Source organism: Microcaecilia unicolor, chromosome 7 (genome assembly GCF_901765095.1).
Source record: "Microcaecilia unicolor chromosome 7, aMicUni1.1, whole genome shotgun sequence".
NCBI lineage: Eukaryota > Metazoa > Chordata > Amphibia > Gymnophiona > Siphonopidae > Microcaecilia > Microcaecilia unicolor.
The window spans coordinates 67,887,431-68,031,199 of record NC_044037.1 but is presented as its reverse complement, the minus strand read 5'-3'; the positions used below and the strand labels follow the sequence as shown (position 1 = coordinate 68,031,199).

The window sequence follows — 143,769 nt, the reverse complement described above, 5'->3', positions numbered from 1 at the left end:
GTATGCAGGTCCCTGGAGCAATTTTAGTGGGTGCAGTACATTTGTGGGTAGTGGGTTTGGGGGGCTCAGCTCCCAAAGTAAGGAAGCTATGCACGTGGGAGCTTTTCTGAAGTCCACTGCAGTGACCCCTAGGGTGGCTGGTTGGTGTCCTGGCATGTCAGGAGGGCCAGTGCACTAAAATGCTGGCTCCTCCCACGACCAAATGCCTTGAATTTGGCCGGGGTTTGAGATGGCCGACATAACTTTCCATTATCGCTGAAAAACAAACCCGGCCATTTGGCCGGGCTAAACCGTATTATCGAAAAAAAAGATGGCCGGCCATCTTTTTCGATAATACGGTTCCGGCCAGCTGTAGCGCCGCCGCCAACATAGATCACCGGCGGTAGTTCCAGCCCTATCGTGCAGCATTTCCTGCATTAGAGAAAATAGGAAACTATTTTCTAGTACACCAGCTACCCGGAACCATTGCACGCTACCTGGTTACCGCCCTTATTGCCACCTCAATGGGTGGCGGCAACTGCTCCTCCTTGAATGGCCACACGGTAAGAGCATGGGTATTTTCAGCCTTTTTTACCCGCTGCAGTAAAAGGGCCACAGAGTGTGGCAAAAATGGCTCCCGTCACTAGTGCAGGGCCCTTTTTACCACAGCTTGGTAAAAGGGACCCCTAAGTTAGGTGTGCAACTGGCACTATTCTATAACTTGTGAGCCTAGTTGGAAATTTGGGCGCACAACTTAATAGAATTCAAGGGATTGTGCATCTGTTACCAATTCTGAATCAGAATGAAGAAAGCAGAGAAGTGGATTCTGGCTGATAGTGCTTCTAGTTCTGCAGAGTGTCCCTAGGGCAGCTTTGTTTCACTCGCTTACTACACATGTGTGTTTGCTGCACAACATTCCTCCACAGTCTAATGCCTCAGCTTTTGCATTGTGATGTGGACTTGCATGATTAATCTCATCAACTAGGTTTCATCATACAAGAATCTTCATTTAATTGGATCTCTTTTCCATCTCGGATCAGGACTTTTATTAGTCTAGTCATTCATTCTCTTTCGGGGAAGACAGAGAGAGGGCAACACTGATGAGACCTTACTATATATTACTAATGTTATCTATTTGGTAGCTGACTTAATTTTCTGAATGGCGTAAGGGCTGGATTCCTTTGGGATCCATATCTCATCTCTGTCTGACCTCTGAATCTCAGTGGCCCCCTGTAGGGCTGCACTCAGCTCAGCGCTGAAGATGTTATTGGAGGCACGATAGCTCTGAGTCAGGCGGCGGAAGGAGGAATCAGAGGAACTGTCATCCTTGTAGATGTCCTCATTTTCATCTTTTGACCTCAGAATTCCTAACTCCAAGCTGTCCACCAGCTCCTGTTCCCAGAAGATCTTCTTTATGTCTTGTATAAACATTTTGGGGGCTAAGATGCAGAGCAGGAACACCAGGCCAGCAGAAACGCCACACAGAAAATAGAGAGCCACCTTCTCTGGGACACCTGGAGTGAAAGTAGCAACATGACACTAAAATAATGGTAAAGCAAAGCCTTGAGTCCACCAAGACATAACTATACAGCTCAAATCCCTTGGACAAAAACAGATGAAAATAAAACATTAAGCAAAACCCTGTATTCAGTCATATAAAAAACCGTAGAGCATTGTCTTAGGAAGCACATCAGTGAAGTATTCTGCAGTGGACCTTGCTATTTTTATTGAATACTGTTTTAACTGGGACTAGTAAATTCTTTGGTTTTAATTTTTTGGTTTTTAACATCTTTGCATGAGAATTCCAAGAGGTTTCTGTTTGTGGAAATACTTCTGGGAAAGGCATTAGCCACTCGGGGGCTAATTTTATAACAGGAAGCACGGACAAAACATGCACACATACTTATTTTGTCTACAAGCTGTGGTGAATTTTCAAAACAAAAGCACAGGCGTGTTTCCACTTTGAAAATTACCCAGGGAAATTATGCACTTATATTTACACTGTTTTTAGCACACATACATTTTTCTGGATTAATTTATATGCACATTGATGAATTTTTAAAACTATGTAAAAAAAACTTGCAAAACATATCCCCAGCACCCATGAGAATGCCTTTGCTTACTACAGGAAACTTATATGCACACTGCCCGCATGTGTGTAAGTTTAGCCACATGCAGGGCAACCCTAACATCAGACAAAAAATGTACCTGTTTAGTTTGAGGATCATATATTATCATATAAAGGGGCCCTTTTACAAAGTTGCGTAAGGGCCTACATGCGTGCAGTGCATGTCAAATTACTGCGCCTGGCAGTAATTCCAAGTTTGGTGCACTCTAAAAACCCACGGTAGAAAATAATTCACTATTTTCTACCGCAGGGGCATTCCCGGCAGTGGCATAGCCACAGGTGTGCCTGGGTGGGCCGGGGCCCCACCCACTTAGGGCTCAGGCCCACCCAACAGTACTGCATGTGTAGTGGTAGCTGGTGGGGATCCCAAACTCAGCCAGCTGAAGATTTCCCCCTAATGGTAACGAAAACACTACTCTCCACGATACCAGCACCTGCGCATTCTCAGTTTTCAGCACATGTGTACTGCAGACTGCCATGGTGGAAAGAAGCATTTCCCCACCAGATGAGATATTTTTGTTGGTGGTGGTCGGGGGGGGGGGGGGGGGAAGAGCACTTGGTGCCCACCCACTTCTTGCCTAGGCCCACCCAAAATCTGTAGTCTGGCTACGCCCCTGGTTCCCGGCAGTAATCAGCAGTTGGCGTGCACTGGATGGTTACCATGTAATGCATAAGCCCTTACCGCTAAGTCAATGGGTGGCTTTAATGGCTCAGGCCATAAATAGATGTGCGCTTGTTTTAATTTTGCCGCACATCCATTTGCCGCCCCCCCCCAAAAAAAACCCCCTTTTTTCAAGATGCGGTGGAGAAATGATCCAGCACGCATCCAGAACACGTGCCCACACTACCGCAGGCCATGTTTTGGTGTGCCTTTGCAAAAGGGCCCCATAGTGCCTAAAAATCCAATTATCTGGATAACGTATTGGAATATTTTTTATTGGTAGCCACACTGATGAACCTTGACCCCTACTAAGAAATTATTACCCTCTCTCTTCTCAACCTTGTGGCTAAAATTAAATTTTAGTCTTGAGCTAAGTACAGGCCCTTGTGGCTTTTAAGCAGAAGTTGAGAAACTGTACAGAATAGTGGGGGAGTTACCAAGTCACCAACCCCGCTGGCAAACCATAACAGGACCCTGACTGAAGGGATAGGAGACTTTTTTGGCTGAGTGCTTAAAACTGGTTTGAGAGCTATTAACAATCTGGCTGATGTTCAGTCAACTGCATTTTTATGTCAGGCACCAGCTATATTCCCTGATATTCAATGCCAGGCCATGTCCGGGCACTGACGTTGAATATCTGGTTATATGTTAGCTACTAAAACTTATGCAGTTAAGTGCAATATTTATCTGTTAACCACACAAGATGAACCGCATAAGATAGAGCTGCTTTTTATGCAACTCAATGTTATCCGCCATCATAATGGGGATTACTAGACTGTGAGAGACCCCTCCCCTAGGGTCACTGGGGGGAGTGAAATTAGTTGGTAATGGAGAGTGAGAAGCCCAGACCCAAAAGAAGTGTTTTTGGGGAAAGTGCTGGGTGTTGAATGACAGTAGGGGAGGAGTTTAGATTTAATAAATATTTTTGTTGTTGGGGGTAGCATGAGTTCTTTGGTTGCTTCTACCCCTGACAGGACCCTTGTGAAGAGGGGGGGGGGGGGGGGGAATGCCCTGGATGGGTTCACAAAACTAAGGCTGACCAAGGTGGAATTTTCTGACAGTAAAAGTGGAGGAGTGCTCCAAGTGGGGAACAGGGAAGCCCAGCCTGAAAGCAGAAACAGGAAAGACCCTGTTTGGAGCCAAAGAGGGTAGCCCGGAGAGGTACTCCTTTGAAGGAGTGTGCACAGACAGGGAGGTCTGGTCCAAAAGGAAGATCGCTTGTTGTACCAGTGTTGTTTCACCCAGAAAGGATGGGTATATGGACAGGAGGAGCTGTGTAGGATTTACCAATTGAACTAGAACATTTACATCATGTCCCTGAGTTTGGCTCAGGACTAATTGTTATACAGACATCAAGCTGGATTACAAATTAACTTATTTATTTTGAAAGAATTAGAACTTCCTGTTCCAAAATTTAAGTAACGTTTGTGTTTAGATTATAAAAATCTGGACTGGAGTCTTTTCTTGGCATGAGAGTGAAACTTTCTTGCTCCTGAACTACCACAGAAAAGAGTGTACAGAGTAAAAGCCCCGGCTTAATACTCTATGGTCTTCCGGATTTTTATCCGGCCCTGGCCTGTACCCAGGTCAGTGAGTAAGAAACTAAGAAACTTTTGTGATTTTATGTACCTGGTCTCAGGTATTAGCCCACGAAGAGCTAGCTGGTGCATATATATATGGGAAGATTCTATGTATGGTGCCTAAACAATCAGTGCAGAAATCAATGCCGACCACACGGTATCTAGAATATGCTCAGTTGATATCTCAGTGCCTAAAACTATGTGCCTCTATTTACACCAACAAAAATGTGGCATAAACGCTGGCGTGTAGATTTAGGTACCTTGGACCATATTCTATAATTACGTGCATAAATTTTAGAGCACCCACGAAATGCCCATTTCTCCACCTATAACCACGCCCCTTTTTGCTTGCACATGTTAGAAGTTACAGAATACACTTAGCAAGTTGTGTGTATAAATACTAATTATTGTCAATTAGTGCTCATTATTACTTGTTAAGAGCTGTTATCAACACTGATTAGCTTGTTAAGCCAATTAAGTTATACGCATTGTTATAGAATACACTTGGAGTTCAGCGTGGATTTCTAGGTGCACTATGTAGAATACAGGGGCTAAGGGCTTTATATCCACAGTTAACTGCGGAAGTGCCAGCTCTGCCCTGGAATGCCTAAAAGCAGTGGCATTCCTAGGTTGGCTGCCACCCGGGGGGGGGGGATTGTCGCTGTGCCCCCCCCCCCCGAGTGCAGCGGCATCTGCCCCCCCCCAGGGTGAGCACGACACCCCCCTGGTGCAATGACACCCCCCCCCCCCGGCGCATAACCTGTTCTGGGGCAGAGGGAGCAGGGAACCAGCGGAGCCGACAGGCGCGCGGCTCCTCTCTGCACCCCTCCAGCAGCATGCATCGGGTGGACCACCCCCACCACCCTGCCCTTGCTACGCCACTGCCCACAAGTTAGCCAGTTTTGGCTCCGGCACTAACCGCAAATATTCTGCAGCACTAACCAATTAATTGCTGCTGAATATTCACAGTTAGCCATGGTCAAGTGATATAAACAGCCAGGAGCCTCGTCAGGCTGTTTAAATCGTTTTGAACATCAGGCAGATTGTTCTTAGGCAGTGAAGATTTGGTCCCAAATGAGACACTATGCAGACAAAGATCCAGTCATGAAAAAAATGATTGTGAACCCTGCTGGGATGAAGCCCTACTTCTACCCCCTCAACCATGCGGGCGGGAGTCTGGGGAAGGAAGACCTTAACAAAAGAAAAGTTCTTCCCTTCCAGGAACATATTCAACAGTCATAGTCAGGCAAGGCTGACCTCTTACCTACCCTGAAAGTTTTGAAAATGATTGTAGTGCCAGAATTGAAGAGGGAGCAGTGTGCTGGCAGGAAGTTGGTCATACGCTACCACATGGCATGCGTGATTATGGATGCCAACCTTTGACCTAAAATTTGTTAACTCTTAACATCTACAGGACCAGTTTCAAAGTGAGTTATGCATCTACCAGCAGATGCACTGATGTCAACATGTCTAGTCCACTAAGGGAAGTGGATCCTTGCTAGCACTGATTGGTCTGCTGCTTTGCTTGATACAATATATGCCTTCCAGTGGCAAAGGCCCTCTGCATGTAATTAGCTCATAACAGGCTTATGTCTGAAATTTGTTTACCTTGAATGTTGATTTCCTGCATTTTATAGTTGTGTAAATAGCCTGTAGAATACTCAGGCACCCTAATGACATGTACAAGTTAAACTCCCCACTGATCACTTCACTTAGCATATGGTGTAATTTCTTCATCTTCCTTTTTCCATACCCACATTGGCCATTCAAGCACTTAGAATCGTCACATACCCCAAAGGTGGGCAAAAGTTTCCAAAGAACTAGTTAAAATCATCATATCTTCATGGAGCTTGGCAAGCCTTGGCCCTTTATACCAGCCACCTGTAGTGAATAAGGGACATGGAGCAGAGTCTTACTAACGAGAACAGGAAAGAAAATGCTAGGGATTTTCTCATGTTTGTCTTTCTATCCTATTATGTTATTCTATGCAGAGATTAAAAGTTTCAGGTTTTCCTTCACATGAGCAGTTTTAATCCATTTGATCTATTCTCTCCGCTGCACTGCTTTCTATTTATCACTCTGCTTTTCACTTTTTTTGTCCTTTATAGTTCTCTGCTCTGTGATTTTCTCTATTTCCTGTATGTTGTCTCTCCTCTCTTTGTGCCCTTTGCTTCCAATATCTCCTCCTTGTTCTGTTTCTTCTCCATCATTTCTCAGAATCTCCCTGATTATTTTTTCCCTCCGTTTCTTCCCTTTGTCTCTCTCCTTTTTTATACTTCCATTGTTCTTAATTTTGAGACAAATGCCCAATTTTGATTGAGATATTTGCCTATGTATCACTCACACAAGATGTTTGACATGTCTCAGACTATCTAGTCACGCAAATGACAGTTTAATCCCAGAGCATATTTTGTAGCCCATGTGCTCGAATATTTAAGATCCAACTAGACCGAAAATTAAGAATCCAAATTTATTTTTAACACTTAGAAGTAAGAGAGAGTGTATGCAGGCTTCTGTGTCACACACTTCTGTAATGTTCAGTTCCTGTGTATATAAATATATTTAATTTTGAGAAGTAATCTTTCCAGGTCATACCACCAATTCCATTAATGGGTCACAGTGGTAAAGCCTAGGACTGAATTGCTGTGAAGACTTAGGGAATCTTTTACTAAAAGTAAAATGGGCCCTGCTGCAGATAACTCAAGCTAAGCTTTAGTAAAGGTACATTAGGCATTAATGCATAAAAACATACATTGTTTACTAGGTGTGTACGACCCAAAAAGTTTTGTTTTGTATCATTTCCATCTTGTTAGTGAGAATTTGTTTTCTGTATTTTTTTGTTTGGTTGTTTATTTTTTATTTTTTTTTTCCATTATGGGAGCAATATTATTAAGACTGCACACTCTTTTGGAAAGGGCATGCACTCTTTCGGAAAAAGTGTGCAGTCTTCCAAAAGAATTGCACTATTTGCAAAGCATGCACACACTTGACTGATAAGGTGCATATGCATGCACTATTAGCTCATGAGCAATGGTTCGAGCTTGTGTACACTATTCGGAATGAGTATATATGCATTCTTTCCAAAAGAGTGAGCCCTAAATGCAAGTAGAGTGCACTCTTTGCAGAAAGTGCACTCCCTTTTGGAAAAGTGCACAGTATTAATGACACACAAAGAAAAAACAGAATTATTTTGTGGGGGTCCTGTCGTTTCTTGGGGGGGGGGGGGGAATGACATGAAACAACATGAAAATATGGTGGGTTCTATGCAATTTTGGATTGCAAATGACAACAGATGTCACTAGTGTTTTCAATGTCACTTGAACAACTGCTCATCCCTATAAACCTCTTCACCTGCCATTGGATTGGACATGGGGACTCTACCTTTAAGCATTTGCCAGTCAAGAATTGCTCATAGTAACAAAGTAACTTACTAAGAGATCGCAGATAAAGGTCAAGAACCACTCATAGTAACCACGTAAGTCACTACAAATGGCAGATAAAGACCTGCATTGTTCATTCAGTTTGCCCAACCAAGGCAACCACCAGAACCTCACCCACCACTCCATGCAGGTTACACTCTTTCATGATTAAACACTGGCATCACAAAATAACACTGCCTTACTCTCATACATCTGCATAGAATGATACAATGAAAACAATCTCTCCAGATAGCTTATGAACATTCTAAAACCACAGCTAAAAGGCCCTTCAGATTTGAATCTAGTGTGCAATGTATGAAAAAAGAGAGATCGTGTGCATTTGACCACATGAGTAATATTCTACATGAAGCAATCTTAAAATCAAAGAAAAACAAGAAGAAAAGGTAGCACACCATTGACTTTGTTCTGCTGTAGCTTTGTAATTAACAACTTCGTATTATAAGGAAAAACCTACAATACTCATAAATCAACAGGAAGAGTTTCTTACCGTGTGTATAGTCTGACAGTGAGAACGGGTCTGAGGATCCATGGCCCACCTCCTCCAGCAGCTGTTTTGGCACTGAAACAACAAAATACTTCATATATAACAGAAGATGGTAACACTTGAATTACAGTATGTAGACAGCATAAATAATGATAGCTTTAATATAAGGATTCTTCATGATATGATGGGCCTAATGTGACAATTAAGACTGAAGATTATTGAGAGTTGACACCATTGTAAAAATGAATAGTTACTTATACTAGTAAGATAGCTCTCAACCAAGGTCTGCAATACCAAGAGGGGCAGTTTCGATATGATGTCTAAGTCCGACTTTGGACGTTCTGCAGAAACACGTCCAAAATCTGAATCACAAAGAATGTCATTTTTGGACATTTTATTTTTTGGTCCATTTTCGGGGAAAAAAAACGTCCAGGTGCAAAATGCACAAAATCAAGCCATTGAGATATAGGAGGAGTCAGCATTTTTAGTACACTGGTCCCCATGACATCCCAGGAAAGCAACAGGGCACCCTAGGGGGCACTGCAGTGGACTTCATAAAATGCTCCCAGGTACACATCTCACCATTACTCCCTTACCTTGTCTGCTGAGCCCCCCAAAACCTATTCAAAACCCACTACCCCCAACTGTACACCACTACTACTACTACTACTATTAAACATTTCTATAGCACTACTAGACTTACGCAGCGCTGATAGCCCTTATGGGTGAAGGGGGCACATATATGTGGGTACAGTGGGTTTCTGGTGAGTTTTGGAGGGCTCACCATTTCCTCCACAAGTGTAACAGGTAGGGAGAGATAGAAGCCTGGGTCCACCTGTCTGCAGTGCACTGCACCCACCACTAGACTACTCCAGGAACCTGCATGCTGTTCTAATGGACCTGAGTATAACATCTGAGGCTGGCAAGTAATGTTTTTCATCACATTTTTGGGGGGTGGGAGGAAGTTAGTGACCACTGGGGGAATAAGGGGAGATCATCCCTGATCCCCTCCAGTAGTCATCTGGTTATTTAGGGCACCTTTTTGTGCCTTATCAAACATATAAATGGCGAGTGACTGTACTCACTCACAAATGCGCAGTACAGACATCCCTTTCTGTCCTGCCCCCATGTCAATACGTGATGATGGGGGCGGGACAGAGAGGGAAACTGCGCAAAGCCGCTGATGTCGCTACCGCTCCCCCCCGAGGTCGCCGCTGCCGCTACCGCTACCTCTCCCCCCCCGAGGTCGCCGCTGCCCCCTCCACCTGGCCTGAGCACTCTCTTCGGTATTGAACTTACATCAGCGAAACGCAGCACGCAGACCAGCTGAGCTCCCGTCGCCCTTTCTTCCCTGCCTGTGTCCAGCCCTCGCCGACGTTACTGCCTGCATTTCGCCGATGTAAGTTCAATACCGAAGAGAGGGACCGGGCCGGGTGCAGGGGTAGCGGCAACCTCAGGGGGGAGGGGCAGCGGGGAGGGGGCCTTGCCAAAACCCCATACTAGCCTGTTTTAACTGGCTCAACGGCTAGTTTGTTATAAAACAGGTCTATCAAAACGTCTTAGTTTTAGTCCTGGACATTTTTGTTTTTTTTTCCGTTATGGCTGAAAAATGTCTAAGTCTCAGGAATGCCCAAGTCCTGCCCTGAACATGCCCCTGATACGCTCCCTTGAGATTTGGACGCACTTCTGATGGACTTCAAAGAAAATCATCTAAAAATAGGTTTGAGAATACTGATTTGGACCTTTTTGTGCGAAAAACGTCCAAATGCAGACTTATGCCACTTTTGGGATGTTTTTCTCTTTTGAAAATGAGCCCACAAGTAAGCTACAAATAATTTGTTAAGTATATTGCACAAGTATAATGTAAAAGCAGAAACAGATATAGGTGTAACATTTTAAGCAATCATATTAAGACAGAAGCAGAGGTGGTACCCTCAAACAATAGAAACATGTTATTAGAAAGAAACTATAATGAACTACATCTCAAAAAAAGCAGCTAAATGATGAAATGCACCCTGAAACATGCTAGTGCACCTGTGGCTAGAATTCAGTCTTGATTTGCACAATGGAGTGCAGTAACTGCAGGCAAGTTTCAGAAAAAGTCTGACATACTGTGATGATTTCTTTGGTGCTTAGTGGCCCTTTTACAAAAGCATGTAAGGGCCTATGTGCATCCAGCGCATGCCAAATCCGCATTACCGCCTGGCTACTGCGTCCCCCAGGTGGTAATCCTAAATTTGGCATCCGCCAAAAACACACTGTAGAAAATATATGGGTGTGCACTGCATGCCTATCGCTCGGGTAGTGTGTGAGCCCTTACTGCTAAGTCAATGGGCAGCGGTAAGGTCTCAGGCCGAAAACTGGACGTGCGCTGGTTTTGATTTTGCCACACTTGCATTTGTGGGCCCCAGGACATGGCAAAAACTGGCCCAGCGTGCACACAAAAGATGCACTTGCACTGCAGCAGGCCACTTTTTGCCGTGGCTTAGTAAAAGGGCCCCTTAGCAAATTGAAGACCAATCAAGGTGGATTGAGATTTTTGTCTCTTAAAGAGAGTGAATAGTGCTTTTACAATTTTGTGGTTCCTCAGCATCCTTCATATGTTGACACGTCGGGGGTCATTTTAGATTAGACATGCATATATCAGCATTTAGACATGTACACGACTCTTAATTCTCATCTCAACAACAGCTATTAATGATACTTTCTTATCGTCGATGCTGCTTTGAACCTATCTGCTCATCAGTTTTTAGTGCTCTAAGGGCTACTCTCTAGAACTCTCTACCACTTGATATAAGACTCAATCCTTCCTATCAAAAATTCATATCTAGTTTAAAAACATACTATTTTTGGAAAACATTTGAATGTAACTAACAATTTTAAATCCATAGATCATGGTATGATGCTGGATCTTTGGGTATTGAAGTAAACCGAAGGTCCACCTCTTTTTTTTTCTTTTAATTCTAATTGTTCTATACTTCTTTCTTTTAGATATTGTAATTTGTACTGATGTAATTTCTAAAGCCCTGTTTCAGAAAGCTGAGATATGTACATATGGTAAGGGCCAGTGGTGTAGCTACGTGGGGCCAAGGGGGCCTGGCCCCCCCCCCCCCAATTTCCTCTGGGCTCCTGGTTTTGCTGACTGGGGTCCCCAACCCACGCCAGCTGAAGCTTTGTCCAGCGCTGGTCTCCGGCGCCACCGTGTTGCCTGCCCTGCTCTCTCTTCCCCCTCACATCCTGCACGCTCCTTTTAGAGAAGTTGAGCATGCTCAGTTTCATTAAAAGGAGCTTGCATGACATGAGGGGGAAGAGAAAGCAGGGCAGGCAATGCTGCGGCGCCGGAGACCGGCGCTGGAGAAGGCTTCAGCTGGTGGGGATTGGGGGCCCCTTCCAGCCAAGGTGTTTGCTGCAGCAGTGTGTGGGGAGTGGCAGGGTGGGTGGGCATGGTGAGGTGGTGGCGGGGGTGGGGGGTGGGTGGAGGCAGGGCAGCAGACCAAAATGTGCCCCCTACCTTAGGTTCTGGCCCCCTCCCACCATGAGGTCTGGCTACGCCCCTGGCAAGGGCGTTTCTTTTGGGCAGGACTAGGTGGGATAAAATACATACATGTATTCCCTATGTCAGAAGGGGAATGCACATTTATGCTCAAAGAGATTAATATTGGGACATCTAGGTTTCAGAGCAGTGCTTGTGCTTGGCAATGCTCCACAGGAGGGATTATGGAAGGTTGCCCCCCCCTAATCCCTCAGAGTTTCCACGACTTCCAAAATCAATTGTGCTGAATGTTTGCAGGCTCTTTCCTTAATCAGCTGAAAAGATAGACATCTATGTAGCTATGTTTCCTCCATTGTTGTGATCAATGTTTATCTTTCTAAATTGATGCCCTTACCACCCGTAACTGCTGCCTGCAGGTCTATTCTTGCATGTATTTGTCACCAGATCCTATTCCAAAATACAACCGGAATTTGACACAGCCCAAACTGGATATCCCAATTCTAATTTCTATGCTGTCGAAAATGGGCCTTACATATGCATTGTGACAAAGAACTAGGGTTCATTTGTCAGGGAAAAGGAGAGTGTTGGAATAATAGTGCATTTGTCTCCACTTTAAAAACTGAACTAAGATAGAATGTTTACCTTTGAGAAGTTTTGGACCACAAAACAATGAGGCATGAGGTCAGCAGCTCCAGGCTCAATAGCAAGCCTGGGAAAGAGTGGTGACTCAGCAGGAGATTAGTTGCTTTAATTAAGAGTCATTTTCCATGCTGTCAGGGTTAATAGTTGCACGCATGCTGAGAACAGGGTTTAAAGGGAGGTTTTCCTTTGGGTGCTGGACAGAAAGAAATGGCGAGGGAAGAGAGACATCATTCCCTGGATCTAGAGCAGGGGTTGGCAACCACATTTGTTGAGGGCCACAGCCCAGTAGGGTTTTCAAGATTCCAACAATGAATATGCATGAGATCTATTTGCATACAATAGAAGCAGTACATGCAAATCAGTCTCATGCATACAGTATTCATTGTGGAAATCTTGAAAACCCCAACTGGGTTGTGGCCCTGAATGATTGTGGGTGCCCACCCCTGGTCTAAAGAGAGTCAGGGAGGACAGGAAAGGAGTTCCCAGGATCATGTCTCCATTCCAGTACCAAGTTGTTATTTGTGGGAGTTGAAGCAAAATTCCTAAGGTGCACTAGTGCTTAGAAGAAGGGCAAGGAAGGATCCCATAGCCAGGGGTCTCAGGTAAAGGCAAGGAAGGGGTGCACCTGAAGGTCTCCTATGAGTGTGGGGATTGGCAGGGTGCAGGAGGAGAGTAGTTTCCCTATGAAAAGTGCACAATCCTGGATTTTTCAGCCTTAATTGTGCAGCTGCTAAAGCTGCAGAGCTCTCAGGTAGGGACAGAAAAAGGTCATTCATTTTGTTATCGCTTCTTCAAAAGGGGGTGAATCTTATTCAAACCTTCTTAAGAGCATGTTCTTCTAGGAAGAAGGAGAGGGGTACAGCTGGCAAGATGTGAATGCTAGGGTTGCTAAAGGAATACCTTCACTTGTTGAGAGATTTTGAGTTCATGAGAGGTGGGATTTGGTGCAGGAAGTCTTAAATTACTGGAAATATACAGTGGGTGGGTGTACCTGGAAATAAAAGGGCTGAGCCTCAGTGCACATAACAATCTAGGCAGGGGTGTGCTGGTAAATTTTTAACAACAGGCTCTTTCTCCGGAAGTAGCCAGCTCTGCAGTTGGAAGGGCCACGGGCTGTCAGGGGGGGGGGGGGGGGTGTCAACACTTGCCTCTCTCTCCTCCCTCCCTTCGTGCGGGCACACTAGGCATACCTTTGCTGGCAGCCAATAAATGGACTGCCACCACTCCCAATGTCTTGCTCTGAGCAGCATGCTGGAACTTCTCTCATATGCTGGAGAAGTCCCAGCCTGCTGCCCAGAGCTGGAAACAAGGAGCGGGGAGCAGCAGCAGTCTAATTACTTGGCTGGCAGGGCTCAGCATCCCCACCAGCAAAGTAAAAGAGAATTGAGCAGGGGGCCCAAGCCCACATTTTGGGAGCCAGTTGTTAAAGTAGCCATGGAGGGCCCTACTGTAACAACCGGCTCCCAAAATTCTTAAAACCTTAACAACCGGCTCTTGCGAGCCTGTGAGAGCCTGCTCCAGTACACCACTGAATCTAGGATAAGTACAAATGATGAAGAAGCTGGTACTATAAGAGAGGATATAAGAAAAGCTGGACTGGATCTTGTATCAGCAGTAGCTAGGAGTCTGGGTGTAGCTGAATACAGTTTGCTATAATTAAAGAGGTTCAAGTCTCTTACCACATGTGTAAGACACGGTGAGTTGCTTCCTTATCCCAGGGAAACAGGGATCACCAAAAGTTTCTGTGTTGGCAACAACTGAGCACGTCTGCTTGCTGTAGCACTTTCTGGAAACTTTCTTTAAGGCAACGGCAGATAAGCACTCTAGAATCATACAGAGAATCTATTAATTCATGGACATCTGAAAGTTATATGCTTCCAATCACAAGGACCATCTGCCCCACTGCTTTTTTTGTGAAAATTGTACAGCCCATGGCCAGAATACCTATTTTGATCTGTTTTGAAAGCATGACAGCAGGAATATGTATTATAGCAATACACCAGAGTGTATCTCATGGTCTTATGACTTTACCTAATGTGAGTAATCCATTGGTTATGTTGGAACCTGTGGTGAACATGTCTGTTTGCCCAACCAAGAACCACATTAAAAGGTAATTGTATAAACCATTTATCACATGTAAAATAGTATCTTTTATTTATTTAATTACAAATATTTATATTCTGCATTTTATTTATTTAATTACAAATATTTATATTCTGCATAGTTCACAGTTCCTGGCAGATTACAAGGTCACATGCGTAATAACATTTTCTGACAACAAATGTTACATAGAATAAAAGACAGAAAATTGTTTTTATAAAATTGTGCAGGGAAATACATGCATGAAATACATATAGCAACAATGCTTAAAAGTGGGCTATGTGTAAGCATTCACAGGGGTGGCATTTGAGAAGATTGGAGCAAAGTTCAAAGGTACATGTTTATTTGATAAAATACCACTCAATAATGGCTGTAGCTCCACTGTGGAAAGTTCAAAACATAGAAAAAAAGAAATCCACAGCTTTTGTGAGTATAGATCTGGTGACCTCAGTGGTGCAACTTGCTGGCGTTTTTTATATTTTTACGCGGCAAGAATTATAATACCTACCTCCTCATCAGTCAGCAGATAAACCTATCTTTTTATTGTTTATCAAAACTTTAAAAAAAAAATTTTTTTTGCTGGTTTCTACCTCACTTTGTTTAAATGCACATGAAATAATCATTAAATAGAATACTCAACTGAATGCTGGTTTAGAAAAATGTTGGGTCTGGGCCAACTGCTGACATGATTCATGTTTTGTATAAGCTGTATCAAGGATCTTCTCCTCAGACTTAAGTGCCAGCTGCCTGGTAATACTAAGTTATATCCCAGGTTTATCTGCTGCCGATGAGGAGGTGGGTGTTGTAATTCTTGCAGCGCAAAAAATAAAAAAAACTCCAGCAAGTTGCAGTGCTGAGGTCACCAGATCTATATTCACAAAGGCCATGGATTTCTTTTCTTCTCTATTTTATAAAACATGCGTGTACCTGCTCTTATTTACATGCATTAGTTGCACCTGCCTCCAGATGGGTGTAACTTTGTGCATGAACTTCTGTGCATTATCGAGGAATTGTTCTGGGAGTGTATTTTATAAAGATATGTACAAATATGTAGGGCCCTATCTTCAGCTGCCAGTGCTTTTGCTCTCCACTGCTGGTGTTAAACCCGGATATTCAATGCAGGGTCGTTCCCAGCAGTGGCGTAGCTACGTGGGGCCTGAGGGGGCCCGGGCCCCTGTAGATTTGGCCCTGGCCCCCTGCCCCACGATCCCCTTCAACCCCCCTCCCGCCACTAACTCTCCCCTGCCGTCGCTGCCCGCCCCGTCGCCGCAAATGATACCTTTTTTGAAGAGAGACTTCCTTCCACGCTCGAGTAGCGCCTTTCTTCAACGAAGTTCCAGCGATCAGCTGATCGCCGGAACTTCGTTGAAGAAAGGCGCTACTCGAGCACGGAAGGAAGTCTCTCTTCAAAAAAGGTATCATTTGCGGCGACGGGGCGGGCGGCGACGGCGGGGGAGAGTTGGTGGTGGGAGGGGGGTTGAAGGGGATCGTGGGCAGGCCGGCAGGGGGGTTCCGATGTGGTGGCGGCAGCTCGGGGGGGGGGGCGGCTAAACAGTGCCCCCCCACCTCGGGCTCTGGCCCCCCTCCTGGCGAGGTCTGGCTACGCCCCTGGTTCCCAGCGACCAGCAACGTATATCCGGGAGGGGGGGGGGTTTAACCGTTAAAATGTTAACTGGTTAGGCACCGATATTCAGCACTAATCTGTTAACCTTTTAGCGGTTAAAGAGAGAACAGATGTTAATGCAGTCCTACTTGACCACTAAACTTATCCGGTTAGGTGCTGAATATTGGCGGCTAACCGGATAAGTTGTGCAATATAGCACTAGGCACTAACCAACAATATTCAGTGGAGATAGACAGTTATCTGCCACACACTGATATGCTATTTAACTAGTCAGTGGTCATGTCTGTCCGATTAAATAGCTTTGATTTTTTTTTTGGGGGGGAGGGTAGAGTTTATAGTTTATCGTTCTACAGCATATTTACAAAGATACATAGGCATAGTTTATGTGGATGCCTGACATATAAACCCTATTCACCTCAACAGAAAAGCTGTTCTAGAACTGGATTGGTGGATTTCACCCTGAATTCTAACTTGATGTTGTCAACTCACATAGGGGGTCTTTTACTAAAGCTTAGCTCAAGTTATCTGCACCAGGACCCATGCCCTGCTGCAGATAACTCAAGCTAAACTTTAGTAAAAGGGGGTCATAAGTTATTATATAAATGGGAAAAAGCTGACACTCTTTATGCTTTACAGAGACTGCATGTAGAGGGCGCTGGTGATCAGCATATGAACCAAGATATTCAGCAACAATGCTCTATCATCCCTGAATTATGGCAAGCTTTGTTTATCAATAGAAATCAAACAAAATAAAACATGGAAAAGAAAATAAGATGATACCTTTTTTATTGGACATAACTTAATACATTTCTTGATTAGCAAGCTTTGGAAACTGACTTTCTTGTATTATGTAAATTGGTAATTAATTAAATTTCATACAGATAGACAGAGCTATAGATATATACAGTACATATACATAGAAAAGCACTAGACCATTGATTAAAATGCAACATGGTATATCATCAGTGTGTTTTGGTGCCAGTACTCAATGCTAGGCCACCCTTCAAGGGTGGGGTGATCACTGAGGGACCCACCCCACAATAGCCAGGCCTCCTGCAACTATTCACAGAATCTATGACAAAGCAGAATTGGTGTGTAGAGCCTGAGCTCTTTAATAAAAACTTGGGGACCATGTATCAATTTTAGCAGAGAATGGAAAAGGTGTCGGTACTCAGTACCCCCAAGTACTCCCTCAAAAAAAGCCCTGTATATCATAAAGGTGTAGTTAGCACAGAATTAAAAAAAAAAAATTTTCATCTAATGTGTTGTATTGATAAATAAGGGAGACTGATCATATGATTGATGGTTGTTCTAGAATGACAATCCAGCTTGTTTTCGAAAGAGAAGGGCGCCCATCTTCCGACACAAATCGGGAGATGGGCACCCTTCTCCTAAGGGGGACCAAATCGGTATAATTGAAAGCCGATTTTGGCCACCCTCAACTGCTTTCCATCGCAGGGACAGCCAAAGTTCAGGGGGGCATGTCGACAGTGTACCAAAAGTGGGATGGGGGCGTGGTTAAGAGATAGGCATCCTCGGCCAATAATGGAAGGGCATCCTTGACGAGCATTTGGCCGACTTTACGTGGTCCCTTTTTGTTCACGACCAAGCCTCGAAAAGGTGTCCAAACTGACCAGATGAGCACCGGAGGGAATAGGGGATCACCTCCCCTTACTCCCCCAGTGGTCACCAACCCCCTCCCACCCAAAAAAAACAAATTAAAAAACATTTTTTCCAGCCTCTATGCCAGCCTCAAATGTCATACCCAACTCCATCACAACACTATGCAGGTTGCTGGAGCAGTTTTTAGTGGGTACTATAGTGCACTTCAGGCAGGCGGACCCAGGCCCATCCCCCCCCCCCCCAGTTACACTTGTGGTGGTAAATGGGAGCCCTCCAAAACCCACCACAAACTCACTGTACCCACATGTAAGTGCCCCCCTTTACCCTTTAAGAGTTATGGAACTGTTGTACAGTTGTGGGTAGTGAGTTTTTGGGGGTATGGGGGGGCTCAACATCCAAGGTAAGGGAGCTATGAACCTGAGAGCAATTTTTGAAGTCCACTGCAGTGCTCCCTAGGGTGCCCGGTTGGTGTCCTGGCATGTGATGGGGGATCAGTGCACTAGGAATGCTGGCTCCTCCCACGACCAAATGGCTTGGATTTGGTCATTTTTGAGATGGCCGGCCTCGGTTTCCATTATCGGTGAAACCGAGGTCGGCCATCTCTAAGTCCGGCGATCTCAACATTTAGGTCGACCATCTCTAAGGTTGACTTAAATGTTGAGATTTGGTCGGCCCCGACCGTATTATCGAAACGAAAGATGGACGCCCATCTTGTTCAATAATACGGTTGGCTCCGCCCCTTCCCGGGGCCATCCCCGGAGATGGGTGCCCTTAGAGATGGATGCCTCCATTTCATTATGCCCCTCCACGTTACGAAATAAATTGTCATTACTGAAAAAAAACATTTGCTCATCTTTCCTGTTTTCAAGAATATGCTGGCAGGTCTATTGGATTTTCCAGGTTCAAAAGCATTACATAAGAGACATTAAAAACAGCAATACATCTGTCATATTACTGTAAATAACAGACCAAGTACAGAGCACATACACCAGATCTCCTGCTATTTAGGGTGGTGTTTGTGGAGTAAACTGGTTCTGGATTACTTCATAGTCAGTTTGGTTTTCAGGATATCTAAAATTCATATGCTAGAGATATGTTTCCTTGTGTACTGGCAGCATTACTAACAGCATGGCTGATCTGAAGGGTTCAACTGAAAGTATCTAAGTGACCTGAGTACTGTGATGGTGTTGATCTGATGTCACATTATTATTTTTTCATACTTTGAAAACTAATACCCAAAGACAATCTTCAGAATATACCATACCTATATCTGGCCAGGTACTCTTTCCAGAATCGCACTCAGAATCTCTCTGGAAGGATCTTCCATAACTTGCAGAGTAAATCGCCAGGATTGAATTGTTTTTGCACTGGAGTCTTAATTTTTTATTCTCACACACTGTCTTGATTCGGTGGCTATCTGTGAAGTAACACAGCAGATACACTGTGCATCATTAAGTTTTGTTCACTTTGCTTGTAAAATCATTGAAGGACTCTTTCAACCAAGATTTCTGTAGCTTTAATCTTTGGTATGAAGCATTTCATGAAATCTCAATTCCCAGTTTCAATGTCTATTTATATAAATAAGAATCAACACTGGCTATAAATATTGACTAAAATGGCCCCAATATTGACTGATGTCTCTTGTGCTTTTTCAAATTGATGGAATAATTAGAGATCTCATTTGAAGGAAAATCATTACAAATAATCATGTTTTAATGGTCCCTTTTGCAAAGATGAATCTGGATTTGGTGTAGCTTCTAATACTTTATGATAGTGTATACCATGGGGTCCTGTTATTAAGTTGCGGTAAGCACTAATATGTGCTTACTGCAGCAAATAATAACTTACCGTGGGACACCTGAGCAGTAATTTTCGCATATATACATGCTACCCACGTGCTAAAAATAAAATTTACTTTTTAGCATTGGGCGGGTCTGGTGGAAGAAAGTGGATGTGTTCTGTGCTAATCAGTTAGTGCAGTTACATTGTCACGTGATAACTGATTAACCTGTGTTTAGTACGTGAGTCCTCACTGCCTACATAATGGGTGGTAGTACGGGCTAACGTGCTAATGAGAGAAGAGAACATTTCTCTGGGTAAATGAATATTATTTTGCTATGTGTTTTGGTTATTTAAAGACTGGGGATATATGAGGAATTGTAGGTTTTAAAAATACAAACTTTATTAACTGGTTTCCATAGTGTAAAATCCTTTTCCCCATAGTTTTAAACTTGAATTTTCTGTCAGAACCTATGGCATTAGCAGGGCCTGGTTCAGTCTACATTTATAGTCTTCACTTATAGTCAATTATTCTAATTAGGATAACAAGAGGGAAGTTTTCATTACAGAGGTTTAATTACATTTCATTATTTTCTAAATAAATCACACAATATACCACATAATCTTAAGGTTCTTTATATTAGTCTGTTAAGTTTTAAATAATTAAACAACTCAATAATATGCAGACCGCAGTCCAGTAGCAAGAGGGGTGCAATGAGTGTCACATGAATGATTATCTCCCAGTTGGCAAGAGGTCATATTTATTTATTTTTTTTTTATTTATTGCATTTGTATCCCACATTTTCCCACCTATTTGCGGGCTCAGTGTGGCTTACAATACATTGTGAATGATGGAAATACAATTTGTTGCAGTACGATTATGGGTTACATTGTGAAGAGTTATGGGAAGACAGAGTCAAAATATCTTTTGGGAATAGAACAATGGAATGTAACAATGGGGAATTGATAGGGCGATAAAATAATAGCAAGAGAACATTAGGGTATGACAATTTTATCTGTGGGTAGAGTTTTAAGTGTGGTGAAAATACGGGGGAAGAGAACTCAGAAGAGAATGTATTGATGCATTTCTATTAATGTGTATGGACTTCATGTGTTTTGATCCTTGCAATAAATTTTCTCAAAGACATGAGTCTTCAATAGTTTGCGGAAGTCGGTTAGTTCGTAGATCGTTTTCAGGTTGCGTGGTAGTGTATTCCAGAATTGCGTGCTCATATAAGAGAAGGTTGATGCATGCAGTACTTTGTATTTTATGCCTTTGCACTTAGGGAAGTGGAGATTGAGGAAAGTTCGGGTTGATCTTTTAGTGTTTCTGGGTGGCAAGTCTATTAAATCAGACATGTATGCAGGGGCTTCACCGTGAATGATTTTGTGGACTAAGGTGCATACTTTAAAAGTGATACGTTCCTTGAGTGGGAGCCAGTGTAGTTTCTCACGTAAGGGTTTTGCACTTTCGTATTTTGGTTTTCCGAAGATGAGTCTGGCTGCTGTATTCTGGGTTGTTTGAAGTTTCCTCAGTATTTGTTCTTTGCAGCCTGCGTATAGTGAGTTGCAGTAGTCCAGGTGATTGAGTACGAGTGATTGCACTAGGCTGCGGAAGATGGATCTTGCCCAGGTGTTCATGATGTATAGACTTTGGTTGATTTCGTTGGAGATTTCATTAATGTCTTGTTTGAAAGGAATATATATGGTTACATCATCGGCGTATATGTATGGGTTAAGGTTATGGTTTGATAGAAGGTTTGCCAAGGGGATCATCATTAGGTTGAAAATAGTTGGTGAGAGGGGGGATCCCTGCGGTACTCCACACTCAGGTGTCCATGCAGCAGACGTAGTTGAATTTGATGTGACCTGATATGAGCGAAAGTTTAAGAACCCCTTGAACCATTTTAGGACATTGCCTCCGATTCCAAAATATTCAAGAATGTGTAATAGGATTCCGTGGTCAACCATATCAAAGGCACTTGACATCAGTGGTGTTCCTAGGGGGGCGGACACCCGGGGCGGTGCCCCGCCCCCCCGGATGCAGCACCCCCCCCAATGCAGCGCAGACCCCCCCGGGTGCACGCCACTGGGGGGGGTGCTGCAGCGCGCGCCTGCTCAGAGTTCCCTGACTTTGCGCATTCGCTGCAGCTCCCTCTGACCCGGAACAGGAAGTAACCTGTTCCAGGGCAGAGCAGAGGGAGCTGCAGCGAACGCGCGAAATCAGCGATCTCAGAGCAGGCGCACGCCGCGGCACCCCCCAGCGGCGTGCACCCGGGGCGGACCACCCCAACGCCCCCCCCCCCTTGGTATGCCACTGCTTGACATGTCAAATTGTAAGAGGAGTATATTGGTGCCGGTTGCGATCATTTGTTTAAATTTGGTCATTAGGGTAATTAATACTGTTTCTGTGCTGTGATTTGATCGGAATCCTGATTGGGCATCATGCAGTATGGAGAACTTGTTGAGATAGTTTGTGAGTTGTTTGGTTACCATCCCTTCAGTTATTTTGGTTATTAGTGGTATAGATGCTACTGGTCTGTAGTTAGTTATTTCGCTTGCATTTTTCTTTGTGTCTTTGGGTATTGGGGTGAGTAAAATTTTTCCTTTTTCCTTTGGGAAAAGTCCGTTTTGTAGCATGAAGTTCACGTGGTTCGTTAGGTCTATTATGAATTGTTGAGGAGCTGATTTCATGAGGATGTTTGGGCAGATATCTAGTTTGCATTGGGATTTGGCGAATCTTTTGAGCGTTTTAGAGATGAGGTCCTCTGACAGTAATTCGAATTCTGTCCAGATCCTGTCTGCTGTATATTCCATTTTCTGGATCTAGACAGTTTAGGAGTGTTGCGTATTCAATAGGGCTGGTGGGTATTTTAAGTCGTAATTGTATGATTTTCTCCTTGAAGTATTTCACGAGGTCGTTGACCCCTGGTGTGTCTTTGCTGTTATTTGTAACTGGTGTGGTGTCTAGCAATTTATTTACAAGGTAGAAGAGTTTCTGTGTGTCTTTGTGTGCAAAGAGCTCCTAGCTCTCAGAGAATGAGTCCGTTCTCTTGAGGCTAGAGTAACAGACTTGGAGGAGCTGAGGGAGACAGAGAGGTACATAGAGGAGACCTACAGGGACGTTGTAGAGAAGTCCCACCTCCATTCTGTCCCCTGTGCTGTCTTGGAGGAGGGAGGTCTCCTAAAAAGGGAGCATCACCCTGGTGAAGTAGGAAGTAATCCTGAAGTAGGGACCTCTCCACCAGAGGATGCAATATCCTCTTACACTGAGGATATGACTTCAGGAACTTCTGCCCAGGACAGAAGGGTTAGGGTAACTGCTGAAATTGGTGATTCAATCATTAGGCATGTAGATGCCTAGGTGACTGGTGGACATGAGAATCGCCTGGTTACTTGCCTGCCTGGTGCAAAGGTGGTGACCCTCACACATCACCTAGATAGGATTTTAGATAGTACTGGGGAGGAGCCAGCTGTCTTGGTACATGTGGGTACCAATGATATAGAAAAATGTGGAAGGGAGGCTCTGGAAGCCAAATTTAGTCTTTTAGGTAGAAAGCTGAAATCCAGATCCTCCAGGATAGCATTTTTAGAAAAGATCCCCATTCTACGAGCAGGACCCAAGAGGCACGCAGAGCTCCAAATTCTCAAAGCATGGTTGAGACAATGGTACAGGGATGAGGGATATAGATTTGTTAGGTACTGGGCAATATTCTGGGAGCCTAGTCCAAAAGGATAGACTCCACCTTAACTGGGATGGAACCAGGCTGCTGGCACTATCATTTAAAAAGGAGATAAAGCAGTTTTAAAACTAAAATGGGGGTAGGGGGAAGCCAACAGTCACCCATGGGCACATGGTTCGGTGTGGCGTGTCTTGGAAGGATTATTATTGAAACAGGACATTTAGGGAATCCCAATAGATAGGTCTCAACAATAGTGAAAGAAAGCCATGAGTGTTTAAGGGGAGAACAGAGTATGCACATTATCCCCGTTAACTTCTAAGCAGCTTGTAGATGCAAGGAAAAAAAAGAATTTGAAGTGTCTGTATACAAATGCTAGAAGCCTAAAAAATAAGATGGGAGAGTTGGAGTATATAGCCCTAAATGAAGAGGTAGATATAACGGCATCTCATGGACCTGGTGGACGGAGGACAATCAATGGGATGCTGTGGTAACTGGGTACAAATTATATCACAGTGATAGAGTGGATCAAATTGGGGGGGGGGGGGGGTTGAGTTATAAGTTAAAAAGGGGGTTGAGTCAAACAAAATAAATATTCTACATGAAACAGATAGCTCAGAAATTAATTAGACTTGGAAATCAATATATGGAAGTTGAAGTTTGAAAGAACATTGAGAATGAAATTTGTTTCTTTTCTAAAAACAATGTAGTGTCTTCAGGATGTAGTAACAGGGTTAAGATTTATGGTAGGAAATCCCAGAAAAAAAGGAATTCTATTTTCAACTCAGGAAAAAGAGGAGCTAGAATAAATTGGCTAGTACACAGGTATCTAACCTTCCAAAACAGTTACGTCTTCTTCAAATTTCATTTTTTTTTCAAGACATACCAGGTTTGCATTTGTATGACACTATCAGATACTTGTGGGTTCCTGGACAGGGATCCATCCCAAACATTCGACTGTTTATGGAGAAGTGGCATGAGCGTTGGTCCTGGCATTCATCTAGCACTTTCTAGAAAAGAAAACAAAACATTGCAGAAATGTTGTTGGTCAAGACAAAGCTTAGAGATCAGATTTCCCCTATTTTGCAGATATTCTCTAAAGCTTAGCACAAGTTATCTGCCACAAGACCCATTATATTATTATGGGCCCTGCTGCAGATAATATGTACTAATCTTTAGTAAAAGACCCCCTTGATTATCTAGGGCTCTGTTTACTAAGCTACACTACAGACATGTTAGCATTTTTAGCACACGCTAAGCATTAGTGCGTGCTAACTGTGTAGATGCCCATAATATTCCTATGGGCGTCTACAAGGTCAGCATGTGCTAATTTTTAACAAGCGCTGTTCACAACATTGCCTATGATTCAGGCATACTTTTATAACAACGGTCTTTTTAAAGACCATTATAACCAATCTTCGCCATTTTCTTGGCTTTCTTTCTCATATCAAGCATAGAGACTCCTGATGTAGGCCTTTTGGCCGAAACACAACGTTGTGTCGAGTCATTTTATTATTTAATAAACTTTGCTTCGTTTTTACTACTGCTGTGGTCCGGGAGTCTTTGGGAATCCTGGTTTACATTCCCACTTCCCTCTGCTTTTGAGTTGCTCCGTGGGACTTCTTGAGTTCTCCACGCTCGTGGATTCTCTTTAGATTTAAGACAGAACACTGAACAACCTTATCCTATCGGCAAAATGGTGGAACAATATACCATGACAATAAGATCAATATCGGAGTACAGAATTTTCTATAAGTAGTTGAAGACTCACCTATTCAGAAAATACATATTAGGGAATGATGGATAATGTATACAGTACCCCAAAAAACCCCAACTACAACTGTTATGACCCTAAAATGTAAGAATGTTTTTCTTCTTGAAATGTGTCGAGTCTAAAATGTAACAAAGTACTAGATGTCTTAATGTAAGTCACACTGAACTCAGTCTGGGAATGCTTGTGACTAATAAGAAATAAAGGGCCCCTTTTGCTAAGCAGTGGTAAGCCCAAAGTGGGCTTACTGCTCGCTGAACAGGAAGTACCGCCGGGCTACCACAGGAGCCCGTCGGTACTTCCCAACCCTAGTGCAAGACCACTTCTAGAAGCCACAGTAGCTATTTTTAAGCCAGAACTGCAAGGTGCAAGAGCGAGTGGGCATCGTTCCTGCCTGTTGGACCCCTTACACCATTGATGGTACTAAAGGTAGGCCCAGGAGGTGGCCTATGAGGTGGAAAGGTGGTGGGGTCTGGCTGGAGGACCATGATCTCTTTGTGGGGGAGGGAAGGAGGGCATATAGGAGTTGGAAGGGTCAGAGGACCTGTTTCCTCTTATTCAGGCCCTAGTGATATTCAGGCAGTTCCCGCATAAGTTTCTTATGCTGGTCCCAGCTGAAAATAGGCCAAGAACATATTGGGGCCTAATTAATATTGACTGGTATATCCACAAAAATGCTATAGCACCTTATTGAAAACCCAGATTCATGAGCGAACCTAGGATCTCTGGTCCTGGAAAATAAATTATGATATTTCTTTAATAAGTGATAAATGGCGTCTTTGGAATCACCTCACTCTAAGTACACAAGTATCTCTATACTGGAACAGACTGAAGGCCATCAAGCTCAGTATCCTGTTTCCAACAGGACCAATCCAGTTCCAAATACCTGACAAGATCCCCCAAAAGTATAACAGATTTCATGCTGCGAATAAGCAGTAGATTTTCCCAGCTCCACCTTAATAACAGCTTGTGGACTTTACTTTAGAAACTTGTCTAAACCTTATTTAAATTCTTGTGCTAACTGCTTTTACCACATTATCTGGCAACAAATCCCAGAGCTTGTTCCTAGCAGGGGCGTATCTGCGTGGGGCCACAGGGGCCTGGGCCCCCGCAGATTTCGCCCTGGACCCCCCTACTGCCACCGTGGGTACCTTTGCTGGCGGGGGACCCCAACCCCCACCAGCCGAGGTCCGCTTCCTCCTGCCGCTGCGAGGTTTTTTAAGTTCATCGGGACTCGTCCTCCATCACTCTGTGCTGCTGTTCAAAGAAGCTGCTAGCTGAATGCAGTTTCGGACTGAGTCTGACGTCGCTGCTGCACGTTGTACATGAGTCTGACGTCCTGCACGTACAATGTGCAGCAGCGACGTCAGACTCAGTCCGAAACTGCATTCAGCTAGCAGCTTCTTTGAACAGCAGCACAGAGTGACGGAGGACGAATCCCGATGAACTTAAAAAACCTCGCAGCGGCAGGAGGAAGCGGACCTCGGCTGGTGGGGGTTGGGGTCCCCCACCAGCAAAGGTACCCACGGCGGCGGGGAGGGGGGGTCGGAAATGGCGGCGGCGGCTGGGGGGAGGCTATAATGTGCCCCCTCACTCTGGCTTCAGCCCCCGCTACCACCGACTTTCAGATACGCCCCTGGTTCCTAGCAATTGAAAACAAAATATTGAACCACAAGCCCCAGAGGCAGCAATGCAATTAGAGGATTCCCACTCAGCTTAGAGCTTTTAACTTTGTACAGTGATTTCCCATGTCACAGACTTTCACTTCAATGAGCCATAGTAGCTTCCCTTAGTTCTTGTACATTTCTAATTCTGCTAGATCTGTTTTGAGATGCAGTGACCATCATTGCACATAATATTTGAGGTGTCTATGGAATATCCTGTTAATTCACGTGACTTTGAAGGCATAAAGACCACTTGAGAATGTTAAAACTTTTCTGCAAGTGCAAGCATACGCATTTACATCTGCTATTATCAATTCATTAGCAGTATTAAATGTGTTTTTATAACAAGCTGAATCTTTTAAAACAAAAAAATATAAAAATATAAAACATTCTCGTCACCAGACTCCTTAAAACGTTTGAAAAATTACATATTTTAATATTTTATTCAAAAAGACCAAATGCTAGTTGGCACAGCCCGTATGCTAGCGAATTGGAAAATGCAGATTCACCTTGTTAAAATTCAACAGGAAATAAAATAAGCCAATCTGAATGGATGGTGGCCTCTCAAGGTTGGGTTTCCCCACAACTTTATCAAAACATTATCAGTATCTAGAAGGAATCCATTCTTGTATGCAACAAAAATAATCTATAATACTCAAAATAGGTATAAGCCTCTTCTATTTGTTTAGTAAATTCAATCCGCAAAGCCACTGAGTTTAAAGTTATTAATTCATTTATTTGTTCTTAGATTGGACACTTCTCTGTGGCATAGCTTTTGTCATTCCATAAGTGCATAGTGGGCTGGTTGAAGTACCCCAGAAGTAAGGGTTGCCTGCTTCTTTTGTCTTGGAACTGTGTAGCATGGTCCAATTTCATCATATTAATTCAAGGCAGCATAACACAATGTACATGTTTGTGATTTCCTATGATTCCCAAGATTATATGATTAGCTCAATAACCTTGATGCAACCTGCATTTTGATGGCAAGACAGAATCTGTATCAAGAAGAAACCATTTAACCCCTAATTCTATATATGGCACTGAAAATTACATGTGCAAATTTGGACATGTGCCCAATTTGAATGCACAATTTAATTGCATAACGAGCCAATTAGCACTGATAATTGGGCACTAATAATTATTAGTGATAATAGGCAATAATTAAAATTTATGCTGGCATCTTTTAGTTGCTATTCTACAAACATGCATGGGTAAAGTTTTACATGCGGATTGAAAAAGGGGGCGTGACCATGGGAGGGCCATGGGTGTGTCAAGGGCATTCCTGGAATTTGTGCACAGCGTAACAGAATTAGAAGATCCATGCCTAATTTAGGCATGAGGATTTACACCAAGTTTCAGTTGGTGTAAATCCTTTCATCCAAAATTGGGCGTGGATCCCAACACCAAATGCTAGCCTATAAACGATGGCTAACTCATAGAGCTGTTTATAGCATAGCACTTAGCACTCATTTTTTTGGGTGCTGATTTTTCAGTGCCATATGCAGGATTTAGGGCATCTTTTACAAAGGCTCGCTAGTGTTTTTAGCATGTGTTAATGATTAGTGTGCGATAAATGCTAAAGACACCCACAGGAATGGGTATCTCTAGCGTTTAGCACATGCTTATTTTTAGCGTGCACTAAAAAACTTTAGCGCACCTTTGTAAAAGACCCACTTAGTCCTTAATGAACCTGCATATCTACTCCCATCTAGATGTTCTTTGAGAGGTTTAAACGTGCAGCCCTCTCCACCTTTGAGTCCTGTTCTTTCCCTTTTTTCAAATGACCTTGAATGATAATATTCTTTAATCTGTGTCTATTGTCTAAACATAGAAACAGAGATTAATGAAGGCAGATGAAGACCATATGGCCTATCCAGTCTGTCTATCCATGCCATCTACTTCCTTTCCCTTAGATATCCTATGTACTTGTCCCAAGCTTTCTTGAAATCAGATAAAGTTATCTAGTAGAATCACTATTTTCTTCACCCTGAATCCACTACTGGGTTTCTTGCTTTGGGTTTTTTTGGGGGGGTTGGGGGGGTTACCTGCATAACTGTTGGGGAAACACATATGGTGTCCTCAATGGAATGATTTCTGGGACTTGGACAAAGATTTTGGCTGGAAACTCTGCGCCCATAAAATGCAGACAGGATACTGATAGAAGTCTTGTGAGGGCATGTGATTCCCAACTGCTCCCCATCACAGGCATGAGCTGTATGGTTCTTTAGTACTTTTTGCAGGTAACCTGTGGAAATAAACAGGAAGTTAGGAAGAGCAAGCTCACCGAATCATTTTACAGGACATGGTGTTGACAGAACTCTTCATGAGTTAGACTTGCATACAACAGAAGCAGTACATGCAAATCTACCCTTTGATATTCATTGTGGATATCCTGATAACTGACTGGATAGGGTTTCCTCAGGACAGCTGTGGGAACCACTGGTTTAAAGTAGTCAGCTGATGCCATGTTCTCTGAATAGGCAGATCCTGGGTTTACCTTCTCTATCATGCTTAGATTTGTAGTGTTGAATTCACTAATATAAGTGGGACTGCGAGCCCATTTATGCGGTGGAGAGAGAGAACTGATTGTGGTCATGTATATACCTAATTTTGATGTAGTAATATGGTGGCTTGAGACTGGAGCATTATATATAATATAGGGCTGCACCTCAATTCAAAATTGTAATTAATCGTGATTAAAAGTTTTAACCATGCGATTAATCAAATAAAGCATTCCCCTCACATCTCCTCCTGTACAGTGCACAATATAGACAACAGAAATAAATTCCCTAAACTGACATAATTCAATTACTAAACTGAAAATAAAATCATTTTTCTTACCTTTATTGTCTGGAGATTTTATTTTTCTAAATATCTTGCTCCCTGCCTCTGGTTCTGCTTCCCTCTGTCTGTGCTCTTAACTCTGCTTCTCAGGCCCCTTTTCTCTCCTCTTTCTTCTTCATATCCTGCCCTATATCCATCTTTCACATTCAGCATTCTTCCATTTCTCTTCCTCCTCAAATCTGTCTAATTTCCATCTCTTCCCCTCCTCTCCATGGGGCACCATCTCCTCCTGTCTCTCATCCCTTCTCTTCCCTTCCCCTCTCCTCCCCCTGCACTCAGGCATCTGACTCCTGCACACTGCTGCTTCTCTCATTCTCCCTCCCCCCAACCTTCCAAGTTTCTCCACAGTCTGTCTAGACAAAGGCTGTTTCACTCTAGCTGGGAGCAGCGTTGCCAGATGGGCGGTTTTCCCGCCCAATTGGGTGGTTTTCCACAACCCGCCGCGGGAAACTTTTGCCCACGGCAGGTTGCGGTTTTTTGGGCTGGTTTTGGTTTTTTTGTGCGGGTTTTGGGGCGGTTTTTTGGCCGGCGGGGGGGGGGGGGGGGGGGGGGCTAATGGCGACAGAGGCGGGGTTTGTGACGTTTTGGAATGTATTGTTGCTTTTACATCTTTGGGGGGGGGAGGGGTGAAGGATGGGAAAGGGTCAGTGACCACTAGGGGAGTAAGGGGAGTCATGCCTTAATCCCGCCAGTGGTTATTTGGTCACTTAGGGCACCTTTTTGTGACTTAGTCGTGATTGAAACCAGTGGCGTAGCCACAGGTGGGCTTGGGTGGGCCAGGGCCCACCCATTTATGGCTCAGGCCCACCCAACAGTAGCACATGTTTAGTGGTAACTGGTGGGAATCCCAAGCTCCGCCAGCTGAAGATTTCCCCCTGATGGTAACAAAAATGCTACTCTCCACAACACCGGCACCTTTGCATGCTCAGTTTTCAGTGCATGCCTGCTGCCAAGGTGGAAAGAAGCGTTTTTCCACTAGCTGAGATAATTTTTTTTTTTGGAGGGAGGGAGAACACTTGGTGCCCACCCAATTCTTGCCTAGGCCCACCCAAAATCTGTTGTCTGGCTACGCCCCTGATTGAAACCGGTCTAGACCATAACGTCTTTTAGCCCTGGACATTTTGCTTTGTTCCATTATGGCAGAAAAACGTCCAAGTCCTGCCCCCAAAATGCCCCTGACATGCCCCAACACACCCCTTTGTGAATTGGACGCACTACATATGAACTGCATAGAAAAATGTGATAAAAATGGGTTTTGAAAATAATGATTTGGACATTTTGGCAAAAAAAAAAAAATCCATCTGCCGCTTTGTGCCACTTTTTGGATGTTTTTCTGTTTTGAAAATGAGCCCCTTAATCTGTCATCTTTTCTTCCTATGGTCTAGATTGTCCTGCAGTGCTGGAAACAGCACTTTGTCCCTCATCCAGAGAGACAACTTCAGTGTGCACAGTGATCAGTACATCAAATCACCTCCTTTCGTTTAGTTTTAAACATTGTTGACGTGGTCACCCAATTAAGGGGTTCTTTTACTAAGCTGCGGGAAAAAGGACCCTGCTATAGAAGCGGGGGGGGGGGGGCTGTTTTTCCTGTGCAACAGGGCCCTTCTTTCCGCAGCTGGTAAGAGCCCCCCCCACCCTGAAAAAATAGCCACATGGTGAGATAACTCTTACCTTATGGCCATGCTGCAGGGATCCCTTACTGCCACCCACTGAGGTGGCGATAAGAGTTTCGCATTAACCTGGTGGTAACTGGGCAGTGTATGGCGATGCCCGATTACTGCCAGGTTATCAACATGCAAGCCCCTTCCAAGGGTTTTCTTTTTCCCCTGGAAATGGCGTACGCTTGGGACGGGACTACTGCCAGCAGCTGCGTTGGGCCAGCAGTAGTCCTGGAAGAGTGAGCGGTAAGCCCACGTTGGGCTTACCGCCGCTCTATAAAAGGCCCCTTAAAGAAGAAAATGTTTTGTTAGGCAAGGCAAACATTGTTAAAAGATCTGGATTGTGACATGAGATCTATTAAGCATTTCTGAAGAGCTTAATTATACATTTTCTACTTCAGATCTTGCAAAAGAAACAAAGACATGAATCTAACTTCTTGGGAAGTGCTGCTTTTCTGCTGGGTTTCATGCTGGGCCCTGCTGCAGATAATTCCAGCTAAGCTTTGGTAAAAGACCCCTTTTGGGAACAAATGGAAACCAGGAGCTAGGCAAGGTCCCAGCACACTTCTCAGGTTTTATTTTGACATTCAGTAATAATGACAGTTGGGGGGAGGGAGATACAGGAAGCACAATAATTCACTCTTGTCCTTTTTTTTCTTTGAAAATCGATCTCTCAAAAATTAAAATGTTATAATTGCCCAAAAATACAGATTCAAGTATATTTTTAGTTCACAGTGACCTGTAAAAGGCCCAGATACTGTTGGAAGAGGACAGTTAGACAGTTCTAAGCAGCCTGATTTATTCTATGACCCCACTTATTTCTCCACATCTGTACCAGCCTCCATAACACAATCACCCCATTTAATTCCAACTGTCTTATGAATATCAACCCTTTGTTGCCAGTAGTGAGGACTCCTTTGTGCTAAATGCCTCATTAACGTAAAGGACAATTTTATTTCTTCGTCTGTGAAATATACCACCAATATTGCCACCCCAAAATTATGTTTCTTCAGTTTTATGCAACAAATGTGACAATGTTTAACCCTTTTCCATTATTTTTTTGTTGTTGAGGGTATAAAAAAAAAAACTTCTATCATTTTACAACAGTATTCTCTTAATGCTTTAATTAATTCAGTAGCTTACTGTCAGAAAGATGAAAGAATATTTTACAGTTTCTCCACCCAGAGAATAGCAGAAGAAAATTGAAACAAGCTCCCACTGATCGTATTTGTAGCCATTGAGGGAGTAATTATAGTGGATTTAAACTGCATAGCAGTGTGGAGGACACAGTAAAGAAGATTGTGTCCCAATTGGTTAAGCACTACTATTGATACTGCAGCTATTTGTGTGACTGTTATCAAGCTACGCTTCAAAACCTAAGGTAGTGGACATCTTTGAATTTTCTCACCTTCGAACACTGGGCTTGTTGAACTACTTTGGAGTGCACAGTGCCATCTACAAGCTATGACAAATTAGACATCATTTCTACCTATAGGTGACGTGGCGAGCCTAAATTTGTTTATGATAATAAGCTTGGGACTGCTACATATCTTTATGCAGTGGCTGACGTATTTGATATATGTCCACCCTGCTATATGATGTGATTTTATATAGTGTATATGAGGTGTGAATGAGATTGAGTGCAAGTGATAGGTTGATAGGATAATATTATTATAAGAGTTTTTGATATGTTAAACATTTAATAAAGATTGAATTGTTTTGATATGTACTTTACGGCTGCATGATAGTTTATAATAGTTAATGAAAACTTATAGTCCACCGATCTCAGAGATATAGGCTTTGGTGAATTCTCAAAATGAAAGAATGTGCACATTTCTGCTTTGAAATTTTCTCTGAGGACTCAATAAATTTACACCTACACCTCCTCTTTCTCATACACACTTTTCCTGGGTGAAGTTTCAGGCGCACACATTCAAAATTTTCAAAGTATGTACGTAGACACAAGCCATTCTTCAACCCTGTCCAAGGAATGCTTTTTCTCTGCAATTAAACTTATCTGCATACAGGCTGAATGTGCCAAGCTTTGGGGGTCTTTTACTAAGGTGTGCTCACATTTTTAGTGTGCGCTAAAATTGGGCACATGCTAAACGTTAAAGACGTCCATAGGAATGCATTGGCATCTCTAATGTTTAGCATGTGCCCAATTTTAGCGCGCTCTAAAAACGTGAGTGCACCTTTTTAAAAGGGGGTCATTGGGTCCCATTTACAAAGGCACGCTAGTGTTTTTAGCATGTGCTTACCGTGTAGATGCCCATAGGAATATTATAGACATCTACACGGTTATCACATGCTAAAAATGCTTGCGAGCCTTTGTAAACAGGGCCCTTTATGTACATATCAGGCATGCAATTTTATGAAATCCTATTTCTGTTCATAAACTATTGCTTTACCTGCTTTTGAAAATTGCATTTATAGAAAGTAATGTTCAGAAGTATGTACAGTAAATGCTTCATAATCAGAAACAGCCTGTGACAAGTCACCCATCCAGTCGGGATGTGCATTCATTTGAAACGATGTTTCCCATGTTGGTTTGTGTCATTTTTTTGCCCAGAATGAAGGCGACTCTACCCCCCAAGTGATTTGACTGGTTATGGGTTTTCAAACTTGGCAAAGTGGGTTTAGTTTTGCTCTGGACTTTATTTCTGATTTATTTCAGAGACCTTCAATCCTCCAGCTAGGCAATGGTAGTCACTTGAATGGTTGTACCTGGAAACCAGGATCAGAAGCAACAAACAGGAGAAGCCTCTATGATGAATCCACAAAGCACAAGAGGAGTAAAGGCTGACCACAGACTAAACCAACTCGAGAGATGGTGCTGAGAAAACGCTTTAATCGTTGTTCAAAGGACCCAACATGGTCCGTGTTTTGACACACCAAGGCATCTGCCTCAGGGGTCACAAATGGTATTCACTGAGTACACAGTTTAAATAAAGTTGTTACCAAAGGTGCACTCTGTGAAATTAAAAACAAATTTCCTCCAAATACAAACTCGGAGAGAAACCCAACAGCATGGTGGCAAGAAAACACTGCTTGTGTGTTTTCTTGTCGCCATGCTGTTGGGTTTTTCTCCTTCGAGTGACCCCTGAGGCAGACACCTTGGTGTGTCAAAACACAGACCAAAGAAATTGAAAATTTAAGTAAAGTTGTATTGATTGAACAACAGGGAGTACGTTAGGGCTTGGTTAAGTGTTTGTACTTTGTTTGAAAGTTTTCCCATTATTAGTTAATAAAAACACAGACCATGTCAGGTCCTTTGAACAAACAATAAAGGGTTTTCTCAACACCATCTCCCGAATTGGTTTAGTCTGTGGTCAGCCTTTACTCCTCTTGTGCTGAGTCACTCGAATGGGGCATCTTGGGATGACTTTCATAATATTTCTAAAAAATTAATTAGAGCTACATTACACAGTGCTACTTTATCAGAATATTGTAAAAAGGAATACATACCTCGAGGCCTGAGGATTATAAAACCCCCTAAAAAAAAGTTTGAAGATGATAAGGCGTTTTTATTTAAATGGGTTTCAGTCTTAAATAAATGTTCACTAGATTTGATGGTTTTGATTATTGAGAGAACCAGAATAGTTACTGAATTGATCTAGCAGGAGTTAGACTGTAAATTAGTTGAATTAAAACAGTCATTTGACAAGGAAGAATTTGATAAACAACACAAAGGTATACAAAAGAAAATTGACCAGTTCATACTTAAGTTGTAAAAGTTTAAAATTAAGAAATTTAAGTGTGATGAGTCTGATTACAGCAAGGAATCCATCTGCAGTTGGATGTTAACATCAGAGACTAATAAACCCCACTGGGTGGCTTTTGAGAAATCTGACTCCTCAGATGAATCCTTATCAGGATCAGATGACGGGTTTTTAGAAAGAAGTTCCAGAAAGAATCAAAGGAAAAGAGGGAGATCCAAAAACAAACATCAACAGAGACATACAAACACATGATCGATCGCAGAAAGGCAATCCACAGACAGAAAGGCAATAGCAGTGCTTAATATCTCTAGATATAGGCTGATGAAGGCTGAATTATCAGTATTGAATAAAGGCCTGTCCTTTGTACCAGCTCAACATATTCAGTTTTTTGAAACAAGAATAGCTATTGAGAGATTTCTTTCATACATTTGAAGGAATATTTTATTCAATATCTGACAGAAACAGAAAGTTTTGGTTGTTAGAAATCGTCACGACGGGTTCCACCTAGTTTGGGTTTGAGCAGTTATAAAGAATTAGTATTAAGAGATTTGAAGTATTTCTCTCAGAAGAAGCTTTAACAACCATCTAACTGCACTATAGTAGAAAGAAAGGCATTACAAAGTTTATATATAGTAACCTGGACATCCGGATCTGCCGTGCGGACAAAGGCGGAACTGTAGTATTTCTAAACCTGGATGACTAAGAGAGGAAAGACAACATTCACTTATCTATAGAACCAAGCTCTGACCTTACTCCAATGTTGTAAAAGATCATCAAAGAAATTACTCAATATGGTCTCAACAGGAGATATTAGACTAAACATGAGTTTCAGTTCTTGAACACAGTAGATCCAAGAGTGCTGTTTTTTTTACATTCTGCCTAAAATTAATAGACTTTAACTAGCCCTCTTGGAAGGCCCTTTGTTTCTAGTAAGGGTTCTGTGCTGAAGTCCTTGTCAGTCTAGGTTGATGTTTTCTTGAGGCCCTTGGTTGCTATGGCTTTCTTTTACTTGCAACACATTTTATGACAAAGTTGCAAGAGATCATTGAGGTTTCTAAGGTCACCTACCTAGATACACTGGATGTGAAATCCTTATCTATATATATAAAAGGCACCACTGAAGCCTCCAGCCGGAAGTGTGAAGCGCCAGAGATATCCGGTTTCCCCATGAGTGAAGGAAAACAGCACAGCAGGAAATCCCACGAAACTGTGAAGGACTCAGAGGGGGAAGGGGAGAGAGATGCCGTCACTCTCTCTGTAACAAAAACACAGAACAGCAGGAAACAACACTGAAGGACTGGACTCGGAGGGGGAGGGGGAGGGAGAGAGGGCAGAGGGCAGGGACACACACACTCCCACATGCACACTCTGAAGAAAACCTTGCTAGCCCCCGTTTCATTTGCATCAGAAACGGGGTTTTTTTTTACTAGTATGCTATAATTCCTCAATCTGAGGCAATTTCAGTAATCACAAGATTTCTTGAGCAAACTGCTTATAATAGAAGGGTCCCACTGAAATCATTGTAGAACTAATGGCTCTGGCAATGCAGAAAACTTATTTCTGATACCACAGCCATTTTTTTCAGCAGGTAGCTATGGGAGCAATCCCATGGCCCCCTCAGCTGCCAATTTGTTCATGCGGCACTTTGAAAACATATGGGTTAGAATGAACCCTTTTTCAGTGAATGTTAGGAGCTGGTTGCATATCATGAGTGATATTTTTGTGGCATGGACAGGCACTGAAGAAACTCTTTTAGAATTTCACACCTGGCTAAACACTTGCCATCAGAAAATTCAATTCAGCATTACCTATCATGCTCACCAGCTTTCCTTCCTGGATGTGTTAATAACCAAAGAAGGCTACAGATAGGAATCCTTTCCTTGCCTTTTCCAGTAGCCACCTTCCTACATTAAAGCACAGTTTGCCATTTTCCCAATTTTTAAGATATTACTGATGAGTCTGCTCGGAAATAACAGAATTTAAATTCAAGCACAGAACGTCCATTAGATAGAGAGTATCCTCAATTAATTGTGTACAAAGCTTTTAAGCAAGCAAGATTTTAAAACATAGGATCTATGATTTGAGCAGAGCACTAGAGATGATCTTCAGCAAGCTCTTATTTGTGTACTGAGATGCTCTCTGGGCATTGAGAAAGTAGTGGGCATCCATAGAAAACATTGGTAAGTTCTTGCATCCAACCTGTTTTTTTAGGAAGGATTTTAAAAGGTTGCCTACAGATGGCACTGTAATTTGAAGGAATTATTAAGGGGCCCTTTTACAAAGGCACGCTGAAAAATGGCCTGCGGTAGTGTAGGCGCGTGTTTTGGGTGCACGCAGAATCATTTTTCAGTGCACCTGTAAAAAATGCCTTTTTAAACTTTTTGCCGCAAATGGACGTGCGGCAAAATGAAAATAGCCGCAGGTCCATTTTGGGTCTGAGACCTTACCACCAGCCTTTGACCTAGTGGTAAGGTCTCACGCGGTAACTGGGCGGTAATAGTTTATGTGCATAAAACGCAGATTACCGCCCACGTGCCAGAAAATAAAAATATTTTCCAATGCACGTAGTGGACGCACATCAAAATGAAATTACCACAAGGGCCACGCGGTAGCTGGGTGGTAACTCAAAAATGATGAACGTTGGGCATGCATAGGCTTGGTAAAAGGGCTCCTAAGCCCTTCTGATGTAAGCAGGCAGACCCTTCTGAAAAGCTGTCTGGCAATCACCACCAATGTAATCAATGCTCTGTCTGTGGTATTACCCTGGAATTAGATGCTTGGTTTATTGATCCTGTTTCTAATAGAAGATTTCCTTTAAAACACACATCTGCTTGTAAGACTGGTTTTGTCATATATGCGGTGCTCTGTCCATGACCAAAAGTATATATAGGAAAGATCTGTCTTTTTAAGACATGTATGATGGAACACAAAAGCTGATTAAAACACAATAGGTTGCAGGCTCCCCTTGTTCAACATTGTTTAGAATATGGACATGTTTATTCTACATTACGCTGGTGTGTGGTAGAACATATAGCTGCAGATGTTCAAAATCAACACAAAACCCTTTTACAACGTGAGCAGTTCTGGGTATTCACCCTAGCGAGCAAAGAACCAAATGGGTTGAATCAAAAACTAGAGTGGAATAGTTTCTAATAAAGAGATTACGGTAATTCTGAGAGCTAGTGCACAAGTGAAATAGAAGAGCTTTCAGTAAAGGAATTATGGTAATACCGTGCATGCACTGCACACAGGATATGACATCATATCATGGGTCTATTTAAACACTTCAAAATGCCCTGCCCCATATTTTGGAAGGAAACTGACACTATTTTAAAGTGGTGCAATTTTAAGCATGTAGTAAGTTTGGCACATATGGTTATTTATGTGGTTAAGCAAGAAGGTAGTGGTTTAGGTTTATTTTTTTGTTGTTCAATGAATGCAGCAATTGCTAGGTTGGTCCCTGTAATCCCTGAAGCAGAAGTTTAGTTAAGTGCTAGCCACAGTCAGTAGGAACAAGTCTTCAGTTAAAACAGATAAGTTATGTTTTGGTTTCTTATGGAATTTTCACTGCAATTTCTGCATTGTACAAAGCTGAGTGTGAATTACTTCATAGGCATAAAAAACCCTCCATAAATAGTTGCTCATAAGCCTTGCTACAATTTACTGCTGAAGGTGGGGCTCTGAGGCTTTTTCCTCCATTTTATTGTCTAATTTTCACTTTAGCTCTGTCTCTGCATTGTGGTATTGAGCATAATGAATGCGAGTAAATTAATAGGCCCTGTCCAGCTTGCTTTATGATGACATTGGGAGAATTTTGTTGGTATTTAGTTTGTTTATTCTTTCCCTTCCTCTTTAGTTATATTAGAAGGTTTATACCCGTGACAAAAAGTGTGCACTCTTTCTCACACTTTGCTGCCTAATCTCGCTTCACAATATCATTGGTAATGCATGCTTTTTCCCCGTGCACACACTATTGGGAAAGAGGGCACACTCTTCCAAGAGTGCACACTTGTGAAAAGTGTGCCCAGTTTCCCAAAAGTGTGCATTCTTCATAAACATTTGGACGAATGTGCACTAGTAACAATATTGTCAACTGGGATGAGGCATCAGTGTGAGGAAGGAACTAGACAGATGGGGAGAACAGAGAAGTAATAATACCTATCAACTGTGAGCAGAGACCACCACCCAAGATTTTGATTGATGTAGTACATAAGTAATGCCAAACTGGGAAAAGACCGAGGGTCCATCGAGCCCAGCATCCTGTCCCCGACAGCGGCCAATCCAGGCCAAGGGCACCTGGCGAGCTTCCCAAACGTAAAAACATTCTATACATGTTATTCTTGGAATTGTGAATTTTTCCCAAGTCCATTTAGTAGTGGTTTATGGGCTTGTCCTTTAGGAAACCGTCTAGCCCCTTTTAAAACTCTGCTAAGCTAACTGCCTTCACCACGTTCTCCGGCAACGAATTCCAAGTTTAATTATGCGTTGGGTGAAGAAACCTTTTCTCCGATTTGTTTTAAATTTACTACACAGTAGTTTCATCGCATGCCCCCTAGTCCTAGTATTTTTGGAAAGCGTGAACAGACGCTTCACATCCACCTGTTTCACTCCACTCATTATTTTATATACCTCTATCATGTCTCCCCTCAGCCTTCTCTTCTCCAAGCTGAAAAGCCCTAGCCTCCTAAGTCTTTCTTCATAGGGAAGTCGTCCCATCCCCGCTATCATTTTAGTCGCCCTTCGCTGCACCTTTTCCAATTCTGCTATATCTTTCTTGAGATGCGGCAACCAGAACTGAACACAATACTCAAGGTGCGGTCGCACCATGGAGCGATAAAAAAGGCATTATAACTTCCTCACACCTGTTTTCCATACCTTTCCTAATAATACCCAACATTCTATTCGCTTTCCTAGCCACAGCAGCACACTGAGCAGAAGGTTTCAGTGTATTATCGACGATGACACCCAGATCCCTTTCTTGGTCCGTAACTCCTAACGTGGAACCTTCCCCACATGCATCACCTTGCACTTGCTCACATTAAACGTCATCTGCCATTTAGCCGCCCAGTCTCCCAGTCTCATCACTTCCCCACCCTGACCAAAAATGACCCTATAGAACACATAGTTTAACATCATACTTTAAATTAATATTTTAATTTTGTTATCACTTAAGTAACCGCAACACAACTTTGCTCCACTGCCAAGTGCATGGTGCATTATAAAGTAATACAAAATCCTGCAAAAACACCAGTCAGATAACAGACCTGCCATAGCATAACAGCACTGCCAGGACCCAAACAGCACCGACCTTACTAATGGAAAGGCAGTACTACAATTATATCAGGATCTAGAACACCCATACGTCTCTTGTTGCTGAAACAGAACAAGGACTGCTGCAGATTCTTAGAGAGAAACTACATGCCGCAGAATCCTTCATCTCGTCACAAATGAAAAACACAGACAGAGCCCCAAAGCAAATATAGAACAAGGGACCACAAATTACAGGTAGAACTATGAAAACAAAAACTAAACTGTAAACCCCAAGAAGATAGTGTGTCTGCACTGGAAATACAGAAATGCATTTTCCTCTTCTACTGAGCAAAACATTAGAAATGAACATTACTCAAAGCCAATCTCAACTTTAAATGGCTAAATTCTTGTGAGAAGTATAGACACTGAGCTCAACATGAACCATAATTATTATCTACTACACTGTCCTAAATATTTGTTGTAATATCGGAGGAAAAGAATGCAGAAGCTTTTTAGCTTCTCGGCTTGAAAAACGCAGCTGGTATTTAGTCCTGTTGTTGAGCTGCTTTGTTGTCAGAAAAACCTCCATGTGACTTTACTTAAATTTACTTGTAACTTATTTATGTATTTTTTTGTTTTTGTTTTCTTGTAATTTATAACTAGAACACATTAAGGAGGGCAACTTAACTTTCCATCACTGTCAGCTCAACTTGTTCCTTCAGGACCTATGCAGCTAAATAATGTTGCCAATCAGAGTCGCCAAACCTTAGGCCTCCTGCCAGCAAACTCACTGACAGTCTTAGTGTTTTAGTTATAATTGCAAGAAAACTAGAAATAGTGGGTATAATTTGAATAAGTACATTATAGGTAAATTTAAATAGTCACACAGAGGTTATTCTGACTGATTTATTGATGTTTGATACCAACATACACAGGATCACATTTTTTTTTTTTTTGTGAGAAGCGCAGTGTGCTTTAACCATAGCATTTCTGTATGCAGAATTTATTCTATCTTCAATGAAGGTGTATAAGTATATTCTCACTGACATTGATTGATTATGAGATAAAGTTTTCAGATCAAACTCCTGATGAAGGCTTTTTAGCCGAAACACGAATTTGTGTTGTCGTTCCCTCAACATAATAAAATATTACACCTGTACACGACCATCATTTGGACTCCTTTTTTGTCACCTTTGCTGTTATTTTCTTTTGTTAGCACTTATTCTATACCAGTGTCTGGGCAACCAGATTGCATTATAGAATATTGTTGTAAACTCCATATCTACACACTCACGTGCATCAAGCAACATGCACAACTTACAGTATTCTCTAAGTTGTTGTGGGAGACATGCCCTCATCCCACCTTGCTCCACCCATGTGTCCTCCTCCTTCTTAAGGATTCCACATATGTATGCCCTTATCGGACAACCCTTATAGGACATTTGCACATGTAAGTGGCACTGTTTGCTGCTTTTACAAGTGCAGGGCACGTGTAAGTGCAAATGTCCTTTACACTTTCCATTGCCTCAGCTACAAACTTAGATTTTTAGCCCTCCAGGAACATAGAAATATACACGATACCTGAATGTAACATTATCTTGAACTGCTACTAAAAAGAAAAAGCATGAGCCAAATCCAAATCCCCCTTCCTGCTGCTCCTCCTGTGCCCTTTCTCAGGCTGGTCCCCCTAGGTATACCACTGGCTCTTTAGTAATCCCCCATGTCATTATTTGTGACTCACCTGAAAACTCAGGGGCAGCGTTCAGCAAAGTCAGTAGACAAGAGAACACCAACACTGTTCCCAGAATAAAGGCTGTTGAAGTTGTAGCCATTATGCAGTCATAATGCCATGAGTCTCCGTGCTCCCTTGTCACAGAGGCTTCACTGTGGCTGGCTTATTGCTGGCATCATTCTTCCAAGGCTCCTATTCTCAGTGAACAAAAGCAATTGTTACCAAGCCAGGACAACTGGGAGTTGTGCTAGCTGTTTCACCATCTCAGACTCTCATTATGAAAGACTGCTTCTTAGGCCCTTGTATTACACAGCAGCAGTGATCTAGACATGTCCATCGCACACAGGACCTGATCCTTATAGCCCAGCCCTGCTTTGCACTGCATCCTACATTTGTACACGTCTTTTTGGAGAGGAGTATAACAAGTTTGTTCCGTTTCTCAACAAAAATTTTTTTAAAAAGAGAGGAGACCCAAGAGAGTTCCTTCTTATTATTTTCTTTGGAGTACACATCTCAAGCCATACTCTCTGAGGTTTTAAAGACCCCTGAGGCAGGCCTTTGGGCCGAAACACGGCCGTGTCGGGTCATTTTTAATGTGAATTACATTATTTTTTATGTGAATAAACAAACTAATTGGTATCCTCGTTCATTCTCCTCACTTTTTGTTTTTATATTGCACTGCAATATGCCAGACCGAGTAATTTTGTACCACACACAGTAATATAGAGATTCGATACTATTAATCATGAATTAGTGCTGCACTGATCAGAAGCACAAAAGCAGCACAATAACTGAACAGTCTCAGGATAGCCCGATACAGAGGAGGAGAAAAGAACTTTGTGAGAAGAAGATAGGCAGTATAAAGTTTCCTCAGGATTTGTAGGTTGAAGGGTGCCTTAGCACTGACCAACATTTAACTGAGGATGACTTAAGCTCTCAAGATTGAGGGAGAAAGAAGAACTGGGACAGTTAATTGAGGGAGGTGACCACACTTGAAAGGACAACTGTTATCCAGCTTCAGTGAAAACAGCCAAATTCAAAAGAAACCATGACTGGCTTTCCTTTTATTTTCTTGGCCTCCTCTATATTGTGGACTAAATAACTTGGCTTCTTCCGTAATGATTCTTAGATCTAATTTTCTGTTTTCCTGATTTCATGTCACCTGTATTGTCATGATGAAATGTAGGAATAGATATTTAGCTGGGGGCGGTGAGCATTCTTTAGCTGCTGCCGGTGTTATTCCCAGATATTTGATGCTGGACCATGTCTGGGTTCTGGCATTGAATATCTGGGTTTATACGACCGGCTATCAATTATGCAGGTTAAACTACTAAACAACATCCCAAAAAGATAGGGCTGATTTTTGTGGTCCAATATAGCCAAAACTGAGCCTGTCACTGTCACCAAAATTTGGCCCATGGTTTCAACTGAAATCGGCTGCCTCTAATCAATACTGTGCCCTTTCCCTACAAACCGATCAGCTCCCCTCCCGGGCCCCCTCTCAACCAAAAGCAGACCACTCCTGAATCCTCACCACCATCTATAGGCCCCTCCCCCAGGGCTTATCTTATTGGTGGTCCAGAAGTGCAGTCAGGGCAGAAGTGATCCCCATTTGCTCCTTCCCTGCTGACTCCCCTGTCAAAATGGCTTCTGTGATTTCAAGTGGCAATCTTGCTCTGAGGCATGCTTCACAGAATATCACTATCATTCTGTAGCTTATGGGTGTCATTGACGAGACATAAGTACATAAGTGTTGCCATACTGAGACAGATCAAAGGTCCATCAAGTCCAGTATTCTGTTTCCCACAGTGGGCAATCCAGATCAGAAGTACCTGGCAAGGTCCCATAACAGTAAAACAGATTTTATGCTGCTTATCCTAGGAATAAACAGTGGGTTTTCCCAACTTCATCCTAATAATGGTTTATGGACTCTCCCTTTAGGAAATTATCCAAACCTTTTTTAAACCCTGCTAAGCTAACTGCTTTTACCACATCCTCTGGCAACGAATTCCAGAGTTTATTTGCTCATTAAATGAAGAAATATTTTTCCCATTTTGTTTTAAATGTACTACTTAGTAGCTCCATTAAGTGCCCCCTAGTCTTAGTCCCTTATTGGAAAGAGTAAACAAGCGATTCAGGTCTACCATTCCACTCCACTCAGTATTTTATAGACCTCTATCATATTTCCCCTCAGCCATCTCTTCTCCAAGCTAAAGAGCCCTAGCTACATAGCAGCACCTGGAACTTGGGTGTCTTCCCCCAGTAGAGGTGCACATTTCCAGGGAGGAGGAGGGTCTGCAGACTCTGCACGGTCAGCTGCAATATCCACCCCTCTCGTCCTGAGAGTGGAGTGGCGGCACTGTTACTACTATGTCCAAAAACAGATGTGGGCAGTGGTGGGGGAGCTTTGCAAGGATTTTTGGCTGTACCAGTAGCTGCAGCCTGTGCTCTGCCCCACGACGCTGACAGTCCTGAGGATGGCGGTGGGGCTGGCTCGGCCCACAGTGCAGCCAAGAAGGTGCAGCTTTCCTTTCAGATTCAGAGGGAGCACTACTTATTCAGCACCTGGACCTGGAGCAGGTGGTGGTGCCTTTAAACCTCGGCAGGAAGGAACACCTGTGTTTGGTTTTGCTGTACTGTGAGAGTTAGGAGATAGAGATAAAGATGGTACGAACTAAAGCTGATGGTAATTTGGGAAAGAAAGGTAAGATGCCTGTGTAGCTTCCATACTCGTGATTCATATTGACTATTCTGCAAAAAAAAAAAAAAAATGACCAACAGCTTATTCGTGGATATCTGTAGCATTATTTCTAGTTGTAACATTGCCACATGCTTTAATTGTGGGTCATTTTTCTTTAGTTGGTTTGAGCCACTATTGTCAGGGCAGGATTAAGGCATAGGCAAGCTGGTATGTGCCAATGGGCTTTGTCAAATGGATTTATTCAATAGCAACCAAGGAAGAATTTTTTTTTCTTGGTAAGTAAACTGTTGGCAGAAGGAAAAGAGGTAAGACCCATACTTGCTCCTGCCCCACCCAGGTCCGTCTCTGTTTTTGGCACCAATGTTGGCAGTAGAAGTTGGAAAGTAGTGCTTACCTGTCAATATCGAGGTAATTGAAATCACCCATTACTATTGTGTTGCCCAGTTTGTTTGCGTCCCTAATTTCCTTTAACATTTCTGCATCCATCTGTTCATCCTGGCCAGGCGGACAGTAGTACATTTAGTGCAATATATTCTAACTCTCCCATCTTATTTCTTAGGCTCCTGGCATTCGCATATAGACATTTCAAACTATGTTTGTTATTCCTATTTACATCATGCTTAGTACTTGACAGTATTAATTTGCAATCTTTTGTCTGATTTTTATTTTTATTTAAGGACACCTGATCTAATACGGTCTCTTTTACAACCTCACTATCAGGATACCCTATCTTCCCTGTTTTGGTGATATCTTTGAAAGATACCTTATCCTAAACCATGCGCTTTTGAGCGACTGTTGCCCCCCCCCCACCCCCCCGTTTCTAGTTTAAAAGCTGCTCTATCTCCTTTTTAAATGCTGATGCCAGCAGCCTGGTCCCACCCTGGTTAAGGTGGAGTCCATTTTGGAATAGGCTCTTCCTTCCCCAGAATGTTGCCCAGTTCCTAACAAATCTAAAACCCTCCTCCCTGCACCATCATCTGATCCACACATTGAGACTCCGGAGCTCTGCCTGTCTCTTGGGCAGAAAATGCTACCCTAGAGGATCTGGATTTGAGCTTTCTACCTAAAAGCCTAAATTTGGCTTCCAGAATCTCTCTCCCACATTTTCCTATGTCATTGGTACCCACATGTACCAAGACAGCCAGCTCTTCCCCAGCACTATCTAAAATCCTATCTAGGTGATGCGTGAGGTCCGCCATCTTCGCACCAGGCAGGCACGTCACCAGGCAATCCTCATGTCCACCAGCCACCCAGCTATCTATATGCCTAATGATTCAATCACCAACTACAACAGCTGTCCTAACCTTTCCCTCCCGGGCAGCACATAGAGACATATCCTTGGTGTCCTAAAGTGTTTGTGTCTAGGAGAGCAACTGAGCAGTACATAGGTGAGGCAGGGACTACAGCCCAAGTCTTGCCCAAAAGTAACACCAAAAATAGCTATGAGAGAGGGAGGGTTATTTTTGGGCATAACTTGGGCAGTAGAGGAGGGGTGAGAAGTGCTGTTGAGGGAAGGGGAGGGTATGTTGGGGAAAGGAGTAGAGAGAAGAGAATGGGTAATGTGTGGTGGGGAGGGTATGATGGGGGTGTGAAGTGACAGAGAAAGGAGTGAAGGGACAGTGTGATGTGGAGAAGAATGAGCAACAGGAGTGATGGGAAGATGTGTGATAGAGAGGTATGTGACATGGGGGCATGGTGGGGGGATTTTGAGTATTAGGGAGTGTATGATGGAGTGGTGAGGAGTGTATGATTGAAGTGTGTGACCATAGGAATATAGCAGCGAAGGCATGTGATGGCTGAAGTCTCAACATTGGTAAGACCCTTTACTAACCCTGCCTCAGCATTCTTGTTCCTGGGCCTGCCTCAGTCAGTGTTCTTGTTCCTGGGCAGGAACAGGAACACTGGGATAGGCCTCAACATTTCTGCTCCTGGGCCTGCCTCAGTGTTTCTGTCCGGATGTCAGTGCTGCCTCAGGGGGTGGAGGCTGGCAAGCAGCGGGAAGAGGAGGATGCCTTTGCTGCTTGCATGCAGGTGTCCCCGGAGGGGCGGGGAGCTGCAGCCACCTCAACTCCTTCACTCACCCTGGGGATGGTGCCTAGGCAGGCAGTGATGGGCTACTGCTACTCTGAGCCCAGGAGCCTGTGCAGTGCTGTCCTGGAGCTGCAGTGGTGCCGGTGAATGACAGCCAATGCATTCTCTGCCTTTCTCTTGGGGGGGGGGGGGGGGGGGGGGTAATGATATAAATGTTTTTAGATCGAGTGAAGATAAAAGTCCCCGACATGCACCTTTTCTGAAAAATGAAGATAGTTTGAAAATATATTATATTATTAGTATTATTGTTATTAACATTACCAACATCATTAATATCACTATTAATAATATTGATATTCATATCAATCTTATTAGTATTAATCTTATTAATATTAATATCGGGCTATTTTTTGGACTACTTTTGGGCACGAATTGGGCTGAAAAATATTTACCAACTCCACCTGGCAACCCTGGTGGAGGCTGCATGGGGTTTTGGAGAGAGCTATGAAACCAATGAGTATTGTAGGGGGATGGGATTGTTGAAAGGGAGCAGGAATTTCAGAAGAATGGGATCAAACAAAATAAAACATGGAAAAGAAAATAAGATGATACCTTTTTTATTGGACATAACTTAATACATTTCTTGATTAGCTTTCGAAGGTTGCCCTTCTTCGTCAGATCGGATCATCTTATTTTCTTTTCCATGTTTTATTTTGTTTGATTTCTATTGATAACCTTAAGAGTGGACTAACACGGCTACCACACTCCTCTACTTAAGAAGAATGGGAGGAAGTATGAAGGGTCTGCTGCAGGCTAAGGAAAAGAACTGGCAGCAAATGCAGGAAATTTGCATGATGGTGTGGAGGTGGGGACACTGCCTGAGAGAGTGCATGCAGTTGTGTACGTTTCTGTGTCTGTGTCAGCCCCTTTAAAATGTGGGCTGAGCTTCTCTTTGAAAACCTTCCCTTTGAAAGTCCACTACTACAAATGTACCTGTACACAAACTAAATGAAAGGAAGTTTTTGAGCCCAGGGAATTTACCCAGCTAGCTATTACGTTTCCTGGGCAAATTCCTTTGAACACTATCCTAATACTGCCTTTTCTGTCTATATCCTTCCATAAACACCAAAGAAAGTGAAATCTTTTTATTTTGCTTTTTCCATTTGTGAAACTATTCTCACACATAAACTTGGAGCCTCTGGTTTGTACCAGAGGCAATGGAAGGTGAAAATGACTTTTTGGGCTCATTTTCGAAAGAGAAGGACGCCCATCTTTCGACACGAATCGGAAGATGGACACCTTTCTCACAGGGTCATCCAAATCAGTATAACCGAAAGCCAATTTTGGACGTCCCCAACTGCTTTCCGTCGCAGGGACAGCCAAAGTTCAAGGGGGCATGTTGGAGGCGTAGTGAAGGCTGGACTTGGGCGTGCCTAACACATGAACGTCCTCGACCCATGATGAAAAAAAAAGGGCGTCCCTGACAAGCACTTGGACGACTTTACCTGGTCCTGTTTTTCATACGACCAAGGCACAAAAGGTGCCCGAACTGACCAGATGACCACCGAAGAGAATCGGGGATGGCATCCCCTTATTCCCCCAGTGGTCACTAACCCCCTCCCACCCTCAAAAAACATCTTTAAAACTATTTTTTGCCAGCCTCAAATGTCATACTCGGGTCCTTCACAGCAGTATGCAGGTCCCTTGAGCAGTTTTAGTAGGTGCAGTGCACTGCAGGCAGGCGGACCCAGGTCTATCCCTCCCTTACCTGTTACGTTTGTGGAGGAAACAGCGAGCCCTCCAAAACCCACCACAAACCCACTGTACCCACATCTAGGTGCCCCTCTTCACCTGTAAGGGCTATGGTAGTGGTGTACAATTGGGGGTAGTGGGTTTTGGGGGGCTCAGCACACAAAGTAAGGGAGCTAAGTACCTGGGAGCAATTTCTGAAGTCTACTGCAGTGCCCCCTAGGGTGCCCAGTTGGTGTCCTAGCATGTCAGGGGGACCATTGCACTGCAAATGCTGGCTCCTCCCACGACCAAAGGGCTTGCATTTGGTAATTTCTGAGATGGATGTCCTTGGTTTCCATTATCGACGAAAATCAGAAACGACCAAGTCTAGGGACAACCATCTCTAGGGATGACCTAAATTTCAAGAATTGGATGTTCCTGACCGTATTATCAAAATGAAAGATGGATGTCCATCTTGTTTCGATAATACGGGTTTCCCCGCCCCTCCATTGGGATGTTTTGCGAGGACATCCTCAACAAAACTTGGACGTCCCTTTCGATTATGCCCCTCTTTGATTCTTGGCTCACTGTTGCAGAGCTGCCAAGTTATCCAGCTCTAACAGAGAGATTTTTTTGGCCAATCTGATGGTTGAATTTGCATGTCAATTCAGTGTGTTATTTGTAGTCCCTTATACTACAAAGTTAAATAAGTGCTTCGTGTCCCAAAATGTACCAGGATAGAGTTGCAGAAATCCAGGACTAGTTGAGAATTTCCTTCTCGGAACTGGGTAATTTTCAGCTCTCCAGCTCTAACAATTAAGCCTCCCCATTTGAGGCATGTGCTTACAGGTTCTTCCTGCTCACTCACAAAATATTACTGCCATCATGCCCACAGGCTCTGCACTTTCCCTGCTACTTTCAGAGAAGTGAAATGTTGGGGGGGGGGGGGGGGGGGGGGGGGGGGGGGGGGGGGGGTGGGGGGGACAAGGGTGAGAAAAGAAGTAAATCTGGGGAGGGGAAGGGGAAATCTCAGTAGAGGGGGTTCATAAATATATGTTTGCTAGGGCCCAATATAGTGTTAAACTGGCCCTGCATGTTCACTTTGCTGCAGGTTTTGGTGTCCTCCATGAAAGACAAACTCCCTCCTAATCCTTCCACAGTCTCCTTCTCCAATTTGGAATCCATACAGAATAGGAAAAAGTCTGCAACAGACCCAAAAGGTACTCCCTCTAATTCTATAACCTTAGCGCCTAAATGTGAGCGCCATTTGCGCACTACAGTTATAGAAAACTAACATTTACACACTTGAATGTAACATAAAATGTATAAATGCAAGGCATGTGCTCAGCGGTATTCTATAATATCAACGTGCAAGTTCCATACTGCGTAAGTGCAAGGGGGTGTGCACAAGGGGAGGCACGTTGGCAGGGCATGAGTGTGTCAAATATTTCCACATGTAGGTAATAGAAGAGTTGCATTTACAACTAAGGTGCTACATTTAGTCACACGCTTTTATGCCTGCTGTTGATATGGTTTAAGTGGACATGCCTAAATGTTAGCACACAAATGCCAACTTACACTAGCATTCTATAATGAAATCTGGGCACCCGGATGCCCTTTATAGAATTTGCAGTCAGCACACTGCATTTTGGCACCTGACTTTGAGTGCCCTTTATAGAATTGTCCCAGTATCTCAACATTGGTTAAAGATAGGAGCTTTTGGAATAGCAGAAAACCAGAAGCTGGAAATTTCAATATGTCAAAATTGAAGGAGTGTCTCCATATTTATTTATTTAGATTTGCTCACACCTTTTTCAGTAGTAGCTCAGGGTGAGTTACATTCAGATACACTGGATATTTCTCTGTCACAGGAGGGCTCACAATCTAAGTTTGTACCTGAGGCAATGGAGGGTTAAGTGACTTGTCCAAGATCACAAGGAGCAACAGTGGGGTTTGAACTGGACACCTCTGGATTGCAAGACTGGTGATCAGGGCCGTGCCAATGCGGTAAGCGGGGTAAGCGCCGCAGGGGGGCGCCCACCTCTGGAGGGCACCGCCGCGGTGCTTACTCTCGCCCCGCGCCGCCGAGGCCTTTAAATCTTTTACCTGGTCGCAGCAGCGTCAGTGAAAGCGCTGCCGACGTCTCCCTTCCCTTGCACTCATTGGTTCCCTCAGTGTCCCGCCTTCTTCTGACGTCAGAAGAAGGTGGACACTGAGGGAACCAAGAGCGAGAAGGGAAGGTAGACGTCGGCAGCGCTCCGCTTTCACTGACGCTGCTGCAACCTCTTCGTTGCCGTCGCGTCGTCCCACCCCCCACTTCATGCGATTCGCGAACCGCGCTGCCGCTTAGCACTGCTTAAAAAAAAATTTACACGTCAGCAGGAACAGGCTGCTTCAGCCAATCCCAGGAGCCTTCCTTCAGCCCTCAGGGGCGGAACACGCTGAAGGAAGGCCCCTGGGATTGGTTGAAGCAGCCTGTTCCTGCTGACGTGTACTTTTTTTTTTTTTTTAAGCAGTGCTAGGCGGTTCGCGAATCGCGTGAAGGGAGAAGACAATTTGCTGGAAATGGAGGGGAGAGAGAGGAGGATTGCTGGCTATGGATGGAGGAGGGAAGGGCAGAGAGGGACAAGGATGGACGTGGATGGGAGGACAGGACCCAGGGAGAGAGAAGAAATTGCTGGAAATGGATATAGAGCAAGAAGTGAAGAAGAAAGGAGGAAAGTAAAGAAATAAATGGAAAGGAAGCCCTGGAAATGGAGTTAAGAGGACAGATAGCAGCAGAATCAGATACTTGGGCCAGCATGATCAGAAAAAGAAAGTAACCAGACAACAAAGGTAGAAAAAAATCATTTTATTTTCATTTTAGCATTTGGAATATGTCTACTTTGAGAATTTACATCTGCTATCTTATTTTGCAATGTATAGCAATTTGTTTCTAAGAATATTGCTGACAATTCCTGTCAGTGTAGCAAGTGGTGAGCGATCATTTTCACTGGGGGGGGGGGGGGTGATCATTTTCACTGGGGGGGGGGGGGCGCCAACTGATAGTCTGCAGGGGGGCGCCAGAGACCCTAGGCACGGCCCTGCTGGTGATCTAACCACTAGGCCACTCCTCCACTGCATTTTACTGTGCCTACCTCAAACTTTAAAAATAACTGTTTAAGCTATTTACTGCAAAATCATGTTGCGTGAACTGTCTGGAATATCACACTATGAAAGCAAATGTTTTGTTTTATATCAAAATAGATATAATAATATTTATGATTTTGATTTACAGTTTACAACAGAATGAAGCAATCTTGATAGCCACTATGGCCAAAAGTTTCCAAGAACTGAAGGTTTGAAATTCTTTCTGATACTGGAACTGTTACCAAGATCATCTGCTCCCCTCCCTCTTTCTTTCAAGATCTTGGCACATAGCTGTGAAGGAAAAAGAGTGTTCTTTGCAAATTTATTTTGAGATCATTTAACAGCCACCTGTAGTCTGTGTTCACCCACCCATATCGCTATCCAAGTTTTTCTTTTGCTTTGGTAGTTTAATTTTACTCTGCAATTCCAATACATTGTACAGTATTGGAATATGATTATGTGGCATAACCCCTCGGCTTCTGACAGATGGAATGTGGGATGGTGAGATGATCCTTAGGTTAATCTGTGGCACCTATTTCAGCTTCAAGATTTTGCAAAATGTGCCTCACAAGTTCTTTTCACATCCCTGCCAGGTTTTGTAAATATACACTTTTACAATTCCATAAATGATCAGCAAGGAAGAAAAACCAATGATGCATTAATTGAAGTGTCTTTGTATTTGACTGTTAAGAAAAGAAATTCCTAATTAAGGCAGAGACAAAGAACCTACCAGGCTTTGGATTTAGCTCATACCTTCTCAGGAGTTGTTCAAGGCAAATTACAGTAAGGCTTCTTATATATTTCTGACCTTCGAGGGCTTAAATTCTAAGGGGTAGATATTCAGAACTGTTAAAAGGGCACAAGTCTCTGTCCTGCTTGGTTAAATAGTGCTGCATAGGTTGGAAGCAAATATTCAGAGGTCAGATAAGCTGATCTGATCTCTGTTACACTATCCAGTAAGGAGGAAAATCTGTATAGATCATCTAAAGGTAGGCGCCAGGATGATGCGTATTAAGCACCAATTCTATAACAGTAATTGCATAACTCTACATTGTATATGCAGAATGCTGCTTGTGAGCAACCTCGCAAACAGCGTTATGCCACTATCCCAGATGCATGTTATAGGGAACATGCATAGCACCAGTGAGAGACTCCCATGCCTACCCCCAACCACAAACCCCCTCTAGAGTCAGAGGTGTAGCTAGGTGGGTCACCAGGGGAGCGGCCACTGCCCCAAATGGACTTGTGCTGGCATCTATTTTTTCACCCAATCTGTTGTGTTTAAAATATACGCCGGCGCCGTCGACAGTCTGCTCTTCAACCCCCCCCCCCCGTACCCTCAACCTGGCTTCACTACTGTCTAGAGTCCCCCCTCTCAAATAAAAACCCCCAATAAAAGCCCCACAATCTTAATTCCCCAAGTCAAGTTCTGCCCCCCATGAAGTTCCCACTCTTTATCAGAAGAACCCCACCCCGAAGTGTTGAAACTCCCACCCTTCCAAAGCCACCCAAAAGACCTCCCCTCCCTGGGCCTACTTAAAAAAAAAAATCCTGCTCCCTAGTGGGGTCAGGAAGGTGTGATCTCCAGTTGCTGCTGCCCTTGCCAGTGCCAGGTTCAAAATAACACCAATGCCCCCTAGCAGTAGTCCACACTGTACTATCACTAGGGGTTATGTTTCCACATAAAGGGAAAGAAGGTTGACCCCTAGTGGTAATACTGTGAGACTACTGCTAGGGATCAGCACTGCCATTTTGATACTCAGAGCTACATGGGGCAGCAGTGGAGGGCCTGCTCCTGCCCCAGTACACTACACCACCATGGAGGACCCTTGGGTGACCTCAGTGTTCTCCCCAGGGCCTTTATACTGGGTGCACCACCTGACTAACTTCCCCCTGAAGTCCGACATCTCTCTCTCTCATCCTTCCCTTGCTGGCAATCCAGTATCTCCTACATTCTCTCAACTCTACCCCCTCCCCCATGTACCTTTTAAAACTTCACTTCTGGAGGATGCCAACAGCAAGCAATAATTCACACACTCTGCTCACAGCCATCCTCAGACCCTGGCCTCTGATGCAACTTCCTGTTTCTGCATAGGCAGGACCATATCAGAAGGAAGGCTATGGGGCTGACCATGAGCAGCATCAGTGAGGGCAGTGGCAGATAGAAAATTAACACACTTTTGGCTCAGATCCACCCAAAATTGGCCCTCTGGCTACACCACTGCCCTGCACAATTCTTTTTTTTTTTTTTTTTAATAAAATGTAATTCATTTTGCACTTGTTCTGATTTCCCACCCTTTCTGCTAGGTTGACCCACCATTTGAAGTATAATCCGCCCTCAGCTCTCAACTTATAACCAATAAAAATAAGGGAAACAATAGATTCATGGTAAAGAAAAAGTGAAAATCCTATTAGAACAACAGGATATAGGCCTATTAAAATATACATATCATTAATGTCCAACAGTGCAAATGATGAGCCCCCCCCCCCCCCCCCCCCCCCCCCCCCCCCCCCCCACACACACACAATATATCATTACAAGAACTGGAAGTCAGATCAAGAATGAATGAAGAAACACAGAAAAGCCAACAGGAAATGAATCTACCAGTATTACATCAGTTTCCCCCCCTCTCTCTCTGATTTGGAAGGTTGCACTGTAAGAAGCTTAATACACTCTATCAGATGATATATAGCTCTCCGTGTTCTCCAGCAGTGATTGAAGGGAGAATGATTGATAAGCCAGTGAGAATCATTTCTTTCCTCTGGCCAAAATGAACAGAACTTATTGCAGCTGAAAAATCATTGAACAGAGAGTCTCCCAAGAGAGAAATCCCATCCGCTTTACACTTTATTATGTAGCTAGACTGTGGGGAAATTGAAACACAGAAAAATGTAGGTATGGCCTATCCAGTCTGCCCATCCATGCCATTTACTCTCCCTATCACTCCCTTAGAGATCCTATGTACTTGTCCCAAGCGCTCTTGAATTCAGAAACTTTTTTTTGTTGTCTCCACCACTTTCACTGGGAGGACATTCCACAAATTCACCACCCTTTCCGTGAAGATGTATTTCCTCAGGTTACTTCTGTCAAGGCCTCTTAAAGCGTAATATCTGAGAAGCTTTGATATCCTTGAAGTATAACCTCAACACATCGGCACACACCTGAAGCCTCTTTATTTTCTGAAATTTGCTTTATTGAATAAATATAAATATAGATAGTTTACTCCCAGCAGTAGGTCTTCAGAAGTATTGCTCCAAGGCAAGAGACTCCGTAATTCTGAGAGAAGCAGTAGGTCCAGTGCCGTAGCGAGGGCGGCTGACACCCCCCCTCGGCGCACACCCTCCCCCCGAGCGCATTGTTACTTTAGAAGCGAGGGGCGGGCGGGAGGGCCAATCCGCCCCCGAGTCCACGTCGCTGGGAGCTGCGTTGGCTCAATTGGTTCCTTGCTCTCTCTGCCCCGGAACAGGAAGTAACCTGTTCCGGGGCAGAGGGAGCAAGGAACCAACGGAGACAACACCCCCCCCCCCCCGGCGGCATGCACCCGGGGCGGACCGCCCCACCGCCCCCCCCTTCCTACGCCACTGAGTAGGTCCTCAGAAGTATTGCTCCAAGGCAGGAGACTCCTTAATTTTGAGAACTGTATCAGTGGTTGGAGGTAGAAATCTGAAGAAAGGAAGCTTGTCGCAGAGGTGGGAGAATAGTTAAATAGATGTAAGCAGTTCAGAGCTGAGTGGTTGGGATTGTGCAGTATCTTGAGAGAAAGAATGAACGAGGTAAAAATATTAGTTCGTTGCAAGGGGGTGGGTAGCAGGACAAGTGTTGTCTGAAGCAAGATGGAGAATGTCTCGTGGAGAAGGGGAGGTCAAGAAAGGGCTCACACAAGCCCAGGAAGGAGGAGGTAAAGGAACCAATAGGGACAGAGCCCGCCATGAGGTAACAGGTGTGTTCCCAGAGGGCAACCCTTGATTGGAGGGAAAGGTCATACCCAACTGACCTCTCAGGACAGAGATAGTAAGAATGACCAGGAAATGATAGCAGGTAGACAAAAGAGCCCAGCTTGGCTGAGAAAGGGAAGAGGTCTTTGCAGGAGGATAGACCACTAGTAACAGACTTTATACAGACAAGCAGGAGTGACTGCATTATATGTGAGACTACATTACGCACAATGCATTGCTTATATTAAGGAACGTATCGCATTCAAAATCTGCACGACAGTTCACAAAATCATCTACGGCGAGGTACCGGGATACATGACAGACCTCATCGACCTACCACTCAGAAACACCACAAAATCAGCACGATCATACCTAAACCTCCACTACCCAAGCAGCAAAGGACTCAAATACAAATCCACCTATGCATCCAGCTTTTCCAACCTGAGTGCATAATTGTGGAACGCACTACCAAAAGCAGTAAAAACCACACTCGACTACTTGAATTTCCAGAAAGCACTAAAAACAGAACTGTTCAGAAGGGCATACCCCACCGACCCAACATAAAAAACCTGGACACTTGCGACACAACGTAACCAAAGAGCGTAACGGACATATCCTAACTCTTCCTTTCCCTCACTAAGTTCTCCCCAATTGTCTTTACCATAAATGTATCTCACTCTACCATAATATCACCTTGATATTACTCGCAACTTGTATTTGTTCACACTGGAATCGGTTAACGTCTATTACGGTACTACGTAAGCCACATTGAGCCTGCAAAGAGGTGGGAAAGTGTGGGATACAAATGCAATAAATAAATTATATATCTTTGCAGTGAGGGCTGCAGCAGTAAAAATCCTTAGAAGTGAGAATAACAGTAAAGGTATTAACCACATTTTAGGGCCAAACTATAAACTAGTATAAGGCTGTTGGAGGATAGAACAACTTCTGAGTCTATCCCCTTTCACCTTCATCCCATGCCCCCTCGTTCCAGAGCTTCATTTCAATTGAAAGAGACTTACCTTCTGTGCATTTATGCCATGTAGGTATTTAAATGTCTGTATCGGATCTCCCCCCCCCCCCCCCCTTTTCTTCCACAGTATGCATATTGAGATTTTTAAGTTTGTCCTCATGCTTGATGATAAAGACCACTGACCATTTTAGTAGCTGCTCTTTGGACCAACTCCATCCTGTTTATATCTTTTTGAAGGTGCGGTCTCCAGAATTGTACACAATATTCTAAATGAGGTCTCAGCAGAGTCTTATATCAGCATCTGGGCACCCGTGGTCTGTTATACAGCCAACATTTATGCCATGAAAAAGGCAAATTTGAATGTAAGCACCTAAATGTTGGTACCTAGGCACTCAACTTTCAGTATTCAGTAAGTATGGTACCTAAGTGTATGACCCTCCCATGCCCCACCCACTTTCATGCTCCCTTTGCAATTAAGCACTAAAAGCATTTAGGCACTCACTTATAGAATAGCACCTAAGTTCAGTTAAGCACCTAACTGCCATTTACCCACATTTGGGCACCTAACTTCCATTTGAGTGCCTAAAGTTAGGTGCACAATACAGAATTAGGGGGTTAACAAAGCAATTCTCAAATTATGAAAGTTTGTGGTACCACAATACATTAAGGGGCCCTATTACTAAGCAGTGGTAAGCCCAATGTGGGTTTACCGCTCAGCAATCTGGAAGTCCTACTGGCCCAACGTGGGCGGGCACCAGCGGTAGTTCTACCCCCCCCCCCCCCCCCCCAGTGCACGGCATTTCCACTGCTAACGGAAATATTTTTAAAATATTTCCACAGGGGTTACCCGGTGGTAATTGAGCAGTGCCAGGGGACCGCCACATCAATAGGTGGTAAGTGCCCCCCCTCCCATATGGCCACATGGTAAGAGCAATCTAACCATATGGCAATGTCCTTTTTGGCCTTTTTACCCACCGCAGTAAAAAGGTCCTCAGCACATGGCAAAAATGGCTGCCCCTGCCACTAACACAGGGCCCATTTTACTACAGCCTAGTAAAAGGGCCCCTAAGTTTTCTTACATTAAACTGTGTCACTAATATATTTTGCTATTTAGGATATGCCTCCCTTCTGCACAGCAGAGAAAGGTATCAGGAAAAAAAATCAGCCATGAAATTCATCCTTTTCCAGAAATAAAATTGTCTCTGAGAGACATACAAATAGAACATATGTTGTTTTGAATTGGATTCTGATATTACTTACTAGTAAAGAAGGCCCGCTTCTGGCACAAATGAAATGGGCGCTAGCAAGGTTTTCCTTGGAGTGTGTATGTTTGAGAGAGAGTGTGTATGTTTGAGAGAGAGTGTGTATGTTTGAGAGAGAAAGTGTGTGTGAGAGAGAGAATTAGTGAGACAGAGAGAGACAGAGAGAGAGAGAGTGTGTGAGAGTGTGTGTGTGTGTGTTTGTGTGACAGAGAGAGAGAGTGTGTGAGACACAAAGTGTATGTTTGTGTGAGAGTGTGTGTGAGACAGAGAGAGAGACAGAGAGATAGACTGTATGTGTGTCAGAGAGTGTATGTGAGAGAGAGTGAGTGTGTGCCCCTTCCCCCTTTCTCAGGACCCCCTTCCCCCCCCCTTTATAGTCTCAGGACCACCTCCCCCCCCCCAACTCTCTGGTCTCAGGACCCCCTTCCTCCCCCACCTCTCTGGTCTCAGGACCCCCTCCACCCCCACCTCTCTGGTCTCAGGACCCCCTCCACCCCCACCTCTCTGGTCTCAGGACCCCCACCTGTCTGATCTCAGAACCCCCTCCACACCTCTCATCCATGGACCCCCTCCCCCTCTCATCCCTGGACCCCCTTCCCCCCCTCTCTCGTCCCATGCACCCACTGTTGGTCTCTGTGGCCTCGGACTGTAAGCAGGACATGTGCTGCAGGCTCTCCCCTTCATTATTGCTGCCTGTTGTTAAGTTTTTAGCTGCTGCGCTGCCAAGAGTGAAGGGGAGCACGGATGGACGCCGCTTCAGAGTGCCTTTGGTTTCGCTTCAGTTTCAGCGGTTCCTGTGGTCCCGCCCTTCCGGAAACAGGAAATGAGGGCAGGACCAGAGGAACAGCTGAAATTGAAGCCAAAACAAAGGCAGCCTGAAGCGGTTCAGCTGTCAGTCGCGATCGTGGGCTGAAGCTCGAGTGCTATAGCGGCTAACACGTTCCGTGCTCCCGCAGTCCCACATCTCAGCCCTGTCTTGTTTTGTTTGGTTGCGCGCTTCCCGCCTCCTGGCTTGAAGTTGTAGCATCTCCTGACGTCAGGCATGCAGGGTTCTACTGTGGGAGAGTGACGTCAGGAGATGGTTACGAACGCAGCCAGAGACATTGGAACGTTGCAAGAGCAAATTATTATATTAGATATTGATTGGTATATTCAGACACTGATGTCTGGCTTTGTTTTTTTACTCTCCTCTATTCCACTTCTTTCAGCCTCTTTTATTTCTCTGGTGTTTTTGTTCTCCTGCCATAGGAGGCAGGGAGACAGGTGTCAGGTGGAAGAGGAGAAAGGAGGCAGCACAACAGGAAGCTAGCAGCAGTGAGCTGTCATGAGGAAGCAGTAGCAGTGTCATCTATAATTTGGAATGCTGTCCTGCATTTCATGACCAAACCACTTGTCTTGCTTGCACCTCTTTTACCCTCTACTCTCCCACCTACACCTGCTCTCACTCCTTTACTACCTTCCCTGCTCTGACCTTTCCTCTTCTTGCAGCTAAATATAGTCATATGGTGGAAAGATGTCCCTTTGTTTAGCCACAACGTAATGGGACAATTTTTCAGACAGGGGATCTAGCCAGATTAAGTCCATGGATGGTTGGCTAGATCCCATGAAAATTTGTCCTCTTAATATTTACTTAATTTCTTTAATTGCAGTCTGGATCTTCTTTTAAATGAGGCAGGCTTCTAGGAGGTGCTAGGCCAAGTCAGCTGTCCAGAGTCATGGGAATACCCAAGCATGAATATGCCTATTATTCTGATAGTGTTTTGATAAGGTATAGTAAGATCTCCTCTTGGGGTATTCCAGTATGTCTACACACTGGGGATTTTTTAAATTGTATTTTATTAGATTTGTGTTAGAGGAAAGGCATAGTTAAGTTTTATGTGGCTCTTTGATAGAAATTCTGGTATTTCCCAGAACTTAGTTGTTTCTTTTTTTTTATTTTAAGAGGTGGAAGTCAGGTTTTCCCCTCTTTGAACAGGATATTAAGATAAATTGACCTCGAGTTATGAAACTTAAAGCACTTCCAGTCCATTTCCTGAGATAAAGCCTCTGGCTCCTCAACAGTTGCTGTAAAAGAAATGGGCAGAGCACACTGTGCCATGACGAGTCAATACTCTGAGGTTCCAGGGCAACATCTGGTCTGTGTGATATTTGGAAGTGAGGCCTCGTGTATGTCCTGTGATAGGCTCTGCTGCTGAGTCATCTCATGCCTCCATGGAAATACCCTCTCCCACACACAAACTAATTCCCTCTCCCGTGCCGTACCTCACCTCCCTCCACATGTACGTATGCACACACTCACTTTGCTCCTCCTTGCTTTGGAATGTAAAGTCAACAAGTGGAAATCAAAATAACAAGAGAATTTGGCAGGGCCCTGATTCTTGGCTGCAAGACCTCATGTGATTATATTAAAAGAGGATCTCCTCCTTTCCTCCTGGAAGTCTGCGAGGTTCCCCCCAGAGGCTACAGTGTTCAGAAAGTTGCAGAACCCTGGGAAGCTAGCTTTAGTGGTGAGTTGCATTACAGGAGGAAATGGCAAGCCGATGGTCTAACTCCCTGAAGGATCCAGAAATCGAGCTTTTTGTGAAGGTAAGACATGCTCTCTTTTTTAAAAATTACATCTGAATACAATAGTCCTGCTGAATTGACAAATAATTTGTGCAAAAGATTATTTTTCTTCTGTGCTGCAACTGTTTCAGAAGTGACCCGCTGGACCAAAATTGGTAGCTAGACAAGATATGTCTTCAGATCACATTGGATGTTAAAAAGGAGTCATTTCCCCTTATTTACATTTGAAAATATTGCTTACCACATGTTGCATTATCCCTGGGGTCATACTTCTATGACTTTTCTTTGACCATGATTTACAGAACTCCAAGGATATATATTTTGCACCCTATAGCACATATACCACATTCTCTGTATACCAATAGAAGTACAGGCCGAGTTTTCTTGGAAGATAATTTAAAGATGAACTCACCTGGATCACCTGGGGATTTGGAAACTTATAGCGGTCCAGTGTGTGCAAAGGACACCTGTCAGGGTGCTACAGGAAATGGTCCTGAGGCTGCACTGTTTCTTTAAGCACTACTGTACCGATGCTAGGCAAAGAATCTGGAATCATTGGAGAACTGAGGGTGTGTCCCAGCTGAATTTCAACTATGGTTGCACTCTCTGGCATCTACCGAAATTCTCCCTGTGGAAAAAAACAAATTGCCCAATTAAGTTTAAAAAAAAAGGGGAAAAAAATCTGACTTGGCTGCATTTCACCACAGCATGTTTAAAGAGCTATTAGGTAAATACAGAGTGAATCACATTCAGCGAACAAATCCTCACCTGATGCATGATACCGCTCTTGGGTGGGTTTTTTGGGGGGCGGGGGGTAGGAGGTTGGTTGGGGGTTTTTTGCATTTTGTTTTTTGCAAATTCAAACAAAGCTGTTGCATTTTGGCACCTAGAATTTGGTGGTACAGTTTAGGTTTTGAGCTTAGGTAGCCAGCAGTATATTCAGAGAACAAAGAATGATAGTTTGCTTCTGTGCATCTTCTGTATTTTCTTCCTGATGGGGTTTTTCAGTCTATGATGACTTTTTCTGCGTGCAATTAACAATTGAGATTTTTTGCCGCAGTTGTTGAGACTTTTCCCCCTATCCAGTATAGACACTACTGAACTGCTAGTATGGTTTTTGAGGTTATCAGTATCAGCAAGCAGTACAATTGATCTGTGTGAGGTATTTATATACCTGTTTGGCACCACAGTTACAGAGCAAGGGGCAAAATGACTGAGCAGGCTAAAGAGTTTGTGAGATGTTTGGAACATATTCTGCATGTTTCCTGAAGGAGAGTCATTTAAAGGCAAATCCCAAGTTAAGAGAAAACAGATACAGTATCAGGCTTATTTTCGAAAGAGATCGCTGGCCATCTTCCGACACAAATCGAGAGATGGCCGGCGATCTCCTGAATCCGGCCAAATCGGTATAATTGAAAGCTGATTTTCGCCGGCTTCAACTGCGTTCCGTCGTGGGGCCAGCGAAAGTTCAAGGGGGCAGGACAGGGGCGTGCGTTGAGATGGCTGGCTTCACCCGATAATCGAAAAAAGAAAGCCGGCCTTGACTAGAATTTGGTCCACTTTATTTGGTCCCTTTTTTTCAGGTCCAAGTCCCAAAAAAGTGCCCGAACTGACCAGATGACCACTGGAGGGAATCGAGGATCACCTCCCCTGACTCCCCCAGTGGTCACTAACCCCCTCCCACCCTCGAAAATACAACTATAAAAAATTTTTTTGCCAGCCTCAAATGTCATACTCAGGTCCATCGCAACAGTATACAGGTCCCTGGAGCAGTTGTGGTGGGTGCAGTGGACTTCAGGCAGGCGGACCCAGTCCCACCCCCCACTTACCTGTTACACTTGTGGTGGAAAATGGGAGCCCTCCAAAACCCACCTGAACCCCACTGTACCCACATCTAGGTGCCCCCTTCACCCCTTAGGGCTATGGTAGTGGTGTATAGTTGTGGGGAGTGGGTTTTGGGGGGGGTTGGGGGGCTCAGCACCCAAGGTAAGGGAGCTATGCACCCTCACCTATCCACACCCATCCTGTTAGAATATCAATGATATGCTTTGATGTCCCCATGCATACCTCCCACCCTGTCAGACTGTCATAGTAATGCTTGAATGTTTTCACTTATATACACTGTCAGCTAGCACATTTGCTTATTTCCGATCTGACGAAAAAGGGCAACCTTCGAAAGCTAATCAAGAAATGTATTAAGTTATGTCCAATAAAAAAGGTATCATCTTATTTTCTTTTCCATGTTTTATTTTGTTTGATTTCTATTGATAACCTTAAGAGTGGACTAACACGGCTACCACACTCCTCTACTAAAATTTCTAAAAATGTTTAAAACTAATTTTTTATATATTTAGGGTAAGATTTGATTTATTAGTTAGGTATATGTGACTGTTTTTGGGGGGTTGTAATTTCCTAGTGTTGGCCTACCTATCTGATATATTGTAATCCACACTGATCCAGTAATGGTTTGTAGTGGAATACAATTTAATTGTAATTATAAATAAACGGGCCCTTTTATGAAGGAATGGTAGGACTACCATGCAGATAGTGCATGGCAAAACAGCACTACCGCTGGGCACTCCCAGTCACACCGCGGTGGTTCTGCTTTTACATCATGCCGTTTCCCACACTAGAAAATCATTTTTATTTTCTAGCATGGGGAGAGGTGAGTAGGCATTCCCAGTGGTAACTGGGCAGCATGGGCACATTGCTTTGTGCTGCCTGATTACCGCACATGTAGCACATGAGCCCTTACTGCTTCCTTAATAGGAAGCCATAAGGGCTCAAGCAGTAATGGCCATGCTCTAATTTGGAAATTAATGTATGGCCATTGATGGTAGAAATAGAATTTCGGCCATTTTAGAACCGTGTTAAAATGTGGCCAAACTACAGCTGGCCACTTTTTAGCATGGCTTAGTAAAAGGACCCCTAAATAAGATGTATGCTCTGTAAATAAAACTTGAAAAATCTCCAGATTAACTTGGGCGTTTGTCCCACTTTGACAATCAAACAAACGACAATGACAAACCAATGAATTTTTCATTACTTAACACATTTTCCCCAATGGAAATATTTCATGAGATGGCTGAAATTTATTTAATTCTGAAATATTTAAAACTATTTTCAGAGGAAAAAGAAAATTTATAAACTACAGATGAAAATATTTTCTACAGGCCAAGGTTGGCTATGTTGAAATCCCTGATCAAGCACGTAAAATATCAGTTTCTACTGTGGAAAGATGGGAAGGACATTTTTCTTGTTTTTAAATGTCCGAAAGCTGTTAAGTAACTTCAATATTTTTTAAAATGTTTATTTCACTCTCATGGATATATTAAATTGAGTATTGTGCCACAAAATGTTCATATATTCCAGTGTGATCAACACGACACTTCCAAAAAGCCAAGGAGATGAATAATTATGAAGCACAGTGCCATGTTGAGTCTTATCCTTTATTAAAGAACTACTTTTAATTATTCATCTCTTGATGTTTTGGAAGTTTTGTGTTGATCACACTACTTTCTGTTTTTGACTTGTCCCCTAGTAGCAGATCTAGTTTCTCCATTTTGGTGGCTGCTTTTTGTTTCATATATTCTGGTGTGCAGTAGTAGCTCAAGGTAGGGTTACCATTTTTTATTCCCCAAAAGGGAGGACACATGCCCCGCCCCCTGTCACACCCCACTCTGCCCCCTGTCACACCCTCGCTCCGCCCCATGTCACACCCTCCCCTCCCCACCACCCCCTCCCCTTACCTTACTACTGCCCTGGTGGTCCAGAACCTGACACACAACATCTAATCTCCCTTTGTAGGGCCCCTGGGTTCTCTCCATCCCCTCAGTAGGGTCCCAAAGTACCATTCTCTAGACCCAAGTCTGCCCAGCAGTGTTTGCACCAAAATAAGAAGTTGGGGACAGTCCCCCTACCTGAGCAGAAGTTCCTGCAGGCATTTTCCCCTCTGCTTTTGTAGTTTGCATGATTCGAAATGAACGGGCAGAGAAGCTGAATGGGAGAAGGGACAAAAGGGCAGAAGCTGAGATTTGTTGATGGAAGTTTTAATCTGTAAATTAAGGGCAGAAAAAGAAAAGACTCTGCTCTATCTCTTCGTTTGCACAGACAGACTGATGACATCAGATGGAAGGGGCGGAGCTTTAGTGCTAAGAGAATCTTGTCTTCTTGGCCCTACCCCTTTTAGTGCTGATTGGTCAGAATGGTTCCAGGGGCTGGACTAGTAGTGCAAGGGTCTGCCCTCTGATAAGGATGGGGAGAGAGCTAAGAAAGAGAGGGAGATTGGGCTGCTATGGAAATGGGGCGGGAGATCAGTCCAGGGCTATCAATATCCTGCCTATTCTCTCCCAATGAGGTGGGGGGGGTGGGGGGGGGATGGTCAGGAAAGGTGGAGATACTGATGGAGGTTGCAGAGGGCCCAGAAAACAATTATGGGTTTGTTCTGCCTCCCATTTCCCCCTTAACTCTGTATCAAATCAGTTAGATATACTGAATGTGCAGCCACATTTGAGATAGAATGTGAAAGCAACTATTTGTCAATATACAATCGACCTTGGCATAAATGAGTAGAGATTCCAGTGTTTGTAGGGATAGCAAATCTGATTAGATTACATCACAACTCTCCTTTTTTACTGTAAATCAAATGGGAGTTTGGTTTGTCTGAAAAAAGAAGGAAGAACTTTAGGGCTTAAGTCTGGGCTTAATTTAAGCTGTCCGAGTTGAGCCTGCGATGTCATCTTACAATGAATTCATTGACCTCATTATAATCTATGAAATAGGTCCTTAAAATTTAAACCTTGATATATATATATATATTTTTTTTTTTTTTTTGACAATTGACTGGAACATCCTCTGGTTTTGAAATGATAAGGAAACTGGGATAGACTGTAACCAGAAGGACAGAAGGATGGGGTCCAGTCCAGGTCACAAACCATTCTTCATGGAGTAGAATGGAATGGGAAAGGATCAATAGGGTAAATTCCACACAAGTAGCCCCTGCAGTTCTGGGGGGTGGGAAGGGGACTCTCAGAACTTCTGCATTGGACCCATCCCCTCTCCACCACTCAGAAGGCCCTTTCTGAAATTGTCACTTGGAGGTCCTTGATTTTAACTTATATTACATTGACTCTCAGCATAGCATAGTCATTGGAGGAAGAGCTCAGTTGATATTCAGCTATCTACTAAAACATTGCAGTTTCCTGATCTGACTCTATATCCTGCCATCAGAATGGAAGCTCTGACATTCTGCAATATTAAAGAAAGTTAGGGGACATAATTTGAAGCTTCCATAACAATGCAGTTGAACAGAAAATCTTGTGAATGAAAGTTTTTCTAAATCAATTTCTCCTAACTTCTTCCATAACTTTTACACATTTAAGCATGAATTTTTAGCCCTTTCTACAAGGAAACCTGATCTATAAAATCATCAAGTTTTTGTTTCTCTGTCTATCCTCCTTTGTAAATGTGTCCTTACTTTTCAACCATGTGTAGACAAAAGGCCTGAAACCACTAACAGGGATCAGAAGGATAGGTGGGTCAGGAGAAAGCAAGCCAAACTGAAGGACAAACTGTTGGTATGGTATAAAATGAAGGTATTATTCATTTCCACTAATACGTGGCCACACTTTGGTGATTGCCTGCATCATGGGTATAGAAATGTGGAGACAGAAGTGCATGAGACAAACTTTCAATTGTGAAAAAGGTATTGTCTCCCACTCTTTGTTGTCAAAGCAGAACAACACTGTTGCTGCAAACTATCATTTTATGTCATACTTGTGGTCCTTCATTTAGTTTGACCTGGTTTTTTCTGACCTGGCTATCTTTCCTATCACTTTCTTTTCAATTATTCATCCAATTTCATCCAGTTCCCTTGGGAGCCTACTACCCATAAGAAATGCATCTGTAGCAAGGCCAAATCAGGCTGCCTCAGTTCTGACCTGACATTGGTTGAAGCCTCCAACAAAATCATGTAGGGTGAGATGTCATTTATCCCATATACATAAGATGTGAAAAACATTGTAGGAGTGGGCAAACATTTTTGCCCCAGGGTCACACTAACACCTCATTGGAAGAGGGACCAGTGTAGATCAGAGGACCAGAGCTCCATCACAGCTGAGAAGAGCGAGAAGATCACACTCCAAATCCTGACTGATGAACAGACATGGGTTGTTTCCTCTGAGTTGCAGCTGTTGTCTGTGGTCTGTAGATTGCACACATCTGCTTTGGTACTACATCTGACCCTAAATCATGAGTTTCTGATCCTCTGAACTCCTTATATTTCTGAATATTGCTTCATTGTGGTTTCCCATAACTTTAAAGCGAAATCAGAATGTGGATGTAATGCAAACACTACATCCTTTTTCTACCCATTCACATGATCAGAGTATGTGCTTGCACACAGAGCAGCTGAATCTTTTTAATTTGACAGATAAAATTCCACTGTTCCTTTTAAATTAAAAAAAATAAGGAAAGAAAACATTATTCCTGGAAAATGTAATAACATTTCTCCCACACCCACCCTCGAGTTTTCCTTCTGCCAGTGAAGTTTCTCCCTTCCTGTTATATCCATTATCAAGCTCCCTCTCCCTCTACTCCCCTGGCACTGCCTGCACAATGCTAGCAGCTCTATCTTCCCCTTATCTTACTTTACCATGCCTGACATAATCAATCTACAAACTACAAAGAAAAGGATAAAGTTAAAAAGAAGAATGAGAGAAAGGGAAAGAGACACAGTAGAGATTGAGAAACTTCCAAGACGTCAACTCCAATTAGTTGAAGTCATAGCAGTGATAGAAGTTAGGTGGCTCAAAAAAAAACATTTAATTTACCTATTTCTTTGCATCATTGCTTCCTGTTTTTCATCTTAAAACTGGGTAAGATTCATGCGGCGTGGGGCACACAGTTTCTTCAAGCTTTTACCAAAATTGGAACTTGGGACTGAGATCTAACACTGTGAACCTTTATTTGCAACTTCCACCTCCCCCCCCCCCACCCCCACCGCACACACAAAAACGTATACACCCTGCAGCCAGCCTAATCGTTTCAGCCACAGTCCTGTTATAAAATTACCCTCTGTCTACCAACCTGAATCCTGAATGAAGTTATGAGCAGGATCAGCTCAATAGTACCCTAATTTACTTCTGCCTATTTTAGAAGCTAAGAAGTGGTAACTTTCAAAATCTTTAAGGACTAATATCCCAGTGCAGTTTATGAAATAGCATTTGTGAATCATGTTTCACTCACAGTAGAACTATGCCTCCAAAGCTAATAAGCTACTTTGCTATTAGTTGTTTGAGTTTGGTCATAAGCGTGACTAATACGGTTTCAGTGCTGTGATTAAAGCGAAATCCTGACTGAGAATCGTGTAGTATTGAGAACTTGTTTAGATAGTCTGTGAGTTGTTTGGTCACTATACCTTCTGTTATTTTGGTAATTAGTGGGATGGATGCTACTGGTCTATAGTTTGTTATTTCACTAGCATTTTTCTTTGCATCCTTAGGTATAGGGGTGAGTAAAATGTTACCTTTTTCCCTTGGGAAGAGTCCATTTTGTAGCATAAAGTTCACGTAGTTTGTTAGGTCCATTATAAATTGTTGAGGGGCCGATTTCATGAGGTTGATTGGGCAAATATCTAGTTTGCAGTAGGATTTGGCGTATCTTTGAGCATTTGTGAGATAAGATCTTCCGGTAGTGTTGTGAATTCAGTCCAGATCCTGTCTGCTGGGTAGATTCCAGGGTCTGGATCCAGGCAGTCTAGGAGTGTGGTGTATTCGATGTGGCTAGCGGGTATTTTCAGTCGCAGTTGAATAATTTTTCCCTTGAAGTATTTCGCCAAGTCGTCAGCTCCTGGTATGTCTTTACAGTTGTTGGTGACTGGAGTGGTGTCTAGTAATTTATTCACAAGTTGGAAGAGTTTATGTGTGTCTTTGTAATTTGGTCCAATTTCAGTTTTGTAGTATTGTCTTTTGGGTTGTCTTATGGTGTATTTATATTTCCTTCAAAGTTGTTTCCAATCGTTAAGTATGGGATCGTCTTTCTTTTTGTTCCACGCACGTTCCAGTTTCCTAACTTGTGTTTTGAGTTTTTTCAGTTCTTCGTTGAACCAAGGTGTTGATTTCTTTCTGTGCGAAGTTCTGGTTTGGATCGGGGCGATGTTGTCCAGTGTTAGTTTACATCTATCATCCCAGTTTGAGAGGAATTGAGTTGTGCCTGTCTTTATTGTCCATCCATTGTTGTAGATCTGTTGCCAAAATTTAATCGGATCAATTTTTCCTCTTGTGGTGTAGGTTTTTTGTATTTGTTTGTTAGGTAGGTCTTTCGTTCTCCATTGGAGGGTAATATGTGCTTTGTAGTGGTCGGACCATAGTATGGGTGACCATTCAGTGTATGTTAATGTAACGTTTGCGTCATGGTCAAATTTGTGTGTTATGTTGTCTAATGTGTGTCCTTTTTTCGTGTGTTGGTTGCATATTTGGTCCTTGTAGATCCAATAGTTGTAAGAATTCTCTGCAATCGGGTGCTTGTTGTAGTGAGATCTTCCAGGTGTAGATTAATATCTCCTATTACGATGAGGTTAGAGGAAGAGACACAGGTGTTCGAGATGAAGTCCATGAAGGGAGTATGCAATTTTTTCACAACTTTGATGTTTTTAATGTTCTACAGCCTACAAACTGCAAGTGCCTAAAGTGAGGGATGTAATTTCTGGGGTTAATTACTTCTTTATTGATAAATGCTTCTCACTTTTAAAAGACATAATGAGTCAATACCGGAGGCTGAAAGTTTGTAGCTTAGTGGTTCACAATTAGATTGAAAATGTATACTGTATCTATTGCTAAGACATTGCAAATGTTACTATGTTCTTTTCACTGCTATTTTGTGCAATCAGTCAAGGGGAAGAAAATAGCTTAAGTGTGCTTGAAAATGTCAAATATGAGTGCTATTTTATTTTCCTGACCTACACACTCCCTGGGAATGCTTCTTGATAACCCAGCTAAAAGTATGCAAAGTATGAAAGCCTTTTGCTTTTACTCAGAGAAGGATCGAGTTTAGACAGAGTGATCCTCTGGACATGGTAATCCATTTCAGCACAGCTACTGGAAAACTCACTCAGTTTAAACCAGTCCCGAGGACACACACAACCAGCCAGGTTTTCAGGATACCCACAATAAATATGCATGAGATAGATTTGTTTACAATGGAGGCAGTGGATGCAAATTTATCTCATGCATATTCATTGTGGATATCCTGAAAATCTGACTGGCTAGGTGTGTCCTGAGGACAGAGTTGAGAACCCCTGTTTTAAACAGTGGGAGAGAGAATAAATTAGTTGTTAACTATTTTAAAATTTAAAAACATCTCTTTAATCTCCATATACTTTATAAGAATCTGCAAGGTTTCTGAGGCTCCCTATTATTCAATTGTATTATCTATATTTTATTATTTGCAGATTTGCAGATCCATTTACAAAGCGGCAATAGAAAGTGGTCTTAGAGTGCCCTTATTCGGGTCTTTCCCATGACCTAAGGCCATTTTTACTGCAGCCAGAAAATGGCCACTTTTCCATTTTCCTAATTAATGGCCATCATCACAAATTAGCCCGTGTGCCCTTACCGCCACTCATTTTGTAGGCAGTAAGGGCTCAAATGCTAATCCTGCACTAATCAGCACACCACAATATAGGGGTCCTGTTTGCTAAGGCACGCTAGTGTTTTTTAGCACATGCTAAAATTAGCATGCGCTAAATACTAGAGACACCCATAGGAATATATGGGTGTCTTTAGCATTTAGTGCACGCTAATGTTTAGTGTGCACTAACAATGCTAGCATGCCCTTAGCACAGCTTAGTAAACAGCAGTGACGTAGCCATGGGTGGGCCTGGGTGGGCCCGGGCCCACCCACTTTGGGCTCAGACCCTCCCAGTAGCAGCACACCTATGATGTGGTTGGCAGGGATCTCCAAGCCCCACTAGCTAAAAACTCCCAACAATTGTCCCTCCTGCATACCTTGTAAATAGCAGATCTTCACCTGCAGTGAGCAGCGACTGATACATACTGCTCGCACCGGCCCCACAGCCTTTCCTCTGATGTATTCCCGCCTATGCGGAAACAGGAAGCTGCATCAGAGGGAAGGCTGTGGGGCCAACATGAGCAGTGTATATTAGTTGCTGCTCGCTGCCGGTGAAAATCTGATATTTAAAAGGTATGCAGGTGAGAGAGGGAGAGACCAAATCACTTGTGGGACAAGGTGGAGTTCTTCTGACCACCCATCTTGGACTCAGGCCCACCCAAAATTGGGTGTCTGGCTACGCCCCTGGTAAACCGGGCCCTAGATGAGCTAACTGATTAGCAGAGACATGCCCACTCTCCACCCCCAGACATGGCCCCTCGGCCATCAAAATAAAAAATATTTTTAGTCTATGGGTAGTATGTACATTGGGAACTTACTGCAGACGACTGGGCATGCCCTGCAATAAACCCTTTTAAGCTATGGTAAGCTCATGCTAGTGCTTAGATGTCACAGTTATCTGAAGATTGAGCATTTCATTGAGACAAATAACGCTCAATAATAACATTTTATAATGTGACATGTTTGGACTAATAATGTATTTCTTTATTAACTTTCAGAAGAAACACTTTCTTCATTAGGTTGAACCAAAAACAGTTTAAGGTCTGTTACACAGGAGAGGTCAGAGTTTTCTGAACCTAATAAGATTCTTCCCAGCATGGGAGTTTGGGGAGGTTAGATTGTGCATTTTTTTTTTTTATTGAAATGCAGCCATGACCGCTGGAGAAGCATTGTTACTGAACTTGTACAAAACATTTTAGATTGTTAATTTTCCTACAGCAGGTAAAACTTTGGTTTAACTTTTCCTATGAAAAATAGCATCATCAGCAGAAAAAGGGTCATTTACTGACAGCCCCCACATTAATGCCATGATGCACCAAGACCTGCAGCAAAACATGCATTAAAGTATTAGTGCAAGCTGCTGGGAAATCACCTCCATAGTGCTTGTCACAATGCTGGGGGTGGGGGATCAGGTTAATGTGCTTTCAGAGGGAAGAATGGCCCCTGGTATCACCATTTCCTGCAACATCTAGCAGTCCCTGGAGGTTTCTCAACCAAGTATTCACCAGACTGATTCTGCTTCTGTGATTTCATAAAATCACAGAACAAAGGTCTTGTGCATTTGCATTCTTTCGTCTTCCTGAAACCTTTAATGAGATTCATTTATTTACCAATCTTATAATCCACCAAATTACTATGGGTCAAGGCATGGTACAAGTAAATGTAAACAAAAATATAATGCACAAACTCAGAAGAAACAGATGGGAAATACTAACAAAAATAAGCACTTCTAAATAGGTCTTTAAAAACCTATAAAAATTATACTATGTAAGGTGACTGGTAGCACATTCCACAGGAGAGGTGCTTAACAAGAAAAGGCTCGAGCATGGGTTACTTTACCATGCTTTCCTTTGAAAGTAGAATGACATTGATTACCTATTCCTTTCCATATCAAATTCAAGGTCTCAGGTCTTCTCATAGAGCATTGTTAACAGTAATACTCCCAAATACTTCGCTAATGTACTGACACCATTTCTACAAAGTCATTACTTATGGTTATAACACGAGAATCTCCTAACCATTCCATTTCCTTTATCCATTCAATTACGGCAGGAGTGTCAAACTGCAATCCTGAGGGTCTCAAAACCAATCAGGCTTTTGAAGATCTTCTTAATGAATATGGCGGATGATATTTGCATACAATTGAGACAATGCATGCAAATATTTCTTGAATACTCATTAGGGGTATCCTGAAAATCTGACTGGTTTGCAGTCCTTCAGATTGCAATTTGACACCTCAGAATTAGAGATTACTGATTGTACTGCTTGCTCAAATGTAGCCCCCTTCTTACGGAACCTGCTTCCATCTATTCTTAGAAGTGAAATTTCCCATACCAAGTTCAAGACTTCTCTTAAGACTCTGTTCTTGATATGGATTATAAGCATTGATGGTGTGATGTTGACACTTTGCCTAGGGCATTGTACTGCTTTCTATGCTGCTGCTACTTTATTTCTGTTTATGCTTATCGGCTATTCTTTTTTATTAGGGCTGTTCATTTAACGCAACTAATCGCGATTGATCGTGTTAAGATTTTTTATTTGCACTAATAATTTTAACTCGATTAATCACGTCAGGCTGCTCTCTCCTATAAGGAGCAAGAAAAATAGCAGAAAGTTGAATGAAAGATGTTATAGGGGAAGAAGTGAAGAAGAGAGGAGGAGAGAAATGAAATAGGAGAGAGGAGGCCCTGAAAATAGAGTTCAGAGCACAGACAGAGGAATAGAGCCAGAGACAGGGAATAACATGATTAGAAAAATAAAATCATAATACAGGTGAAAATGCATGGGGGGACACTTTATGTGATTAATTGTGCGATTAAAAATTTTAATCAATGAGTGGCCCTATTTTTTTGCCATCTTCTTTCTCCTTCCTTCCTTTTCCTTTTTCACCTATTGTTTTAATTACTTATTTAAAGTGTTATATTGTTTTTTGTTTGTTTGTTTTTTGGAAAGGCAATAAAGTATTTCAATAAACTAAGAATTCGATGAAATTCATAACATTCTTTGCACTTGTATAGGCCGGTCTAGATGGAGAAAATATTGGGAACTGCCCCTTCTGTCAAAGGCTCTTCATGGTGCTCTGGCTTAAAGGAGTCAAATTCAATGTCACCACTGTGGACATGACAAGGTAAGAAAAGAAGACTGCCAATGATTGGGCAAATGGCTCAAAATATACATAAGATAGGAGATAGTTAACTTATCACAGTTCTGCAGAGGATTTCCATATAGCTTTTAAAATCATGGGCATGACCACTAAACAGTCTCACCAGTCAATCATCTTATGAATATTATCCGTAATTTCATTAATTTTCAACTTTTTCACTGTATATATTATAGGAAACCTGAAGAGCTGAAGGATCTGGCTCCTGGAACTAACCCTCCATTCCTGCTGTTCAACAGAGAGCTGAAAACAGACTTCATTAAAATTGAGGAGTTTCTGGAACAGACTCTGGCTCCACCAAGGTATTTTGTTTAGACTGTCATTAGATAGAACACTAAAAATTATTAGTAACTGTGTGGTGGATGCAAAAAGTAGATGTTTCAGTGCTGAGCAGACTTCTACGGTCTATGCTCTGAGAATGACAAGGACAATCAAACTCGGTATACATATAAAGTATCACATACCATGTAAAATGAGTTTATCTTGTTGGGCAGACTGGATGGACCATACAGTTCCTTACCTGCTGTCATTTACTATGTTACTAAGTTTCCAGTCCTTGTTAAGTCACATGTAGGGTTCCCCCACCTTTCTTTTCTTTCTTCCCTCTCCTTTCCTTTCTTACCTAGTGCTATTGTATCGCAAGCTACAGTAGCTTTGAATAATAATCAGCACCTCAGTACCAGTAATGCAAAAACTCACCAACCAACGACTAAGGTGGGAAGTTGTCAAACTGTGTTAGGTCTTTAATTAACGCTATTTGCCCGTTAATTTGACTTAAAGGGCCTTAATGCAAAACATGACAGGTTGCACCAGAAGGGCAGGAGTGACTGGGGGTTGCTTCTGCCTAGGGACCGCTGGATCACCAGTGCACACAGGTATGGGCATGAGGTGGGGTAGGGGGACTTCTGGAAGTTGAGACTGGATCAGGGAGTTTGGGGACTGAATCGGGGGGGGGGGGGGGGGGAGAACTTGGATCAGGGAGAATCAGGCTTCGGCTTGGCAGCCCAATGCTCCAGGCTGCTAGAATAGCAGCATTACTCATTAGCTTACAGAAGGCAAATACCAAGCACTGCACATAAAGGGTTAACATTGAGTAAAGGGAAACTAAACAAACAAAGCAGGAATGAGCTTACCACTGAAAGAAAAGCTGCCTAACAGAGGCAGGAGAAATAAGGCAGAGGACAGGCCCAGTTGCACTGCAGAGAAGCAATCAAGGACATGCTGGTTACAACCAGCACACACACACACACACACACACAGACCACAAACAAAAAGAGAGCAAGCAAAACTCCTCAAAATACACACTGTACCACAAACACAGACAGAGTAAGAGAACTAGAGCTCAGCTGACAGGAATTAACGCTAGAGCGTCCACTGTAGGGAGAGGTAAGTTTAAATAAAGTGTAACTTCTGACGTCTGCTGCATCAGACATCAGTTCAATCCCTGACAGGCCAATCAGAAGCGAGTCCCAGTCATTCCCCTGCCTGTCTCAGTAGAATCATAACACTAATACAAACATTTTTCTTAAATAGTTGTATTCTTGTATTAATATTAATTGTCTTGTAATGCTTCTTCTTAATTTGTTATGTAAGCCACATTGAATCTGAGCTTTCTTGGGAAAATATGGGGTAGAAATGTCATAATAAATAAATAAATGTACTGTGAATATTTTGAAAACCAGACTGGCTTGGTTTGTCCCAAGGACTGGACTGAGAACCCCTGTTCTAGAGGGAAGTGTGCTTGATTGATCCCCTCTAGTTATCTAGTTGTCTAGTTCTTTGTTGGAGCATGGATCTAAAATGCTGTACAGATCGTATTACACTCCAGTGTATTCGAAGGTCCTATTTCATGCTGGATCTGGGAAGTGCTGGGGAGGTTGTGATACTTCAAGTACCTCCGACCACATATGGTAAGACTGCTCTAAAGTTGAACTTCTTTAGGTGGAAGTGATGCAGTGGGTGAGATTCTTTCAGTGGCAATGGAGAGGGACATGCTAGTGTGGTGGACATGCCACGTGAGCTTTGTGAGCTACTGCTGTGGGAATGGTGCTGGTGGGGTGTTGGAAACAGTTGGAGTTGCCCCAATGGGAGAGTGTATTGACGAAAATACGTTTTGTATAGAGGATGGCTAATTTAACAGATAAGAAAGAAGATAAAGTGGAAAGGTTTTGGAGAATGTGGATGCAATATGAGATCTGGAGATAGAAGATGTTTCCTGAAGTGCATCATTCAAATCTATAACATTCACAGAGTGGTAGACCTGAGTGTTAGGAGGGATGGGGGATAGGGATGACATGGGATGTTAGAGGGCTCTGGGTTCTAGGACAAATGGTAGAATTGGGAAGGGCAATTTCATTTAATATGTTGAGGGTTAGATTTGAGTTGGAAGAGAAAGATGTTTGCTTACTTTCAACTACGGTAAATGCCCATAGACTGATTCTTCCTATTACTTGCACAGCTGGAATCCACCAGGAACTATGATTTTTCTTTGTTACCTCATCCTTGTGGAATAGTTTGTCATTGGTTATTCATTTCAAGTTATCCTTTAAGGGATTTAAGGCTGCAGTTAAAGCCTGGTTGTTTGAGCAAGTTTATGGACATTTTATTTGCTGATACATTTGCTGACCACACCTCTCTTTCTTTTTTGCTTTGTGTCTTATTATAGGGTTTTAAATAGGATCTTTCTTATTTTACATTTGTCTTTCTTTTCTGCTCTTTATACTTAGGCAGACCAAAGTGGTATATAGACTATCAGTAAAGATGATATAGCAAATGTGAATAAACTATAATGGTATCAGTTGGGTGTTCTTGCTTTATTGATTACTTGCAATTGATCTTGGCTTGTATTGTTTATAAGGCATTTAATAATGTTGAAAAACAAAAAGAAAAGCTTTAGGCAGTTATTTCTATCCTTTCCTATTACTACTAACTGCCCAATAGTGTAACTTCTGTCCAGAAGAAAATTCAAGGTGCATCTGAGTAATTTTTTTCATGGAAGTAATTTTAACATGCAGCTTCTGGAGGAAGCTTTAGATTAAAGTTCTCAGGGCAGCATTCAGATTAGACATCCCTAACTGTTTCATTTCTGATTCTCTTTCCTTTCTTAAGGGTCCTTTTACTAAGGCACGCTGAAAATGGCCTGCGGTAGTGTAGCCGTGTGTTTTGCGCATGCGCAGAATCATTTTTCAGCGCACCTGCAAAAAATGCCTTTTTAAAATTTTTGCTGAAAATGCATGTGTGACACAATGAAAATTGCCGCATATCCATTTTGGGTCTGAAACCTCACCGCCAGCCATTGACCTAGTGGTAAAGCCTCACGTGGTAACCTGGTGGTAATGACCTACATGCGCCAAATGCAACTTGACGTGCACCCAATACGCGCGCCCGAAAATAAAAAATATTTTTGGATGCACGCCAAAAATGAAATTACAGTAAGAGCCACATGATAGCCGGGCGGTAACTGCATTTTGACGCACGTTGAGTGCACGTAGATGCTTACGCGGCTTAGTAAAAGGGCCCCTTAATGAAGTAGAGTGGTTCTTCATCCTCAACAAATCTACTCTTAATAAATTTTCTCTTTCAGTGCACTTGAAAAGAGTAAAACACTCTTGGTCACAATGACATTGACTTGACCAGGATGATATGTCCCTCCTGTTTGTTCATTTTCTCCATAGTAACAGAATCAGTTGATTCTTTACTAAGGAAATTGTTAGGCTTGCTAGAAAAAGACAATGGGTGGAAATGAAGCATGTGGGTTTTCTGTGAGTGAGGAGCAAGAGGATGGCAGGAAAAGATAATACGGCACTTGGTTAATTATCCTAAAAATGTTGTCCATCAACAGTATCTGTTTACAAAGGTGGTAACTGGTATAGTTAGATACCTCCACAATGGTGGGAAAGCCGTTAGTTGTTCAGCTCTAATCATTTCTTCTCAAGAATGGGCAGAAGCAGTTTGCAGAGCCAAAAATAAGCATTCATCAAGGTAGCCAGGAACACAGCCAGCTCTGTGTAACAGTTATTCTTGGCACAGATCAGCATGCATTCAAAATGAACAAACAAGCAAAACCTTAAAGCTACAGTGCTTCCCGTTTTCCAAAAAACACATTATCGACATGCCTGTTTCTTAGTTAATGCTTTTATTCTCTGTATTTTATTTACCCATAAGTGGCTAAAGAGGGTGTGCCACTGTGGCCCTCACCCCACCAATATTTTCATGACACAGCATCAGCAACTAGAAAGCTTGGAATGGGTCAAAGATGGCCCTTGTGTTTTACTGTCCCTGCATTTACCTCTGGAAGAAATTTCCTTTTAGCCTTTACATCTTTTAAAAGGTGTGAGTCATTCGCTATGGCTCCCTCCCTTGATTTTAGAAATAGCTATTTGTTGCACTGGCGTACCAAGGGGGGGAGGTGGGGGCGGTCTGCCCCGGGTGCATGCCGCTGGGGGGTGCCGTGGCGCGCGCCTGCTCTGAGTTTGCTGACTTCGCGCGTTCGCTGCAGCTCCCTTTGCCCTGCCTGGAACTCCAGCGAACTCGAGAAGTCAGGAGGCACGCGCTGCGGCACCCCCCCACCCCAGTGGCGTGCACCCGGGGGGGGGGGGTCCGCACTGCATCGGGGGGGTGCTGCACCCGGGGGGGCGGGGCTCCGCCCCGGGTGTCCGCCCCCCCTAGGAACGCCACTGATTTGTTGCATTCATATTTGGAAAATACCAAGGTGGTACTCTAACAGGTCTATAGGCATGTGAAAAAAAAACAGCTTCAATATAAAACTAGACAAGCAAAAATAAATATAATTACATCCCCAAGCAAACAAAATAAAAATAAAGTGATGGCAATAATCACAAAATTAGACATTAAGAGCTAGATTCTATATATGGCGCCTGGAAATTCTGCACACAAAAAAATACGCCTAGGCAATTCTCTAAACTATGCCTACATTTTATAGAATAGGCTTAAATTTCTGCACTGTATATAAGTAGAGGAGTGTGGTAGCCGTGTTAGTCCACTCTTAAGGTTATCAATAGAAATCAAAAAAAATAAAACATGGAAAAAAAAATAAGATGATACCTTTTTTATTGGACATAACTTAATACATTTCTAGATTAACTTTCGAAGGTTACCACACTCCTCTACTTAAGATGGAAGATACCGCATACAGCCGCATGAAAAAGCAAATGAACAAACTTTGGAATGACGAAGAAGGGCAACCTTTGAAAGCTAATCAAGAAATGTATTAAGTTATGTCCAATAAAAAAGGTATCATCTTATTTTCTTTTCCATGCACTGTATATAGAATTACGCCGAGTACCTGCACACGACCAAATGTAGTCGTAGCCAGTTACACCATGTTTAAGTTTTTGTAAATCTTGATGCCTAAATTAGGTGCAGAGCAGGTGTATTCTATAAAAACACACATAGATTTTAGAAATGCCCACACCATGCCCCTGGCCATGCCCCCTTTTCAACTATGCAACTTAGAATTTACGCACACCACGTTACAGTTTAGCGAGTTGTGCATGGAAATCTTAATGCCAATTAGTGCTGATGATTTCTTGTTAATATCCGATGAACAGCACTGATTAGCTAGTTAAATAATTAAGGGCCCTGTTTACTAAGGTGCGCTAGTATTTTTAGTGCGCGCTCAATGCTAGACATGCCCATATATTCCTATGGGTGTCTCTAGCATTAGCGTGCACTAATTTTCAGCATGCACTAAAAATGCTAGCGCAGCTTAGTAAACAGTATCCTATGTTATGTGCATTGTTATAAAATACACTTCAATTTCCGCACAGAACTTTAAGGCGTGATAATAGAATCCGGGGGGGGGGGGGGGGTCCAAAGGCTCAGTAAATGGCGCTCAAAAGTTGGTTGGTGCATAAAAAAATCGACACTGAACGGTATTCTGTGAAGAGTGCCCCGGGATGGGCGCCCTTCATAGAATAGCGCATAGTGTCAGAATCTGCACCCAACTTTGGGTGTGAGCATTTACACCAACTGAAAACAGATGTACATCCAGATGTGCAAGTTGAGCACGGATCCCCCAAATTCTATAGTGCTGCAGGCATTTTAAGGGAACCCTGCCCATGTGCTATTCTGCAACTGGGCGTGTAAGTAGTTCTGCACGCATCTGTCATTTTGGGGCCATTTTGGCACCTCGCTTCTGTTCTGATGCTTTTCCGCACTGAAAAATTGGCATGGAAATAGCACATAACACTAGGCACCATATATAGAATTTCCTAATAAAAGCCTGAAAAAACATTTGTTATCTCCTGAAGGGTGCGGGTAAGAGAAATTAAAAAAAATTAAATATGGGTTTTAGAAGAAAGATGATATATAGTCCTGACAGAAACTTTGAATTTTTATTATTCTGTAATTAGACTGCACATATTTTAGTGGAGGGTGTGAAAGAGAAATAATCAGTTAACTCTGAGTTCCCAAAATGATAAGAGCCAGGGATACAAAATGTTTAAAAAAAAAAAAAAACCTTTTGTGCAATGCTTATCAACCAGTGTGCTGCTGTGCTAGTGTTAGTCCTATATTAATGCTCTCCCCCCTCCCCCCATCTCCTGCCAGCAGGAAAGAGCGGCATTTCATGGCACAGATGCCATGTCCTCCACTGACTATGTGCAAGGCCCCATAGTGCAGCAGGAAGGATTCACCTGGAACTGAAAATTTAAATAAGCAGGCACAGAGAGAATTCGAAGCACAAGGCACAAACAAAAAAAAAAGCATTAAGAGCCTCTAATATCAGGACAAATCCTTTAATTCAACAGCAAAGATCCAAGTAGTGGTCCATTCTACAGGAGATTGATGTACTACTTGGATTTTTGCTGTTGAATTAAAGGATTTGTCCTGATATTGGAGGCTCTTACTGCTGATGTAGTTAGTCCATTCCTGAGGCTGAAATTTTGCAGGATTATACAGTTGATATCCCTCTGGTAGAAATTTATTTATTTATTTGTTACATTTGTATCCCACATTTTCCCACCTATTTGCAGGCTGAATGTGGCTTATATAGTACCATAGGCATTCGCCAAGCCAGTAAAGAACAAATACAAAGTGGTATTAAGAATAGGGTTCATGCGTTACAGACACATTTGGGAATCGTAGAGAGCAAGAGTTGCGTTATCTCCATTACTACACAAAAAGTAGCACATATGAGTTGATCTTGTTGGGCAGGCTAGATGGACCGTGCAGGTCTTTTTCTGCCGTCATCTACTATGTTATGTTACTATCCAGCTTATAATCGAAAGAGAAAAACGCCTATATTGCGACCCAAGTCGGGAGATGGGCGTCTTTCTCCCGTGGGTGCCCAAATCGGTATAATCGAAAGCCAATTTTGGGCGTTTCCAACTGCAATCTGTCGCGGAAACGGGTAAAGTTGATGGGGGCGTGTTGGAGGCGTGGTGAAGGCGGAACTGGGCTGTGGTTATCGGCAGAGGAGAGATGGGCATCTTTCGCTGATAATCGGGAAAAAAAGGCGTTTTTACCACGATTTTGGGTCACTTTTTTTGGACCCTTTTTTTTTCACGAACAGGCCCCAAAAAAGTGCCCCAACTGACAAGATGACCACTGGAGGGAATCGGGGATCACCTCCCCGGACTCCCCCAGTGGTCACTAACCCCCTCCCTCCAAAAAAAAACCCATTTGAAAAACCTTTTTTCCAGCCTCTATGTCAGCCTCAAATGCCGTACCCACCTCTATGATTGCAGAATGTGTTCTATCCTGTGACAGCCTTTCCATGGTTCTGATGTGGCTCTCGGGTGAGTGTGACACCTTTTCTGTTATGCGCACTGCAGAGTCACATCAGCAATGCATTGTGGTGGGTGTAGGGTATTGGGCTCCGTGATTCCACTAGCTTGAGGCAAATGCTCACGATGTTGGTAGTTGGTAGGCTCTACTCCCATGGTGCTTTTCCCCCTGCTTACTGGGTCAGAGTGTGCCCTGTTTTGTTTCCGGTAGTCCATGAGGTAGTGGCCATTTTTGTAAGCCAGTTTTAGATCCTGTTCACATGTTAGCCATGTTACAGAACTTAGTTCTTCCCTTGAATGTGGCTGAAAGAGGGCATTGTACACCATTCTGCCAGCTCTGACCTACTGCTCATCTCAGTACCAGGGAGACCCGTTGCCAGTGGGGCACAACCTCTGATCTGCAGTTAACCGTGAGTAAGCGTGCTTATTCCAATAAAGGACATTTTCGGAGAGATTAGTCTTCAGGTGTCAACTGGTGTGCCAATGTTATATAGCAGCAACCAGTCCTAGAGGCCTGCGTGTATGCAGGTCCCTGGAGCACTTTTAGTGGGTACCACAGTGCACTTCAGCCATGCGGACCCAGTCCCATCCCCCCCCTACCTGTAACACTTGTGCTGGTAAATGGGAGGCCTGCAAAACCCACTGTACCCACATGTAGGTGCCCCCTTCACCCCTAAGAGCTATGGTAGTGTTGTACATTTGTGGGTAGTGGGTTTTGGGGGAGGGGGTTGGGTGCTCAGCACCCGTGGTAAGGGAGCTATGCATGTGGGAGCGTTGTCTGAAGTCCACCGCACTGACCTCTAGGGTGCCCAGTTGGTGTTCTGGCATGTCAGGGGGGCAAGTGTACTACAAATCGTGGCCCCTCCCACGACCACGTGAAGAGGCGGGACAGACCGTATTTTCGAAAAAATGGACGTTTTTGAGCTGGGCGTTTTTAGTTTCCATTATCGCTAAAAAAAAACAAACGCCCAGCTGAAAAATGTCCATTTTTTCAAAAATACGGTCTGTCCCGCCTCTTCACGTACCCGTTTTTGGACATAGATGCCCATGGAGATAGGCGTTCGCATTCGATTATGCCCCTCCACGTTTTCTTTGTTCTTACTGAAAATTTTAATGTCAGAGTGAAGGCAACAGAGGAGGTGGCAGATGCAAGTAAAAAGAGCTGTTCTCTCACTGAGAACTGAAAGGAAAGGGGAATGAAGAGAAAAGAGAAAAACGTAGAAGGGACATAAGAGGCTCATGCCAGCATAGCTTGCTTCCAGGCACCCTATGACCCAGAACATGCTGCCTTTCCCCTTCTGCCACTACTGGAAAGCCAGCTACCATCAAACAGGCCATTGTCAGTCACCATCAGCCCATCAAAAGTATATAAAAAGAGGATTCTGGGATGGGGGATTAAGAGAGGGATGGGAGTAGATGGAGAGCATAGAGGAGTGAGAAGGATTGAAAGAGAAGGACATGAAAGAGGATCATGTGAGGTGGAATGTGTGAGGAAGTAAGAGAGATGCATGTGAGTGGGGCAAAGATTGTGAAAAATTAGGCTTAGTGTGCCTGGAGGATTGAACATACTAGAAAGTGATCCACAAAATAAAATATAAAAGGATGAAAAGCATCACTTTAGTACATTGGACACTTAAGGGGCTGGGGAGCCACAAGTTAGGCACCAAGATGCTAATTCTATAATGGCATTTTGGCACCCAGATTCCATTATAGAACACTAGTGTACATTTAGACATGCCCACTTATGCCATGTCATTAGCAGGTATAAATGTGTGCAGTTAAATGTGGTACTTTTAGCATGCAACTTACAGTGTCCTGTGTTACGGGAGTAAATGGTTCTCCCACCCATGCCTTTCCCCTTGGAATGCCCCCCCTTTTTTTCATTTAGTAAGCAAGTGGAGCGCTAAAATTGTACAATCCCACTCACCCCCAGATTCTATATATCGCACCTAGATTTCTGCGCAGAAATCTAAGCATATTTCATAACAATGTGCATAACCTAATTGGTTAACAAGCCAGTCAACACTGTTAATTTGATGGTAACAAGTGATGATCAGCACTGATTGGCACTAATTATAACTTACATGCTAAGCACATTCTATAACATGGCGCGTAAATTCTAATGTGCATTGTCAAACAGGGCGCATGGCCATGGTCGTGGAATAGGCGTTTTGAAAAGTTACAATATAGCTGCTTTGTGCCTAACTCAGGGGGTCTTTTACTAAAGCTTAACTCGCGTTATCTGCAGCAGGGCCCATAGGAATAAAATGGGCCCTGCTGCAGATAACTCAAGCTAAGCTTTAGTAAAAGACCCCCTTACATGCCGATATTTACACCAGGTTTTACTTGGCGTAATTCCTCATGAATATATATAGTCACGTGGATTGGCATGAGCATACTCTATAAACCGTGCAGAAATTTTAGAGAATATGCTTAGGCGCAAATGTATTTCATGTGGATTTTCCAGGGACCATATATAAAATCTAGCCCTTAGTGCTGAACTAGCACTTAGCCGCATAACTGTTAATATTCTCTGATTGTAGCATGGAAATGGCACTTACATTTATGTACTAAAATTATAGATCTAGGGGGTTAAGGGCCTGGAATGCTTAACCACATCTAGTTTCCAGAATATTCACAGGAAGCATTTGAGTCATATTTGCATTCATATGGTCTAAAATCCAAGCTAATCAGAATATTTTGGTTATTATGAAAACCACACCTGCTCTGAAGACTTGGGAATAAGATTTGGATCCCTGAGTTAGATTATTCAGCCAGTGGGTGAAGGTTTTGGCAAGAATTTGACACAGTTGCTTTACTGGCCTTCCCTGTAATTTTAGGGCTGGGATTTCAAGTCTTTAGCAAGATATGAACAAAAGACAGGTGTATGTTTCCTCAGCAGAGAGCAAAGCTGTTCTTTCAAATCTTAACTAGTACATATTAGAAAAGCAGGAACCCTTCCAAAACTGTACATTTAATTTCTCAGGTCTCAGAAATAAAGGTTTGTTTTTAAGCAAAATACTATACAAGGCTGCTCTATTTCAGTAATAACAAAGGGGGACAGAGGACATAGACATTTTAAGCCTACCATTCAACTAACATGTACTTAGAGAACCACCTAAAAACAGTCATGCATTTAACACATTAGCCATATTTTAGCACTTCTGGTGTTTTGAAAACATGACTTGGCAGCTGTCACTTTAGCTACAGCAGTAAAAGGAAACAGCTGGAATCTGGATGAGAAAGGAAAGAGGTGCTGAAATACAGTAATGATTGCAAGAAGGAGAGTGAAATATGGAAGGGAGCTGAAGGACCCGCATCTTGTCAGAGGAAAAAACTAGCAGCCTAGGAGATAAAGGTGTGGAGGACCTATGAGTTGTGGTAGAGGGTGGATAAGCATTGCAATGGAAGAGTGACAGCTATCAGTGTTGGAGGTGGGGAAGATTGGTAGCCTCAGAGATAAGGGTATGAAGAAAATGTAGCCTGTGAGGGGCTGCAGGCCTACCACTAGGGGTTACTATTTTTGTAGTTAACAGGGCTATCAGGTACATGGAAAGCCCCAAGTTCAATCTCCAAGACATGCCTTCATCTCACTGGGACAGCTGGGGCAGAAGATACTCAGGAGTCATAGAGGAGGGAGTCTTGTTATTGCCTGCAGATCACATCCAGTGGATGAATTCAGGGCCATGATTGCAATATTCTAGAAGGAGCCCTGGTGCATGGCCCCTGGTGCTGGATCATCACTGCAATAAGCAGACCAAATATGTTGGGAAGAGATATAAAATAAGTCCCTAGTTAGCTGCAAATGAAGGTTTTTGATGCCAAGACACAGCTTCAGTGTTGATTGTACTGGACCTACAAAGCAGCAAGAGGAAGCTACCAGTTAAGGGGGGAAGTTATCAATGTGGGCTACCATTAAGACATATTATTTTACTGTTAACCCTAGTTATTAGTAACTAAAATTCTACATAAAATGGGACCTGTGCTAAAATAACACAAGTAGGTGGTAAAATAATGCATCTTTTAATGGTAGCCCACCTTGATAACTACACCCAAAGTTTTTTTTTGTTAAGTCTGTATTATAAATAATGAAGTTTGAAGCATGAGACATACTCATGAAAAGTGATGTTCCTGAGATTAATGGTTTGTATCTGGAGTACTAGATCTCATGTATCAAATGCATCAAATACAACCAATACATAAGACTGTGCTAATGATGACCTAATATGGCTCTGGTTTTGCTAAGGGAGTAGGACCGGCACAAGGGTATCTTCTCCCCTAGGCAAACCTTCAGCCATGCACTGCCTCCTTCCACCGAATAACTTGCAGTTAAAGACCTCCCCTCCCCCATGGTATCCAGGGTCTCCCTTTCCCTACTTCCCTCCCCCTTGGTCACCAGCATCTCTCTCTTCTACCTCCCCCCCACCCCCCCATAGTATCCTGCATCTCTCTCTTTCTCTACTTCTCTCCCATTGTGTATCCAGCATCATTCTCTTCCACCATTACCTCCCTCCCATCAAAATCTCCAGCATCTCTCTTCCAACTCCTCCCCCCCCCCCGTCCAGCATCTGTCTCTTCTACCCTCCCCACCCCTCATCCCCGGACTCTAGCATATCTCTCTTCCACTCATTTTCTCCAGGGCAGCATCGTGGCAGTTGGCTGCTATAGCTAGATTGTGGCCAGCGTGGGCCCTTGAGCATCCATGCATGTTCAAGCCCTGTCAGCTCCTGCCTTGTCTGAACTTCCTGCTGACTGTTGCATCACCACCCTAAATACAAGGTCTGAACACCTCTGGGTGAAGGGAAGGAAGGAGAGGAGACCAACTGCCAATGCGATGTTTCCATCTATATTGTGCCACCTCAGGGAGCTGCCTACTCTGCCTAGTGGACTCACCAGCAGTGTAAAGGAGAGCTCACATATTGGGCATTTTGGTTTCTTATATCTTCTCCCACCATAGCAAGTGCTATGAAAACTACTTCTTCCACATTTGAGGACTTCTAAATTACATAGAAAATGGGTCCTGAAATGAAGATGTCAATAACATAGAATTTGCGTATGTAATATGCAAATGTAACATGCAAATTCTATGTTGTTGGCATCTTCATTTGAGGACCCATTTGATTATTTGTAATGTCAGGACCCATGTAATTATTTGTTTCCTAGTTAATAGCCATCAGCAAACTGTTAGCATTATCAACAGAATGAATGTATTTTCTTAGTTTCTTATTACTTTTGCTTGCACTGAAATATTGTTTTGGGGTTTTTTTTTATTGAAGGTACCCCCACCTGAGTCCCCAAAACAAAGAGTCCTTTGATGTGGGGAGTGACATATTTGCGAGGTTTTCTGCATACATCAAGAATACCCGAAAAGAGGCAAATATAAGTAAGAAATCTGGCTAAAAATTAGCCAGCTGTACATGATTATTTTTTACAGGAACTTTTATGTACTTTTCAAAACACCAATGAACCTTTTCATCAAAGTGATGTACAGATTACCATTGCAAGCATGAATATTTACGAGCACAATTTATCTATAATATTCATGAGCACCTTCAGTCCTTCAGAGCTACTGAGCATGATAGTAGCAGTAGATTTTTCCCTATGTCAAGTTTAGCATCTGCTTGGCACAACCTATTCTTTGGCACAAATTAAGTTTAGGATCACTAGTATAGAAATGAGCCAATACTGGTGTTTGATTTGCCAGAATGACTATTTTATTTTATTTATTATTTATTAGGATTTATTTACCACCTTTTTGAAGGAATTCACTCAAGGCGGTGTACAGGAAAAATATTCAACTAACAATACAAAGTATGGTATGGTATACCACTATGACTTTCAGCTACTAAGACCCTCAGCTAGTAAGCTAATTCAGGACAAATTTGGGTGCTAAAAAAAATGAGCACTGAGTGTTATTCTATAAACAGTGCTCTGAATCGGTCGCTGTTTATAGAATAGTGGATCTGTGCCCAGTTTTGGGTGCAAGGATTTACACCAACTAAAACCTGGTTTAAATCCTCATGCCTAAATTAAGCGTGGATCTCCTGTACTCTATAATACTGCACACATCTTGAGTGAATGCCCCTGACCCACCCATGGCCACCCCTCCTTTTCAGTTGCATACTAAAAAATTTGCACACGCATCTTAATACAATACCGCCTAACAAGATGTGCACGTAAACTCAAATTATTGCCAGTTAGCACCAATAATTGATTGCTAGTGCCCAATTATTGTCGCTAATTGACTTGTTACTTGATTAAATTGCATGCCCAAATTTGTGCACACAATTGTGAGCACCGTTTCTAGAATTTGGGGATAATGTGTTTGTACACGTTGAGGGCACCTGCCCGTTTAACCTAGGTGCCCTCAATGTGTACAAACACATTATCCCCAAATTCTAGAAACGGTGCTCACAATTGTGTTAACTTTAAACCAGCTAAAGATACACCAGCTAGGGATCGAATATTCAGAGAAAGACGGCTATAGCCAGTTGTGTCCTAGGCACTAACCGGGAATATTCAATAGAGGATAGTGAATATTACTGGACAGCCAGTTAAGTGCCGTTTAACCAGCCAGATGTCATTCCTGGCCAGTTAAATGGTTTTGAATATAGAGGGGCAATTCTATAAGAATATCCATTATAGAATTGATACTAGCATAAGTCAGCATTGACGCATCTAAAGTTAGTTACACCAGGTCAATGGCAGGATCTGCATGTTACAAGTAGTATTCTATAAGTTACTGTACATGTGTATCTTGAAACATGTCCATGCCCCTCCCATGCTCCTCTCACCTATACTCCTCCTTGCAGTTAACATGCTAATGCACTGACATGCTATTTTATGGAATTACTTGACTTACACACACATGGCACATGTAGTTACATGTGCGCAGTTATAGATTTGTCCTTTTCTTTTTTTAGTCTTAGTATTTTTATTGATTTAAGAGCAGAATAACATATTATAAAGCATTATAACATCATACAAATGCCAAAAAGCGTGAGGGAGGGCAAAGAGAGAAAAAGAAGAAATAAAACCCAGGAGGGAAAGGACTTCTCAACATACATATCTAAAGTACGTTAGTAACAAAGACCACTACTCCTTATAAGAGATATAGCGACGTGCCCTTTTCAAGTTCATATTTTGTCTGCTCATTTCTCTCAAATATTTGTCATTAAACCAAGTTCTTTCTTTTGGACTGGAGTCTGTAAATGGCACCCATTTTGTGCATTGAGAAAAATGAGCACTATTGTATAAACAGTGCTCTGAGTTTGGCGCCGGTTATAGAACATCACTTAGCACCGGGACCTGCGCTCAGTTTTGGGTGTGAGGATTTGCATCAGTTGAAACCTGGTGTAAATGCTTGTGCTGTGGATCTACCATGTTCTATAAAACTGTGCAAATTCTAAGAATGCCCTTGACCCGCCCATGCCCCTCACATGGCCATGCCTCCTTTTGGATCCACATATAAGAATTTACATGTACATCTTTATAGAATACCAACTAGGAAGATGCAAGCGTAAATTCAAATTATTGACAATTAGCACCAATAAATGATAATGCCCAATTATTGCCAATTAACTGCCATTTGTCAATTAAGTTCCACATGCAGTTATGGAATATGCCTGATGTGTGCCAAATTTCAGGGCACAAATTTGGGTGCCATATATAAAATCTGGCAGACCATGAGGGGCATAATCGAACAGGGCGCCCAAGTTTTCCTGGGGCCGTCCTCGCACGACGGCTCCGTGAAGGGGTGGGGAAACCTGTATTATTGAAACAAGATGGGCATCCATCTTTTGTTTCGATAATATAGCCGGGGACGCCCAGATCTCAACATTTAGGTCGACCTTAGAGATAGTCGTCCTTAGAGATGGTCGTCTCCGGTTTTTGGCGATAATGGAAACCAAGGACACCCATCTCAGAAACGACCAAATCCAAGCCACTTGGTAGTAGGAGGAGCCAGCATTTGTAGTGCACTGGTCCCCCTCACATGCCAGGACACCAACCGGGCACCCTAGGGGGCACTGCAGTGGACTTCACAAATTGCTCCCAGGTGTATAGCTCCCTTACCTTGTGTGCTGAGCCCCACATACCCCCCCCAAAAACAAAACCTCACTCCTCACAACTGTACACCACTACCATAGCCCTAAGAGGAGAAGGGGGCACCTATATGTGGGTACAGTGGGTTTCTGGTGGGTTTTGAAGGGCTCACATTTACCACCACAAGTGTAACAGGTAGGGGGGGGTGGGCCTAGGTCCGTCTGCCTGAAGTGCACTGCACCCACTAAAACTGCTCCAGGGACCTGCATACCGCTGTCATGGAGCTAGGTATGACATTTCAGGCTGGCATAGAGGCTGGCAAAAAATATTTAAAAGTTTTTTTAGGGTCAGTTTGGACACTTTTTTGAGGCTTGGTCGTAAGAAAAAATGGACCAATAAAGTTGGCCAAGTGCTCGTCATGGACGCCCTTCTTTTTTCCATTATCGGCCGAGGACACCCATGTGTTAAGCACGCCCCGTCCGGCCTTCGCTACGCTGCTGACACGCCCCCATGAACTTTGGTCGTCCCCGCGATGGAAAGCAGTTGAGGGCGCCCAAAATCGGCTTTCGATTATGCAGATTTGGCCAACCTTGAGAGAAGGACGCCCATCTCCCGATTTGTGTCGAAAGATGGGCGTCCTTCTCTTTTGAAAATAAGCCTGCATGTATACTTACGTTTTGTGGGATCTATTGAGTTCTCCATGTACATGGATTCTCTTTAGACTTTGCATGTATACTTAAACATTATTTACAAACTTTTCTTGTCACCTTTCTCATAAATGAAACTGAAGGAATGCTGACTTGAGTAGGATATTATCAAAGCTATCTGAATATGGGTGATTATGCATGATGAAAAAAACGCAAACCAGCATCTCTCTCCATTGATTTAGATTTTGAAAAGGCTTTGCTAAAGGAGTTTATGCGTCTAGACAATTACCTGAATACTCCACTTCCTGATGAAATTGATCAGAACAGCACAGAGGAACTCCTGGTTTCCAACAGAAAATATCTAGATGGAAATCGGCTCACCTTAGCAGACTGCAACCTGCTACCCAAGCTACATATAATTAAGGTAAGTCTATACCTCACATCAGGTATACCAGAGTGCAGGAGAAACTCAAAGGACAGTATGACTTATACGTAAGAATGGAGGAGTGGCCTAGTGGTTAGAGCACTGGTCTTGACACCCAGAGGTGCCCAGTTTAACTCCCACCGCTGCTTCTTGTGATCTTGGCCAAGTCACTTAACCCTCTATTGCCTCCAAGGACAGAGAAATACCCAGTATACCTGAATGTGCTCACCTTGAGCTACTACTGAAAAAGGTGTGAGCAAAATCTAAATAAAGAAAAGATAAAGGGTCTCTAAGTGCACTTCTTAACATGCATTAATGTCTACCAACTGGTTAGCATAGGATAGAGCAAGGAGTAGACAGGGTATGGGAAGAAACTGTGTGTGGACAGCGTATTGTAGTTAGCACATGGTAATTAGGGGCTGTCATGTGCAGTTAATGCAGGTGCATCTAATGGCACCAGTTGTATTACAGTATTTAAGTATGCCTAAGTTATTATAGGATACTAGAGCATCCCTGCTTTAGTACATCAAGAGCTAGATTCTATATATGGCCAGTGACGATCCTAGGTCGGCTGCCACCCAGGGCGGATCGCCGATGCCCCCCTCCAGGTGCAGCACAACACCCACCCACCCACCCCCAGTGCATCAACCCCCCCCCCCCCCCCCCCGGTGCATTCTTGGCTGCCGGGAGCAGCTACGCGGCTCTCGGCTCCGCTGGCTCCCTGCTCCCTGTGCCCCGGAACAGGAAATAACTTGTTCCGGGGCAGAGGGAGCAGGGAAACAGCGCAGCCGACAGACGTGCAGCTGCTCTCTGCACCCCTCCAGTGGCATGCACCCGGGGTGGACCGCCCCACTGCCCCGCCCTTGCTACACCGCTGTATATGGTGCCCCAAAAAATTGGTGCCGAAAAAAAGCACTATTCTATAAGCTGTGCTTTAAGTTAGGCGTGTTTTATAGGATAACACTGACACCCTGGAACTGCACCTAATTTTAGGCGTGGTCATTTGCACCAACTGAAATGTGGTGAAAATATACACACCTAAATTAGGCACGTATCTCCGTTACTCTATAACAATGTGTGTTAATGTTAGGAATGCCCCTGTTCCGCCCATGACCCTCCCATTTCTGTGCCCCCTCTTTCAGATCATGAGTAGAGTTTAGGCACAGATCCAGTGCCTAAATTTATGCATTTAAAGTTCAATTAAATTTAATTACTGCCAAATAATTGCTTGTTAAAAAGCCAATTATTGGTGAAAATTCGCTTGTTATTTAATTAAATTACGCACGCAAATTGGGCACATGCCCAAATTTGCACATGTAATTTTTGGTGACTCTTACAGGACTAGGGGGCAAATGGAAGGTGCAATTACTTATTCCAGGTCAATGGTTGGTGTAAGTGGGCATACATAGGTGTGCCAATCAATACAGACAAATGATAATATTCTGCAGGTTATAGGCAGCCTACTCATTTTCTGCCTATATGTACACTTACCTTGTAGTTACCTACTGTAACACTTGAGCACTATCTTACAGAATAGTGCCTAGGACATATACTGCCAGATTCTAAATAGCGCACCTAGCGTTGCACACTGAAATCTAAGTGTATTCCATGACAACGTGCGTAAGTTAATTGGCTTAACAAGCTAATCAGTGTTGATAACAGCACCTAACGAGCAATAATGAACACTAAATGGCAGTACTTAAAATTTATGTGCACAACTCAGCGTATTCTGTAATAAACTGAGCCTAAATTCTAATGCGCACATTTCAAAAGGGGCATAGTCATGGATGTTTCATGGGTGTTCCAAAATTTAAGTGCGTAGTTATAGAATATAGCCCAGTGCATGTAAATCTATGTGCAGAGATTTACGCCATGTTTTCATTGGAGTAAAATGGAGGCATGTAGTTTTAGGCGCTGGGATATCAACTAAGCGTAATCTATATACTGTGCCTAAATATAGGTGCCCCTTATAGAATACGCTTAGGCAGAAATGTTTTCCACATGGATTTTCTAGGCACCATATATAGAATCTGGGAGATATTGCTTCACTGCTGTTTATTTGGTGCCAAGGATGCACGAAAGTTCTGCGAACTTCTAGATGCCCATTTATAGAATTGACCCATATGTTATCATATGGGTCACTCATAGAGAGGTAATAATTTCATATTCCTATGTTACGTTAAGGAATTGCTCTTATATTTCTGTGACTATTCCATTGAACAGAATTATAATAAGGTAGGCATTTTTCTAAGACTAAATTGGATCAGTGTATGGGGCCGTTTTACTAAGCTGAGGAAAACAATAACACATGCATACCACAGGAAAAAGTGGCTTAACTCGGGGTGCGCTAAGGTGTCCTACTGTACACGTGCTAAAAAATAAAATGTATTTTTTAGTGCTGGGGGCAGAGAGTGGGCATGTTCTGCGCTAATCAGTTAGCGCAGATACACTGCCAAGAGGCTAACCAATTAGTGCATGCACCCTTATCACTAATTTCTTATCCTTAACACCACCTTCTCTTATCTGTCTTACTTGCATTCAAGATTCTGCCTTTAGTTATCTAGGCCCTAAACTCTATAATTTCGTTATTTTAATTTTGCTCACACCTTTTTCAGTAGTAGCTCAAGGTGATTTACATTCAGGTACTCTGGATATTTCTCTGTCCCAGGAGGACTCACAATCTAAGTTTGTACCTGAGGCAATGGAGGGTTAAGTGACTTGCCCAAGATCACAAGGAGCAGCAGTGGAATTTGAACTGGCCACCTCTGGATTGCAACACCCGTGCTCTAACCACCAGCTTTAAAAACTCACCTTTTCAGAATTGCATTTGCCTTACCATGATAACCTTTCCCATCAGCTCTCCTATTATGGCTCTCTGCCCTTCTTTCTCCCTTCCCTTTGTTCCCTCTGTCAAGGCCTTTTAAGACTTAATATCCGTAAAGCCTTAATGTCCTGAAGTATAACCTCAGCACACCAGCACACACCTGAGGCCTCTTTATTTTCTGAAATTTATTTTATTGAATAAATATAGATAGTTTACTCAGTCAGATGTTCAGAAGCAGGGGCGTAGCCAGACACCCAATTTTGGGTGGGCCTGGACCCAAGATGGGTGGGCAGAAGATCCCCGCCTCATCCCACAGATGATGTGGTCTCTCCTCTCACCTGCATGCCATATGGTCTCTCAAATATCCTCCCTCTCCCGCATACCTTTTAAACAGCAGATTTTCATCAGCAACGGGCAGCAACTAATACACACTGCTGATGTTGGCTCCATACCCTTCCCTCTGATGCAACTTCCTGTTTCTGCCTAGGCAAGAATACATCAGAGCGAAGGCTATGGGGCCGGTGCGAGCAGTATGCATCAGTCACTGCTCACTTCAGGCGAAGATCTGTTTTTACAAGGTATGCAGGAGGGACAGTTGTTGGGAGTTTTCGGTTGGTGGGGCTTGGGGATCCCTGCCAGCCACATTATAACTATGCTGGTACTGGGTGGGCCTGAGCCCAAAGTGGGTGGGCCTGGTCCCACCCAAGCTCACCCTTGGCTACGCCACTGTTCAGAAGTATTGCCTCAAGGCAACAGAGACTGAAAGCTGTATCAGTGGTTGGAGATAGAAATTTGAAGAAAGGCAGCTTTATTGCACAGGTGGGAAAATAGTTAAACAGATGCAAGTAGTTCAGAGCTGGGTGGGTGGAATGTGCAATATAAGTACATAAGTATTTCCATACTGGGAAAGACCAAAGGTCCATCAAGCCCAGCATCCTGTTTCCAACAGTGGCCAATCCAGGTCACAAATACCTGGCAAGATCCCAAAAAAGTACAAAACATTCTATACTGCTTATCCCAGAAACAGTGGATTTTCCCCAAGTCCATTTAATAATGGTCTATGGACTTTTTCTTTAGGAAGCCGTCCAAACCTTTTTTAAACTCTGCTAAGCTGACCGCCTTTACCACATTCTCTGGCAACGAATTCCAGAGTTTAATTACACGTTGAGTGAAGAAAAAGTTTCTATGATTCGTTTTAAATTTACTACATTGTAGCTTCATCGCATGCCCCCTAGTCCTAGTATTTTTGGAAAGCGTAAACAGATGCTTCACATCCACCCGTTCAACTCCACTCATTATTTTATAGACCTCTATCATATCTCCCCTCAGCCACCTTTTCTCCAAGCTGAAGAGCCCTAGCCGCTTTAGCCTTTCCTCATAGGGAAGTCGTCCCATCCCCTTTATCATTTTTGTCGCCCTTCTCTGTACCTTTTCTAATTCCACTATCGGCCTTATTTTCGAAAGTGATGGGCGCCCATATTTTGACCCAAATCGGGAGATGGGCGCCCATCTCGCAAACGCGCCCAAATCGATATAATCGAAAGCCGATTTTGGGCATCTTCAACTGCACTCCGTCGCGGGAAAAAACAAAGTTGACGGGGGCATGTCAGAGGCATGGTGAAGGTGGGACTGGGGCGTGTTTATCAGCCGAGGAGAGATGGGTGCCTTCAGCCGATAATCGAAAAAAAAGGTGGCAGAAGCGAGAATTTGGGTCGCTTTTGCTGGACCCTTTTTTTTCATGACCCAAATCCCAAAAAAGTGCCCCAACTGGCCAGATGACCCCGGAAGGAATCAGGGATGACCTCTCCTGGCTCCCCCAGTGGTCACTAACCCCCTCCCACCACAAAAAAAGAACTTTAAAAACTTTTTTTTGACAGCCTGTATGCGAGCCTCAAATGTCATACCCAGCTCCCTGACAGCAGTATGCAGGTCCCTTGGAGCAGTTGTTAGTGGGTGCAGTGGACGTCAGGCAGGCGGACCCAGGCCCATCCCCCCCTACCTGTTCCACTTGTACTGGTTACTGTTGAGCCCTCCAAAAAACCCCAAAACCCACTGTACCCACATGTAGGTGGCCCCCTGCACCCTTTAGGGCTATGGTAATGGTGTAGACTTGTGGGCATTGGGTTTTGGGGGGGGACCAGTGCACTACGAATCCTGGCCCCTCCCACGACCCAATGCTTTGAATTTGTTCATTTTTGAGCTGAATACCGTTAGCGCCCAGCTCAACAACGTCCAAATCCTAGGCATTTGCCCCGCACAACCTGTATTATCAAAAAAAAGATTGGCGCCCATCCTTTTTCGAAAATATGGTTTGTCCCGCCCCTTCGCATGACCACCCACGGAGATGGGCACCCACTTTCGATTATGCCCTTTCACATCTTTTTTGAGTCGCAGAGACCAGAATTGAACACAATATTCGAGGTGCGGTCGCACCATGGAGCAATACAAAGGCATTATAACATCCTCATTTTTGTTTTCCATTCCTTTCCTAATAATACCTAACATTCTATTTGCTTTCTTAGCCACAGCAGCACACTTAGCAGAAGGTTTCAATGTATCATCAACGATGACACCTTGATCCCTTTCTTGGTCTGTGACTCCTAACGTGGAACCTTGCATGACGTAGTTATAATTTGGGTTCCTCTTTCCCACATGCATCACTTTGCATTTGCTCACATTAAACGTCATCTGCCATTTAGACGCCCATTCTCCCAGTCTCATGAGGTCCTCTTGTAATTTTTCACAATCCTCCCGCGATTTAACGACTTTGAATAACTTTGTGTCATCAGCAAATTTAATTACCTCACTAGTTACTCCCATCTCTAGGTCATTTATAAATATGTTAAAAAGCAGCGGTCCCCAGCACAGACCCTTGGGGAACCCCACTAACTACCCTTCTCCATTGAGAATACTGGCCATTTAACTCTACTCTCTGTTTTCTCTCTTTTAACCAGGTTTTAATCCACAATAGAACACTACCTCCTATCCCATGACTCTTCAATTTCCTCTGGAGTCTTTCATGAGGTACTTTGTCAAACACCTTCTGAAAATCCAGATACACAATATCAACCGGCTCACCTTTATCCACATGTTTGTTCACCCCTTCAAAGAAATGTAATAGATTGGTGAGGCAAGATTTCCCTTCACTAAATTCATGTTGACTTTGTCTCATTAATCCATGCTTTTGAATATGCTCTGTAATTTTGTTCTTTATAATAGTCTCTACCATTTTGCCCAGCACCAACGTCAGACTCACCGGTCTATAATTTCTTGGATCTCCTCTGGAACCTTTTTTAAAAATCAGCGTTACATTGGCCACCCTCCAATCTTCCGGTACCACACTCGATTTTAAGGATAAATTACATGTTATTAACAATAGCTCCACAAGTTCATTTTTCAGTTCTATCAGTACTCTGGGATGAATACCATCCGGTCCAGGAGTTTTGCTACTCTTCAGTTTGTAGAACTACCCCATTGCATCCTTCAGGTTTACAGAGAATTCATTAAGTTTCTCCAACTCGTCAGCTTCGAATACCATTTCTTGCACCGCTATCCCACCCAAATCTTTCTTGGTGAAGACCAAAGCAAAGAATTCATTTAATCTCTCCGCTACAGCTTTGTCTTCCCTGACCGCCCCTTTTACTCCTCGGTCATCTAGCGGTCCAACCGATTCTTTTGCCGACTTCCTGCTTTTAATATACCTAAAAAAAATTTACTATGTGTTTTTGCCTCCAACGCAATCTTTTTTTCGAAGTCCCTTTTAGCCTTCCTTATCAGCGCTTTGCATTTGACTTGACATTCCTTATGCTGTTTCTTATTATTTTCAGTCAGTTCTTTCTTCCATTTTCTGAAGGATTTTCTTTTAGCTTATTAGAAAGAATTAACTAGTTCATTACAAGGGGTTTTAGCAGGATAAGTGCTGTCTGAAGCAAGATGGAGAATGCCTCAATGAGCAGGAGAGGCCAAGAAGGGGCTCACATAGGCCCAGGAAGGAGGAGGTAAAGAGATCAATAGGTACAGATCCTCCCATCAGATAGCAGGGGTGGTCCCAGAGGGCAGCCCTCAACTGGAGGGAAAGGTCATACCCTCTGACCTCGCAGTACAGAGATAGAAAGAATGACCAGGAAATGATAGCAGGTAGACAAAAAAAGCCAAGCTCGGCTGAGAAAGAGAGGAGGTCTTTGCAGGAGATTAGACCAATAGTGACAGACTTTATACAGACAAGCAAGGGTGACTGCATTACATGTGAGACTACATTACACACAACGCTCATATATCTTTGCAGTGAGGACTGCAGCAGTAAAAATCCTTAGAAGTGAGAATAACAGTAAAGGCATTAAACACATTTTAGGGTCACACTATAAACTAGTGCAAGGCTGTCGGAGGACAAAACACACTCTTTACTCTGTGGTGTGCCTTCCTTCCCCCAATCTCTTTTCTTCTTTTCCTTCCCCTTTTGTTTCTTCTAAATTTCTATTTCTCTTTTGTTTTTTGTAAACCGCATTGAAGACTATGTTAGGCCGCATGCGGTATATCAAGCATGTGGAACAAATTAAAATAAATAAATAATGGTGATGTGCTAATGGAAAAATCAGCATATGACCATTAATAGGAAAATTAGAAAAATCGGCAATTTTACCCGAGCAATAAAATCATCTCAGGAACCAGGAATGACCCGTGTAAGACCCTCTAAAGCCACTTTTTACCACAGTTTGCTGAAAGGGCCCTTATATATGGTAACACAGAGTTACAATATGTGGTTACCTTAAGAAATACTTTCCAGAACAAAATTTAATAAATGCAGTTTACTTAACAAAATAGGATGAAAAGACATTTACTGGGTGAACTCTGAATGATAATCTTATCAATACCACCCAACTGACTGCAGGAAGGTCCTACACCCTGGTGATTCACAAACTGTGCATTGTTTCTTCGTCACCTCCACCTGACAGCGAAAGAAAAATAATTTTATTTAGCCTTCTAAGTGTATTTTTAAAAAGATTCTGAATCATTGTGAATACAGAACTCATAGGTTTTGTTGTTTTATTGACTAGCTGATGCAACTTGACGTTTCTTATGTGCAATGAGATTTGTTATAACAGATATCATGCCTTGCTAGATATATTTAAAAAAACCCTCAGCATGTATGTTTAATATTTGTGTTGCTTCCCAACCTTTGTTAATGCCAACTCCTACAGTAGTCGGAAATATAAAACAGTTGTTATGACTTGTAAGTTAGATAAGTGATGCTATGAAGTCTGGATGGCTGTAATGATCATAGTTAAAAGTTTGTCACTGACTAGCTGAGGCCCCATGACAATTCTTTCATACAAGAAGAGTTGCTGAAATTCTGAAACCAGGATCAGTCAGTTTCGTTTGATATTGCAATTTAATTACAAGAGTAGCTGTTTATGTGGGTAGGCTCCAATGAACTATATAAAGTAGAGCCAGTTGAACATAAAAAATTCAATATATGCCACCATTCGAAGATACTCGTGGATCCGAACTCGCTCAGTACCATCGACAATTAATTTAAAGCAAGTAGAAAAAATTAAGGCTGTATGTTATTTGTGATTAATGCCATGATTAACACGATATTTAGTAATCATGATTAAAATATTAATTGTGGTTAATAAAATTAATCGATCCCAATGCCTTACCTTTACTTCTCGTCCTCACACAGCCGCCACAGCCTTCCCTTCCTCTCCTTTCAGCGTCCCTTTGATTGGCTGTATGGCCAGGAGCTCCTGATTGGCTCCTTGCCTGGGGAGACAATGAGGAGTGCTGCTATTGGGGACCATGCTTAATATCAGCATGTGCTCCCCATGAGGCACTCCCTCTGCTCGTTGCTGCTGCTGCCTGCCTGCCTCCCCAGACACTGCTGCTCCTGCCACCAGTAAATCCTTCCACCTCCTCCCCCCAGCAAAGTCTGGCATCTTTCTTGTCCCCTCCGCCTCTTCCCCCCCCCCCCCCGGCAAGGTCCAGCATCTTCCTGGTCCCTTACACCTCCCTTCCCCCCCTAGTGAGTTCTGGCATCTCCCTGGTCCCCTCCACACCCCTTCCCAGTGAGGTTTGACATCTTCCCAGTCCTCTCCATCCTCCCTCCCCGGTGAGGTCTGGCATCTTCCTGGTTCCCTCCCCCATCTAGATCTGGCCATCTCCCCAGACTACTTCCTGCTTGCATGCTTGATCTCTGACTCACAGATCAGGCATGCAGGCAGGCAGGCAGTCTGGGGTGGGGGTGTGGAGAACAGGAGCAAAGATATGTCTTCCCTCCCAGTCCTCCCCTCCCCCCAGATTGTGTGCTGCCTGCCCGCATGCATGCCTGATCTGTGACTCAGATGACACATGCAGGCAGGCAGTCTGGGGAGGAGGGGAAAAGACAGGAGAGAACAGATATGCAGTCACTCTGCATATCTGTCTTCCCCTCCCCAGATTGTGTGCTGCCTGCCTGTATGCCTGATCTGTAGTCACAGATCAGGCATGCAGGCAAGGCAGGCATGCAGTACACAGTCTGGGTGGGGGGAGGACTGGTGGGAAGACAGATGCACTCACAGCCTTTGACTGCATTTGTCTTCCCTCCTATCCTCCTCCCCTTCCCCTAGACTGCATTTGAAGTTTCCCCTGCTTCCTTTAGTTTTTTAATTGCATGATTAATTGAGATTAAAAATTGTAATCAAAATGCAGACCTATAAAAAATACAACCACACAAACTGAAATACAGATTGAAAGGGCCAGGGTATGGCAAGTTGGATTAATGGGTCAAGAGTGGGGAAAGTTGAGAGGTAAGGTTGATGGGTTATCGATCTACCATGGAAGAGACTATCCAGCATCCTTCTTGTTGACAAGTACGCCATCCATCTAAGCAAGTTTCTTACTAAAGGATGCTCCTTGCACACATTCATTTTTTGATTTACTTTTTCTGCACCTTTGAAAGAAACAGAATCTATTAAACTATGGCAGAGAAGTTAGGAAGACAATTAAATTAGAAATCTGGCTACTGTTCCAGTTCAATTAAATTTGTTTTACTGGGAATGAACAATTCATAATCAACCAAGCACTGATCCTTTTCAGTGAATGGCTGTTTTCATGTTTCCCTAAAGCCACTGAAACTGATTTCCCCTATGCTTCATACATAGGAGCTGCCAACTAACTGTTGAAACAGAAATAAAAGAGAGTTTGCTCTTCCTTAATTCCAGTCCTCTAATCTGTCTGGTCCCTGTTCCTCCTCCTGTAATTTTTCCAGTTAATTCCAGTCCTCTAATCTGCCTGGTCCCTTTTCCTCCGCTGTAATCTTTCCAGTGGCTTGCTCATATCTTGAATTTTCTTTTATTCTTTTTTTTTTCATTCCCCATTTTCTCTTATCCTCTTTCCCCTTCTTTTTCATAGCATCTGCCAATGCCCCCTTTCTTCTCTTGCTACAGTACACATCTGACCCTTTGGGTTTCTTCTTTTCTACCTTCCCCTCGCTTTTAGATTCCTGAAATCTCCTTCCCTCCTCCAGCACACTACTTCACATTCTTTCCTTACCCTGTGCAATCTTTAGGTTTCCCTCGTCCGTTTTTTCAGCTCTCAGGCCTTTACAAAACTAGTCCCTTGCTGGGCTAGTCCATGTCACAATTTATAGATTGAAAAATCTGTCCATGAATCTGCAAAAGGACATTTGTTTTTCTTGTAGGAATAATTTTGTGAATATTCTGCTATATTTGCATAATCATTGCATTACATATTTGTAAAGGGAGTGTTTACATGAGCAGAGCACAGGTGGGTCATAGGTGGGGCAGACATTTAGCTGGGCAACCTACAGAATACTGTAAATTCTATCAGGACAAGCAGGGGCAAATCCACTGCTTATTTCTAGGATACGCAGCATAAAATGTATTGTAATTTTGGGGGGATCTTGCCAGGATTGGCCACTGTTGGAAACAGGATGCTGGGCTTGATGGACCTTCAGTCTGTCGCAGTATGGCAACGCTTATGTTCTTAGTTAACGATTGATATTCCAAAGATATGAGTTAATATTAGCTTTATCCACATAAATCTGATTTCAAAATATGTCTCCACTAATTAGATAAATCTGTGCAGGGAGAATCACTGTATACACAAACTGAATCAGTTAAAGAAGGGGCTGGATATGGCTGTACCTTGTGTAGGCTTGTCAAATTTAGCCAATTAGCATGGTATTCAGTACTAACCAGCTAAGAGGGATAGTGACTGAGCTGCAATATAATAAGGGTTATTTGCCATGGGAATCACTAACCTGCTGTACCTCAGGTAAGTAACTCCTGCAGTAAATATACATTTGCATTGCTTCAGCCAGGAACATCATGCATTTCCAAACAGGGCCTACTATCTCTTAAAGGACCCAGTGGTGCAATAGAGACCTACTCCCCCATATAAAAAAACATGCCTTCTAATTCTATAACAGGGCACTTAAATTTACCCACCAACCTCCAGATTCTATAAATGGCAACTAAAATTGGAGCAAATCAGCACACATAACCGATTTATGTGGGCAACTTAAGTGCCTAACAAACCAATCAGCACCAATAATTGGTTAATTGACCTTAATTAGGATATACATGCAGATTGTATTCTATAACAATCCAAACATAAATCCTAACGTGTGTTAATTTTGGGGGGCATGGCTAGGGGAGGTGCTCTGAGAGGCAAATTTAGTTTAAAAATCAACATTCCTATCATTTGCCTGGTGTGGAGGAGTGGCCTAGTGGTTAGAGCACTAGTCTTGATATCCAGAGGTGGCTGGTTCAAATCCCACTGCTGCTCCATGTGATGTTGGGCAAGTCACTCAACTCTCCATCGCCTCAGGTACAAAATTAGATTGTGAGCCCTCAGGGACAGAGAAATACCCCAGTTTACCTGAATGTAACTCACCCTGAGCTACTACTAAAGAAGGTGTGAGCTAAAATAATAGTTATTTAAAAAATTAAATACATAATTTTATTGGTTGTGCATGGTGCACTTGCAGAATTGTAGCATGCATCCAAGATAAGATGATAAAAAGAGCAGGCGAACGCTGGTGGTGAACTCTTACAGTACGCTTTACTCTTCCCTGTACATTTAAAAGGTAATTCTATAACTGAGTGTGTGTAGTTACATGCACCTTGCATGCATAAGTGCACAGAAAAGTGACTATAGCACATACCTTCATGGGGGCATATACATGGATGAATCATTTACATAACATCAAAGGCTGGTGTATTTACAGACATAGGATCTAGGGCTGGTGTAACTTCTAGCATGTAATTGCTAGGCACACTGATGGCAGGTTACACTAGTATACTATAACTCAGGAGTGGGCAACCACAATCCTTGAGGGCCACAACCAGTCAGGTTTTTAAGATTTCCATATTGCATATGCATGAGATCTATTTGCATGCAATGGAAGCAGTATATGCAAAAGAATCTCATGCATATCATTGTGCAAATCTGGAAAACTGTACTGGGTTGTAGCCCTCGATGACCATATTTGCCCACCCCTGCTATAATGGCATCTTGGCACCTAGATACCACTATAAATTTTATGCTCAGCATGCACATTGGGGTTCTGTGGTGCCCAGTTATTGAACTGCCTCTGTACAGTGTGGCAGCATGATCATGTGATAACTGACAGTTCTATGGCCCCATTTGTGTCCAGAATGGTAATAAATGTTATAGCTTTGAATATCGTCATGATTAGACAGAATCAGTCTTAACTAGCTTATAAGCGACAATGTGACTCTTCAGTTTTCCTTTTCTGTGGGTGTTGGCTGCATTTTGTACTCACTGGGCACTTTTGGGCGGTGCTATGTCAACAATGATCCATTTCCTCTCTTATACCCTATTTACCATCATTAGCATTCAGACTTCATTATGAGACACTCAAAGAAGTTGCTGCAATAATCCGAATCCTTTTTGAACTAATACGTACATACCCTTGGCCTATTCTGAGATTCTCCTGTAAAGGGAAGTTTCACATTTTAGAGGCAGCTTTAAATAACTAAGTTGTTTTATTCCCTCTCTGTAGGTAGCTGCAAAGAAGTACCGTGGATTTGAGATCCCAAAGGAAATGTCAGGAGTCTGGCGCTACCTTAATAATGCTTATGCTCAGGAAGAATTCAGCCATACGTGCCCAGCTGACAAGGAGATTGAAAGCACCTATGCTAGTGTCGCAAAAAAGATGAGTTAAAAAAATGAGAATATGAAGCTAAGTAAATGGAGTGCACTTCCAGACAAAGATTTCCAGTGGATCTAGCTTCGGAGCAGTGACTGCTGTCAGAGCTTTCCCTTTGAACTCTAGAAATGTTTCAGCTGCTCCATGACTTGCCACATCTTCTTATTGTTCAAAAAGTCACATTCGGTTGGTTTGTTAAAGGATTGAATGGTTGTTTCCTATTTGTTACATCTGAAGATAGAATTGTCCTTTTGTAATAGGGGTAATTCTATAACTGATCACTTAAGTTGAGAGGCCAAGAAGATGCCTATTTGTATCATATTTCTATAAAGTCATGTGGAGGGGCATTTTCAATATAACATCTAAATCCAACTTTTGACATTTTGTGGAAAATGTCCAAAAATCCAGTAGTGAACATGGCCATTTCCAAAACAGAAAAACATCTATCTTTTTGTTTTGAAAATGGCCATTTGCCAGATGTTATTGTGCTCAATAACTTTCTTTTCTGGCTATTTTTGAAAAAATAAACCCATCCAAGGGGAAAAAAACACACAAAAACAAGCCATGGAGACGTATGAGGGCCAGCACTCTTAGTAGATTAGCCACACAGACATCTCAGCAGAGCAGTGGGCCACCCTAAGGGACACTGCAGCGGACTTCACATAAAAGCTTCCAGGTACACATCTCACCATTACCCCCTTATATTGTACGGTGAGCCCTTCAAAATCTACCAAAAACCTACTGTACCCAACTATACACCACTACAATTACCCTTATGGCTACAAGTGTCACCTATATGTGGGTACAGTAGGTTTTTGGTGGGTTTTGGGGGGCTGACACTTTCTACTATAAGTGTAACAGAGAGGATTATGGGCCTGGGTTCCCTTCTCCATAATGCACAGCATCAACCAGTAGACTACTCCAGAGACCTGCTTGCTGCTTTTATAGGACTGGCCATAACATCTGAGGCTGTCATAGAGGCTGGTATGTACTATTTCTTTCACATCTTAGGGGGATGGGACTACTGGGTGTGTTAGAGGGGTCATTCCTTTATTCCTACAGTGGTCTTCTGGTCATTTAGGGCACTTTTTTGTGGCTTAGTTGGTATTAAAACAGGTATAGTACAAAACGTCTTAGTTTTAGTCTTGGACATTTTGGATTTGTTCCATTATGGCAGAAAAATGTTCAAGGCTTAGGAACACCCTAATCCTGCCCCCGACACATCCCCAACACGTCCCCGATAAGTCCCCTTGTGATTTGGACACACTGCAGACGAACTGCATAGATAAATGTCTGAAAAGCAGATTTCAAAAATCTGAACATTTGAACATTTTGGCAAACAAAACATCTAAATGCTGCTTTATGCCACTTTTTAAACATTTTTCTCTTTCAAAAATGAACTCCAAAGTCACCGACTCAAATCATGGCTAGATTGAAACCACACCTGCTCAGGAGTAGACATAAATATTAGTGTGTACAGTACACATATATTTTATAAACACGAAGGGCAATCCTTTTCTGTGATATATGCATGTAAATAGACATTCTAAGTAGAGTCCACTCATGTGTATGTTCTGCTTAAAACTTGATGCCATTGCATTTAGGTGCCATTTTATAGAAGAGCTCGTATCTGGAATATTGGCATTTATGTGCATTTGTGCTTATATGTGACCATCTCCGGGAAAAGGTGACTAAATTAGTGGATCCAAAATGCCAAGAATGGCCGATTTTTCATGTTATGAGTCCATAAGCAGCCTGAAAAAGTTACATGTTTGAACTTCTGTAACTTTTTTATTTTTTCACATAAAAGAATGGGGGTTTGACTGTTGTATGACAAATTGCTTTTTCTAATAGAATTCATTAAAACCTCATTTTTTTGTTTCTGGTTACTTTGTTCACCTTTTCTCAGAGATGGTCACATATATGCGCATAAAAGATAGTATTCTGATCATTTACACACGTTCTTGGCATCTAAATGTTACCTATGGCTACATGAGACTCCAGAACGTATGAAAAACCTTTTTTTATTATTGACAATAAATGTCAATCAACCATACAAAACAACATAAAATACATTCTTACTTCACTCAAACATATGCATACTCCAGCCACCCATCAATATTCATAATGATAGTGCACAACGCTATACACATCTCACAAGGTGTTACAACTTGTTATCAATAAAGACATTGTAAACATAGCCACTTAGAACTTGTCGGCTTATTCAAAAAGTCCACCATGAACGCTGGTTCTATAACCTGCGTATGCTCTATGTCAATTGTCCTATAGTTGACTAAAGCAGGCTTAATACAATGTTGCACCATATGCGTATGATGTATGAATATTCTTCAGACTACAGTAATGTTCCAAATTGTTGAAAAATATCGCTGAGAATATCCAAACCCCAATATTGATGGGTGGCTGGAGTATGCATATGTTTGAGTGAAGTAAGAATGTATTTTATGTTGTTTTGTATGGCTGATTGACATTTATTGTCAATAATAAAAAAAAGGTTTTTCATACGTTCTGGAGTCTCATGTAGCCATAGGTTTAAACTGACTCTGGTTTTGAATAAATTCCCTATTGTTGAATAGTTGATCTAAATGTTACCACCACCTTTTATATAGTAACCTTCACGTGTGTACATTGCGAATCAGTCCATGATCCACCTAAGCTCTGCCCCAGAAAATGCTTAAATGCAGGTCACATAAAAGTATGAGCCTTTGCACCTTTTGTCCATATAACTTGTGGGGTAACTTTATAAAAGCTCTTTTATTGTCCAAAACTGAGATTTATACCCATAGCCCTGGATTCTATATATGGCACCTAGAGTTACTTGTACAAATCAGCACGCGTAGTCAATTTGTGTGCGTAATTTAATTGAGTAATGAGTCAATCAGTGCTGATAATTGGATGTTAACAATTATTGGGACTAATTGGGACTAATTAGAATTTACATGCACTATTCACTAATCACATTCTATAAGGTACTCCGCATAAATTCTACCACGTGAATCTCAAAAGGGGCATGGCCATGGGAGGATCATGAACAGGTCATGGGCATTCCTAACATTTATGCTCGGTGTTATAGAATAACCCATGCCACATCTAAATTTAGGTGTGGGCATTTATACCAGGTTCTCATTGGTGTAATTTGCTGTGCCTAGGTTTTAGTCATGTGCACGGCGTTATGCATATTCTATAAGCTATGCCTACATTTTTTTCGTGTGGACAGCATTACGTGTATTCTATAACCTGCACCTAACTTTAGGCACAGCTTATAGAATATGCTTAAGTACGATTTTGATCAGTGCCAATTTTTTTAGGCATTTTTTTTAGGAATATCTGCCCACCATAAAAGTGCCTTGCTCACGTTATTAGCCTGTGTGGTGGTGACAGAGGTATCTGACGGATCCTATACAATATAATAATACCCTTTAGCATTGAAAAAAGTGCTGAATTGTTGTGAGAGCTGGGTAATATATGAGATATATACATGAAACCCCCTCTACTGAAATATTGATACTATTGATACTATATTTATTGGATTTATAGAATTTAGGGTGGCCAAAATGACAACAATGATAGTGCAAAATTTCATTCTACTGATCTCATGCTAAATACTAAAGCTGTGGTTCAATAGCAGTGTTGGTTTACCAAAGGATTCTTTTCTGTACAGTACCATGGGCATATGGGTTTGCATAAGAATCCAATGCATTCACAGAGAGTGGCAGACAATTTCCTGATTAATACCATGCTTTTGGTTTCCATTAGTAAAACATCTGTTAATCCTTATAACGTGAGGAGTGTCCAAGCCATGCAAAACATGTATCATTTTATTTCAGTATTTTATCAGAAAACATAACTAAGTGCAAGAAGGATTTCTTTTTTATACTTTTAATTTATTTATTTTCTTCTTCCTAATGTGGATCTTCTTGCTGTAGCAGTTTCATTATTTTCTATTGGCATTTGAAATGAGATTTTTTTTTTCCTTCTGTAATATACAGTTATATAGAACAAGATTTCAGTGGGTCCAGTAGACCTCTTGATTTTTTTCTAACCTGTGTGTTAATGTAAAACATAAACAGATGCAGTGAGCAACCAAACCTCAAATGTCTTTCTGAGTAAACATGATTTAGTGAAAGTGAAGGCTTTACTCAGTTGTGCCTTCCAGGACTTATCTGTTCAAATTGTTTGTTTATCCAAATTTGGCACATGCTCGACTTCTATGGAATGAAATTGAAAAATGACAGGAAGTTTCCTTTTAAAAGCTGAATTTGGCAATTAATTGCTATATTCAATGGTATTCATTTGAATGAGTCACAAACAGAAATCACCTGTTTCTTAATCAATCAAATTCCATACTATTACTTTCTTTTATAAGTAGGGAAAGTTTTACAGGGACATGGTTTTGAGAATGTTTTTCAACATAGATCTGTAGAACCCAACATAGATCTGTAGAGTGGAGGAGTGGCCTAGCAGTTAGTGCAGCAGACTTTGATCCTTGGGAACTGGGTTCAATTCCTACTGTAGCTCTTGATGATTCTGGGCAAATCACTTAACCCTCCATTGCCCCAGGTACAAATAAGTACATGTACATAACATGGAAACCACTTTGAATGTAGTTGCCAAAACCACAGAAAGACAATTCAGACCCCCTTTTTACTAAGGCGCATGTGCTAAATTTTAGAAACGCCTATGCATTCCAATGGGCATCTCTAACATTTAGCACACAGCCAATTTTAGTGTGCGCTAGAAACATGAGCATGCCTTAGTAAAAGACCCCCCTTAATTAATGCTCCTGGAATGCTGGTGATTACTCCATTCCTGAGCAACCCCCTCCTTCCTCATATCTTGCAACCCTGTGGGAGAGGGAGAGAAAATGTACAATTTCTTTCAAGTTCCCTAACTGCAACCTCTGCTGAATGTGGGACCTGGCCATCCTATAATGTATTCACTATCACACTGAGGCATGACTTAACTTGGAAAAACATTCCCAAAATCAATCCTCTGTATGTTTTCCCCTCTTTTCTTTCATTTAACTTTACAAATTGATTCTAGGGGCTCTTCTTCAAATGAAATATTTGAATGCTGCCAAGGAGACCGCACTGGGAAGGGCAACATTTGTATGCCACAATTTTATGATATAACTTTATGGGTAACTTTCTTTAGTATCACTGCCTTTGCATTAAGGATGCACCTTCTTCGTCTTCTTTTTTTTTAATAAACATTGTTTAATTAAAATGAAAAATGACTGCTATATGGGATTGTTTGAGGGGTGTGTGGAATGTTTGGAGGGGTATATGTACGGGGGTATTTGGGTATAAGGGGATGTGAGGGTAGTCAAAATGTAAGATATGTGAGGATTGTAGGGAAGTGGATGCACGTTTGTGGGGGATTTATGGGATGACTATGTGAGTATATAGGGGATGCATGGTAGTGATGTATGTGAAGTATGGGTATACTGTAGGGGGCATGAGGTGTTTGTATGGGGGAGGTGTAGCTGTAGTGGGTGTGGGCAGAAATGTGTGTTTAAGGATGTGGGGTTGGAGTGGGGCTGTGTGGTGGGGAATATGAGACTGATTGAGTTTTGAGATATGTGTGTGTATGTTGGGACATCTGTCTGTGATGTGTGAGCAGTGTGGCGATGTGAGAAGGATTGTATGCAATGAGTGTAGGTCTGAATGTGATGAAGGCAAGCGTGGCTACATGGCAGTGTGGATGTGGTGAATTTGTCTGTGAGTTAGTTATGTGATGTGTGGGGAAATGTGGAGGTATAGTGTATGTGTGGGTAAAGGAGTATAGGAGTGAATGTGATGTGTGTATATGTAAGAGATTTTGGAAGTCTGGAGGGAGGTGGCTTTAAAGACATCCTTTGGCTCCATTCTTTGTCAGCAGCTTTAGTTGTTTTTCCACTCAGTATTGATTTACACCAAACTGCTGGAAACAATGCGGAGGGGGGAACTTTTGGAATGGAGCATTCATCCATATTCAGCAGCCTGTATCTCTCTTTCAACAGAAAACAATGGGACAATTCTACAAACCTCCATCATGCACCCAGAGACTGCTCAGTAGAGGCTTGCCTGGGCACCCAGGGGCAGTTCTAGAATATTAGCACAACCCAGCATCAGCACGCCTGATATTTAAGTGTCTGTATACACTAGCCATAGAACTGGCAAAAGTGTGGGCACCTAGATATAGCAGTATTTTGTAAGTTATCCCCCAAATTCTATATATCATGCCTTAATTTCCATGTGGAAACTGAAGCGTATTCTATAACTACAGTGGTGGAAATAAGTATTTGATCCCTTGCTGATTTTGTAAGTTTGCCCACTGACAAAGACATGAGCAGCCCATAATTGAAGGGTAGGTTATTGGTAACAGTGAGAGATAGCACATCACAAATTAAATCCTGAAAATCACATTGTGGAAAGTATATGAATTTATTTGCATTCTGCAGAGGGAAATAAGTATTTGATCCCCCACCAACCAGTAAGAGATCTGGCCCCTACAGACCAGGTAGATGCTCCAAATCAACTCGTTACCTGCATGACAGACAGCTGTCGGCAATGGTCACCTGTATGAAAGACACCTGTCTACAGACTCAGTGAATCAGTCAGACTCTAACCTCTACAAAATGGCCAAGAGCAAGGAGCTGTCTAAGGATGTCAGGGACAAGATCATACACCTGCACAAGGCTGGAATGGGCTACAAAACCATCAGTAAGACGCTGGGCGAGAAGGAGACAACTGTTGGTGCCATAGTAAGAAAATGGAAGAAGTACAAAATGACTGTCAATCGACAAAGATCTGGGGCTCCACGCAAAATCTCACCTCGTGGGGTATCCTTGATCATGAGGAAGGTTAGAAATCAGCCTACAACTACAAGGGGGGAACTTGTCAATGATCTCAAGGCAGCTGGGACCACTGTCACCACGAAAACCATTGGTAACACATTACGACATAACGGATTGCAATCCTGCAGTGCCCGCAAGGTCCCCCTGCTCCGGAAGGCACATGTGACGGCCCGTCTGAAGTTTGCCAGTGAACACCTGGATGATGCCGAGAGTGATTGGGAGAAGGTGCTGTGGTCAGATGAGACAAAAATTGAGCTCTTTGGCATGAACTCAAATCGCCGTGTTTGGAGGAAGAGAAATGCTGCCTATGACCCAAAGAACACCGTCCCCACTGTCAAGCATGGAGGTGGAAATGTTATGTTTTGGGGGTGTTTCTCTGCTAAGGGCACAGGACTACTTCACCGCATCAATGGGAGAATGGATGGGGCCATGTACCGTACAATTCTGAGTGACAACCTCCTTCCCTCCGCCAGGGCCTTAAAAATGGGTCGTGGCTGGGTCTTCCAGCACGACAATGACCCAAAACATACAGCCAAGGCAACAAAGGAGTGGCTCAGGAAGAAGCACATTAGGGTCATGGAGTGGCCTAGCCAGTCACCAGACCTTAATCCCATTGAAAACTTATGGAGGGAGCTGAAGCTGCGAGTTGCCAAGCGACAGCCCAGAACTCTTAATGATTTAGAGATGATCTGCAAAGAGGAGTGGACCAAAATTCCTCCTGACATGTGTGCAAACCTCATCATCAACTACAGAAGACGTCTGACCGCTGTGCTTGCCAACAAGGGTTTTGCCACCAAGTATTAGGTCTTGTTTGCCAGAGGGATTAAATACTTATTTCCCTCTGCAGAATGCAAATAAATTCATATACTTTCCACAATGTGATTTTCCGGATTTAATTTGTGATGTGCTATCTCTCACTGTTACCAATAACCTACCCTTCAATTATGGGCTGCTCATGTCTTTGTCAGTGGGCAAACTTACAAAATCAGCAAGGGATCAAATACTTATTTCCACCACTGTATGTGCATAAGTTAATTGGTTAAATAGCTAATTAGTGCTGTCATTTTGATGTTAAGCAATTATCTGCACTAATTGACATTAAGATTTACATGCACAACTCGCTAAGCATATTCTGTAACGTGGTGCACCTAAATTCTAAGTCATGTAGTTGAAAAGGGGTGGGGCCATGGTCGGGGCATAAGCATTTCTAAAATCTATGTGCATTGTTATAGAATACACCTGCTCTGTGCCTAATTTAGGAGTCAGGATTTACAATAAGTAAAGCATGGCCTAAATGGATACAACTAAATTTGGTCATGTGGAGAAGCACTCGGCGTATTCTATATACTGTGCAGAAATTTAAGCCTATCCTATAAAATTTAGGCGTACTTTAGAGAATACGCCTAGGCGTAATTTTTTACCACACAGATTTTTCAGACATCATATATAGAATCTAGTCCTATATGTGTAAATGAGAGCCCCGCCCATTCTCTGCTTATGTGTACACCCCCCCCCCCCCACCTGCAAGCACTTACTATGTAAGTTAAGCGGGTGTCCTAAACATTTACTCAGGTAAGAAGCACATAAATGCAGGTGCCTAAATTATACATGGTGTCTTGAAAAACAGGAGTCCTTACAGAGTTTCAAAATATTTTGCAACTATTTAAATATTTAGGGTCCTGTTTACATAGGTGTACTAGAGTTTTTAGCGCTTGCTAATCTTGTAGGTGCCCATAATATTCCTATGGGCGTCTACACAGTTAGAGCAGGCAAAAGTAGAGGCTGATCAAAGATGAGTCACCACTGGAGATATGAATCCAACAGTCTTTATTATAATGAATAACTAAAGGACCCGACACAGGCCGTGTTTCGATGCACGCAAGCGTCTACATCAGGGGTCAAACAGTAAACTCCAAATGTAGGCACAGGACCGCAGCAATTTTCGAATTTAAAGCCGTACACCTTTCCTAAATGCTTGTACATTCAAAGCAAATGGAACAAACTTCTTGCAACGACTGTTTTTTTTATTTTTATTTTTTTGCTCCCACAGTCGTTGCAAGAAGTTTGTTCCATTTGCTTTGAATGTACAAGCATTTGGGAAAGGTGTACAGCTTTAAATTCGAAAATTGCTGTGGTCTTGTGCCTACATTTGGAGTTTACTGTTTGACCCCTGATGTAGACACGTGCGTCGAAACACGGCCCGTGTCGGGTCCTTTAGTTATTCATTATAATAAAGACTGTTGGATTCATATCTCCAGTAGTGACTCGTCTTTGATCAGCCTCTACTTTTGCCTGCTCTGTTTCATCGTCGTAGATGATTTCTCCTGTTTTGTATTTTGGCATCTACACGGTTAGCGCATGCTAAATTTTAGGGTGCGCTAAAACCTCTAGCACACCTTTGTAAACAGGGCCCTTAGTATGACCTTTGAAAATACATTAGAATAATGGGGGGTTTTCTTAGTTAATTCATAATTTGGGTTCAAAGGGGCCGATATTAAGACCACAGGAATTAGCCAGGCTGTCTCCCACAGTCAGCGCTAAGCCCGGCTCTTGAATGCTGGGCCATTTCCAGAGACCAGCATTGAATATCCAGTTTATTTTTGACTGGTTCCAACTTAACTGGCCAAGCCGGTATTCAGTGCTGGCTAAAGTCTGAACCAGCCAAAGATATTCTAGCTATTGATGTGGCCATATTTGGCTTCCAAACTTGGCCAGCAACATGCCAAAAATCAGCAGATAGCCAGTTATATTATCCAATATAACTGGCTATCCATTAGGTGCTAACTGGCAATATTCAGTGGGAGACAGCCAGCTGTCTCCTGCTGAATATTGCCAGATAGACGACTAAGTACCATTTAACTGACCAGGCGCCATTCCTAGCCTGTTAAATGGTTTTGAATATCGGCCAGAAAGAGTCTTCCTTCAACCTTGACACATTCTCAATGTCTTCGATACCACTGAACTGTTGGCTCATGAATTAAGAGTTCGACTGTGTTGCGAGCTCGATGTGCTGGAGATCCATCCTGTTGAAAAACAAATACTCAGCAATGTCTAAAATTTCAGACAGAAGTGTCTGCTGCAGTAGGATATTTTTGGGTTATTTAGAAAAATGTTGGGGGGGGGGGTTCCTTTTGTCTGGACACTATGTAGAATTGCCCTTAATGGTGGTTTTTATTTTATTTTTTAGGCTCAGTTCTCTGAAAATCCTGACCCATTGTTTCTGGTTTTCAAACTCATTCAAGATATCTGCAGTTTGTTCTGAGGGCAATGTCTCCAAATGGGTTAGTTGCCCACATTCAAAAGGTTCCACAAAAAGCCCAAAAGAGACCCCAAAAGAACTTGGCTACTCACAAATGCCTGTAAACTAATATGCAGAAGCCCACAACTCCGCTACTCAGGGGAGAAACAGGAACATGCTTATCAACCATTAATTCCAAAAAGACCTCCTCAAAGCATGGCCAGATTCAGCAAATGGTGTTCAAATTTAGGCGCCAGGAAAAAATTCCTGCTAAACCCTATTCTGTAAAGGACGCTCCAGGTTGAGTACCTTTTATAGAATAGCACTTAGAGTGGATTCCCACACCCAGCTGTGGGCGTGAGGACTTAATGCCAGCTGAAACCTGGAGTAAAGGCGTGCAAGTTGGGCATGAAATCCCAGTATTCTATAACACTGTACCTAAATATTTTGAACACCACTGACCTGCCCATGCCCCTCCCATGGCCACAGCCTCCTTTTTTCATTTTACTTAATAGAACGTTGCTTCTGGGGCTTGCTGTCTAAAACCTGTTTTGGAGGTAATGCTATAATAGTGTGCAGAGGGGAAAGTATTCATAATCTTTCTTCTCTTTAGACTTCTGCTTAGAAAACGCCACTTACTTCTAAGGGTCAGGAAGATCAAGCTATTGAGGCAGGAGAAAGTGGACATCACTCCTGCCCCCTACTGGAGAACACCTTTTTTGCTTGTTTGGTGTAAATGGCAAGGCTTTAAGGGACCAGGGCTTTTGGGACCTACATTAGACCTTTGCACCCTGAAACAAGGCTGGGGGAAGAAGGGCTATGGATCTCCTAGATAACAAAGTATTTGAGTCCCACCAGTTGGTGCACCTTCTAGTTTGACCCTTGGGAAGGGCCACATTTTTTATTTATAGCCCCCAGGAGTATGGATTGGGGAGAAGGGATGGGCCATAGGCCCACTAGAGAGTTGTACCCCTTCTGGAGAAGATGAACCTCAGAATCAGGACTAGTGGCTCCTTTAAACAGCTGCTGACACTACTTGGAAGAGTTATTTTTTTAATGTGTGAAAATGTATTGCGAAGCAAAACCACCAGAGGGTGGAAGAGAATAGCAGTGTCCCACGGAAGAACAGTACTAAGTACAGGAATGGGAACAGAACCAAGCTCTTCAACCATACTTTATACATTGGACGCCTTGGGTCTGCTTCTTGAAGAGCCTGGTTCTGTTCCAACTCCTGTACCTAGTACTGAAAATGTATTGCAAAATATAGCTCATTTGCATCCTATAGCTACATTAAATGAAAAACAGCACTAATCCACAAAGTACCCAGTCTCTGCGTGAGTAAGTTTACCCCCATATTGGGTTGGCAATTTTGAAACAGGTAATTTCTATGTGCAAAGCACTGCTTTAGCCATGGAAATGCCTTGGAAAATTACCCTATTAAATGTAATGTTTTCTATACATCTAATTCTGCACCATGCATGTTCAGTCTAGTAATTCTGATGGTGTCTGGAATTCAGTGAGAGAATTGGAAATCCAAGGCCCTCCAGGTACAGAGAAAGTAGTCAGACTCTGCTAGTGATATGCATCCAAATCAGAGTCCACTCAAGAAGTTTGCTCCCAAGAATTTTATTCTGAAACAATTTTCACAACAAATGACAGTCAATGAGTTAAGTTGATGGACAATCCATATCCATGAGTTAAGACAATCAGGCAACAGTAGAGGAACATTTCGTATATTGATTCAGACAACTACTTAAATTCCAGGAAGTCCCGGCAGCCATTTTGACTGAGGAAACAGAGGGGGCAAGAGTGACAGGGAATCACTGTTGTCCAAAAGAGGCCACTAGACCACTAGGAGATTTAAAAGGTAGGCCTGGGTGGCCTGAGAGGGGAGGGCACCACTAGATCACCAGGGAATTTAAAATAGGCCTGGAGAGGGCCTTTGGGTAGTGGAAGGATGGAGGGACTGTTGCTGGGGGATGGCAGCAGCTCGCCCGGGAGGTGGTTGGGTGGCCCAAAAGGGGATGGAGAGTGATCTCAGGGGGGAAGAGTTTTAGTTTCAGCCAAAAATGCACTGGCAGTTTTGGCCATAACCCAAACTTGTATTTCAGGTCACTTTCGGTACCAAAACTGAAACCGAAATTTGGTCAGCCTCTAGCGTGCCAAGCATTTGCAGACACGGCTTATAGAAAACTAGCAGTTATGCACCTAACTGCCCACAGTTAGGAACAAGCATTTACACCAGCCATTAAGCTAGCATAGATGCTCGTGCCTAAAGTTAGATGCCTAACTGTGGACTTACACTACAGTAATATTCTATAATGGCAATTGCATGCACAATTGCCATTATAGAATTTGCACTTATATGCATCGTCCCAGTGCCTAACTTTAGGTGATTTATAAAGAAATACTCCCTTGGTGCTCAAGTGCTGATTTCCACCACTTGAACACCTAATCTAACTGCCTAAATGTAGGTGACTGAACAGCAGGCCTAAATTGACGTTCCTAATGTTAGTTACCTGTTTTCAGTCAAAATCTAATCGTGGCTGAAATTTCTACTAACTTTAGAAATCTGAAGCTTAGTTGGCCTCACTGGGCCCGATATTAAATAGTGTTTTAGTGCCTAACCGTGGATATTCAGCTAGGTGCTAACCAGCTATGCGTAGATATTCAGCATCAAACCGGCTATATTTAGCGGTTAAAATAGGCCGCATAAATGACAGGCCTGTCTTTAACCAATAAGCACTTAACTGGTTAGCGCTCAATATTGGCTTAACTGGTTAAGGTGCCTTGATTGAAAATGAAACCACATATCCAATGTCGGTCACCGGAAATGGCCCAGCATTGAATATCTGGGTTTAATGCTGGTGGTAGACAGCAAAAGCACTGCCCATCACCGGCTGAATATCGGGGGGGGGGGGGGGGGGGGGGCATTATGTTTAGGGATTCTCATCTTGCACTAAAACAATGGTCTAATCCTAGATGTATACAAATGCTGAGACACATGCCTCTAAGGTATTTTGCCTGTCACGTCCTCTCTCATATACGGGGGTTTTATTTAATTTTTGTTTAAATCAGGTACTGTACATTTATATTTTCAATATTAAATTCTGCCCAGACATGAAGTTGACATCTGACATCAAGTTGTTTGATAATCTGAAATACACTGCTGTAAAAGCAAGACTTGAAAGGAGCCATGGCCTAATGGTTAAAGTAAGACTTGAGAAGCTCAATTAACTAATGTAGAGACCAGTAGGATTTGTTCCCTTAGGGAGCAGCAGAGACCTCTAGTGGTTCTACCAAGTAATTGGAGTGATGAAATTTTGACTTACAATATTTCCCCAGTTTCTGGAACTATGGGGCTGTTTCTCCTCTGTGATTGAGAATGGTGGAAGGAAACACCTTCTGGAAAGAACTGTGCTGGTATATATACCCAACCCAGTTTGAGGAACCTGGTCTTTGGCTCGAATTTCCCCTGCTTGACTCTTGCCTTCCTAACTAAAAGCCATCTGCTGAAGAGAAGAGGGTCTCTGGCTAGCACAGCCAATATACCTGGAGAAGAAAAGCATGGAAAAAGCAAGCACCAGAACCATATCTGCTGTTGCACTAGCACCAGGAGGACTTTGGAACAGAGAACCAGCCCTTCACCTCAATCAGTGAGGAAGAAGGGAGAAAGAGTAACAAGATCAAGCCTTATAGAGCCAGAAAGGTCTGGAGGAAAGCCCCAGACAAGGAAAATGAGATCCAGCACTAGTATTCAGTTGATCAAAAGCAAATGCGGGCACTAGAGGTCAATAGCGCCCTACTAGCGCCTACGTTTGCTCCCGCCTGATTTTTCAGAGCTGACCAGCTCTGAATGCAATAAGCATGCAAATGCATGCTAAACAGGGCATTACCTATTCCTCCCCAATGCTCAGCAGGCAGCGTGCCAAACTAGGGTGCTGCTCCCATGGCAAACCCTATGCTAGCTCAGAGCTGGCGTTAGGGTTTGCAGAGCATTGAGGAGAATGGAGAGCCCTGTCCAGTGTGCATCTGCATGCTAGTAGGCCTCCCCATCCCACCCTGGAAAATTGACACAACAACCTCCCCCAACACAGCACTGAACACTGGACACCCCCAGTCCCCCGACAGAGCACCCAACACCTCCAGCCTCCCGGCCAGCAACTGACACTTCCCTGGCGGTCTAGCGCCCCCAACCCCCCTCAATATAGCAACCCTGACAGAGGCAAACTGAACACACCCCCTGACAGAGAGGGCTCATGGGCTGGAGGCCCTGTGAACCTCCACCCTCTCCAGTGGTCTAGCACCCCTGCTGAACCCCCCACCCATGTACCTCTAATGACAAGGAGGGAGTAGCACTCCCTTCTTCCTTTAGCGCTGCCTCCAAAATGGCGGCGCCACACTATGCCCTGTCCAGTGCATCCTGGGATGCGCTGGGCGGGACTTTCCTACCATATAAAAGAAAACTCTTTTGGAGGTAGTTCTGAAGGAAGGAGGGAGTGCTGCTCCTTCCTCGTCGCTAGAGGTACACGGGGGGGGGGGGGGGGAGGTTAGGAGGGGCACTAGACCACCAGGGGAGGGTAGAGGGCTGGAGTTCCACCAGACCTCCAGCACCTCAGCCCTGTGTTTTGGGGAGGGGGCGGTGTTTGGTTTGCCTTTGTTGGGGGGGTTGGGGGTTGCTATGTCAAGGGGGTTGAGGAGCACTAGACCACCAGGAAAGTATTAGGGGCTGTGTCGGGGGGCTGAGGTTTTCAGGTGCTTTGTCAGGGGGTGTTGGTAGCTCTGTCAGGGGGGCTGAGGGTACCGCCCTGTGTTGGGGTGGGATGGGGGACCTCCAGCCCCGTTTGACAGGTCTGGGCTTCTTTGTTTTTTGGGGGTTTTTTGGACAGTCCAGACCTGACAAACAACTTCTGCAGGAGGATTGTGCCTTGGGCACATGCCCAGGCACAATCCTCCTGCAGAAGTACCCCTATGATCAAAGCTAATAGCCTGCTTAAATTTGCATGTTATTAGCTCTGATCATAGGGGTGTTAATGACCCATTTTGATCCACTGCTAATTTTAGGCGCTGTTTGGAACACAAGGCTTCTGATCATCTGCCTGCAGAAGTCTTATCCAGGGAAACACTTTACAGGTAAGGACATTGTGCATACTGACTTGAAGAACCTGTCAACTTAAATACTGGGACTTACAGATTAGCTCTCCTCTAGAAGTGGGATCCAGAGAGAATAAAGCTGTATAAGGACTTTTATCAGGAACCTCTTGCAGCCCAGAGAGTTCCCAAGTTAAGTAAATCATTGGTTCAGAAGTTTACATCTGACCTGGACTGACTGACTGGATGCAAAAAGCATGTTGTGTGTGTGGAATACTGTGCCAATTGGCCCTCCATTGCAAACTGTCCTGGCCCTAATCTCCATACAAACTCTCAAATATACTTAAAATATCAGCCCTGATTCTCACTGGGTAAGCATGGCTTATCTCACATTGGGACCTTTTTACTAAGCCGTGTAAGTATCTACATGCTCCCAACATGCACCAAAATGGAGTTACCACCCAGCTACCACACGTCTCTTGTGGTAATTTCATTTTTGATGCGTCTGATACGCGCATCCAAAAAATAATTTTTATTTTCTGCTGCGCGTCCGATATGAGCACCAAGTGCCATTTGACACGTCTAGGTCATTACCACCCGGTTACTGCATGAGATTTTACTGCTAGGTCAGTGGCTGACGGTAAGGTCTCAGACCCAAAATGGACACACACCAATTTTGATTTTGCCGCACGTCCATTTTCGGCAAAAATTTTAAAAAGGCATTTTTTGCAGGCACGCTGAAAAATGGATCTGTGCATGCCCAAAACATGCACCTACACTACCACAGGCCATTTTTCAGCACACCTTAGTAAAAGGACCCCATTATTATTCTTTCTTGTAAATGTGTTTGTACAATTTAAGGATTCCTCCTTCACACCAACAGACAGCTCATAATTTTAGGAAAGCACGGGAAAAAGATTGGCATTCTGAAGGAGTCAGTTGTCTCTTGGAGATAAACATAGTAATCCATGAGCTTTCCTGCAGGTTAGTAGCCTGTTCCCATGAAAATTTGCTATGGGTACAAATGATCTCTGTAGCAAACTTTCATGCAGGTTTAGAAAGCAAAAGCCAGTATAAAAGATAATTATATTAATTGAGACATAGTTATATTTTTTTTTTCAAAATCTAGCCTGCAAAGCCTTTTACATACACCTGTTTTCACCAAATTCATAATTAATAAGATGCTCTGCACGATATTGCAGTACAATAGTTCATTAATTTTGAATCTGAATAACATTTCAAGCATAGTGGACTACATGGGAAATTTTACTACTGCAAAGGCGAAGACCTACTAAATTTTTCAAACATTTTCAGAAGGTTCTTCAGGTTTGTACGTTGGCATCTTGTTTTGTAGGCAGGGCTGTGCGTACAGCAGGTGGTTTGAAGTTTGTTCTGGCTCTCTCATTTAGTGACACAGTACTTCCAGAAGCAAGCTAAAAAATAAGAGAAGAAAAATGGAATATGGCAATCAGTATCCGCAGTATTCAAAGGAGTCTAAGTCATGCTGTATTCAGGGAGAAAATTTTGTTTCTAAAAGCTCAAATTCCAGAAATGGCTAAAATGTGCAAAATTAAACAAAACTTCAGCTGACCACTAATTTTTTTTTTCCTGAAAGAATGGTCTGTAAATAATGGACCATAAATAGAGTGTTCTATTTCTGACACACAAAAAAACACTGCATGGCAAAAAACTGAAAGGCATTATATATATCAGCAGTTCAATTCTGCTAAGGCAAGCAATAGAAGAGGAGGGACAGATGAAATAAAGCTAAATATTGAGATTTGAAGGCCATTGATCATCACTTGGGAGAGTGAGACTAACAAATATAGAATTATAGGTGACAATTTAGCTAAGGTACCCTGTGGCAGGTTAAACAACTGCTTTAGCAAATTTTCAAAGAACTCTGAAAATGTGCTCAAGTTATGCGGGTACAGCAGTACCCACATAACTTGCTCCTCTGTTTTTGCAAGCAGGATTATAAACAAGAAGTCAGGCACGTATATTTGAAAACCCAAAGCCCCTCAAAATGCCTATTTGAAAAGTGGTTAAATGTAGCCATCTAGTTTCAATAGGGGGCTATGTTTATGCCTCTCATGGTTATCTAGCTCAGTTTCTTGAAAATTTACCTTAGATTACAGAATACCATTTTAGAAACAATAAGGTATCGATGGTACAGATAGAATTGGGTTTTTTTTCCACACATGCACTTGCTAGCTCATGTGCATACAAATCTTTCTACTGCATCTCTCAAACAGCATTGATGTCTGACCTCTCTTGCTGGGTTTCTGTGGGCTATGATCAGATTTCATGAAGCCTTGGTTTCGGAGCCTCTCAGCTGCTGATAGTTTCCATAGAATTGCTTTGGCTTCTTCTGCCTACAAAGTCACAATAAAGTCAATCACTGCTTGTTCAACTCTTCACTGGGTGAACAGATTTTGAATGCTTATCTCGCCACTTTCTTAATCTTCCATAGTTTTTCCTCTTGCGCCAGGGGCGTAGCCAGACACCCAACTTTGAGTGGGCCTGGACCCAAGATGGGTGGGCAGAAGAACCCCTCCCTGTCCCACAGGTGATTTGGTCTCTCCTTGTCTCACCTGCATGCCATCTGCTATTTACAAGGTATGCAGGAGGGACAGTTGTTGGGAGTTTTTAGCTGGTGGGGCTTGGGAATCCCTGCTAGCCACACCATAGGTGTGCTGCTACTGGGTGGGCCTGAGCCCAAAGTGGGTGGGCCTGGGCCTGCCCTTGGCTATGCCACTGCCTCTGTCACATCAGCAGTATTAAAGTCTTCAAAATTGTATCTTCAATAAACAACCGGAACCTTCTAACTGCAAAGTATGTTGCACCTGTGACTAATCAACTGCAGCATGTTCCATTTGCAGAATGCCCTGCAAATCACAGTTACAATAGAATTGCAGTATTGTATCGGATCATAATTTATGGCATTCTCTGTGTAAGTACCATGGCCTGTTTTAAGTACCATCTAGGACTTCCTCAGTGAATTTTACTATTCTTTAATTTAATTGTCCTCTCAGTGCCAGCTAAGGCTCCATCACCTTAGAATAAGTACATAAGTAATACCACACTGGGAAAAGACCCAGGGTCCATCAAGCCCAGCATCCTGTCCACGACAGCAGCCAATCCAGGCCAAGGGCACCTGGCAAGCTTCCCAAACGTACAAACATTCTATACATGTTATTCCTGGAATTATGGAATTTTCCCAAGTCCATTTAGTAGCGGTTTATGGACTTGTCCTTTAGGAACCCTGTCTAACCCCTTTTTAAACTCTGCCAAGCTAACCGCCTCCACCACGTTCTCCGGCAACGAATAGAATAAATTATAGGACTGGAATGGTAATCCCAATTTGGATTTCAGAGGTCTTCTTTTCTGCTCAGAGTGAGTAAGGGCAGGGGAGAGGGGGATAAGAGCCTTGGGATCTTCTTTTGCATTTAGGGAAACAGGTGAAGTGTACTGAGAACTTGGGGAGCTTCTTTTGTGATCTAAGACTATTAGTATCATTTTTTATTTTCAGCATTTCTTTTTGTTACATTTGTACCCCGTGCTTTCCCACTCATGGCAGGCTCAATGCGGCTTACATGGGGCAATGGAGGGTTAAGTGACTTGCCCAGAGTCACAAGGAGCTGCCTGTGCCTGAAGTGGGAATCAAACTCAGTTCCCCAGGACCAAAGTCCACCACCCTAACCACTAGGCCACTCCTCCACTCCATTAGGTACGAGAGAAGATTGGAAGTTGGGTTGGCCTTCTGTATTCAGGTGTAGTGTGTAACTTTGTGCTATTTTCTGAGAGGAATTTAGAGGTGCAAAGAGTACATAAAATTAATAGTCTACACTTCCTTTCCTGCAAGATTTTGCTGTATGCTTGGCATCTCATTAGGTTTGTAAATTGGCTTCTAATTTTAATTTTCGTGTGCTTACTAAAAATTGGTCATTGAATAGTGACATTTTTTGCATTGGTAAACAGATTTCTCTGTGCAAGATGAATTCAGAAACCCAAAGACAGCATTTACATAGTGAGATAGCAACATGGTGGATTGCTACAGTAGCTTCTCATACTCACCAAATTATCAGAGTTATCATCTGGCATTGATTTTTTGCCACCTGGTGTTAAAATAGACATAATGGTAAATTCAATGGAAGATCAGTTATAGAACAAATAAATATTTAGTGAAAACTATTAAAACAATAACATGCTTTTTGATAACAGGAAATTGTTTGGTATTAAGGACTTGTCAATGTTGCCCTACCAGGTGAAATACAGAGATCCTTAGCAGGGTGGCACATAGACTGTTAACAACTGAACAGGTTATCAGGTGCAGAACTGTGCAGCAATTGTCTGAAAATGAAAACAGTTTGGGAGCTTCTAGATCCTGGTAAAATATTATAGGTTTCAAATGTAAAGTCTTTGAATCACAGTTGTAATGTTACCTTCATCTGCAAGGCACCTATGCATTGCTAAGTTAAATGTTAATTTCACCAGCTATACAGATGGCACCACAGAAATCTAAAATGAATTTAAAATGCATACAGAGAAACATTATTAAAGATCATTATGGAGCAATTTTCAAATCTGTCTGTCAGAGGACTTCTTTCCATGGAATTTGCATCAATTCTGAAAGGGAAAATATCAGCATATATTTGCCCTTTGAAGCTTGTTACAGGCACAAGTAACCACATAGATTTTCACCTGCTTTCCCTTTTAATCTGATCTACATATGTTGTTATCCTCTCCCAAGACAGCCACACTTCTGAGCTCACTGACGTTTCGTCTGGATAAAGTGTTGTTGATCCCCATGCATACTCTACCAGGGTAATGGGGTGGGAAATTTTCAGACAAACAATTTAATGAACTAAATTGTCATTAACAGGGTAAAATGGCTTCTGAAATTTGTCCTTTAAATCTGCAAAGGAAGAAGAAGCATAGTGAATGGTCATCTACTGGAGAAAGACATTCATTTTATGATACGTGGAGGGCGTTTTCGAAAGAATGTCCATGTCAGAATTAAGATGTCCTGTTCATAATGTCCAAAAACATGTCCATCTTATTTGAACAGGAAAGGCATCCTTATGCTGGAAGCGTCATTCCTGAAAACCAGTTTACAAGCTGAAAAGTATAAATTATAAATAGGGGGAAATAAGGCGCAGGGACATCTGTCTGGCAGCAGTATTATGAACATGACCACATAGAGATCCTTGTAGAATAGCTTAGTGGATAGTGTAGTAGACTGTAAACCAAGGGACACTGGTTCAAATCCCACTGTAACACTTTTTTTTTTGAAAATGTGATCCATTCAGGAACTGAAAACTGCCTACTGTACCTGAATGTACACCACTTCAGTAGCCTTCAGTCATGCAGGTGCCTTATATCTTTAGGGACAGTAAGTATTTTTCTATTCCTGGAGGGAGCCCCAGGGAAAAAAATTAACAGAGTTGCAGTGGGTTTTGAACCTCTGTCCCTTGATTTACAGTCACAGCACTTAAAACTAAGCTACACCTCTGATGTCACATTTTTGAGGCAGAAACTAGGTTTGTGAGCCCTTGAGCCACTGACGAGGAGCGGCAGTGGCAGGCAAAACCACTCCACACCAGAGACAAGGCAGAACTCTGACAGAAACAGCTAGACTTCACCTGCACTTGACCGCCCTTCCCCAGGAGTTGAGCCCCTGGGTGCAGGCGGCCGGCAGGACTTACCGGACAGGGCAGGCACTGGATACCAACTAGGCTGAACAGGGACTGAGGGTCAGAGGGGAAAGGAATATACATGGGCAGCAAGGCAGGAAACTGGGCTAGGACTCACAGACAGACAATACTACACAAAGCAGGGAATGGAAAAGCTAAAGGACAGGAACTGAAAGCTGCCACGCAGCCACTGAAACAAGGTACAAATACTGACAGACAAGAGACAGGACTGAAAGCTGCAGAGCAGCCACTAAAACAGGGTACAAATACTGACAAACAAGAGCCGGGACTGAAAGCTGCAGAGCAGCCACTAAAACAGGGTACAAATACTGACAGACAAGAGACAGGACTGAAAGCTGCAGAGAAGCCACTAAGCAAGCGACATAGACAAACAGAAACTAGACAAGGAATACAGACCAGAAACAAAACTAGGAAAATAAGCAAATAACCCTAAGCTAAACTACACACAGACTAACTAGAATCAGACAAGGAACAATACAAGAAACCAGACCAGGCAGAAGTGCAACAAAGCACCAACAAACCAGGGACCTTAGACAATGCAAAGGCAAAGGCAGAAGCTTCCAGGTGGCTAATAAAGGCCACATACATAGGAGTTCAACAGGTAAGGGTGCTGCTAAGTTCCAAAACTCCCAAGACAATCTGGGAGGCTGGAAGATCCGGACTGGACCGGCCTAGACTTCTGGAACCTGGGAAATAGCACATAGACAATCCAATGCAGCCACCAGGTCTGGCCACCAGAGGGCAAGAGGAACACAAACCAAGACACAGGCAGAAAGCATACTGAAGCACAGAGAGGCTTAACACACACAGGTGCAGTATAGTGGAGTAATCAGAGCCATGCTGGAAGCAGCCAGCACACAGAGACAGAACTAACTCAGGAAGAACAGACAGAAGCCAGCTCAGAAGCCGACCTCCGGAAATAAGGTGAGTCTGAGAGGGGTCACGACCACAATCGTGACATCTGATCTGCTTGCTGCTTTGTTCAATATGGCTATATTGTTATTTGAATATTTTTACTGCTGTAATTGCCTATTGCTCATGTTTGACCTATTCTTACTGTACATCGCCTTGAGTGAATTCCTTCAAAAAGGCGGTAAATAAATCCTAATTAATAAATAAATAAAAATAATACCTGCAGCTGATAATGAGCCTGGTTTTCCTTTCCAATTTCACTTTCAGGGGAGAGGGAGGGGGACAGAAACCACTACTGAAAGCTTAGTGTGATTAAGTGTTATTATAAGAGTTCATAATGATAAAATAAATGTTGTAGGAGGAAGGTGAGTGGACTGACGAGGAGCCAATGGCACATTGAGAGTGGGGAGCATTCTGATTTCCCATCAAATGAAGCGTTGCCATAGTACTCATTGAGCTACTGAGGTCCTTTAGTTCTTCTTGAGATGACAGAGAGTTGAATGTTAAGAGAATTTTTAACATGGACTGTAAATGACATTGTCAAGGACATAAGGAAAATATCTTAAAATGAACATTTAACTAGTAGAATTTATGGCTCTGGGCAATTGTTGATTTAATTAGGTGTAACCACATGACCTCCGCCTTTTGGAACTGAAGATAAAGTAAAGTGAGTCCTTTTGAGTGATGCAACTTTATGTTGTGCATTTTCATTGTGGATATCCTATAAACCTGACTGGCGAGGTGTGTCCCGAGGACTGAGTTGAGAACTCCTGTGTTAAATTGATGAATTATTTTAAATTATTGGCATTAAGGGCAATTTTATAACTAAGTTTGTGCATGTACAATGTCTTGTATGCAGTGGCGTAGCTACGTGGGGCCACAGGGGCCTGGGCCCCTGTAGATTTGGCCCTGGACCCCCCTGCCGACAACCCTCTTGACCCCCCTACTGCCGACAACCCTCCCCCACCGCCGCTGTTACCGTCGCCTACCTTTGCTGGTGGGGGACTCCAACCCCCACCAGCCGAGGTACTCTTCTTCTGGCACAAGGCTTCGTTCTGTTTCTGTTCAGGACGTCAGTAAGTGGAATCTTACCGCATGGCCATGCCATATTTTGGCTTTTTTACCCACTACAGTAAAAAGGGCTGCAGTGCTTGGTAAAAATAGCCCCCGCTGCTACTGCAGGGCCCTTTTTACTGCCTGCTTCAGATCTGGTATAACTGGGCATTCCTTCATGTACAGGGCCAGGCTTAGGCAGGGGCAACAGTGGTGGCCACACAGGGCCTCGCGCTTCTAGGGGCCCTGCATCTCCAGCATGTCTGTCCTCCTTTCTCAGAACACCTCCCTGCTCCGTACCTTAATGTGCATCCACATTTTAGTAAAGAGCATCAGGCAGCTGCAGCGATTTTCATATCCTGTGAGCTGCCGAGCCCAGAGCCTCCGACAGCTCTAAACCTCCTTTTAAACTGATAAATTATGGCTTATGGTGGTGGGCGCGGGTAGGTGCGGGCAGGGGGATGGGCACAGGCACGGGCGGGGGGCCACTGAACTGGTCTGCACAGGGCCCCACAATTGCTACGACCGGCCCTGTTCACGTAGGCACATCTATTCACTAGAATTCTAGAACAGAATCTGGGCATCCAGATGCCTTTTTAGCTTAGGTTCTCTCTGCACAGTATTGGGGTGCCTAAAAAGGAACGCCCAGTTATAGAATTGCTCCCTTGAAAATTATTGTATTCTTTGTGTGCTTGTATACCACCTTTGGTTGAACTTTGTTGTAAGGAAGGCAGTATATAAGTAAAACATTAAAAACAATCATTTGTGCTACGACGTTACCTTTCCATCGGCCAACTTTCTGAAGCTGGTTCACTCCTTCTTCTAATATAGAGAGAGCGGGGTTGAGATTTCTGGATTGCTGAAGAACAGCTGAAGATGCATCATCTGGTACAAAGCCCACCGATTTTTCCAGCAAGTTAAAATCTGTGGGAACTAATAAATCTGAAAACAGGAAAATTATCAATAAAAGTAAAAAATATTCTAGCAAGGAAAAATACTGTCAAGGTTTTAACATTGTGTCAATAAAGTTACATTATTTTAGTTTTTAGGATATTGTATAAGTGTTGTGATCTTCCCTTAGCTTTGATTCTGGAGTTATATAGAATCATAGGAAGCAGGTAAGGTATATGTAAAATCCCAAATTTTACACTACTAAAGATTTCAAAACAGTGTAAGAGGTCCTTTTACAGAGCTGTGGTCAGTTTTTGCCACAAGCTGCAACCCTTTTTACCGTAGTTGGTAAAAAAGCCTAAAAATAACCATGACCATGTGGTAAGATTGCTCTTTCTGCGTGGTCATGCAAGGAGGAGCCACTGAGGTGGCGGTAAGGGCTCCCATGCAGTGGCGTAGCCACAGGTGGGCTTGGATGGGCCAGGGCCCACCCATTTATGGCTCAGGCCCACCCAACAGTAGCACATGTTTAGTGGTAACTGGTGGGAATCCCAAGCTCCGCCAGCTGAAGAATTCCCCCTGGTAGTAACGAAAATGCTACTCTCCACAACACCGGCACCTGTGCATGCTCAGTTTTCAATGCATTCCTGCTGCCAAGGTGGAAAGAACCGTTTTCCCACCAGCTGAGATTTATTTTTTTTGGGGGGGGGGGGAACACTTGGTGCCCACCTAATTCTTGCCTAGGCCCACCCAAAATCTGTTGTCTGGCTACGCCCCTGACTCCCATGCTAAACCAGCGATAACCGGGTAGCATGTGGCACTGCCCGGGGTTAGCGCCATGCTAGAAAATAGCCAGCTATTTTCCCTAATGTGGCAAATGGCACGCGGTGGGGCTGGAACTATCACCGGCGCCCGTGTTGGGCCAGTGGTAGTTCCAGATTAGCATACAGTAATCCCACATTGGATTTACTACCACTTCGTAAAAGGGGGCCCCTAAGTGTAGTGCATTGTTTTATGGTAATACAAAACCTGTCCAGGGACTTTTATTTTCTGAGCCAGGGCTGAGCAAGAATGAATTCCCCCACACCCCATTCTTCTGTGATCCATAGTAGCTGTATGGAAGTGAATCCCGAGAGCTGGATGCTAGATTTTATATTCACACACCGTGCAGTACTTCATGGAGAAGACAAGATCACTTTTCAGGATTCTGGCAGTGAGATTTATCACCTATGAGACTTTTTATAGGTGATAAAAGAACTAAATACGTTCATTACCCTTAAATATCTGAAACAGTACCATCACTGCTTCACCTTAGTAACTATGACAAAAAGGGTGTGCATAGAAAAATTTTGGTTTGGGATTATTTTCGGACTTCTTTCCTTCTTCGCAGACGTTCTTTTCAGGTTGTTTCAGAAAATAATGTGTGCAAAACATGTCTAGCACACCAAAAACATTTGAATGCATGTAAATCAACTTTATGCACATTAATTTGTAGGTTTTATGTACATGAAGTCAATTACCCTCTAATGCTATAAAAGTCACCAAAAATTGCATGCACAAATTTGAGTGCACACACAATTCATGCATGCAATTTAAGTGAATAATGAGCTCATTTTTAACAAGCAATTATTGGCACTAGTTAGATTTAATTGGCATTTATGCATGATCTGAAAAAGGGGGTGTGGAAATGGGAGGGTCATGAGCATAATGGGGGTATTCCTAAAAATTAACGTGCATTGTTTTAGGATAATGAGGATACACATCTAATACAGGCATGTACATTTGCACCACATTTCATTGGTGCAAATGGCCATGCCTAAAGTTAGATGCGATTCCAGGGCACAAGCGCTATTCTATAAACCACGCCTAACTTTAAGTGCGGCTTATAGAATAGCGTTTTTCAGCACTGATTTGGGGGGGGGGGCACCATATATAGAATCTTGCCCTTAATGTGCATTCTTTGCATGAGTAAAATTTCATTAACCCAAATGATAAACCAATTGAACATTCCTAGTGACAAGTAATATTGCATAATTAATGTTATTTTAATGTACATATTTATTTACCACTACTACATTACAGATTTCTGATAGTAATCACTTATTTTCTTCCTCCAGAATCAAAAACATAGTTTCAAGACAAACCTAAAGTATTCTTTTGATACCTAAACATTGCCAGCCATCATTATCCTTTGCTGTAAATGTCATTAGGTCAGGGTGAGATGAGAAAATCTGGTATCAGTCACAGCTCAAGGAGCAGAATGTGAACTATTTAGTAATGGGTTCTGGGGCCAACTCCATAGGTAGTGCCAGTGCCATATGCTGCCCTGCAAAGTATCTAAATTGATTCCTGGGTCAGTCCATTTTTCCCAGGTAGCTGAAGCTGGAGATACTGCACTTCTTGACACGTGGAGGGGCATAATCGAAAGGGGCGCCCAAGTTTTCCTGAGGACGTCCTCGTAGGATGTCCCAGCAAAGGGGCAGGGAAACCCGTATCATTGAAACAAGATGAGCGTCCATCTTTCGTTTCATTATTACGGTCGGGGACGCCCAAATCGCAAAATTTAGGTTGCCCATCTCAGAAACGACCAAATCCAAGCCATTTGGTCATGGGAGGAGCCAGAATTTGTAGTGCGCTGGTCCCCCTCACATGCCAGGACACCAACCGGGCACCCCAGTGGGCACTGCAGTGGACTTCACAAATTGTTCCCAGGTGCATAGCTCCCTTACCTTGTGTGCTGAGCCCCCCAAACCCCCTCAAAACCCACTCCCCACAACTGTACAACACTACCATAGCTCTAAGGGGTGAAAGGGGGCACCTACATGTGGGTACAGTGGGTTTCTGGTGGGTTTTGAAGGGCTCACATTTACCACCACAAGTGTAACAGGTAGGGGGGGATGGACCTGGGTCCACCTGCCTGAAGTGCACTGCACCCACTAAAACTGCTCCAGGGACCTGCATAATGTTGTCATGGAGCTGGGTTTGACATTTGAGGCTGGCATAGAGGCTGGCAAAAAATATTTAAAAAGTTTTTTTAGGGTGGAAGGGGGTTGGTGTCCACTGGGGGAGTAAGGAGAGGTCATCCCCGATTCCTTCCGGTGGTCATCTGGTCAGTTCAGGCACCTTTCTGAGGCTTGGTTGTAAAAAAAAATGGACCAAGTAACGTCGCCTAAGTGCTCGTCAGGGACGCCCTTCTTTTTTCCATTATCGGTCAAAGACGCCCATGTGTCAATCATGCCCCAGTCCCGCCTTTGCTATGCTTCCAACATGTCCCCGTGAACTTTGGTCATCCCTGCGACGGAAAGCAGTTGAGGATGCCCAAAATCGGCTTTCGACTATGCCGATTTGGGCGACCCTGGGAGAAGGACGCCCATCTCGATATGTGTCAAAAGATGGGCGCCCTTCTCTTTCGAAAATAAGCCTGATAGTGGACAGACTTGAGACCTGTTATTGCAGGGTTCTAGAAAGAGCCTCAGTAACCAAGAGCAGTCTCAGTAATAACTAGACTAAGAGCTAGATATACTAAAGGACATTACTGCGTTAGTAGGTGCCAATGCCATTAACACATGTTCCTAGTTAATAAGTCTCAGTGCAGTAAATTATGAATCTTAGAATGCAATAACATATTTTAGTAAGGCTAACCCTCGGTGATTTGTGAGTAGAATATAAGATACGGGGAGAAAAACCTAGGTAATTGTAAACAAAGGCTCATAGTACTGTTCTGATTCAGCTGTAAACTCACAGGAGCAGAAAAAACCGGCCAAAAATACACAATTGATGAACTCTGATTGCCCCACACTTAGGCGCCCTGATGCCACTCAATGAGAACCTAATCTATAATGACTTCTGAACCCCTGATTCCATTATGGAACACTAATATAACCCAGCATCAGCCCCTCCCATTCTCCACCCATATGAACATCTCCCTCGCATTTATGTGCTATGCCACTTACATGTGCCCTTACAAAACAGCACCTGGTAACTTTGCTGCTAACACATATGTGAGTAAGTGTAGACTTATCTGCAAAAGTGCTAGTATCCTGCAAATTTAAGCACACAAGGGGCAGGTAAATGTGAATGCCCAGTTATAAAATTCCCCTTTTAATAAATAAATATCTCCTACCTTGCATATCATCATTCTCAGAATACACTGGATGGGCATTCAAGCGGTAGGTTGCTGAAAACACAGCAAAAGTACACACCAGAACCCGGCAATACATTCTGCCCTCGTTTGATTCTTTTTTCTTCAGCGTGGCTGGCTTCTCGGGGTGTTAGAAGAACTGATTAGTTGAAGAAGCTTTTTTATATCCTCTACAACCCTTTATCTGAGCAAGATCAATATGTTATCATGTTGCCACAGAATCTCATCTCCCTAGTCAGTCATCCATCACGGTGACAAGTATGATGTTAACTGCGCATATGTCTTTTTAAATCTTTCCTTTATCATCAGTTTGATAGCCTTAATAAATGTCTGAACCGTGCTATGAACAGATTATTGTTTACCTTTTCTCGTGATTATTTATGTTGGGAATAAACCCACATAGTGAAATGGTATCAATTGCCACTGGGTTTAGCACTAAAAATGGTAGAAAGGATGAAATCTGAATGGTTATGAAGCAATTTCCTTGTTGATTTCATATTTCAGGGCTTCCCACACCTGTCCTGATAATTCCACAACCACTTAAGTTTTCAGGATACCCACAATGAATATGTATGACAAGTTGTGCATGCAGATTTATTCATGCTTATTCATTGCTAGTTCAGGCTTCCATTTTCATTCCAATTTCTTCAGAACAATGGCGCATTGTGCCCTGGGGGGGGGGGGGGGATTTTCCTAGGGGAGGGGGAACGGAGGGAGCATAGAACATGACATTTTCATACACACAGTTGGAACATTATGTAGCCTCCCTGATGGCAGATAACTTTACTAGTAGGGTATTCAGGAAGCTTAGGGAATATTTCCAAGTGGATACTGTGGACTGCCAATCAATCTGTATGCTACATAGGCAGATCTCTACCCTCCTACTTCCCCCAAAAAAATTATTTGAAGAAACTCAGGTGCTAGAACTGTGAACTGGGTATAGATATAACCAATGCAGAGTCCTTCAACTGTTAGGCAGGACTCCCTCCTTTTCTAGTTGGGCCACTATCAAGAGAATGCCACTTTCACAGGTTGACCTGAGTGTACCCTTCTACCTGCCTGACTGATTGTGTCCCGAGGACTGAGTTGAAAACCCCTACTCTAGTGGTTGGTCTTCCCACTCCTCCAGGTACCAAGGCAGTGCTAGCCAGAGACCTCTTCTGTCAGGTAGATGGATTTCTAGAATCAAGCCAAGCCCAGTCACTTTCTTGCAATGGTATAGTGGCTGGGATCTGGTGCCAAAGACAAGGTTACACACTCTAGGCTTGGTATTTATACCAACACAATTTCCCTCCAAAGGGTGTTTCCTCTCACCATTGTCAGTCACAGGTGGAAAGATCATCTCTTTTCTGAAAGCCATAAGAACCTTTCAAGTCAAAGGTTCAGTAGGTATTATTATTAGAATCACTAGAAGACTCAGAATCTTAGTACTCTCAACAAGTTAAAACCAGGTCTAGCCTAAAAATCTCCCTCCTGGAACTAGGTACCCTGACAGCTTTTTTTCACTGTATGGAAATATCAGGGCCAGCTTGAGGGATGAGTCAGTGAAGCACTGGCCCAGGGTGCCTAAACGGTGCCAAACGCCTGCCTCATTGCATTCACTTTTTACAGTGGTGAGAGCTTCTGACATTACAGCTACCGCTGTGCTCATCTTTGACCCATCTTGCATCTTGCCACTGAAACACACAGGTATTAAGCACAAGAAACAGGAGCAAGAAACATGCACTTCCTGCATTCTCAGGAGAAACAAGTGTGTATTTCTCACATTTAAAACCTGCCTAAATGTAAGGCATTCAGGACCAACAAGAGAACCCAGTTTTTCAATACAAAGCACTCGTATGTCTTACCATTAAAAACAAGCACGATTGTTCATAAAATTATTTACGGCAAGGCACCAGGATACATGACAGACCTCATCGACCCACCAACCAGAAACACCACAAAATCTACACGATCATACCTAAACCTCCACTACCCAAGCAGCAAAGGACTCAAATACAAATCCACCTATGTATCCAGTTTTTCCTACTTAAGTGCACAACTATGGAACGCACTGCCAAAAGCAGTAAAAACTACGCTCGACCACCTAAATTTCTGGAAAGCACTAAAGACAGACCTGTTCAGAAGAGCATACCCCAACGACCCAACATAAAATATCTGAACACTTGTGACACAATATAACCAAAGACCGTAACGGACATTACCTGACTCTTCCTCTCCTCTCCCTCTCTAAGTCCCCCCAATTACCTACCATACATGTACCTCATTCTACCACAATATCACTTTCTATTCATTCATACCATGTATTTATTCAGAACGGAATCGGCTAACGCTGTTAACAGTAAAATGTAAGCCACATTGAGCCTGCAAAAAGGTGGGAAAATGTGGGATACAAACGTAGCAAATAATAATAAAAGACCATAAACACCCAAACACCTATTCATTTTTTAGCGTCTTACACTGGGCTGGTAATTGTCATCATCGGTCAGAAAAAACTCATATAAAACTTTTATCTTTTTATTTATTTTAAACAAAGTTCTGATATTGATTTAGCTATTTCTTCTGAATAAAAAATCCTCTCTTTTTTTCTTTTTTAGTACATAATCATCTCAACAAACACAGGGGTCCTTTTACAAAGATGCACTAGCATTTTTAGTACATGCTAATTATTAGCGCTCGCTAAATGCTAGAGACGCCCATATATTCCTAAGGGCATCTCTAGCGTTTAGCACGTGCTTATTTTTAGTCCACACAGATCAATATTTAAACTCCATGCTTGCTGTTTCCTTTAATACCAGTTACAGCATTTAAATATTCTTGGATTTCAGTGCTGGTTCTGAATATCTAGGTATGTCACTGACTACTGGATTTATCTGGGTAATAGTTAGTCTTCTACTTAGAACCAGGTCATTGCTACAACTCGCCTTTCTAAAGTAGCCTTACATCATAACTCTATCACTTAACACTGTATTATTCCCTATAATGTAGGTGGCTATGACACTGCACAGCTTTATCCTGCATTTCCCTCTAGACTGCCCATCATATCAAAGGCACCCAAAGAAATGGACTACAGTGGAAATGCAAGAACACAGCTTCTTTATTAACAAAATACAACACAAAACCCAAGCTATCTTTTTCTGCCATGACACTGAAGTGAGCTTCTCTTCTCATCATGAGAGCTGCAAAGCCACTGCCATTGTCCTTCAAGATGCCTAGCATGGAATCAGCCATTTTCTCTGTTGCTGATCAGACTCTGGTCATGAAAGCTAGGCTGCCTTATTTTGATGTGGCCAAACTGGACTTTCTCTTTGATCTCACAGTGGTGTAGCTAGGACTGAATGGGCCTCAGGCAGAAAAATTGTGGGGCCTCTATAATACCATTTTACCCACAGTAGTGGGGACTGAGGGGGAGAATCCTCTTCAGAGCTCCAGTCAAGGAGTAGAAGTGGGTGGAAGGGTGGTGGTATGTCTAGAAATTGATGGGCTGTCTGGGGTAGAGTATGTATGGAGCTAAGGTTTTGGTGGATTGGGCAGGGAGGTATATGTGGGGTGTGTAGGGAGGTATTTATGACAGTAGGGGTGTGTGGTATGTATCTGCTGTGGAAGGAACCAAGGAGAGGGGTGTTGTGGGATGAGTTTCATCCAAGAATGGATTTTGAGATGACACAGAGGAGTGAGGGAGGAGTGTCTGACTTGGATCTATGTAAGGGTGTCGGGGGTACAAGGGAGAAGAGTGCCTGAAGTGGGCCTGCAGGGAGGGTGGAAGTGCAATGGAGAGTTTAGGAAACATTCCCCCTCCTCTTCTCCTTATTTTGGGGTATAAAAATATTTTTATAATCTGGGAAATGGGAGGAAATAAGCATTGCACATACTACTCTTAACTTGTAGCAGTACTGCTGCTAACCAGACTCATGGTCCCAGTCTTCACCCCCTCCCTGTGGCTTTGCAGCAGATAAAATGCTTGAGCACATCATCTCAGACCGCTATGGTATGAGACTTCAGCACCACAGCAGCCTAGATGAAGTGCTCAAGCACTGTATTTGCTGCCCAGCTGCATGGAGGAGGCTGAAGACCAGGGGCGGAAGGGGACATGGCAGCACCAATGCTAAAGGTAAGTGCAGTGTGTACCACACTCATCTCCCAACACTGCCATCTGCCTCAGAATTTTTATTTCAAAAATTAAACCTTCACTGGTCCAGCAGAACTAAACCTCCACTGGTCTAGCAGTAGACAGCCCCTACCAGTGGGAAGCCTTGGGCGTTTTGCCAAGCTTGCTCAGTGGTAGTTATGATTCTGGTTCCCCCACATCATATCTATTGCCAACCGGTTGGCAAATGATGGTGTACATCAATTGCTGTTCACTCATGCTAAACCCTGGTTTACAGACAAATCTTCCCATTTTCAAGAATGGCCATACATATATTAGAGTGAGAATAAGGTTAATCAAAATGGAAACATAATTAGCTAACACACTCAGCCCTCTACCCTACACAATATAACTAGGGTGAGAGAGATTATTGCCAGCCCAGATTAGAGAAATGGTGGTCATAATCACTGCTAGGTTAACTCTATGGGCTGATTTCTCCTTGATGCCAATGCCCTCAACTTTCTTGTTTAAGTTCAGCTAAAGGCCTCTGTAGGGGAAGAAGGGATGTGGAGGACAGAGCACTATGTTAGGGGGCAGCTGCCATACTTTTGTCCCAACCCGGTCTTTTTTTTTTTTTTTTCAAGAAGTCATTTGATTGAAATATCACACTAGATATTTAGAGTCTAGTTTTCATTCTAGCCTAGCAGAAAGGAGCTGAAAGCTACATCAGAAATGAACAGAGATAGATGAATAAGTGCTGGAGGATTTTTATGGCATGACATGTTCCCTCTTGTATGTCCTGTCTGGGTGAAGAGAAATCATCTATCACATGCTGCAACTGGTTATTAAAGTAGTTGGCAGTCAGAGACATTACTCTGCCCGTTTGAAGGGACAGGATGTGTTTCAAAGGATGGAGGGTGATCATCAATCCTCATTCCCCCAGTGATGGTGCTGTAAAACTCTCCCCATCATTTTGTTATTCTTGATTGACTTTGTCTGTATTCAGTCTCCATTCTTCTCTTCAGTTTCCAAATGTCAAGTGTTTTGTTGTGTGATTAAAAATTACAGTTGCACCTGTTACTTCTGTTCTATGGGACAGACCCAGAGAAAAATGTAGCCCCTATGGCCTGGGGTCCTTCACTGCCTGTTCACGGAAGCGAGGCTTTTACAGACTTATTTCACAAGGATTGTAGATCCCAGGTTGGGACCAGTTTAACAGGGAGGTCATTGGTTCCTTGGATCCACTCTCTTTATGATACACCCATTTCCCTATAACAAGGAATATCATCCAGGATGTCTTCTGAACCAAGAATTCACTTAAAGAATTAAGTGGTAGAAAACAAACAAAAATCCAATCAATGAGCAGAGTATAAAAAGAATATTGCAAGCACATTCTCTTCGCTTCTGGGAGTTTCCCTTGCTTATCAAGAACCCTCTCCCCCCTCCCCCCACAAATACTTTATGGATCAGGAGTCTGGACTCAGATATGAGCATAAGCACTGTACTCCTATAAAACCTGGCTCTCCTTATCTCAGCTCCAAGTGTCATCTGCTACCTTCTTTGCTTCTCTCTCCAGGAACGGTGGCACCCTTTTCCATGTTAATATTCAGAGGTCCGCCTTTATCAAGCAACTCCTTAAGATTTCCTAAGCAGTCCTGTAGTCCAGTGATCTAAGATGCCCTATCATATACCTCCTGTGCATTTGTCTGCACATCTGGGCTCATCTCAACACTGTGCATTCTTTTGTGCCACCCTTCTACTTTGGAATTCCCTGTCTCTGGCTCTGTGCACAGATCCATCATTTCTTAAATTTAATGTGGCTTTGAAGGTGTATTTATTTCAAAGGCAATTTTTGAGTAGTAGGACAAATCGTGTAAGAGGAAGGAATAGTATATCATCTTGTTGGAATCTTGGTTGTGGAGTACCACAAGGCTTGCCGCTCTCGCCATCACTATTTAATGTATATCTTAGTTTGCTTGGTACCTTCTTTTCAGATGTAGATATTATGATCCTGTCATATGCAGATGACATTTTCTTATTATGTCCTGTTTTAGACAAATTTGAAGATACTCTAACATCTATAAGACACCATGGAGCTCATTTTAGAAAGAGAAAAACGTTCAAAAAGTGGCATAAACCAGCAGATGGCATTTTTCTCTAAAAAAAAAAACAAACCTCCAAATTTCTGTTTTAGAACCCCATTGTTTAGATGTTTTTCTATACTGTTTGCAGTGCATCTAAATCACAAAGGGGCATGTTAAGGGCAGGATTTAGGCATTTCTAACATTTGGATGTTTTTCTTTCATAATGGAACAAAAAAAAACAAAGTCCAGGGTTAAAAGTTGAATATTTTGGTCTAGACCTGTTTTAATAAAGACAGCCACAATAAAGTGCCCTAAATGACCAGATGACCACTAGAAGAATAAAGCAATGACTTCTCCTTACTCACTCAGTGCTCACTGACCCTCTCCCACCCCCTAAAGATGTGAATAAAACAGTTCATACCAGCCTCTATGACAGCTTCAGATGTTATAGCCAGTCCTATTAGAGCAGCAAGCAGGTTCCTGGAGAGCCTAGTGAAGGGGACACAGGACCATAATCCACTCTGTTACACTTGTGGTGAAAAGTGTTAGCCCCCCCCAAAAAAAATCTACCAAAAGGTGTACCTGGGAGCTTTTATGGGAAGTCCACTGCAGTGCTCCCAAGGGTACACCACTGCTCTGCTGGGATGTCTGTGTGGCCAGTCTACTAAGAGTGCTGGCTTCTCCTACATCCCAATGGCTTGATTTTATGCAGTTTTCACTTGGATGGGTTTGGAGTTTTTTTCAAAAATGTTCCAAAAAGATAGATGTACTAAGCACAAAATATCTAAAAAACATCTAGGAAATGGCCATTTTCGAAACAAAAAGACAGACTTTTTCAGGTTTGAAAATGGCCATGTTCACCATCCACAGTCGGGTTTAGACATCATACCAAAAATGCCCCTTCAGAAATAAGAGTTTTACTTACTCCGGGTTTTTGCCTGTGGCATGTTGCTAGGCAACAGTTTTTATGCTTCTGTTGCCAGCTGATATTGATTTCAGAGGTTAAAGCTCCCATTATCTGTATCCCTATGTGTAGAGGTTAAAGTTGGACACTAATCAGTCCACATTTTTTAAAATACTGACCTTCAGAGGCAGAATTAGCCCCAGATAGTCAATGCTGAGCCATGTCCAGGCACTAGCATTGAATATTCAGGGCTAATTTGTGATGTGCTAACCAACGGAGCTTATGCAGGCCCCAGCTAATATTTGAGGAACTGCATAAGGATTTCTAGCCAACACCCTTTCCCTATGATTACAATCCCCCTCCTACCTCCAGAACATTCTGAACCCCCCCCCCCCCCTTTGGATCCCCCACCACCACCACCACAAGAATTAAGGTGGGCCTACCTGATCGATCTCTTTTAGTCTAGTGGAACTAAAGGTAAGATATAATTTTTTCTTTTTAACTTTAATTCAGCAAATCTCCCCTATGCAAAATAACATCTGGAAAAGCACATGTGTGGCCACAAAAGCTCAGGTGGAGGATTAGTCTTGTGGTTAGAGCTGAGGACTGAGAAATGGGAATGACAGGCTTCTAATCCTGCAGATGCTCCTTGTGACCTAGGCAAGTTACTTCACCTTCAGTTGCCTCAGGTACAAACATACCCTCACTTACTAAATTGTGTCAACACACATTAAGGGCCTCTTTTACTAAACCATGTATCATGTCCCCTACCTCAACACAAGCGGCGTCCTCGGGCTGCGCGGGGTCCCATCGACACGCACACTTGACTGGCACAGCCCTGAGCCATGTGTGTGTAGTTCTTCTCTGGCTGCAGGCTCCTTGATTGCTTTACTTCCATGCACCTGGGTCTGCTGTCTCTCTGCCTGGCTTCCTTTGCTTCTCTCCTATTGGTCTTCCGGCTCCTCTTTCCCCTGCTTTTGTCCTATGGCTGTGCTCCTTCTTCCTGCTGGTCCCTGCTGATGTCAGACGCCAGCACTTTATCAGCTGAGCTCTTCCTGGACTCCAAGCTTCAGCTTCTACTTTGGTAGGTGTTACTTGCTCAGTAGTGTGCTTCATCTCTACTTTGTCCCTCATTGCTGACTTTGCCTGTACCTGGATTACTCTCTTGCCTGATGCCTGCCCAGAGGTGTAGCTACGGGTGGGCCTGGGTGGGCCCAGGCCCACCCATTCTTGGCTCAGGCCCACCCAGTCCTAGTCTGTGAGCCAATCGCAGCTCTGGTGTTATTTTTGTTTTTACCAGTGCTCCAGTCTCCAGGAAGCAAGCAGCAGCCTCCTGCCTGCCTTGTTTGCTGCAGCGGCTGCTCAGGAGTCGAGCATTGTGGAGGATTGTTGCCTCCGTGTCCGCTCTGCTCACTAATGCCTCATCCCCCACCCTCCGCACACAATGGTCCAGCATTGGGGAGTGCGGGCACACACCTCTGCTCCAGACTCAGGTGTTCCCATACATAGTCTTCTTCTGGTGCCGGCGCTGCTTCTGCTCTTGCCTCTGCTCACGGTTGCCTCCTCCCCGCGCGCATACAACAACAGTCTGGGATCGGGGAGGGGGATGCGCACACACGCCTCTGCTTTGGCAGTGTTGCGCTTTGTAAGTAGTACGGGATGTAGGGTTTCAGTACTCACGAGCGGATCAAAATATGCGAGCACAACTACGATAGGAAGAGAGCGGGGCGGGCGCTGCGGTTTTTATGGCTAGTATTAATTGAAGGGTTATGGTGTAGCGCTCTTCACTGATGGTGGAAAGTGTCGCCTTACCGATTCTAGGCTGGAGTGTCTGGTTAGCCATTGTGTTAGCACACGATTTTATTTTATTTTATTTCATTCCATTTATTTACTTTTGGTAAGTGAAGAACAGAAATGCTGAAAACATGAAAGACTTGCAGTGAAGATCAATACTGCTGTGTAGAACTGGAGGTTGAGCTAATATCAAGCACAGGGCATAGTTGGTGTCATGCAGCGAAGACAGATGTTGCTCTAGTCTAGATGCTGTCTGGCAGACGGAAATGAGACCAGAAACGTGAGCCAGACTGGGATAACTTCCCGTGCAGCCCAACAGCAATGTGTGGCTATTATGTATCCTAACGGTTGCCAATGTGTAACCTCCGAGACTGCTACTATTGAGCCAGTGCAGGAGAATTGAAGGCTGATAATGAACTGCATGGGCACTGATAGGAGCCTGCTTGGTCCTCCTCTCCAGCACTGCACCATGTGCAAACACTGATCAGGGCCTCTTCGGTGGCAGGAAACTTTCTCTGCAGTGCCCAGGTAAAACTATATATATTATAAAATGGTAGTGGGCTTCTGGGTGGGGGTGGGCTCTGCAGTGCTCAGGCAAAAAAAAAAAACCCTTTTGTTGGGCACCTGGGTGGGGATGGGGGATTGTGAAGAGCAAGGCTGATGCCAAGCTAAAACGAGGGATGTGGAGGTTAGGAATGGGCAGAGCTGATCCTGGGCTAGAGGGAAGGATGTGGAGGTAAGGAAGGGCTGATGCCGGACTAGAGGGAGAGATGGAGGGTATAGGGAAGGGCAGGGCTGATGCTGGGCTAGAGGTAGGTTATTATTTAGTATTATCCCAAGAAATCCTACTCATACCTATATACATAGTGCCCACCCATATTAGCTGTGGGCCCACCCAAAATGTCAGGTCTGGCTACGCCACTGTGCCTGCCTACTGACTTTGCCTGTACCTGGATTACTTTCTTGACCTGCTGCCTGCCTACTGACTTTGCCTGTACCTGGATTACTCTCTTGACCTGCTACCTGCCTACTGACTTCGTCCGTACCTGGATTACTCTCTTGACCTGCTGCCTGCCTACTGACTTTACCTGTGCATGGATTACTTTCTTGCCTGTTGTTTGCTTATTGACATTCTGGATCACTCCCCTGCCTGCTGCCCGCCTGTTGACATTGCCTGTTCCTGGATTACTCCCTTGCCTGCTGCCTGCCTATTGACTTTGCCTGTACCTGGATCACTCTCTAGTCTGCTGCCTGTCTGGCTGTTACGTTCATCACCCCGCTTCCTGCTCTGTCTTGTAAGTCCTGCAGGCCGCCCGCACCTAGGGGCTCAACCTCTGGGGAACGGTGGTCAGCACAGGTGAAACCCGGGGTTGTCCAGCCGCCAAACGGAACCTGGTCCGAGTACCAGGCTTAGCAGCGCTCTACTTGGTACAAGAACTACTACTACTACTACTACTACTATTTAGCATTTCTATAGCGCTACAAGGCATACGCAGCGCTGTACAAAGTCTGTACAGCGCTGTCACAAGTCTGACTGTGCTGCAGGCTGCGGCGCATTTTTCGTGCCAGGAATCACTAACACAGTTTACTAAAAGAGGCCCAAAGTATCTAAAACCTCATTGTTGTCATGAGGTCTATTTATTAAACACATACCCCCAGATTCTGTATAGCGTGCCTAGAGATCCGCACCGAAATCCAAGCGGATTCTATAACAATGTGCTTAACTTAATAAGCTTAACAAGCTAATGAGCGCTGATAACAGCACTCAACAAGCAATAATGAGCACTAATTGGCACTGATTAGAATTTACACGCACAACTCGCTAAGCATATTCTGCAATGAAGTGCGCTGAATTTCTAATGTGCACAGGCAAAAAGGGGCATAGCTATGGGCAGGAAAATGGGTAGTTCATGGACATTCTGAAATTTACACGCATGGTTATAGAATATGGCCCAGAGTGCCTAAATCTATGTGCTGGGATGTATGCCACAATTTCATTGGTGTAAATGGATGTGTGTAGTTTTAAGCACAGAGATACTGTATCAACTAAGCATTTTTCTATAATTGATATCAACTAAGCATTTTCTATAATTGGCACATAAATGTAGGCACCGATTATAGAGTACGCTTAGTTGGCACTGATTTCAGTGCCAATTTTTTAGGCACCATATATAGAATCTTCCCCATGTATAATCCCCATAATGCTTGGTAAAAAATAAGACCATTAGGGCTCCTTTTACAAAGCCGTGGTAGTGATTCCCAGTCCAGTAAATGTGACAAAGCCCACTCAATTCCTATGGGCTTTGTTGCATTTGCCGTACAGGAATCACTACCACATCTTTGTAAAGGAGCCCTTGGGTTGTAAGCTCACTAGGGCCAGGGAAATGCCTACTGGACCTGACTGTAACTTGCCTCGTGCTACCAGTGAAAAGGTCTGAGTTAAACATTTCTATTCCACCTAATAACTAAGCAATCAACATACTACTACTTAACATTTCTAAAGCGCTACTAGGGTTACGCAGCGCTGTACAAAAAACCAAGTGCCAGTACATATGCATTTTCATCATCCTGTCCATTTCCTGCTCATGTAACTATAAATTTATGTGCTACAGGATCCTTCAATTTTGTCCAATAAAAAGTATCATTACCTACAAAGATTTTATGCAGAATAAAACTGCACAGAGTCCTGATTCTGTGCTTGGCTGTACTAATGACAATGTTTGAGCTCGTAGCTGCTTGAGTTTTTCCCTCAGTGCTCCATATGCCTATTCCAGGAATTTTAGATTTCTGCCACCTGAAGGTCACTGGTAAACAAATCTTATGTTTAACCACTTGCTTTGTTTCCCAGCATTAGAAGCCAGTTTAAGTGACAAGTTAGTTGATAAATACAAGGTTGCTCACTGGAGAGAGAAAAAAAGAAAATGTTCTTCCTGAAAGAACTCAAGTACCCAAGATCTGCAGCATGGTCATTCACTTTGTGGCTACTAGTGCAGCCCCTCTAGTACCCGTGGTTCACCGTGGAAATTTGAGGCATCCAGAGGTGCAGGCACTAGACACAAAACACAACAGACTGCTGGCCAAACCTCCAAATGCTCACGGATACAGGTAGTTGTTAGTATCCTTACACAAAAATACTTACAGAAACAGAGAAAATGCAGGTCTGAAGAGTCAGAACAACACCAAGCTAAGTGCTTACTGATATTGTTGTCACTTGAACTTTAAAAGAGTGTGTTGAATCAGGTGTTTTTTACACACTGATAAAGGAGGGTTTTTTTGTCCATGATGAAGAAGTCCTGGCCTTCGACATTATTGTTGAGCGAAGAGGTGCTTCTTGAGGCTTTGTCCTCCTAATTACACATATATACTTACACTCAAAAGAGTTTTCCTAAGTTTATATTTTGCAGTACTAGTAGAGGATACTCTTTCCCCCATTGTATATTTAAATTGAATTATGCAACATTATCATCTGCAGCAATGCCTTCTTTCTCCTGGTATTAATAAGTAAACAATAAAAGAGTACAACTGTGTTTGCTCTCTTCCAGGGGAATCATTTACCTCCCATATGCCATTTCTCTCAGTGAAGTTCTGGGGTTTCTGAGAGCTGTGCCTTCTAGCTGCCTTCTGGAAGGCCGGAAGGATCGCAACTCTGGAAAGGAAAAGATGTTGAAGGTGTCCAGATGGGAAGAACGCTGGCTAGTGTTTGGTAGGTTACTGCCAATTATGATAAAGGTGATGAGTTGTGTATTTTTTGCCTCAGTGATTTGATATCCCTTCACCTTTCAACTATGACAATGACAATAATGATTTTTAGACTTGGAGAATGTCATAGAGCTATTACATATTTGTTAGAAGTTATCATTATGGGCTGCCATTAAGACGTGTTATTTTCTGTTAATCCTAGTTATTAGTAACTGGGTCTCATTGCGTAAAATGGGACCTGTGCTAAAATAGCACAAGTTTAATAGTAAAATAGCACCTCTTAACAGCAGCCCACATTGCTTACTTTACCCCTAAATCTACTATAGAATACCTTCACGCTTCTTATCACTTGGACTTGAATTAGAAGATTGTGTTCTTTTCCTTTAACCACAATCATCTCTCCCACCATGGCCTAGAACTGAATCAGCATATTGGAAATGATCCGCCTGAATTATGAGTTCTTCCTAGAAATG

General features: G+C 43.0%; 2 protein-coding genes and 1 long non-coding RNA gene across 3 annotated transcripts; 1 reads left to right on the top strand and 2 right to left on the bottom strand.

Moving 5' to 3' along the window:
* Positions 1–660: 660 nt before the first annotated feature.
* LOC115474994 (protein eva-1 homolog C-like) lies at positions 661–41,954 on the bottom strand. The gene is made up of 8 exons (XM_030210735.1): positions 41,864–41,954; positions 28,694–28,893; positions 24,100–24,223; positions 19,019–19,171; positions 14,087–14,230; positions 8,276–8,347; positions 6,140–6,229; positions 661–1,493 (listed from the first exon to the last, which is right to left on the bottom strand). Exons 1-8 carry the CDS (start codon positions 41,952–41,954, stop codon positions 1,111–1,113), a joined length of 1,257 nt encoding a protein of 418 aa, XP_030066595.1. The 3' UTR covers positions 661–1,110.
* A 17,850-nt stretch (positions 41,955–59,804) lies between these two features.
* Positions 59,805–103,236, top strand: CLIC2 (chloride intracellular channel 2). Its single transcript, XM_030209110.1, has 6 exons — positions 59,805–60,203; positions 72,827–72,936; positions 73,146–73,271; positions 85,994–86,100; positions 89,650–89,831; positions 102,683–103,236. Exons 1-6 carry the CDS (start codon positions 60,147–60,149, stop codon positions 102,842–102,844), a joined length of 744 nt encoding a protein of 247 aa, XP_030064970.1. The 5' UTR covers positions 59,805–60,146; the 3' UTR covers positions 102,845–103,236.
* On the bottom strand, positions 91,151–107,367 carry LOC115473913. Its single transcript, XR_003942776.1, has 3 exons — positions 106,365–107,367; positions 91,850–91,861; positions 91,151–91,161 (listed from the first exon to the last, which is right to left on the bottom strand). It is a non-coding gene; the product is annotated as an uncharacterized LOC115473913 (long non-coding RNA).
* Positions 107,368–143,769: the final 36,402 nt, after the last annotated feature.

Excerpts from the sequence above, each read along its gene's own strand:
- LOC115474994 (XM_030210735.1), bottom strand. The coding sequence starts at position 41,954 with ATGGCTACAACTTCAACAGCCTTTATTCTGGGAACAGTGTTGGTGTTC. Across the intron at positions 8,348-14,086 it reads CACCGTGTCTTACACATGTG|TGCCAAAACAGCTGCTGGAG; the intron begins GTAAGAGACTTG and ends TTGTTGTTTCAG. Across the intron at positions 6,230-8,275 it reads ACTGTCAGACTATACACACG|GTGGCTGGTATAAAGGGCCA; the intron begins GTAAGAAACTCT and ends TATTCACTACAG.
- CLIC2 (XM_030209110.1), top strand. The coding sequence starts at position 60,147 with ATGGCAAGCCGATGGTCTAACTCCCTGAAGGATCCAGAAATCGAGCTT. Across the intron at positions 60,204-72,826 it reads AAATCGAGCTTTTTGTGAAG|GCCGGTCTAGATGGAGAAAA; the intron begins GTAAGACATGCT and ends GCACTTGTATAG. Across the intron at positions 86,101-89,649 it reads CCGAAAAGAGGCAAATATAA|ATTTTGAAAAGGCTTTGCTA; the intron begins GTAAGAAATCTG and ends CCATTGATTTAG.